Raw genomic sequence first — 139,119 nt, forward strand, 5'->3', positions numbered from 1 at the left:
TCAACCCAAAAGACACAGCCACATGAGGTCTGTTACATAAGGACAACAAGAGACAAATTTGAAAAAGCTATCCAAAGTTCCTACAATGCTGACATTGATGTTGGAGACAGAACGCCTATGTACAAACTGCTGCGGCTCAAGCTAATAAGTAAGCTGTTGGTGGAGAAATATGTGAAAAACTTTGCGATGCCAAGACAAGTCCATGTTTCTATGCAATATTCAGAACCACACCCACCCGATTACTTAGGTATTCAAAAATAACAGGAAATTATGTATGATGTTAAATACCTCGTATGAATTCATTTTCAGTTGAAACTTTAATTTCTATCCTTACTTATTACGTTCAATACAAGAAATTGTAAAGCAAATATAGTTAATTATTTCATTGCATGCATCATTCTTGTACACTGAGGCAGAATTGTTTCGTTCACGTGATCCATTCCGGTTCCGTGCATTCCACGACACCTAACAATCTTCAATAACTAATTTAAATTCCAATATCTTATTGTCGTTAAATTTTCAAAAAATCTTTGTTCTTAATCATTAGCAATTATAATACTGCAAGTTTCCGATTGAAAACAATATAATGTTTTGGTGTCTGGTTTAAAATGCAAATTAAAAAAGCGATACATGATTTTATGCCGCACTCAAGCAACATTCAAACAAATAAATATAATTGTTTTATTACAACAAAAATTATTATCAAACCACACGAAACCTGAATATATGTCATCAAGGAAGAGTAATATAATAGCACACTGAACCAAACAATTAATCATAACAATACTTTAATATAAGTTCAAAAGTCAATGTTTGACTAGTTTGCATTACTTCCTTATGAGAAAGGGATCACTGACGTAAAATTACAGTTGCAAACATCCAGAAATGTTCGTCATGGTAGATGCAATTATTGCAGTAATACATATACTAGAGAAGTTTAGGGGGACTAAATTTTTGGGCCACAATAATTTACTTCCTAAATTTACAAAAATGTTATTATTTTCAAATGAGATTCAAACGGAGAGGCCGTGTGCTCAAGCGTTATTGTCATAATCACAGTGCTTACACGTAAAGATGCCGTAACAATAACAAACTTAAAAGTTCAAACACACCTCATATAGGTTCGAGCACAGTTATTTTGTCAAAATAGTAGATTTGCTTCCTAAATGTTTTATCTCAGCTCAACACATGCTATAAAAGTTATAACTATCTGAACGTATAGCGGAACGTATTTTCAAAACCTGGACCTTTGTGCATGGCCAAACGCATACACTTGAAATTATATGTGGAACAGGAGATCATACGTATCTGTATAAATAGTACTGTCGATATAAAATAATAGAATAAGTAAATTAAACGTAAATATGAATTTGGGAAACTTCCCTCTGCATTCCAAGCCTTTATTAATTCTTTGTACTTAAAGAGTATAATTTTAATCATACATTGTTTTAAGAAAACGATGTTTTGGTCTCTTCTAGCATGCGGACTAGATGTTTAAATTCATTTAAATATCTTGCATCATGACAAAATATGATCAATGTTATGCTCTCTTGTTCTCTTTATTTTCTATTTGAACAGTAGAAAGAATTTAAAATGTAAACATACTCTTCCATATTTGTGCCTTAGTGGTCCGAAAGTCTCGAAAACAGTATAACACTATGTAACTCTTAAACAATTGCATCACAGTCAAAGGAATTTCAGCACTCCGTCATGCTACTTAATTTATATTGAAAATGTGTTGTCAGATTTATCCTGAGATGTACTGACGATTCTATCCAACAGTAATATTAATATACACATTGAAAGGTAATCAACCTAAAATTGCTCCAAGATTTCTATAAACAAAATCCGCAGAACATATGTTTGAAAGCTGAAATAAATTTGGCGACAATGTGGACGTTTTGATGATTTACATTGTGAATTGTCTCGTCTCTGTTTCATCATTAATGAAGCTTGTTTTTTATCTTGTTTAATTTTAAACTTTAAATGCTGTAGTTGTAGTAACTGCCATCTGATTATATATTTATCTTGACAAAGGACCCCCGAGTATTTCTTACTTGGAGTTTTTGCAACTCTTTTAATACTTTAATACAAGGCTTCACCTTCAAAGTACCTGTATTACCTTTTTCTCTCATAAGTATGGTGTCGCTTTCCACACCAGTTTAATCTAATAACTATTGTCAAACATTCCATCTACAATAGTGTTGTCATCCTCAAGTAACTGTAATCTCTCGGATGTAGATACCGTGAAATGCCCATATACTCCTCAATGACATAAACCGTACTCCCCCATTGGTCTGTACATACCGTGAAATGTACATATCCTCCTCAATGACACAAACCGTACTTCCCCACTCGGCTGTAGATACCGTGAAATGTCAATATACTCCTCCATGGCACAAACCGTACTCCCCAAGTATCCTCAGTGACAACAGTGGCACTTTTCACGCAAATATGAGAATGTTTCCTCAACGTCAACGTACAAACGTGTATTGACATATTTCAATATTATAAACTGTATAACAATAAATCATTCCAGATGTTTTATATGTTGACTAGTTTTAAATATGTATTGTCCTCAACGTAGATCCTGACAATGTGTGCGATACAGAAAATATAGTTGTGCGATAAGGATTCACAGATTGTATCGGACACTAGATCAGGCATGTAAGATGCAAATATCATTTACTAATTAATGTATATTGTATTTTCATTGATGCAAATTGTACGTGGCAGTTTGCAAGTGCTACTTTCCTTCTGCGTTATTGTTTATGTATGCTTGCAAGTGCTACATTCATAATTCTAGTCATACATTTTCTATTTTTCTTTGATCCACGCTGTAAATGGTTGCTTGCAAGTTTTTCGATCTACTTTCCTTCTGCGTCATTGTATCTTGCGATTTGCCAACTACTGAATTTATTATGTAGTTTGTCCTATGACAAACTCTGTCAGTTATTACAAGTTTTGTATAATCTGTTTCTGAACTTTACAATTACATCATTCCAACTGCTGTTTTCATACAGATTTGGCCTTGCAAAAATGTAAATATTAAGTTTTATCAGTATAGTCTTTGTTGTCCAAATCGTGTCGCCATCTGTTGTGATAATGGCATACTAGATATTAGCATGGCATTATGACAACAGACGGCACTCTAAATTTCTAAAGTTTTTCCTTTACCAAAAAAATGAATGTTCCCAAAGAATCTTTACCGCATTCAGTTTATGTCGATAACTCTTTCTGTCCCTTTTTTAAGGTGTACGTTAGCAACAAAGTTTTAATCGTCTCTAAAACCATATGCTTTCTTGAAGTCCTAAGCGATTTATAGTACCTTACGAAAACAAAAACGCATACACTACAGCAGGGTGGTCCATCTTTTTCAACCCCAGTTTTGACGCACTTAAGTATTTACCGTCACCGTTTAAGAAATCTACTTCTTAGTGATATCTCTCATTACTTTGGAAACATTAGTTATTTTAGAAAAGTAAGGATTATAAATGACAATGATATATTCCCTCGTATTCTTCTTAACGAGCTTTCATCAGACGAACCCTGGCTGTAAAAATTGTATTGTATGTCACCCATTTTGACGCACCTCACAGACGTCTATCTTTTCCTGTGATACTCTTTTACATAAGCTCCCGCGAAAATAAAATAGTTCAGGTCAACGTCAATAGCACATAAAAAGGTTTATAGGTAAAACGACATTAAAACAATTAATCAGTCCTAACAGGTGTTATTATTCTTATCACGATCTTCGTTTTGGAACATATTTAGCCGCAATAACCAAAATAATCAAACTGTGGACAATCATGTTCGTATCATGATCCAAATGTTTACTTGCAATTTGAAGTATTTTATTTAGAATAAGATTGTTCTCCAGTACTTAGTTTGCATTGTTAATGTACAGAACCACAACCTTTGAATGTATTTATATTTTTTAAAAAAACAGCTTTAAAACTGGTCTGCATCCTTTGAAACGTTTGTCTCTGCAAGTGAAAATAATCAGAGACAAAAGAAGTTACAGGAAATTCTACTTTTATTTATTATAATTCTTACCATTATCAAACCAATTCAAATTCATAATTTGGTTCAAGAATTTTAAAAATATGAACATAGCACCCTTTGGATCTAATTATTCAGCTGTTCTTTGTCACATTTAAGATTTAGAGAAAAGCTTTAAAGACGTTTCGAAATATGAATGTAGTGACGCATGATTCTGACTTGCTAATTGTACTGCTCTTTCCAATATGAAAGTAGTTTAGTGAATTATCTATGACTAAAAAAGAGAGAGAGAGAGAGAGAGAGAGAGAGAGAAAATGGACCAAAACTTCATATTTCATTACGTTACTGTAATTGTATACATGTATCCTGGGTCGATGAGTGTATTTTGGGACAGTCTTCAGCAAGTATCAACAAAATAATAAACTCTACTGATCTTACTCGATAATTATACAGGGTAGAATTTTGCAGAACACTGTCTTTTTATTTGGTTTTATTATATTTAATTGCCTACATGTATCCTGGGTAGTTGAGGGTGTTTTGGGACAGTCTGTTGCTCTCCTAGGGTAGTAATAGCGTCTTTCGTTTGGTGATAATTGCCAATATGGAGAAAAAATCTCCTGATCTTAACCGATAATTATACAGTGCTGGACCATACTGATAACTGTCTTTTTTACGATTTGATTCATTATAATGGTATACATGTATCCTGGGTAGGTGAGAATGTTTTCGGATAGTCTCGAGCTAGCCCCATTACTTTCAGTGTGATAGATAGAAAAATAAAACTGTTGGATATCTAATTCATGCATAAGTTGTTGGAAATAATCAAACATAAACTTTGCTAAACAGATTTGGAGAGGCAAACAAGTGTTAATAACATTGCCTAAACTTTTAGGTCAGTTTTAAAAATAATAATAATAATATTCTTCAAAGGAATAGACTATGAAAAGCTTGAGGACGCACACATTATGGTCAACAAATATTGGTTACTTGACTTGCTATTATGTAAAGAACCGACAGTCTACTATTTTCTGTTAAATGGCTTGTCAAATGGTCAATTGCAGGAATAGGGTGCAGATTATTTTATGCTAACTTCCCTGATTCTAACTTACAACATGCTTGATGCTACATTATAGTCATGATTTTGGAAGGTGTAATTTGTGTAACTTGTGATATAGCAAGTTTATAATTAGAATATTAATACTTGTAATAACTGAAATAGCATTTTGCCTTACAACAAACTACATAATCTATTCAGTAGATGGTAAATTGCAAGATACATTGACGCAGACTCAAAGTAGATCTAGGCACTTTCAAGCAGCCATGTACAGCTTGCATCAATGAAGAGTAGAAAATTCATGACTAGAATTATGAATGTAGCACTTGCAAGCAGCCATTGACAATAATACTTAAGGAAAGTAGCACTTGCAAACTGTCAAGTACAATCTGCGTCAATGAAGAATACAATATACATTGGTAGAATTATGAAAGTAGCACTTGCAAGCAGCCATTTACAATAATGCATCAAGGAAGATTAGAAAATACATGCACATAATTATGGCGACAATCCCCCACCATATGTATACGCGAATAGGATCCATCAAGTTTTGTCTTAGGAGGGGATGTTCTCATAGTAACAGCATGAGACGAATGGAAACCATCTAACCTGTACAACATTTTCTCTCTCTCTCTCTCTGGAATTCAAGCCGACTGCGCCAAAGAACCTCAATACTCTTGAGGAAAGGCACTTACATGATGGTAATTTCATTCATCTATCATCTGCAACAATACACAAGCTATATTTGCGAAAAAAATATTTTATTAGTTATATATTATATTGGATCTAACTTTTATCTAATTATCACAAGTTAGACATATTAACCTTTTACGGGAAATTTCATCTGCTATTTGAATGGCGCAACGATGTGTATTCACTACGGGGAACTCCTCATAACACTACGGTAACCATTCCAAGCGATAGGGTGACTTACCAAGTCGATAAAACAACATAACGTAAAGCTGATAAAATGGCGCTAATCGCTCTATCTGATATAAAAAACATTACATTTATGAAGGAAAATCAGCATTTCAGTTTTAAGGTTTTATTTGGTTATGATTATATTCACAAAAATATTTAGTATCGACATCACATTTATATCGACCGTAAAAAAATGTATCCATTATTTTTCATTGAACACTTGGATATATAGGGAAATAGCTGTTTGGACAAGCCTCAGTTAGGTCATGTAACTTTAACAAGTAAGTATGCATTACAACTCAATATGGACAAGTTATCATAGCCTAGAAAGATTTTACCATGTTAAATCGGAAAGAAAACAAATTCAGTCGCGAAAAACCCTACATATTCTCGCACCTGACATTTTCAGCTTACCACCATGACCCAGGCGATTAGCCTGTGAAGTCATCAGTGGTAGTTAAAATTTGTAATATTTGCTCACGGTTAAATGATGCTTGTGTTTGCATAGACTGAGGCATCCTATGAGTTAATATCGACTACCCCCACGCCTCTATGAATTTGTATTCCATAATAATCTGTTTACATATATTCGTATCACCCTTGTAGTCCAAAAACGCGCATATGTTGCTTTTCATGATTTTGTTAGTATATTTAGAAATATACCAAAGGTGCTCTAGGCCTTTTCCTCGCATTCTGCACTAATCATTAAACGGGTTTCTATATTAGTCGTAGATACTATTAAAAACGTTGATGTTCATCGGTTACAATATTTTGATTGCAGATTACAGACGATTAAATCGATTGGTACCGATTATGACCATTAGTGACTCCACAATCACCAAAACATATACATTACCTTGAAAAAAAATAATACCAGCCGTGATTGGTAATATTATTAATGAAGCGCTCAATAACGACTATCAAATTCAGAAACTGCTCAGCGGTGTATAGCCTATGCAGTGATTGGAAATACGGTAAAGATAATTAGTGCGTTTTTAAAGCGATATTGAACAAAATCAATAATGTATAAATATTGGCTCAAGTCAAAGATACACCAAAAACCCACATGTGACATTGGCAAGGCTGTTTCGGTCGATTGAGAGTTTCCCGAAAAGATATGTATAGAATTTTCCTATACCCCATACTAAGGCTAGGCACTCCTTTTCAATCACGGAGTAGTTTCGCTCCCGTATCGGACTCATCAGACCTGAGAACAAACGTTTTGTTCAATTCTAGCAACTTTAAGACTGGTGTACCTATCGGTTTCTGTTTTAAAGCTTTAAACGCTTTTTCCTGGCACACACCCCAAGGAACAATATTGTTTTCCCCTTTCCTAATGAAGTATGTTTATGAGCTGGCAATGGCAACGAAATTGGGAAGAAATTTCTTGTAAAACCCAATCAAACCTATGAAACATTTTACTTGTTTCTTGGTATCTGGCCTTGGTTGCATCTCTGATTGCTTATATTTGGTCTGGTTGATGTTTCAACTGGTCTAGTCTACTTACAAGATGGCCCAAACATTCCAGGTAAAAATATTATATAATACGTTTGGTGTTTCCAGCTGTATAATTAGCCGTATGGAGTCTATCGAACAGATCCATTGACACCTTTACATGTTCATCCTAAGTATATGTATCAACGAAGCTATCATCTACAATACTGTCCACGTTTACCGTACCGTTTCACAGTTTGCGCATGAGACGAACGCACGACGCATCGGCGTTGACTAAACCGAAAGGTTTGACTTTAAATTGATAACGTTTGGGAGCCGCAAATGCTGTTTACCCGCGAGCATTATCAGAGACTGGTACCTGCCAATATCCCATGTCAAAGTTTAACTTCAAAATGCATTTGTTACTTGCCAACTTTGAAAATAAGTTTTCTATGTCTGGCATTGGTTCTGCATAGAACACCGTGATTTTGTTAAGTTACTGAAAGCCAATGCAAAACTGTTTGTCCCGTCTTTTTGTCTGAATAAGACAATGGGAACGAGTACGAGGAACTGGAGGGTTCGATCACTTCCTGAACTAACATTTCCCCCACCTCTTCGTTGATTGTCTTCCGCACATTAAAGGTTATTCGATACTCTTTAATCCTGATCGGCTCTGATGTATTCAACTTGATCGAGTGTTGAATCAATCCAGTACGGTCTGGTTTGTCCATAATCACGTCTGGGTATTGAAACAAAACCTCCATGATCTGCGTACGCTGACCCTCTGGAAAATCGGGGCATACCATGATCTGGTCTACACCTTCTTTCCCTAAGTCAGTTGGGTATTCAAGGAGCATGTCTGTACTGGAGACGAATTCCGAGTCGTTACACGACCTATCCTCTATCACTGCTATACATACTACGTTTGAGACCCGTTCATCAATTGTTTGAACAAGTCTTTCTACGTAAAGTTTCTGCATATTGGACCTACCTTCCATGTCAATGATGTAGTGTAATTCCTTTGAGACCGTCTTCTGACAAACCTTACGCGAAAGACATAATCACGCTAGATCACTGTTAACACTGGGCCATTAACATTATCGTAATACATTAACCGTAGTTTTATTTATACTCAACTGGCCTGCAGTACTCGACTCGTGCGCCACCTTGAGTACATACGACTTAAATTTCCGAGGAACAACAAGCTGCAACAACTTCCAACCATTAGGTGTAGTATATTTTCTATACATGAAACCTTTCCGATGTAGAAATGTTGAGGATGCCCCCGTCTTATAATTCTTTACGGTACCGGATAAAACGTTCTTTGTGGTCGCGCTTAAAGAAGCGCCATTTTCTTGCTCGTTGAAAACTTATTCGCGGCATCAAGTGGAAGAAAAAACCTAGAGGTGTGTTGCGCTTGTAATTGTTTATGGTGTTGAGCAGGGACCCTATCTGGAAATGAATAATACTGAAGCTCTCTTTCCCTTCGATCGGCTGAAACAGCCTTACCAATGTCACATGTGGGTTTGGGTGTATCTTTGACTTGAATCATTATTTATACATTATAAATTTTGTTTAATATTATTTTAGAAACGCTGCCATATAATTGTATAAATCCCTTTATTATTTATTAAAACCAATTTCTCAGGTTTTGCTTGTTTGTACAACGATGTCCGAGGGTGATTTATGTATATTGTACAATATTTCGACACAGTGAATTCTGTTCATCCTATGGCGCACGTGTCATTGCTTTCGATGGGAAAAACCGATATTCATCAAGCGCACAGATGATGTAGGGCTACATCGTCTGTGTATAAATACCTTACCATAGACGAAAGGATTAAACTACGGAAACGTCTTGTCAGTGAGCAGTCTACGTAAGGACTTGCAGGTCTCCAGCTGTAGAAGTATGTGAGTTATTTGTTAATTTATTGTGCATGTTATAGATTATAACTATTGTACTACCACGTGTATTTTTGTTTTGATTATATGTACCTCCGGCTTGCGTAGCATAAAGCAAATAGTGTATATTCCTGTATGTGACATAACTGGAGATCTACTTTAGTAATGAAGTTGTGTTTTAGTAAGAAATGTTTATTAGCATACGAGTCTGATCGGACACAGGTTTTATGTTGTGCCGATAATGTAATTTGTAAAGCTTACCGTATATAATGTCATTACGTGTTACAGTATTTGCCCGTGTCAATCGTAGGACACGGTGTTAGATTTTTTTTCAGCTGATCAGAGTTGACGGGGTAGCAACCGTAGAGCTGACCATAAAGCTGGCCATAATAGTCATATCACTGACAATAGAGCTGATGACAGAGCTAGTTGAGTAGCAGCCGTAGAGCTAATTGAACAGTGTTTTGCTGGCTGAGTCGAATATGATAGGATATTACTGACCGGTTGGTAGGCGGGCGCTGATTGCCTGATTGACCAAGTGATTGAATGGTGGTCAGTAATTACCTCTAAAGCTGGACAGTGTGACTGGTAGCCATGTATTCTAGTGACTGAGTTTGTTTTATATATCTCCATACCTGTATTTTTTTAGCCGTGGGACAGTTTTGGGATTTATTATACCCAGTGTTTTGGGATTGTAGTGATATATTGTATGATATCCGTCCCATTTTGGAAGTTGAGGGGAAACTTGAACAAAACGGTTGGCAACAATGGCATCATTGGCTTTTTGAGCAGTACAAGCTACTGCAGTAGACAGAACGGAAACTGAAGGATTGTTTGACAACGTTGACATTTCCACGACAACTATCTGACTAGCTAGATATGTTGACGATCATGCGTCATTATGGTCTACCAGCATCTCATGTCGGCAATAGTAATGTTCCTGAACCTTTCAAATTTACATTACCAGGACTGTTGGTCTCAGACAATGACACCCAGTTTGAAGGACTCAACATCTATCTAGTTGCGCCTGTAACCGTCTTTAAAGCTTGTGTTTAAGATTTGATTTATCACTACTTATAGGAGCGGATGTCACGGAACATAGTGCAAATGTGACTGACAACCTAACTAAAGATGCCAAGATCGATAGTAATTTGTTCCACTCCTCGCTGAATATCTGCCTCAATACGGTGTTACCAACTCCTGGTATGCACTTAAATATAATCTTGTCAAGGGCCAGCTAGAAATAGACGACTGTAATACTTGTCCTTTTCAATTGGACACAATGTAAGCATGCATTTGGGACACGAACACAACATTTTTCAGTTAAGGTTTGTCGGTGTAATTCGAGAGACAATGAAAAATATTTGTCACACGCTATAACTAACATAGTTATTAAGGCCACGTATGTTTTGAAAATAATAAACGATATGAAATTATTCTGATTTTATCAACCAGTACTTTGCATGAAAATCGTGGTTTTGTTGCACTGTTGTTATGCAGTTATACTTTCCGACGTAAAGTCATGGATGATATTTACCAAGCTGCAAACAAATGATGATAAAACTGAATCAATCCTGATGACAACGCAACGAATTTCCCATTCACTTTATTTTCCTCAAACAATAAGTGTCAGCGATACCAACCTAAGAGTCAGTCTTGGCAGTACTCACTTATTGCACAAACATGTAATACATATATATATATATATATATATATATATATATATATATATATATATATATATATATATATATATATATATATATATATACACGCAATCATGCCTATCGAGAGATGAGGATCATCAGCACCATTCGCAATTTTCTTTGGGTTGACGACACAAAAACACCTGTGATTTCTTTAGTACATTCCAAACTGGACTAATGTAATTCACTTTTATCTGGGTGGTCTCTCTATATACTGTAGAAACTTTAAAAAGATCAAACCGGTCTGTTCGGTCCATCCCTAGAGTACCAAGAACTAGCCAACACCCCTTTAGTTATGTAACCTTCACAGAGCTCGATCCAGAATCCAACACAAAATATGTTTACTACATTTCTTGTTGATAACTATTTTCCAATGTCGTATTACGGCTTCAGGGATATTAAACATGTCAGCGGCATGTTCTTTGTTCTCATTATTCGCGTAATTAATTCCAGTCCTGTCATTTTGCCATCTAATTTGATATATGCTTCGAATGAACGAATGTTCGCAATACAGGCGGATCTGCCAGCTTAAATTGATATATGCATTTTTGGATGAAGTGATGCAGCGAACTTGGATGATTGTTGGCGCGTCACAGCGTTTATCGCTAGGACCCATATAAAATAATTAAATATGTGTCACGCACACACAGTGGTATACAAGACACCAGAATCATTTATAACCTGATGGATCAGTATGAACTGTTCTAGTTTTCATGGAATGATTATCATCTATGATGATTAGGTACGTCATAGTTCATAACAATAAACTGATTGCATTATATCCAAATATATCGAACACTTTTCTATGTTAGTTTGCTTAGGTTTTAAAAATAACACCTTTTACGAATGAAATGAACACTAACTACTGCTTTGAAGCGGACATATTCAGAAAGAGACTTGCTTTTTCAAGTGAGTGATGGATACAGTTTTGTAGATCAACTTATCTCTTTTGCATGTTATTATGTGAGGCCCGAACAGAGTCCCATTTGGTTCATATCTCTTCAATGAACAAAAGACGTTATGTCATAATTTATATGAATGGTGATTTGTACGAGGTATTGCACGTTTGAGGCAGTAGTGTACTCCAACATAACAGATTTACGTTTGGTTTTAAAACTTCAAACAAAAACCATTAGTGGTGTACCATCAACCTTTTGTTTCAGATTTTCCAGAAAATGATTACATACTGAAGGAAACAAACATCTTTAATACTATAACGATTAAATTTGATTTGAAAATTCAGTATATCATTTCACGACGTACCATGCAATGTACTAAGACAAACTTCTTTTATATAGGGATGTATTCGGCTCAAATATGTATCGCTACGCCATTAGATAACGGCACGCTTTGCATATGTGTATTCAACTATTTCATTTTGAACTTATTGGACCGATTAGATCATGATGAATTAAAATCATATTCAGTGCTGTGTCTTTTTCATTTCAATATGCTTGCGCTCTTGTTAATTTCAGTATACATGCTTTCTTGTTTGGGCAAAGAAATTATGTCTACGTTTTTTTCAAGCACAAGGAAATATAGAATTGCATTAGATATCATAAGATAGCTATTTGAATGGTTCATAATGCTACTGCGCTGTGAAATATCGTTTTTAGTGAATAGTATGACAATGTATCCCCTAACTTCACGTACCTCTCTAAGCGCTGCGTTTGATCCTCCACCTATTAATGTAAGTGTACGTTGCATACAATGATATTGCGTCAAACCTCAATTGTTTTGACAGATCGATTAAGTCGAGCGATTGGTGGTATCTGCAGGTTTTGTTCAATACAAAAATGTACTATATCCTCTTTAATCAGGAGCTGTAAAATGTGTGTTTCATGACCTAGATTGTAGCATTCAAATGACTCGGGTCAGACTTTCGATATTAGCCGAGTTATATTAAATATTAATAAATCGCCCATTGCCCGAAATATAATTGTTTAGTTTATGTTTGAACCTATCCATTGAACATGGGTATATGCATGTCTTCTGTGTTCAAGCAACATAGAACACTAGAACTATTGTTGTCTTTATTCCGACACCAATTATTATCAATCTTTACAAATAATTACTATGTGCTAACGTGTGTGTGTGTGTGTGTGTGTGTGTGTGTGTGATTTGGATTTTTAACCTAGCTTTAACAGTTTTTCAGTCATATTGCTACGATGTTTGCAGTGTGACAGTTTATTGTGACGTCTAGCACTGGAGCATCATGCCGCAGACATATAGCATGATGTCCCACCCAGTCACATTATCCTGACACCAGGCCGACCAGTCCTAACACTAACCTCTTAATGCTGAGCGCCAAGCGAGGCAGCTGTTAGTACCATTTTTGTAAGTCTTTGGTATGGCTCAGCCTGGGATCGAGCCCACGACATCCCGCATCCGAGGCGGACGCTCTAACCACTAGGCCACCGAAGCGGTGCAACGGGGGGGGGGGGGGTGCGGCGGCGTGGATTGTAGCATAACATTACAGGTAAAACATTATTCACATTATGATTTCAAGGTTAATTCAAAGTCCATATGTTTATTAGTTGGCATTACATCTTTAGCACAATATGGTGCTGATTAGATGGAGGCTACATGCATAAGAGCTCTGTTGCTAAATATAACTGTCCGCGAGGGTAAAAGGCGTCGTTGCAGTAATAAATATATTTTCATTCTGTACGTTTAGAGGGATTAAACTTTTATTTAAAAAATTGTTTGATAAATGTGCACAAATGCAACGCTCTCTAAAATGTGCGAGGTATCAATTTCTAAACGAGGATGAAAACGACTGGACGATGTGTTCAGCTGTCATTGTTACAATCACATTGAATACTCACCAATACGCCCAAACACGTCTGAGGTACGTTATATGGTTATAACCAACTAAATGTATTCACCGGCGTAAAACCAAAACCAGGACGAAAGCGTTATTCAACGGTTAACTTACACTCATACATACCTCAAATAAGAATACGAACAGAATAAAAAGTAATACTTTCTATATGTACTTATGATATTTCGTCAACAGAAAATACATATAAATGCATATATTTGAAAACATCTACTTAAATACGAAATTCAAATACATTAATTTATACTAAGGCCACATTGAGTCACATTTATGACAAAATAAAACGTTCAATGTAAATTTCACAGTAATTCACTTTACGGTCATTATTGTGTCCATATTGTTCCATGAGCTACATATTTTATAAAAAATGTGAAGCTAAAATATTGAAACAAACGTTGTTTTCATGTGCATTAAACCTTTCGGAGCGACTTCCGCATTGTATTTGTTGCCACATTTTAATTATTCATGGTTATACTAGAAAGACTACATGTATCTGACACGACACACGGAACAATTCAACATAATTATAAATATAAATTTTAATGTCGACAAAAATTAATATTATCATGGAATTTAATGAACAATTAAGAATTATTTTTTTTAAAAAAAATTTCTGATAAGAAATTTTGTGTAATGATATTCTCTCTCTCTCTCTCTCTCTCTCTCTCTCTCTATATATATATATATATATATATAGAGAGAGAGAGAGAGAGAGAGAGAGAGAGAGAGATAATCGCACACTTAAAGTTGCAACACAAAGTGGATGCTGCTTGAAATTGAGTTCGTAGTAAGGAAATATATTATTCCTCTTATCAAAACTGAATATCAAGCTGTTAAATTCAACAAGGAAGTAGTGCTACGGTCACGTGATATATGCGTTTTGGAAAGAAAAAACTTGTCAAAGTCGTGTGCCTTCGCTCTATCGGAATGACGTTTAAATATAAAACTTAAAGAAGGTAAGTCGATTATATGGTAATTGCTACTGGTGTGAGAGTTTGCTTTGCTTACTTATTTTGAAACGAATCTACCTATTGATAAGACTCAATGTTCGCTCTTTATGCTTGTTATAGTCTGAAATTGGTATATTCTTAATCTACTTTCATAGGTTAAGTCATGTACCAATAAAAACTTCTGTTTTCAGACTTGTAAAATTCTCAGTCAAGTAACAAGCAATACTTTGAGAAGCTATACATTTCTGCATGATTACTATATATTTGCTTAAAATACGATTTCAAAACATCTTAAAGACCTTTAATAATTTAAAAGTTAATGGCCCAAATGCGTAGCTTTTATCGAGTTTGAAATGTCACGTTTCACGAAATACAACATCTCTCTCTCTCTCTCTCTCTCTCTCTCTCTATATATATATATATATATATATATATATATATATACCGTGGCCTCATTTGGAATATACGCTTAGTATCAACATAGGACGATTTAAATGTATTTAGCCTGTTTACTATTATACGTATATATATATATATATATATATATATATATATATATATATATATATATATATATATATATATATATATATATTCTACGGCTAGTATTCAAGCAGATTGCGACAATAAACCCCGATCGTTCTCACAAAAGATCCTTACGTGATTGCAATATAGCTATATTTTACCAGAGCGCTGTTCTGTAAGATCCCGCAACGCTGTATTATCTCGGTACTTAATGTTCTTATCGGTACGTATTAAAACTGCTTTGGTATTGCTGCTTACTTATAATTTGTAAAATTTTAGTGTCTTTTCCTCTGTTTTTTCCTGTAAAGATCTTTGTCTATGGACGTCGCGTACATGTAAATAAAACAGCATATAGTGGCTGACCCAGTTCAACATACCATGGAGGAACAGCTCTATTTATCGCGGGATTCGGCTAACTTAAGTATGGCAGCACACAAGGATAATAATAAACAAATTGCAACTTACCTATGAGAATGGATGTCCACGCATGTACTTGCAGAATATTTCCACAATAAACGAAAGGATCCGATGATTAAATTGAATACACAGATGTATAATTAAAGTAGAAATCCATGAATAGCAACATTACAAATTGAAAACATTTGTTTTTGAACTTTATCTGAATTTTAAATGCAATGTGGGCAAATAAATATAAATATATAAGAAATTATTATTAATATTATTATTATTATAATTACATATTACTGATTTCAAGAACGTTTAACGGTTATGGTATTCTTATTTACGTACGATCATAAGCATCACTTTTGTAAATTTTGGTCCATATTGGATACCATGGAATAAAATTGCACCCTTAGCCTTGTAAGGACACATATATCAACATCAGTGTTTCACATATAATCTTCAAATATCAGACGATACACAGAATATATTTCGTAATCAATGCCAATGCAGGCATAGCAAATTCGGCTGGAGTTTTGTTTACGATGATCAACGGAAATGCATGCATTTTACACAAAAAAGTGATTATCATTTTCTTCAATTTAAACTTATTAACAATGTTGACATTTTTAGGGTAAATTGTGATATAAGATATTTTAGTCCTTACTGGCTACATCTTTATATATGTAAACAACTGCATGACATCGCGTGCCCAAAATTAACCGGAAAATACCGTTTGCGGCAAAAATATAGAGCCCACGATAATACAGCGTTGGAGTAGATGTCTTGAATGATTGGGCCCTGGAAATTAAAACTATTTAAATGAGGGCAAGTAATCTATCTTCTGCCAAGAAATATTAAATGTATGACGTAAGTTCTGCATTTCAGTTTGAAGGCTTGTTTCCAAATCACTATAACAGAATCAACATATGGTATCATATTCTTGTCAACCATATGCAAGTATATTCAATATTTGCAACTAAATAATTACATCCAAAATGAGAAGTACACTAGTGGGACTCGTACCAACGCAACCTCTTCATTTTCTCTTCACCCGTCATAATAGGAAACCACACATTGAAGGCATTGTAGCAGCAGGATTCAAATTGTCAGATTTCATCAACTTTGTCAAACGTTGTGACATGCATAAAGCTATATATGAGTTGTTTTTGTTTTCTCGAACTCGTGGAGTGAAGGGATCTGACTGGTGTATAAACGGCTTAACATACATACCCTTAAAGATATTCCGTTGAAATATAAGCCTTTCTTTGAATTTGAACAAGATACACATGCACAGTTTTGCATCAATTCACACGCCTCTTTATACTGTATTTACTGCTGCTAAATATACGTATACAAAACTCAATTTAAATATAATAATGTAGCATAACCACCTACTGCATTGTTCTGGGTCTGTCACATGCAGATGAAGTACCAGTCATTTCACATTTTAGATTATTAAAGACACTAACAGAATTGCATTAAGCCTTAAACGTTGATCATATTGTCCATGCTAAATTCAGCAGCATTGTAGCAAATGAGTTCTTCATGCAAATATACCCGGCGTGGGTGATTCAGTGCTATATAAAAGCTTTGGAGTGAACCGAGCGAAGAAGAGCATCTTCTGTAATATATCCTAAGCATACAAGCAAACAGACACACACACACAGAAACACCCACCCACCCACGCACACACGCACACACACACACACACACACACACATATATATATATATATATATATATATATATATATATATATATATATATATATATATATATATATATATATATATATATATATATATGTAGTACAAGGTGGAAATTATACATGTATGAATAACCTTACCAAAGTGTATTTGGTTTCATAGTATTGGTTTTGAAATAGGACCACATGGAAAAATGTGTATGATTATGTTATATTCTTTCAGATATGCGGTCCGGAGGTAACTTTATCATTATTTGTGCCGTATGTGCACTATTCGCTAACGGAAATGTCTTCACTTATGGAATGGTTCATCCTTTGGGTAAATATCTAGCTCCATAAGTATATTTAAACAGTAAGTGTAAAGGATATCCATGTACATCCGCATACAAGATTGTAGATATCACCTATGTTATGCAGCATCGATAACAAATATTAAAAATTACGCTTTAATCAAAATGTACAACTAAATCAGGCTAAAACTTCCCATAACTCTTCTGAGGTACAATATTAAAATGTTTGAATTATGAAATACAACATATTTGAATATGCGGTGAGTGTGAATACAATAAGCTCAAATCATCTCAGACTTTTAAAATAACGGGGAAGTCGAAATGGAATTATTAGTTTGGTAAAACTATGGTGCAATTAACAATATGTATTATCTATATTCCCATCACATTTTCCGTCCTTTCCTCCTCATTATCCGAATCCGATCAATAATCTGCGTTGATCATTTGCCTAATATTGGCTTTTGCTCGTGTTCAAAAATATCAATGTCCTTCGCATGTTTGCTTGTTTTCTGGTAGTGACTGTTTCTGTTTTAAAAATGGTTTCGCTTCTATTCCTAGCTTCTTCAGACTGTCTCGTACCTTTTACTGTATTTCTGTCAGTTTTCCTGTAAAAGATATGCTAGATATCTAATTACCTTTTTATGTTTGCTGGCACGTTTATTGTAGTTTGATAGTCGCACGTGACTTTTGTGAGGAATATGACAGTTTAAGAGTGCTGTGTTGTATTAGAGTTTAATATTCTTATCCATTAGAGCTAGATCTGGCTTCCATGACTGTAATAAGTTGTTGTGGTGGATGTTAAACTTCTTAATTCCAGCTTGCTAACCAATATGTCTCTTTTGTGATCTAAGGGATCGTTCTTGTCTTCCCCACCTTACGCTTTCCATTTTTCAGTTGTCTTTTACGTGCATATGATTTATGGGTACTGTTTCACTTAACCAATGCACCCCTGAAACGTAAATGCTAATGAATTTTCTATCAGATATGTATGTTATTATATCACTTGTCCTTCCTGTCTCACATTGCGTATTGTACTACTATTTGGGTGCGTCCTGCATTATCGAAGACTACCAGCTGCTTATGTTCTTAGTCTGCTAAGGTACATTATCTACAACCGTTGCAACTCAAACGTACTTTGCTACATTTTCTCTTTTATTTCCTTTTCTTTTTCCTACGTGACATGTAAGATGTTTTACGAAGTTTTGGAATGCATAGTCCTCATCCATACCAGTTGTTTGAATCTTTCATTTTCTGGCTCACCTGATTCATGTAATCGGGTATACATCAATTTGGAGTTCATTGGGTTGTAAGCTTTAAAAATAGCTACTGTCAGGAACAGGAAATCTAGTTTATATTACAATTTGATCGTAAACCTTTAGTTTGTACTTTAGGAGTTCTTCCTGGATTTATATCTCTCAGTATGATGTCTGACCACTTTATCATGCGAATGATCGTAATCACGTTTGCTTCCAGAAAGAAGAGTCTTCTTGTATGATGCTCCCCGTGATCGGAACATCCTCAAAATATTTGTTCCGAATTGTAAGTTGTGTTATCAAAACATCATCCAGTTTATGACGACTTCTTCTCGATATTCGAAAGAACACATACATCCCACCAGGTGTATTTGGTCCTATATCCAATTATTATTGAATGGCACCTGTTTACTCTTAGACGTTTCTTTTATCTGGTCATTTAAACAATACTACCATTCATAATCGATGCAGTATTCGTGCAGAAATGTGACTGAGCTGGCGGCTACTCCACGAGTAGTATGAAAATGGAAGTTCTGGCTCATTTTGTCACTATGTAATAAGTATTGGTTAAGAGAGCTCCCCATTTATCTATATACTACTGAGGTATGGGGTTTCTGGCACACATTTTCTAAGAGAGTTTGTGGTGCCTCCAGCGCAGAAAAATGGGTGTGTTTCGGACCTTTATGATGGCTCACTGCGTGATAAAGAGTGGTCCCTTTTCAGAGGTTTACGTTTGCATGCGATGATGTACGTGTATGGGTGTGTGAATACCATCGGTGAAGTATCTCTTATCTTGAAAGGAACAGAGTCCCTTTCTGTTGATGAGCATCGTAGATATGTTATGTCGTTGTGATCGGAAACTTCATTTGGAGGAGTAGCGTAGATGTCCTTGTAGTGACTGTCTGTAGTGATCGACAGCAGCGATGTGACCAATGACACATTTTGCTTTTGTCCTGATGGCGTCATTGAGTGTGTGGCAATCCATTTTGGTTTTAAGTCCTATGAGTTCTCTGATGTTTATCCCTCAAGTTTCATCTTTGAACTTTCCAAGTTTATTTTTATTATCTTTGCAGTGGAATGGACATGCTACTGGATAATCGCTAAGATCAAAGAGGTATTGGTGTTGATACATTGATGAGTGATTCGGTATCGGTCATTAGCAGTATGGCTGTGTCACCGTATTGGCGTTTGATGAAATCATGATGAAATTCAAGCATGAGCATTTCGGAGAGGTCGAAATCGGCTGTGCCAGCGTAGCTGGGCATGTCTAGCTTGAGATGTGTTGCTATTTTGTTCGATTCGTTAAAGGTTTTCATGCTGACGAAGGCATCGTTGGCCACTGGCTTATCCCCTTGTGATAGGATATTGATGATTTCGATTTTTTTCTGCGTTTACTATTTTCCAGTGTTTTCCGAAGACTCTATTGTTCATGAGTGTGAAGAAATTCTTATCGAAGTCCGTAGTAGCTTTGACTCTTTGTTTTGTGTTGAAGTCGACGTAGGTTTTCATCCACGGGGATTGTTTAAAAATGGGAGCACGATTAACTTTGTCAAGAACGAGTTCACGCTAGAGAGCTTGCTGGATCAGTTGATGCTGTATCTTGTAGCGGGTTACGTAGGTGAGATTGAGTACTAGATTTGTTTATCTTGGCGTCTCCGATTCCGACTTGGCATTCTTGCCCAAGTTGTTGTGGAGACAGCATCGAGTTGATGACGAGGATTGGTTGAGTGCAGAAGGTACAATGGTTATGAGTATCAAGGAGATGAAAGAGATAAAGGTGATCGACTTCGACGAAATGGCCATGACCATCATTATATCCTGCTTGTCTTTCATTGACGAACTGTTCTTTGGTGAATCAGGGAAAATATTCAACAGGAAGGGGTTGTGACAACACCCATCGATATAGATTGTTAGCATCGAGGTAGAGGATGCACATGGATGGCTTGGTGGGATTGTATGTTTCATGTATTTGTTGTTGGCGAAGGCATGGTTTTGGATTAATGACGGAGATTCCTCCGCCAATCGTATGTTCGGTGAACATGACTATGTCTGGATCGGTAAAGAGTTAAAGGTGGGTTGACTTGTCTTGAGATAAACGAGGCCTGGTGCTGATAAATACCAGAGTGGATCAAGCTGGTAATGATCCAAACATGTATGCCTCAAATATTCAATGATATCCGTGAGCAGAAGTACATCTGTTTTCAGGTGTAGGTAGTGATAATATCAGAGTTTGGCAATCTAAGTCTTTCCATATCTTGCTCGATATCTTGCTCGAGTACTGGTATTCCTCATCGGTGACGTCGGAGAGATGTAAGTGGGAATAGAAGGCGTCTTGTGGCGGCAACGAGTTTTCATGTAATCTCGATCACGTATCGATATATTCGTAAGGATAAAATCCTTTTAGTTGGAATAGATCTGCATGGACTCCAAATTATTTTTCTAGGTGTGTGAACTTACAACAGGTTATGCGAGTCTTTCCAGTGACAACGCCATGAACTGGAACGAATCGATGAATCTAAAAGGTCCAATCGATAACGACATGTACTTCTCAAAATTGTGTACTATACATTTGATTTTGGATCTTACCTCGGTTTGTTTCACGCGCGGATGACTGTGCGCTCCGATGATGAAATGTCCATCGTATCCTCGTAGATTATGCGCGAACACCGGTAGGAAGTCAGGATCTTTGAAGCGTACATTACAATCAGCATAGTTGGCTCCTCGACAATCACCGGTGTCATGGCAATAATCTCTGGCATTTTATCATGTCGATTAAAGTGCTTCTGGCAGATATGGATTGCTGTGCTGATTTATGTTGTCGCATTTGTGACGGTGTGAGTGAAATTATCTGCGTTCAATTTTTCCGGATGTCGCTGATGCGTTTCATTTACAAGTTGCTCAAAGAACCAAACAACGTAATTCTCACCTCGATGCTGTCGATATGCCGAAGACAAGTTACGATTAATAGAGTAGCACATTTTATATCCGATAGTGCAGGGGATGTGCTTGTCTTCCACTTGGGTGAAAGAGTGGACTGGATCAGAAGAGGGTCCTTATACTTTTACAAGGATCGCTTCCAAGTCAAAGACGATATACAACGTATGCACATATTTTCTGTAGTGGTGTTTGAACTGTAGTGTTTCCTCGCGGTGTCATCTGAACTGTTTGTAGTTATTGACAGTATTAGGACGTGACATGGTCCTGCAGTCGCTCCGGTTGACGAAAACATTTTAAGCAGCGACATAAAAAATGTTCATGCTTTTTATGTTGCCTGTAATGCGATCGACATACTCGGCTGACGTCTTTGATGTAAACAAAATGGTGTTGGTAATATAGTAAATTAATGCTGCGATGTGAGGCTATTTTGGAGATGAACATGGGATAAACTACGATCTGTTTATCGCCTGTTTTCTTTGTATCGAGTCCGAACACATTGATGAAGAGTCCATCTAGTTTAGGGAAGACTTTTACGGCTGTAGGAAAGGTGATTCAGATCGTTTTGATTATATAAAAATACCGCTTGTACTTGTAGACTCGATCTGCATTGTCCTCTGCGGCATGTAACGCGGAAAGGATGGCCCATACGTAACAGAAGTTATAGTTCTTTATTTACATTCATGCATGATTTGATGGCCACGATTAGCCTTGCGTGGGTTTGAATTTGGGAGTTAGAAACGAGATAGAACTGACTCCGGTAAAAACCCATGCCGATCCTGATTCGTGATAATATTCAATGCCACGCTGGATAAACAACCAGGTGACGTCGACAATGTGACTGGTATCGTCGCTACGATACGCGAGCAGCGATTTCCTACTGATCCACACATCGGCGCCGCAAAAAAATGAATGCTAAGAGCTACTCAGAATTTAATAGACGTGTGTATGCGCAGTTCTGCATCACTTTAGGTGTTAGGATACGCTACAGGATTTCTTTATTGACTCCTCGCTCAAGCACATGAGGCAGATCGGAAATAACTCCTTTATTAGCACCTCCGTACGCTTTATCGGCGCGCCTGGGTCTAGGAGAACGCGTAACCTTAACGCGTTGCCGTTGAATGACTTGTGAATCAATTTGGCTACTTTTTCTCTGTTTAAAGCTCGTCGTGATCGGCTCATGATTTTGTACTGAAGTCAAAAGAGTTTGGAAGACGTAGCTATTTTTCTGTCAGTGCTTTGTAATTGTCTAATAGTTGCTTCGTGTACTGCTCCGTGATCTCTAGTCCCCCTGCACCTTGTACTCGTACACAAACCTACGGCGTGCAGGATCCCTTCTCCGCATCGATTTTAAGGATCCTGTGACTAGTTCGATCAATTCATGCAGGGAGGCTTTCGATCTGTGATAGGGTATGAGGGTACCTTGCATGGATCGAGCGATATCCCTGAGTCCACGAGCAATATCATCCGCAGGATAAAATATTTTCCTGGATCTTCAGCTACCACTGCGACATTTTACGTTCATTGACACTAGGCAGTATTCAAGCCTTTCCTTGCGATGATAGATGTGTATATAATATAGTCCAGTCTGTCATTCCTTTAATTGCTTGTTAATTTTATCTTCTCTTTAATTGGTTTTATTTAAGTGACTTAAAATGTAAAGGCAAAATACCTCTTCGTTGAGCTAATAGGTGTGCATAATTAAAGGCAGCACGGAAAAGTGCAACAAGACTTGCATGGCAGAGTATTACGCTCAGAATAATGCCCCTATCAAGCGGCGAATTCCTAGATTTAAGCCCTCACTGGTTTATCAAGGAGTTCGAGGCCAACTCCATGTGTGCCACTGCTGCGGTGGTCAAAACATTAGGTCAATTAAATATTACTACAAAAATTTAGAAAAACTCAGTGACTCAAACAGCATTCGGCGATATTCGACGAGTTTGTGGCTAAGATTAAGTATGATGTTGTCAGCAAAATTAACCACGACTCGGAAAACTGCGTTTCCGTAGAAAGTTCGTTCCGTGTTTAGTAATTACGAAGCGAACGTGGAGGAAGAGCTCCGTATGTAGCGCACGTGGATCAGACAAATGGTTAGATTTATCACCACCGGATACTCCATCGTTCATCTGCACGTCCGTGGAATCGGGGCCATGGTGTAATCTCATCGTTTTGTGTTTGAAGCTTTGAAGCTCATAGTGGCTTTGTTCCCATAGGGTACTGCTTCGTTCATCTCAAAGGAGATAAATCCGATAATCGGCTCGACAACTTGGAAATAAGACCTGACAGATGGTCAAACAAATTTTGTGTTCACGAATAAAAAGACGTATTTTATGCCTCGGTGGTTCTGTACAACAACTTGAGGAGCTCTTCTCGTCATCACGGAAGCCTCCACACTGACCACCGACAACCGATACACCGCCACGAATATTAAAATCAAACCCAATTACTCCAGGCTGGGGTTAGCGCGTGGACATTAACATTCCTAATTCGATCGGATCCATTGTCGTTTTTAGCACAGGCACCATTTTAAACGTCAGTAGAACGCAAGAGGGTGATCTTCCAGTGGCGTGAACAGCCTCCTCATCAACTGCTTGATTGGTCTGTGGTCGTTATCCTCTCTCAGTAAAACGTGATTTACTCCATAGCGATTAACGCCCCACTGGAATCGCTGGCGCTGATTTGTCTTAAATGATTCAATTATTATCCGATCATTAACACGTACGCGATCTCTGAAAGCACTATATGGCTCACTGATCAGACAGGAAACTTCACGTGTACAACGTCGTAAAATCGTGGGTGGATTTTTTGCACGCTTTTTCTTCGATGCAAACAGCACATCTATGTATTTCAACGAAAGCAGCTCCGATTTCCCTCAAAGCAGCTGAAGCGGGAGCCAACGGAGTGGCATCTGACACTGGAATTGCCCGTAGGACAAAAGAGAACAAAATCATGCATGTGTCAGTCACTGGCAACATCATAACACAAACAGTCCGTCTCAACTCAGTTGCCACTGACACCATTATCATCGCATGAAATGTACTCGAAGCTGTCAGATATTTCCAAACAGGCTAAACAGCCTCTTAATTTAACCCAAACGGTACTTGGCGCAATATCAGAAAGAATTTTACGGATGTCGAGAAAAAGACAGCGGTGTACAAAGTACACTGCAACCCTCTCTTGGCGCCATTATCTGCAGTTATGGGTTAATAAGACTGTGGCAAAAATAGAATACCTTCTAATAATCACGTACTATTGTGCCACACACTTAAAACATAGCTGCATTATTATAAAACGTCCATCATATATGTGAGATTTATTCCCGATTACCTTCGGCTGAGTAATGACACTCCTATCGACGACTAGACAACAGAGTATGAATAACTCGAATACCAGGACACGAATATCGTCAGTCTCAATGCGACCACGCATATAAAATAAGACGCGTGACAAAGATGTGTACTTTCTTCCCAATAAGGCCTTTTTGGAGGTCCGCGGAAACGTACAGCATGTGGCGGGGGGAAACTATATGGTGGGCGCATAATTCAAGCTGAAAAACAACGGGTGGTTGTTATTTGAGTCGGAAAAATGCCAAGTGAACAATCAGACCGTGGAAGGAATCAATAGATACTTGCCCCAGTCCAACACTATCCTGAACCTGATCATGTTCAGCGATGACTATATGCGAACTTGTGCCACAGATCCGTGGTGGTTCAGGGATACTAAAACCGTTGGGCTGTCATCAACGAATTTCGCACAAGTACACACCGAACCAATGCCGCTGTGCTGACCTATGTAGAAGACGCTAACGTGTATAGACCAGTAGCTGAAGGAGCAGGTGCGTATCGTTTGGCCAATATGACAGCAAACGCTGCAGGGATCGACCCTTTTTAGCAACGCTATTTCATCAGCGCTTGCACAGGCACGTACCTCTACATATAACGAAGGATTCGCAACTCGACGCACTCTCATCGATTCCAGGCATGAGATCTGCATATTTCTTCCTCTCGTCAGCATCTTTAGCGAGTGCAGAGATATCCGAACGATCTTTACTGGTGTCAATCACACTCTGGTGCTGTAAAGAGATTCCGACAAACAGTATATGAATAGATCAGCAGTTAATGTAGATGGGAAATTCACCATGACGTGGTTGTCGCTGTGGATGCCAAAATCACTTCATTTACGACTCACATGCTCGAACTGGAATCGAAGTTGGCCACATTCACCAAGAACCCTTACTTTGAGCAATATCGCATTTATATACAACAATTTATCGTTACTCAGGCGACCACGTCGTGGAGAGTCGCCACCAAACCAGTCAGCAAGCTTCCTAGACACGTGTTCGTAGCGTTTCAGGTTGAAACACGTTTTTAATCATATCAATCTGTCTCACATACAGGTCCGCATCAACTCCAGCAGTATCCAGAGCGAGAACTCGAGTTCAACTTCGTCGTCGCCACCCAAAATTATTCTCGCGCAAACATGATGCTGATCAAAACTATGCAAAAGTACCAGGACGTGGACACAGGAAAGCAGATCTCCATGGAAAATTTTGCTAATTTGTATCCCCTCTTCCTCTTTGATCTCTACGAACATTCTCCTGAAGTCATTGAAATCCGATGACCTGCTTCAGGTGGTGATTACATCTATTACGCGCTCTTGTCGTCAGACCGATTCATGATCTTACATTGGATGTGCTCAATGTAAAAATGAACATCCTCTTGTAATAAATAGAGACATGCTGGAGAAAAAGTCGTCCAAAGATCAGAGATCAAAACGCGACAGAGGATCCATCGCAGGCATGATTATTCCCTTCGTGATGACCATGGCTCCAAAAACATTTGCATCGGTTCTTGCACCACTAGGACTTGCTGGGTCGACCAGAGCCATTACGGGAGCAACACAAAAAGCGGTGATGGGAAATGGTGTTTGCCGTAGCAAAAGTCTCCGTGGCGGAAATCTCCGACAAACACGTGCCATTGTGAAATCATCCGTTGGTTATGTCAACAATTGCTACGGAAATAACCCTGTCAGAAGAATATAAAAAATAGCATTTAATACAACACCATGTCGAGTAGATTTAACGCTATCACCACAGTAGAAGAAAAGTATCGCTATGTCAGCCTCGCATAAAAGGCCACTATCGATCATGCTTAAAGTGTCAGCACTCAAATCACGGGACCGAGCCATGTTCACTCACCGTCAGGCCACTTCGGTTGTCAAACACGCTGCTGAACTAAAAGACGTAGTTCTTAATTGATCGTCGTCACAGCTGTCCAAAAAAGGAGAATTCATCGCACCAATTGTAGCAGGTATCAAGGGAACGTTACTGCCAGGATTGTTCGTCATCGGAAAAGGACGCCAACTTCCTGGAGCAGTGCGATCAAGGACTTTCCAGCACAATCATGAGACAAATTAGGGTTTTATCGTCGCAGGAGACAAGGTCGAAATTGAAAAAAGTTGCATAATTAACCAGCAAAATTATTAAAATGAACATGGCACTCACTGGGTTGCCCTAGTCAACGATCCACATTACAGCGACGTCGAGTATTTTGATTTGTTTGGTCTGCCCCCTCCGGATGAAGTCGTGCGCTACCTATAACCATCGCATAAAGGAGACGAGTGAAATTCGCTACATCATCAAGACGTCAACGATATCACGTGTAGATGGTACTAGATCAATACATCCAATGTAGGTACGGGGCAAAATCACCCCTCAAGTCATTGTGTCGCTAAAATAATGTACACTATAGTATAACACAACCAACATGAACTCTCGGTGCTCTAAGTGCAAAACCAGAACAGTGTGTGTGTGAGAGAGAGGGAGCGAGAGAGAGAGATTTAGATTTGTAACGTAGCTTTAACAATTTTGCAGTCATATCTTTACGATGTCTGCAGTCTGACAGTTTATAGTGATGTTTTGCACCGATGAATCATGCCGCAGACATGTGGCATGATGTCCCACCCAGTCACATTATCCTGACACCAGGCCGACCAGTCCTAATACTAATCTCTTAATGCTGAGCGCCAAGGGAGGCAGCTGTTAGTACCTTTTTTGTAAAGTCTTTGGTATGACGCGGCCGGGGTTCGAACCCGCGACCTGCCGCATCCGAGACGGAAGCTCTAACCACTGGATAACCGGAGCGGTCAAAGCAGAACGGAGAGTATCACTCCCGTCTAGATAGTCACAAAGAAGCATCGCCTCATGTTCAAAATTGAGGTGAGTTGATTGTGATTCCAAAGAAGCACACATCGTTACCGGTAAAGTGACGTCGAAAGTATCGTGATCACCAGCGGAGACCAGTAAAATATATACTATGTGCACCTATGATGCCGACAAGAGAGTTGTGTGCGACTTAGTGTTATGGCTACGTGTAAAAATACCCCTGTGACATGGACACAGGCTGCAAAGACCTTCGCGTGGTAAACATATGTGCGTGTGTGGCGCCGTTGACATCCACGCTCTGATTGAAAACCTTCCAAGACCTCGCGGCAGATGGACATTGCCAGGACATAATATACCGGATTGTGGAATGGCTTTAGCACAGAAACTGAATGAAAGCAATCAGCCGCTGCCCAGTCAAGAGTCCTAGAATGGCAATGCAACATAATATATATTACAGAGATCAACCCAACGATAAAGCGGGATGCGACCGCGTCATGTTGAGGGACATAAAACACTCAAACCAAACAAATTCAGAGAACGAGCTCTTGTGCGTGGAATCATTGGCACCAAACCTAAGCTGGGCATCGGGATTCCAGGTAAAATGAAAAAGTCAGCTAAGTTAGAAGATCTTTCGACGCTTGCAGAATAACTGCATTAACCAGAACGCAACCATTTCCACGACGCAGAGTTATCGATATCGTGGCAGACGATACATGGTAGGTAGATCTCCTCGACATGAGAGATTACAGCGCGTACAACGAACATTTCAAATATTTCATCACGGTCATCGATGTGTTCAGAAAATACGCATCGACAGTTCCTCTGAAAAACAAAAAAAGAAATTATATTGGGACAACGTTTGAGAAAATTGTAGATACACGAAAGCCCAATAAATTGATGGCAGATCATAGTACTGAATTTTATAACAAAATTGTCTCAGTTTCGCCTCCAAAAAGTAATATTATCTTGAACAACACACACAATACAATCAAAGCGGCAGCAGTAGAAATGTTTAACTGTACTCTAAAAAATCGTACGTTGAGGAGAATTTCCAGAGATAACACCAACCGATACTTAGATTTGTTGCCATACATGGTCGACCAGTATAATCATACATGGCATCGAAACATGAAACTAACACCTAAGGAAGCTTCTTCGGCTGCCTAAAAACTATAGGCCACAGACGACTTATTTTTTAAATGGAAACTTAAAAGCATGAGACCACATCAAAAAGAGATACACCCCTGACTGATCCAAAGAAGATTTCGTTGTTGATACCTTCAAAAAAATCATTCCGGTCACGTACATGCTCAAAGATTCCTCGGGAGATCACATACAGATTTTTTTACGAGCAGGTATTGCACACAAGAAAACAAACAAAAAAAGCCTGTTCGCAGTCGAAAAGTTATCTCTGCGAAAGGAAAAAAAAAACTCGCTTGTAAAGTGGTTTGGTTATCCTGAACAATTCAACTCGTGGATTCCCATATCATCCTTGATTCCTTTATCTTGAGAGTCTATGATTCCGACGACAAAACAACGGAAATAATTTGATCATACTCCTCACCCAAACTCTTAACGAATACCGTCTTACCATTCGCCGCTCGTGAACATCTATCTTCCCATGTATATGCTTGAACACATACTCAAATTCTATAAATTTTGCATTACCTACCAAATGAACCCAATTCACCTTATTCAGCCAATAATAAAACTGATCTCGCTGTGGCACTGACAAATTTAAACGCTTTAGCTTATTGTTGATGTAATACTGCTGATTGTACCGCTGCACCGGACACTGATGACTATGACTGCGTGTCACCCACTCCTCATTCTCACATACGTCTTCTTTTTCCTCACAATAAATCATCTTAGGCACATAACTCAGATCCTTATTCGCGTACGCTATTGACCCACTGGCGTGCTTCAACCACACTCTGGACGTTTCCTCACTTCCTTCCAGAACTGGATTTTTGCTAATCTCACTCAGTCCCAATCGATAACACTACATGGATAACACGGAAGATAACACTACATGGATAACACGGAAGATACATTATCGCTATAGTACAAGAACACCTCTAACACAAGATAGAAAGTGAGCCAAAGTCCCTATAATATGGACAGTGAACACTATTAATCACGCACTGAGCCACCATACTGATCCCAGACACACCCATTGTTTTTTCGCTGGAATCGCTACACACACCTCTAAGAAAAAAGTGAGCCAAAAACCCATACCCCAGTAGTATTTAGATCCACGAGGAGCTCTCTCAATAACTCTTTATCACGAATTTCTTCAGATATAATCCTCTTACAACATTTGAGACGGAGGCCTCTAGAAATTCCGATCTGTCGGACTTGATGTAGCAGTTATTATGTATACTAGAATGCATTTTAGTTCAACTGATCATAATCAGATTTTTCACCATCATATTAAGTCTGAATTTACTTTTAATGCTTGATTTATAGCTTTGTGGCTTCCATACAAATTATTATTATTATTATTATTATTATTATTATTATTATTATTATTAGTAGTAGTAGTAGTAGTAGTAGTAGTATTGCTACTGTTATTGTTATTATTGCCATGGTTGGTATTGATATGACGTAACTACCATTATTGTATTTATCGATCAGCGGTCTGTATACCTAACAATAGTTAATCTTTATTCAGTATTAATATTTTTATATATTGTGTACTGACGACCTCGTACCTTTTGACTGTTGCTCATATTATCATAGTTTGGTGCTTTATGTATTCAATTCTTCTGTCACATTCTGTAGAGTATTTTAGTCTGTTTATTTGCAGGGATGATCTTTCAGATGCTTATGTCCTTGTGGTCACGTATTTCGGTTTTGCCAGTTTCTCCGTGTGCTTTCTCTTCATGTGGTTTCGTTTATAGATTTGACTTTCGTAACGAAATTTCTTGCCTTTTCTTAGAGATTCTATACCCATTCGTACTCTAATGTCTGTTTTATAACTTCTATACTCGCATATACCGATTTCATCACCTCTGTTGCTAAGTATTGATCATGTATGATGCATATCTACTTCTGCGTTTAGATTCGCACGTTTGATCATTCCGTTGTTGGCAATTTCTCTGACAATGTATACATACGCGTGGCAACCACACCTTGATTGAAATCGAAATTGGAATAATAATAATGTTCGTTATAAAACTAATAAGACATTTTTCTCACTCCATGGATCATTCAGAGAAGCCTGAAGTCATGGTAAATTTGTCTTTGATTTCAATCATTTGTTTTACCTATACCCTCTTAGTAACATGTCTTAAAAATGTTTTTGTTTTTTTTCTCCGACAGGATAAAATGCAATAATTAAATCATGGGACTTTGAACACAACCTCCAGATCTATGTCCATTCTTCATTGTTAAAATGAGTAAAACTGTTGAATGGGAAATGATATACGTGTAATTAAACATTTGTGCTGGTGAATACTTGTTTATTCCTTTCGTCACCTTTATTTCTAATGAACGTAAAATTACATAAAACTACATAACTCCGCACGTCTTGTCTTTGATGCCCGGACATTGTCTAATGACGAGTAATATGATAAAAGCAGCAGAATGTCACACAATAGCATATATTAATTAACGACATGTACAGATATTTAATATAAATATAGACATAAAATATACACCAATTTCAATTCATCGTGTGTTGGTGAAATATAATATAGGGATATTATTCTTTCAATCAAGAGTCTATATTTTTATGGAAAACACAACATAGGCAAACGATAATATAACATTATTGTACAACATATGTCATTCCTAATCATATCCTTATCAATGACGTTTGCGTACTATATCGTATACAGAGTTAGAAGTTTGGCTGAGCAATGCACCTTTGGAAGTTAGGCTCAGGTAATCCTGAACTAGTAATGATATTTGGTCTAAAACATTTTGCAAGGAGATTAAACTACAATTATTCAAATTTAATGCAAACCCCAAACATGCAATATATTTTCTATTGTTAAGGATTCGTGTTTATTCTTTCTTATCAATGTGTTTGATTCGCCGACAATATTACTATAATCATTAACTAGTTTACATATGGCGTTGTGCGTAGAAAAGCAGGTTTAATGAATGCAGCCTACGTTTGCTTTGAATATACCGTTTAACAGATGACACTCGTCTATATTTATCGAAGATTATGAAACATTATGTTTTATTATATAATTATCGTTTCTGTCCTTTCCTGCTTAAATTCTGTGAGCAGGATACCTAAGTCGTACAATCATGATATTGTCTTTGACAGGGGTACTTTTTAAAATTAAAGTTGCTATTTAGTGTTACCTATGTATGTATCATCGCCAATAATTTGAAAACCAAACAAAAATTGATAATATACCGGTGTTTGCGTAAATTTGTGTCAAATGTTTAAAAGAAGATTGAGTGTATAACATATTATGACACATATTACAGTAACAGTCTTTTTCATTGATCAAATATACAACTGATAACAGGGACCAGACAGCAGTCAAACATTTAAATAATGAAAACAATTATATTTATCAGAAAATGGTACTGCATTAAGTCTGCAATATATATATATATATATATATATATATATATATATATACATTGATACATCATAAGTCAGCAATATATATATATTGATATATCATATCTAGTACTATATATTCTGATTTTTAATAAGCTCTAATTCAAAGATTTATATTAAAATATAGTGTTACGCTTCGTAGCCATAAAATAAGTAACTAGAGTAACTGAAACCAGCAATCATTTTCGTAGAATATAAACATGAAAATTAGAAAAGCACTTACAGTATTGTGAATTAATTCCAAATAATAATATATGTCCGATCGCAAATCAAAAGGTATAGAATATTTCGAATGGTTTCCAATAAATTTAAGTCCCCTGATGTACCGCAATGATGTAATAAAAAATTATTTGAGTTCTCAATAATAAAAAAATTCCTGCTTTAGTCCAATAAGTCAATAAATATTTTGTAATTCCAAGTAATAATTTAATAATTGACTCCTCTCAGATAATATCTGACAACAACTTCAAACTTTGATCATAGATTTTCAAATACGAATTGATAGTTGTTTCTAAAGCCCTATTTACACAAACGATAATCTGACTTATTATGCTACTGAATATTCTAGAAAAATTAAACTTCCGCTGAAAACTTCAACTAATTATTGAACACAAATTATGATAACCATTTTCATCACTTCTTATAATCATGACAAAAGCCAGATAGGAAACCTCGAATCACAAAATTCAATTACAAACATAACAAAAGTCAGGTACACAAAATACATTAACTATATATACCAATTATTTGCTTTAAAGTACAATGACGATCGCTAAAGACCCAATTTCAATACACTTTATTGCTGAAATACTGCGTAAATGTATTACCTTTCATAAAGGCAGTGCATTCTCGTCAGAACATTTAACATCTTTTCTCATTTCATAATACATAGTTTATAATTATTGTGTGTATGCGTCACCAATTCGAAACTGCATATTCACTCGGGCACACATTTTTTAGCTATAATTGATGTGTTATTTCCCACGACTTCTTGTAATACAGCAGCCGGAATTGGATTATGTATTTACCACATATCACGCATGCCGCATATACACAGACCTAAGATTTGAAAATAATCCGATGCACATAAGAATTTTTAAAATTTAATTGATATACGTATTCAACTATCCTTTAAATATGATTGATAGGAAGAGATGCACTGAATATCTGTATTGAATCATTTTGCAAAGATGTCAAAGTAAATCCGTCTATATTAAGATATTCATTTTCACGTTCTCAATAAAGTTTTGCATTTGTTATCTAGTGTATGTTTCAATGATTTAATACACACCACCCAAATAAACAAATCACTCACAGTTCAAACTAGTGAAGTCTGTTAAGACAGATACAGATATCTACTCTTATCGTCAGTAACTGTACCTCATTTAACAGTATGTCTCATTTAACAGTATGTGATCTTTCATGATTAAACACCAATTCGCTTTGATGTTAAGTGCATGATGTTGCAAATTCCGATTAGGTAGAGAAAGGAGCTGATAAGTTCGGTAAAAAGAAGTGATCACAGCTTTAAAGTACGATAATCTGACTTTGTAAGAAAGGAAAAATCAAATTGCAAAGTTATAGAAAGGAAAAGAAAACGTGATAATTAGATTTTGTCATTATGTATTTCTTAAATTGTCTTTAAAGGGTTTGATTTTAAAGCTTTGGCATTGTGTTTTGCAGTGTGCGGCAGCTGCGTTAATGCCTAGGTGCGACAAGATTATAACCTTCTCCCACGATCCAAAATTCCGTTTGAAAATTGCACTAGAGTTCCTGATGTTAAATATATTTATTGGTGTCGAGTGCGTTTGATTAATTTCCCTCGGGCAAAGCGTGGTTTATATCGTTGCATTATATAAACAGTGATTGCGAACTGTATATCCCAGCTACAGATGATATCAAAGTCACTTGTGTGGAATATCGCTAACAGCAAGAAAAATATTTTGCTGATATATTATTGTCAAATATTAATAAAAATATAATAAATTGATTTGTTGAATGGGTGTCATCAAGTAATCCTAACTGGACCCTATGCCTATCAACCTTAAGTAGCACTTCAATGTCACATTACATGCATATACTAGATTGACCATTTGTTAATACCTAGAGCTATACAAAAAAAGTAATTGGGAAATATAGTACCTCCGAATTTATAATATGTATTTTCTGAAACTTCCGATTTTTTTAAAAAAAAACTCAAAGAGGATACTACGAAACGTTGATGTATAAAACAAAGTTGGATAAAAATGAGAGTGGGAGCTAAAGACTGAATTTATATGTATCACACTATGTGGCATGCTTGTCACTTATTCCACTCATTTAAGGTTAAATCACAGCAGCACATATAATGTTCAGTTTGACTTGTATTTGTTTAAGCAGAAAAATTACAGTATTCACTTTAAGAATATTGTTCACATCCCTTCTAATTTTCAATCCTAAAAATGAAAGGCATACATTTTGTTCATTTCAGTAAACGTTGCATTCGGGAAACCTGCCAGACAGTCATCCACTTACATCGGAAATGCTAAGTATGGTGATAAAGACCGTTTCAATTACTCAGCAGATTTGGCTGTCGATGGAAATAATTCCACCAACTTTAGGTTTGATAGCTGTAGCCATACAGATTCAAATCAAGACAGTGCCTGGTGGGAGGTAGATCTACAAGGTTCTTATCCGATCACTAAAGTGATTATATTCCTAAGAAGTGATGGTAAGTTGAAAGTAATTCCAGTTTAGACTCTACCCAATACAAATATGTTGCTCATGACTATCTACCAATTATGCACTTCTACAATTATACGTTATTTACGTAAATTAAGTCTATAATATATTAGTTAAATACAGAAGAGAGACTGACATTGTTTAGTTTAATCACACTGATTTGTGTAAATCATGAGATCTGACTTGATAATGACAAGATTGAGTTCGTTTTCTATACTCCATGAGCAGGACACTGAAAATTACTGTTGAGAAATATGGAGACGGTTCTTGAATTGTATTAGAGGGTGGTAAAGTAACATTCTTTCTCACATGTGAACCGTTCACTTCTTTAACACTTCTTTCTAGAAAGAGAATCCTGTAGTCACTACATCATCTTCCGCTCAGGATAGTCCTTGTATTAACTATTGTGTGAACCATTGCACATGCTTTTTCGATTTTGCTATCCAATAAGGTCGTGTTTCCTATTCTAATGCAATCATTGTCCCTGACCTGTACTATATTATCCACTAGTTTGACATGTCTATTTTGATGCGATGTTAAAAATGATATGCAAGCTAATTTGAAAGAATGAATGAATATATTGGAGAATGTATATTAGAGCTTCCATTACTGCTTAAGGCCACTTTAGGTTTGATAGCTGTAGCCATACAGATGCAGGTCACGACAGTGCCTGGTGGGAGGTAGATCTACAAGGTTCTTATCCGATCACTAAAGTGATTATATTCCTAAGAAGTGATGGTAAGTTGAAAGTAATTCCAGTTTAGACTCTACCCAATACAATTATGTTGCTCATGACTATCTACCGATTATGCACTTCTACAATTATACGTCTTTTACGTAAATTAAGTCTATAATATATTAGTTAAATACAGAAGAGAGACTGACACTGTTTAGTTTAATCACACTGATTTGTGTAAATCATGAGATCTGACTTGATAATGACAAGATTGAGTTCGTTTTCTATACTCCATGAGCAGGACACTGAAAATTACTGTTGAGAAATATGGAGACGGTTCTTGAATTGTATTAGAGGGTGGTAAAGTAACATTCTTTCTCACATGTGAACCGTTCACTTGTTTAACACTTCTTTCTAAAAAGAGAATCCTGTAGTCACTACATCATCTTCCGCTCAGGATAGTCCTTGTATTAACTATTGTGTGAACCATTGCACATGCTTTTTCGATTTTGCTATCCAATAAGGTCGTGTTTCCTATTCTAATGCAATCATTGTCCCTGACCTGTACTATATTATCCCCTAGTTTGACATGTCTATTTTGATGCGATGTTAAAAATGATATGCAAGCTAATTTGAAAGAATGAATTAATATATTGGAGAATGTATATTAGAGCTTCCATTACTGCTTAAGGCCACTAAGCTGGTTGCTTAAAAGAATATTTCCCTGCAAACCAACACACTTTGGTTGCATAGAACGGGATCATACCTCATCTCAAGCGATCAGCATGTATCCAACAAGATTCATTAACATATATCTGGCCACAACGATTTGTCTCCCCTATACAAATCCACGCTAATTTGTGTGTTTATGTTTTTGGGTTTCCGATCATATATGATAGTAATGTCACTTTCTGACCGACATTTTCGAATTACAGAGTAGTTGCAAACAGCCAATATCATTACACAAGGCTAATTTTACCCCATTATATCTTGAAATGTTCGACAGTTTTAATTTCGTTGCCGGATAATCAAGTTGGGATGAATTTTATTTAGAATACAATATTTTTTGTTGTTGCTGTTCTTGTTGTAGTTTGCGGTGAGTTCAATTTCATTTTGCAATACATGTCGGGCAATACATGACGCCTAGTACTTCTGGTGAAAGAAGAACCCGGAAATAATCATAATAAAAGACATCGAATGACGTGATGGATACTATACTTACTTATGTGTATTGTTATTTTGCATCTCTTGAATGGTGCATTTAATACAGCATAATACGCAAAATGTCCTTAAGACAGAATGATGATGCTCTTCAAGGAACCACCTCAAAATAAACGAAAATAACAACAAAGAGGAACAGAAGCTAAGACACGTCCCACCCTGTATATCAAAACCCTAAGACAAATGCTATATCCTAGAATGCAGAACTTTAGTATATGTCTCTAAATTAAACGTTCAATATAATTGACCGACAAAGCAATTAATCTACATCGAAATGGCCAAAAACCTAAATGGAGAAATTCTGCTACTGTTTCATGTCCAAGATATCGTTCAAAATAAGCATGACCAACAACCTAAATACTCTCATCTGTATAAGTACCATCACCACATTTAATAGGAACGGTTTAATACATACAATTAAAGTGTTACATAATAAACTAGTGATTTTAGCAGGAACAGTAGCAGTACTGTAGAGCGGTACATCAACACAACTCTGGCTATATAGACCCGATTAAAAGCTAAGTTCTCCGAGTTTTGATATAGTAGTTGCACATGCGTAGTAAGAAAAACCGTTCAAAATATACATACATATGAGTTGCCCAGAAAGTGAAAGGCATTAATAAAATTGTTACGATTACGAAAGGGGTATATAAAATAAAACAAATAAATACGGCAAGTCATGTAATACCATTCTAACGTATCGTCAAAGTTTGTTATATAATGATAATTCATTCAAAATGTAGACTGCGTGACAGCTTTACCAACTGAACCTGACATCTCATTCCCAATAATACCAACCTGACAAATGTATGAGCAGTTCGTGATCCAGTAAGACTGGAATATTATCGGTTTTTTCAAATCATGGTTTGAAATGGCGTTTCGTGTTTAAAGAGATTCCCCCCATAACGGCATATTTGTTTGGGGGTTTCAATATAGTTCAATTATATAAGTACGGCTGTAATTTCAGACGTTAAAATGGAAGTGCACTTAACAGTTTTGTTTACAATTGCCAATGATTTTCTGTACCAAAATCCATACGGTTATAATAGAAGATGAATACTTAAAGATTATTGGAACTGGATAGATAAATAAAATGAAAGTGGTAAATGCATTACTATTGTATTGCGTCATTTTGTGAATATAAGATTGTATTTGGGCCACTATGGTGACTGTGGGAATTGAAACGTGTTTAGGGTCTCAGAAACAGTAACAAAAGAAATGAGAAGATGACGAACAAGGTTTGTAGAATTTAACAAATAATTTATTTTCCTAGAAACACAAGGTAAAAATAAAAAAGAACTTACGGTTTTAAAAATCAGATCCCCAAAAATCCAAGAATAATCCAAGAATTAAAAACTAGAAGTCAATAATAATATGTTCTATTGAATCTAGGTTCGAATCCCGACAAAGATCCGAAATGGAAGACGATGACGTATACTGTAATCAGCATAGTATGAAAGTGTCAACAGTTCTTTGTTGAACCACAGAAAATAATATTCCGGTGTTTAAATTCTTTAAATTTTAATAACTATCCTTGTCCATGAAATAATTCCGAACAGAAGTCTTTCCTGGAAAAACAATATCTTAGAATCCAAATAATTTGTAGAAAAATAACAATTGAACTCCAATTACTCACAACAGAAACAAACGCCTTGACATCTAAGTGTTTAAAAGACCAACTGAAACTATCTCCCAAACCATCACTATTAAATCTGGCTACTGCGCAATTCTGGTAAACTAGAATTTCCAAATTACAACGTAGAATCTATTTACATGTCTAACGTCACGTATTCCGAGTACAGCCTGCGATTTCACTCTATAAAATCCACACTAAGAAAGAATAAAAAAGTAGCAAAAATGTTGTTTACTTCCAATCATGAAAGAAGGCCAGGAACAAGGCCAGTTTTTAGATACAGAGTTCTAATATTAAACTTTCTAACAGCTAAACTGAATTTCGGGAAAATATCAAATCAAGCAAATAAAACTACATAACAAAAGCATGTAATAATTTTTTCCTAAAACTAACAAACAAACAATTAAATCAAATCGAATATAAATTAAATCAAATATACATAACAGAATTTAATATTTCTTTTGGGCAACAGTGGCTCTCTACCAGAATTCAAGTCTGCCATAATAAGTAACAAAATTGGGTCACTATGGTGTACGTGAAACTGTAGCATGATGGGTCATATAGTCCTTTGTTGAACTCTTGCATAAGATGATAGTATTGTCCTCTGGGGAAATTTAACATTGTGATATGGCATTATTTTTTGTAGGAATGCAACCTCATGGCACAGTATGGGCTCTAATTGGAATTTTCAGTGATAGAGGTAGACATCGAAATATACATCTAAAAACATTAGTAGTAAGGTTGGGCACTATACGTACAATGGAAATTAGCATTACGGAGACCCCTGGGCGAATATACGTACAATGGAAATTTAACATGGCGAAAAATCGTGGGTTAATATACGTACAAGGGGAATTAACATGGGAAAAAATTGTGGGCCGATATACGTACAAGGGGAATTTAACATGGGAATAGAGTTTGGGGGTTGTTTAGGGACAATGGGGAATTGAATATGGGATTTTTTTTTTTTTTTAATTTTTTTTTAAAAAAGGGGTAGGCAATGGAAAGGCTATCTCTTTTCGAGAAATATGGCTGGCCCTGAAAAGGGCCTTTGGGTTTTCTTCTTCTTCTTCTTCTTCTTCTGCTTCTAGTTTCTTCTTTTTCTCCACCAAGTTCTTATTTTATCTCCAACACTCTTTCTCTTCTTTTCTTTCTTTTTTTTCTCCTGCTCTTCTTTCTTCTTCTCTTCCTCCTCTTCTTTCTTCCTCTTTTCATTTTCTTCTTCTTTTTCAATTTTTTCATTCCATGCTCTCATCCTTATCCTGTCCTCTTCATCCTCCCTCTCCTCCTTTATTTCTTTCAACAGATCACTGATGATTACCTTCATTTTTCGTAAATTGTTTATCTCCATCTTCACTCGATGGGGACTATAAGAATAGTGATCCTCGTTTAGGTTAACCAACATTTGCTCTATCATTCCTAAATTGTCGAGGACGTTTTGCAATTTTTCCATTTTGTCCATTTGGTTAGAAGCCATGTTCTTTTTTTATTCTTTGCAGAATGGTTTGAACGACGAATACTGTGGGTTCTTATACGAAAAGCGCGGACGTGAAGGAAAACATCCCCCTACTTTTTCATTTCATATAATAAAACCCTAACAATACTCTCCACATACGCTAAGAAAAAATTAACAAAATCCATAATCTACTATCCACACAATCGTACGTGAGCGCTTACAAAACCCAAACTATACTCTCCACATACGCTAAGAAACAATAAACAAAATCCATAATCTACTATCCACACAATCGTACGTGAGCGGTTACAAAACCCAAACTATACTCTCCACATACGCTAAGAAACAATAAACAAAATCCATAATCTACTATCCACACAATCCTACGTGAGCGCTTACAAAACCCAAACTATACTCTCCACATACGCCAAGAAACAATAAACAAAATCCATAATCTACTATCCACACAATCGTACGTGAGCAGTTACAAACACAAACACACAAACACATACCCTCGCACTATGAAAAAAGAGTTAGTGTTTATAATTACACTACTCTACCACACACACACACACACACACACACACACATTGGCAAATCGATAGTTATTTCTTTTCTAGAGTATTGGGTAGCCCTTAAAAGGGCTGGGTTTTTTTTGAACTCCAGATGCACCTATCTAATGGTTGCACCTTCCTGGCCTGGCGCCACACACGCATCTTCTTCCCCAGTCTCCTTTCACCTTTCTTCTGGGGAGCGCAGAGGGAGGATGATTCGCTTCAACACCCCAATCCTCTGTTTCGGGAATATTGTACATCCTCTCTTCTAGTTTCTTTTCCTCCTCTTCCCTCTGTCTTGTCTCATCCTCTTCGTTCTTCATTCTTTCCTCTTCTACCATAGCCTCCGCGGCCAGTTCATTTAACAGGCGCCTGACATATTCCAGATGTATCTGGAGTTCAAGAAGTTTGCTTATTCTGCTATTCATTCTTGTGTTGAACAATCAACAAGGGTAGCTAGACTGCCCAGCGAGTTTCAATTTATAGTGAAAGCGCGGACGTGATGGAAAACATCCCCCTAAAAACATAAAATTGATCTTACCTACATCATGACCAAAAAAACAACAACGCGCCGACCTAAAAGAAACACTCACTCACTTTTTATGCTACCCATCACTATTTTAAATTTTTTTTATAAATCACTTCAATAGACTATCCACATACTCAAAGCAATCCAATCTAACCCCAAATTTACACCTCAAACACCAAAAAAAGACATCATTTTAATCTACTATCCATACCAACTTACTTAACCACTTACAAACACAAACACACAAACACATACCCTCACATTTTTTTAAAAAAGAGTTAGTGTTTATATTCACACTACTCTACCTACACACATTGGCAAATGGATTGTTATTTCTTTTCTAGAGTATTGGGTAGCCCTGAAAAGGGCTGTTTTTTGTTTGCTATGGCATTCTTTTTTAGTTTCTAAGAATGCGATGTCCTCTAAGGATAGACTTTCTGGCGATAGGTCTGCTTCTTCGAAAAGAGAAGAAGAACTCTTTGGTGTCGATACGACAATTGACAAAGCCTCTGTCAGCTTCAGGTTGCTGCTGCTGTTGTTGTTGCTGCTGCTGTTGCTGCTGTCTCTGAAGTCTGTACTTCTCTGTCCATTCTTCTTTTTCCCTATTCATTTCTTCTCTGAAGAGCTCTTCTATCAGGTCTTCAGTGATTTTTAACATTCTCACATTCTCTATTTCTTCTGGCTTCGGTATCAGACTGTGTCTGACCCTATGCAAATTCACGTAGGCTTCGTTGAGCTTAGCTAGTTTGGAGCACATCTTCGTAGGAGGATGAGTCGACAATGGATGGTTAGACTGGAAACAACTCCGGTTCTTAAAGACAAAGCGCGGACGTGAAGGAAAACATCCCCACGGTTTTCGAGTCGCAACGTTCAATGAGTGTCATGAGAGGAATAGTAAGAAATGAAAGAGCATCAATCCAACATTCTTATAGCTAAACAAAAGACAAAGGCATTTTTTTTCAAAACACAACATTTTTTATTCAAAAATCACTTAACACTAAACAACAACTCTAACATTTTTAACAATAATCCAACAATATAACATCAAACAATTTTTTCAAAACACAACATTTTTTATTCAAAAATCACTTAACACTAAACAACAACAACTCTAACATTTTTTAACAATAATCCAACACTAAAAGTTTCTCCACTAGGTAAAGAGGGATAACAGTCTTCCATGGTTTCTAGTAATCTAGGATGACTTCTCTCAAACTGTTGATTTCTATGGTATTATCGAATTCTGCATACAGGATGACGTTCACCGTTTCATCAGGGTCTCGGTCTTTAAACTGAATTTCCACACGAATCTGGCCGGATTTTATAGGGTGGAAATGTCCCTCGTCGCTGCCTTGGTCTGGAGTGAAATCGAAAGCCCACAAAGCGTAGCCTCCTGCATAATCCTCGTACGTAATACCGTGACTGGTATTGGTTCCTAACTGTCCGGTGGCTTCGTACAGGGACAAGTACGATCTCAAGTAATTCTTCTTGGTAAAGTCAGGTTCGAAAGGTCGGGTACACAAGGTCTTGCCATCGCGACTGACTTCGATTTTGGACACGCCAAAGTGTTGAAAGTAGAAAGGATTTTTTTCGGCAGCTCCGTTGAAGGCTGTATTCTCGACGATACCAACGATCAAACGTTTGGGTAACTGTCCTTGGAACAGATGATCTTCGATCATTGATCGCTGTCCCTTGGGAATGGTGAAGGTTTTCACTTCCACGCGTCGTATGGGATACTTGGCAGTCGTTCTGCTCAACGTCTGACTGATGTCGTTTCCCACTTTAGGTAACACTTCCACACGGCGTACGTAGAGTCTGGCTTCTAGGATTTTGGTTTTGTAACCGTCACTATCAGCCATCAAATGGAAAGCGGCACTGCTACGATTCAGTCTCAGGCGGACATCCACCCCGTTCAGCAAATACATTTCTTGCAACCACATGTCCAAATGCAAACGATCCATCAGTTCTAAACTTGTGTCGGCTCCCGTGATTCTCTTTCTTCGTTCTACAAATCCATCATTGTTGTCTTTCTTTTCATCAGTTTCCAATATTTCAAACTTGGTAGGTTCGTCAGCTTCCCATACCACACCGGCATTGAGATGAGTGTTCTTGGCATCTATTCCGTACGTCAAGAGATTTTCCAGGTAGGCACGATAAGGGTAAGTATCCATGCTGCTACTGACCAGTTTGTTATTCAAGTACAAGTCCACTCCACTGAACAAGGAATGCATGAAATTGTTGACGGGAGCTACTGCTTCATCGTCTATAGCACCTCCAGTCTTATCTAGAATTTTGACTTTCAGGTACAAGTAACTGCTATTCAGATCGATGTAATCTTCGGGCTGTCCTTTGATTTCAAACTCGATGGGAGCGGAATCGGTCAGTGAGGAGACGGGGTGAAATTCCACCCACTGGGATTCTTGCATCGTCATCATCGTGGGGGGCATGGCAAACAGATCCAGTTCCGTCTTGGAACAAGCGCAAGATTCTCGGTGCATCCTTTTTTTGTCTCTTTTCTCAATAATCGAAAACGTCTAAGTCTCGAACGGTTCTTCTTTTCTTGGCCTTTCTCGCTTGAAGTCTGGTGAAAGGGTGTTTTCTTCGTCGTCTCTTTCTGCCTTGTCCTTGCTGAATGCCTGACTCGGTAGCGTGCAGGGCATTTATAGGTGTTTATCGTTGGCCTAAAATGTCTTTGCCCGTTTGCAGCAAGACATTTTTGCCTGCCCTCATGAAGGCTTCTTTAGGGTTTTGTTTGTCGATGATGACATTTTGGAGAAATTCTTTGCCTTGCGTCAGTGCCGCATCTTTCAAGGCGTGCAATCCGCGTGTCACCATCGGTTTCAACACCGGGGCCACCGAACGAAAGGCCGATTTTAACATATCTCCTAAGCCGTGTCCTCGCTGTCGAGCAACCCCTCGGTACACTGGATACATGACTTACTTACGAGTCGTGAGAGAACCGTTTTCGAAAATGGAGTTTCACCGTGACTTTTCCTTTGGTGAATGGAATATTTTGTCCCAGATCTCCTTTTATAGCAATGTTGACCGTGTCCAAATACGACTTGCTGACAGGCAAATAGTGAGGATGGACAAATTCGCGGTGAACGTGGTAAGTGTTTCCACCTTCCTCGTCAGCGTTCGTGACAGAATCTACTTTGAAAGGAATGACACGCAGTAACGGTACGGAGGTGTGTCCCACCACGTTGTACTCCACCACATCGGAATACACGAACATCAAATTCAGTCCTTGGTTCAGTTCTACCGGGGCACGAAATAACTTGCTAAAAGACTCGTTGTCGTAAACGATGGGTAATTCGTTTTTCTTGAGCATGGCCTTTCTCATGTCCATGTCTCCGCCCAACATGTCAAACAATTCAGGACAAAATAAAATGGACACGATTTTACTTCGTTCAAATTTCATCAAGAAGCGACGAGCTGCTTTGTGGTACTCCATGGTGACACTTTTGTTGACATGCTCCAAAGCTTTCAGAAACACGACATTAAACCTGGAGGCTATGGTGCTGACCAAATGTTGACCACTAAAATAATAGCCTGGGGAAATGAACAAGTGACAGGTGGTGTACTTTTGTGTACGGGTTTTCTTGTCATATTTGACATTGCTATCCATCCACTGTTGCATTTGCTCGTCATAAACTTCCACATCAAAAAAATTTTGATTGGGAAGGACATTGAGGACTTGGGTCGGGTGAATCATTTCTACTAAAGCCACTTCCCAATGGGCTTCGTGATCTAACTGGATGGCTTGAGGTAATTTGGCCGTGTAACAGCACAACGTGTTCTTGGGAAACACCTCCATGGAACTGTCACTGGGTAAGGTTAAGTAAAATTGGTTTTGGTGACTCATAATTCCAGAGTTCTGTGGCTGTCCGAGGGGTTAGTGGACGTCAGAGGCGTGTCTCCGCCCAAAATGGGGTTCTGATTGTGGTTGGAGTGGTGACTGGCACTGGCACTGGACACAAGGTTCCCGTGGTTCCCGTTCGAGGTGAATTTCAGGGAGGGATTAGGAAGCAGGTAACCGATGCAACTGCTCAAGAAAATGGTCCACAATTGTTTGTCTCCTTGTTGCAAACTCAAATTGGCGATGGCTGCCCCGATGATACAATACACCACGAAGATTTGGCAGAAAAAGACGATTTGCGTTTTAGGCACACGTTCTCCACACCACAGGTGTTTTTGTAAATCTTGCACAGAAGAACTAGGGGAAGGAGGAGTGGTCGACGTAGCTGCGTCTGCTGTGTGAAAGGGCATGATGGTCACTTCTTTTTATAGTCGATGACTTGCGAAGCGTCGATCCAAGAATCAAAACTGGGTGGATATCCTTTCCAACGTACTTTGACTTCTTTGACACGTCGTTTGCCCACTTTACGGGTTCTGCGTTCGAGAATGCTTTCGATGTCGTACACGTCGTCTTCTTTTTTGGTGACACGTTGTAACTCGGGCAAATAAAACGTTCCTTTGAGCACTTCTCCGTTCATGTCTTCCAATTTATAGACGGCAGGATGACGGCCATGCACTCGTCCAGTGACGCGAAACAATTCGGTCGTCCAGTTAGGTAAGTAACCTTTGTCAAAAGTGCGTTTGGTTTTGCCAATGCGCACCCAATCTCCTACGGCCAACTCTCCACTTTTCTTGGGGACAGCCCTCGTCGGGGACGTACCAAACAGGCGCTCAAACACCAACACTTCGTTGTCGGGAGTCACGTCTTGCGGGGCACGTCCAATGCTTCGATGGTAAGATTGGTTGTACGCTTGCACCAGGTTCGGTAAGATGTCGATGTACTTCAGAATGTGGTGATGCGTAAAATATTTCCACATGCGTTCTTTCAAAGTGCGTTGAAAACGTTCCACGATGCTGGCTTTGGTTTCGGGATTCTCGGTGGTAAAAAAATGAATGTCACGTTTCTTTAATTCTTTTTGGAAAGCTTGGTTCAGAAATTCGGTGCCTTTGTCCGTTTGCCATCGAAGAGGGTGACGACCGCTTTGTTTTAGCACTCGTTGCAGGGCTGGCACTAACTCGCTGCTCGATTTGGAAGTCAAGGGTACGACCCAAGCAAATTTGGAAAAGACGTCGATGACACAAAACAAATATTTGTAGCCACGATTGTAGCTGGCCAAATGAGAGACATCGGCTAAATCGTCTTGCCATTGATGATCGATGCCTTCCACTCGGGTGCGACTTCTGGCAAACTTGCGTCGAATGGGTTTGTGTAAAGTGTAGGTAGCTTGTTCTTGTAACCATCGTTGCACTTGAGGTAAACGGAGACTTTTCAGTCGCGTTTTGGCAGCACGATACAATTTTTGAACTCCTGCGTAACCTGCAGGATGGGAGGGATCATAGTAAATGCTGGCTAAGACTTTTTCCATTTTTTTGTGTTGGTTGGTGTGTTAATAAGACACCCACTCTTCGAGGATGCTACTCTTTTTCTCTTGGGGTATTTTCTTGGATTGCAATGCTTTGCGTGTGCGGCCAGCAATAGGTGTCGAAGAGGAGAAGGATGTCTGAGCGGGGGATATCGGTTCTTGTTTCATTCTGTCTTCACTTCTGTCTTCACTTTCTTTTTCTCTTGTGAGGAAGAAGGGGTGGCCATCATCTTTTTAATCCATCCAATTCTGGAGGTAGGTGGTGTTGTTAACTTGCGTACTTTTTCTGGTGGAGTTTGAAACCCTTCCTCTTCTTCTCCTTTTTCTGTCTTGGTCACGGGTACTGGTGGTACTGGTACTGGTACTGGTACTGGTGATGGTGCTGGACTTTTCATCAAGGTCTTAGAATCTTTCAGAGTGGGTAGAGCTGTTTCGTCTAAAGCTTTCTGGTGAAAGAGTTGCAGTCGTTGCAAGAGTTGACCGTACTTTTGCGATTTTTCTGTTTCGGACAAATCTTGGCGATCCATCAAGGACTGCAGTTCCTGTTGTAACTGGGACATCTCGCTCAAATTGGGATTGGGAGGTAAATGCGGGGTGTGTTGTTCTTGCCACCGATGGTATTCCATCCATCGTTTGTAAGGCACTAAAGCTAGTTTTCGTCCTTCCATGAGGTTGTCAGCGGTCGATTCTGAGATCTTGGAACTTCCGAGGCCTTTTTATCTTGCTCCCACCAGTCCTCCCAACATGGTTCCCAAGACTACTTTCAGTATGGGGCCTAACAAGAGAGGTAAAATACCTCCACGTTGCACTAACATCTTCTTTTTTTGACGAATGGGAATTTTCTTTTGAACCATTTGGCGAAGAACGTGACGATGTTTGCCTAAGCATTGTTTCTGGTGTTTGGACAAAGGGATCGTGCCTTTCAAAACGTTCAAACAACATTCGCACACGGTATCGATGACCTCTTTGGAGGCTGTTTGAATGAGTTTTTTTCGTAGGGGTGGAGAAGCTTTGGACAGGACAGATAACATATCCCCATGTTTGGCTAAACGTGGTGGCAGTCCTTTCCTTTTCTTTCCTTGGGGTTTTCTGGAGGGTGACATCTTTGAGTCTTCAGGAGCACCAAAAAAACACTGATACCCGACTTGGTCACAGGCCTTTTTTATACTGGAACGCGTCGCCACTGATTGTCTTTACGTCGTATTAGTTTGAGGACAGGCATGACACGTCGTGCAGGGGTACGTAACGGATTAAATCGAGCCAGTTCTTGCTTGGACAAATCCAGTAAACTTTGTAACATGCCCGATCTTTCTTGAACTTTGATTTTGGGAGAAGGTACTTTGTGAGCAGCAGCCACTGCCACTAAATTGGAAGGTCCTGCCACTGGGGAAGTTCTTTTGGGGGTCATCAACGGAGAAGTTCTTGGTGTGATCAACGTCTCCAAGTACTCTTCAGTTCTGGGTGTCATTAACGGAGAAGTGGACAAACGTGAAGCTGCCGGAGACGCAGTCACCGCCGTGGCAGGTCGTGGTTTGCGAGTGTAAGGTTGCGTCCTGGCCGATGTGCCTCTCTTGCGACTAGTTTTCTGTGGACTTTTCTTTTTCTGGGGGCTTCTTTTCTTTTTCCGCGGTGGTGGTGGTGTCTGGTCAGAGGAGGGTCCTGCCACTGGAGAAGTTCTCCTTGGGGACCTGGTCTTTTTCTTCTTGGGGCTTCGTTGGACTTTTGTCTTGGGTATAACTTTGGGGGCATTAGGATCCCATCTTAAGAGTGAGCGAATGATGACCCTTCCTAGAGTACCGCTCCCTCCAGGTTTCAAAATGATTTGTTTTTTGGTTTGAGTGTCGATGCGGGGATCGGCCAGTTGAACCAAAGCGACTTTGTTTCGATCGAAAAAGCGTTTGGTTTGATGAGGAATCTGAATGATTCCTTGGAGTAATTGACGTGCCGTCACCGTGAACCATCGTAAGACTTCTTTGAGACTAGCTTCTAAGACACGAGCTCGTGTTTGTGGATCTTTTTCTCGACTGATGCCATACAAGGCACGAATCAATTTGACGGGAAGATGCGACTGAAGGGACGTCATGTTCGCACTGAGAGTGAGACAGACGAAAAAGGGTCTGAGGTTTTCATAGATTTTTTTATGGGGAGTGAAATGAAGTCGAGGACGGAGACGTGTACAGGACAGGCCCTCCGTCTTGGCACCAGTGGTGAAACAAGTGGGTACGAAATCGCAAATCCTCGGGAGTCGTAGGTTTCAAATCGACGAGTAAATAGGCGTGTGGAGTTTGAGTGGCATCGTCGTACGCCTGAGTCAGCCAAGGCGGTCCTAACTGTTTGGCTAAGACTTGCACTTGCGATTTATCTCGAGGGCTTTTAAACAAGAACACGTAATGCGCATTGAGACTGATGGTGCGATGGGCTTTACTTTGTTGAAACAAATTTTGGGTGATGTAAACGACACTGGCATTACGGTGATGCCCTTTGCGCGTGAACCACAGTTTAATTTCTTCTTCGTCTTCTCCTAACATGTCGCCGAAAATGACCAAATGGGTTAGACGGGAGTCAGAGACGATGCCGTCGTCTTCTTTAGGAATGCCTTCCACAAACACGATGGAATCGCCTTGACTTTCTCGCAAGAGGCTGTACGCCGATTGCCACTCTTTGTAACACCACACGATTCGTTGAGGGGGTCGATCGATCAAATGATGTTTATGTTCGATCAAACGTTTGACGAATTCGGTTTTGCCTGAACCGCTAGGTCCAGCAATGAGCATGCTAAAGGGATGGCGAAGATACAAAGCCTCCCAACTGGCACGATCTAAGTGTTCGTCGATGACTTTGACAGTAGAGGAAGAGGGAGCAGAGACAGCAGAGGTAGCCATGGTGTGAGAAATGTCACTTGTGACACGAAAAACAAACAAGACAAGAGTTTATATACTTTTTCAGAACACGTTTATTGAATGTTTCAAACATGAATACGAAAGACAGAAATGCATAAAAGCCAAATGCTTAAGTACAAGAATAAAAGGCACATGATAACCATGAACGTGGAATAAACACAAGTGTCTGTACAACATGTTTTGGGTAAAGTTCTAACCAGTTCTATAGTAGGGGTAAGGTCAGACATGTGTCCTCCCGAAAGGGTCTTTCAGGCCTGTCCACGACAGTCCTGTCCTGGGTGACGGGTTCTTCTGGCACCGTCACTAACACAGGTTGAAAAGTAACTTTTTCCTTGAATAACTCTCGTGCATACTGGGCCACCTCTTGTGTCCAAGCCTCAAAACCCTGGTCTCGGTGATGTCCAACATTTGACTCCTAACCAATCTGGTTTCTTCTTCGTCAACGACATGGTAAGTTACTTCAATGAACAATGAACTATCGATCTTGCCTAGGGTTCCTTTTTATATACAGACCAATACCGACGTGACCGTACGGTAAGGTGAAGTGATTGGGAAGTCGCGCTCGCTTCTGGTATACAATTTGATAGACTTTTTCCAAGGGTCGACTGACGATGTGGTGAGTGGGTAAACGTACAATCTTGTTCGGTTGATAGGTGGTCACTTTAAAGTTTCCATCCTCTCCCGATTGCAAGGCTTCTTTCTATACCCCAAAGTTGACCACTCGACTGGTACGATGATTCAGAGTCAGTCCTTTCACTTTGCACGTCGTGTGCACTTCTCCTTGTTTGTCCCGGTATTCGTAGCCGTAATTTTTGGGACCACCACTGACGAAACTTAGAATCTTGTCGTCGGGATGCTCGTCTGTCCAGGCTCCTAAACGGTCTCCTTCGATGTCAGGGTGCTGTTGAATCGGGTGATGGATGTAAATGCAACTGTCCACAATTTTAAGCGAGCATGAGCTGTCACGTAAGCCGCAATGATGACATTTCCAAAAGGGTCGTCTTGTACAAAGTCCAGATCTTCTTCGTAATTGACCAAGATCAAATCCTCTCGAACGACGTCCACGTGTTTCATGTATTTGGTTTTGTCGTGAATCATCTGGAAGTAGCGGGAAGGTTCTGTCAAATATTCCGTCTTGGGTAAACACGGTCGTTGTGCCATTTTACCCCACAAGCAATTTAACATCACTTTGGCAAACGATCGCCTGCCTTCGTTTTTTCGATGTGGTCTAAAGAGATGCCTTCTTGTGCGTAGTATTTCTCTTTGAATTGTATTTGGTCTTCGGGAGTGTGACACCAGGAAGGATAGCCGCTGGCTTCTTGTTTCAGTTTCAAAAAGGCATCCACGTAGTCGGCGAAAATGCCTTTCTGAGTAGGGTCACCCTTATGGTACTGTTGTGTCTTGGGAAAGTGGCAAATTTCGTACACTTCTAACAGTTGGTATCCCATGTCCAGAGCTTTGAACAATTCCACGCTGACCCAGGTTCCCGTCAAGGCACGTTCTTCCTGGCTGTGATGGCAAGGTTGGTCCTGGTTGCACGTTTCGGCACAAGTACGGCACAAGGGAAATATCAGTTTGCCTTGACAATGGTGAGGTAAGACGGGATGGTATAGGTTCGTGGGAGGCAAAACTTTACACTTGATCAAGCCTTCGTATTGTCGAATGTTTTTCAGGTCGATGTGTTCCGTCAACAATTGCGGGTGCCCTACAGGAAAGCGACAATATTTGCACACGTAGGGATACAGCGAACACACGTCCAAGTCAAGTATTTGATTTCTTCTCCTTTCTCTTCGTCTGCTTGGTACAGCAAACAGGTGGTATTGGTCCTTCCTCCGTACAAACTATCCCTCGGGTTCAGCGGGTCCATGAACTGGCAACTTTCCACGAGACGTTTAAACTCGGGATCGGTTTTCAAACGGTGATCGTACTCGTGTTCCCACATTTCCACCACTTGGTATCCTTGCTGTTCTAACTTTAGGCGTCGCTGACAAGTGTCCTGGTACAAGTCTTCCATGGTTCGTTGCAAAAACTGGTTTTTAGTGTCACGGTCAGGGTAGCAGACGGGACATCTGTGAAATAAGCAACCGTTAAACTCGTACACGATCTTGGGGTTTTCTAAGTCCCAGCCATCTACCGAATACGTTCCGATGGTCTTTTCGCCTCCTCCGTTGCGGGCATGCTGAATCCATTTGTCTTCCTTGTCGCACAGGTAATGTAACCAACGTAGGGCTTTGACCAAGTATTGACGCTTGACATAGTGGGTCGTTTGAGGGCTGATGACAGCCACGGTGTTTTCAGGCATGAATCGTTGGCGGTACACTAAGGAACACGCTTTGGCAATGGTGCAAGCTTCTTTCAAAGGATCGACCCCTCCGTGTTCCATGAACAGTTCTCGAAATTTTCCACAGCAACGTCGTAAAATGTCCACGTCGGAACGACAATACTTTAACATTTCTTCCTGAAAGTCGAAGGGGTCAGAGGCATGAGCCTGGTACCAAGCGTAGAAAGCTTCTCGTTGTTCGGTACGCATGTTGTCGGGGTCGTAATAGTGAGCCTCAGGTAAATGGGGTAGAACGGCATGTTGATTGGCTTCCGTATTGAAAAAGTGTGGAAAGTACCCTTTAGCCATTTCTGTCATTCCAAACGTTTTAGGCATTCGACTCAAAGGCATGGCCAAGTAACTCATCGAATCTTTAAACTGTACTTGTCCCACTTGCATGAAAATGATTTTGGCTCCGTTCAAAGTGACTTTAGGACGCTCGGTGCCTTGTTCCGCATAGTACCTCAAAAGAAACTGTCCATCGTATCCGGAGAAATTGTGAGCCATCACCGTGGCATGACGATGACAATCTCCGTAACGTTCGATGTCCTCTTGGCTCCACGTCTTGTCGATGGGGTCTAAGACCCATTGGGCAAAATCGGCTAACGTGTTTGGTCCCCGAAAGATTTTTTCACGTCCTCCAGGAATCTTGCTGCAGTGAGGGCAAAGATTGAAGATAGGTTCTTGGTTGCACTTCTCGCACGCTCGATGAGCCACGCAGAAATTAGGGATGTGAATGCCAGTCTCTTGCATGCATTCGAAATCGAAAAAGATGAAATTGCCTTTCTTCTTGTGACCGTCCTCTTTCTCTGGTGGGGGTTGGTATTTTTGCACGTAACATTCGTGTTCCAAGTCCACGATGTGGTGACAAATGTGACATTTTTTCTTTCCTCGACATACGTGTGCCTTGGCATTGTTGGTAAGTATGCCTTGTCCACACGTAGGGCACAATCTCAGGAGTTGACAAGCACATTTCTTCTGTGAACCTTGTGTTTTCAAATGTTGTTGGTAACAGGTAGGGCTGACAAACGTGCGCAGACAAGTCGAACAAGGCACTGGTTCTTCGCTCAGACAGGGTGGAGAGGCCAAACATCCTGGGCATTTCCATCCACAATGCTTGTGTTGCTCTCGATTATTATAACCATAGTCACATTTCTCACAGTAATATCTGTATCCCAGGAATCCGGTGATACTGGTAATGGTATCGAAATGGTCATCGTGATGATAAACATGAATGTATTTTCCGTCCTTAAAGTCTTGGCCTCGAAACAACAGAGACCCGCGCATTTCTTGAGGGTGCACTTTCAAGGTGTAGCGTGGAGCTAGGGCATCTTGCAATTTTTGCATCTCAGGAATGCCACAGGGTGTGTCTTTGGACAGGCCAGCTTGTTGCAACAGGAGTTCTGCTTCGTTTCGTTGTTTGGCTCGATCGGATCGTTGAATAGTGTTCCAGGTTCTTTTTCATTCTGTCGTGTCGTTCTTGTTGGCATAGGTTCGTCCCACCACGATGGCACGGGCTAAACACATCTGGTCATGAGGATTGTGAATTTGGACAAGACTACGCTTAATGCTGCGAAGCTCGTTCACCAATAACATCTTTTTGCGTCCTGTCCCTTGAGGAAGAGAGACGTGGGCCATTTTCAGTGTGGCTTTACCATCGGTGATGTCAAACTGGTCATTAGATTGTTGTACGTGTTGAATCTTGTCCATGATTTTGGAAGGGGTTAGTTCTGCAGGTCTGCTAAACTCGATCCAAACAGGGGATTTCAAACCGTCGTGATCTATGGATAGTGTCAAGCGATCGTCTTCTTTGGGTTGACATTGTCGCTTGAGTGCGGTGAGCAAAGAATCCCACATCTCGGTGATGAACCCTTCTGCTTTCTCCAAGGGTACGTCGGCCTTGAAATCTTTAAACTTCACCGTGTAGGTGTAAGCCGTGGTTCTAAATTTTCTAGAGGAGCGCTTTTCCGTCTCTCGAATGGAATAGTATTTTTCAGGGTCGACTAAGGGTGACGAACTTGGTTTAGAGGTTTCAAATTCTGGTTCACTCATGTCCTCTTCAAAATCACTGGCATGAATTTGTGCCAAGATTTCAGCTCTGGTACGAGGCGATAGATCACGTTTCTGCCTCTTACTTTCTTCTTCTTCTTCTTTCTTCTCGAATGAATGGGATCGTTTCATCTTGAGTGCAAAACGTCAAATGACTCAAGTTTAAACACCACAGACTAATTTATAGTCTTGGCAAACCAGCGTATATAAAAAGGGTGTGTGTCTTGTCCTTTCACTATTCATTTCACTCTCAAGCTGAGCACAACGATGGAAGAGACTACCCAGATGGAACGTTTCGTCAGAGCTTTGCGAGGGGTCATTAGAAAATTCTCTTCAGACCAGCCGACGGACTACTCTCCTTCCTTTCGAGATAAAAGTCAAGATACTTGCTATATCTGTCAGAAGAAAGGGCATTGGTCTTCAGAGTGTCCAGACCGTCAAAAAAGAACAAAAACAGGGGCTAAAAAAGACAAAAGTCAAGATACATGTTATTATTGTAAAGAAAAAGGACATTGGTCTCCAGATTGCCCAAAAAAGAAACAAGAGGAGTCAGAAGAAAAGAAGGATTCTTCAGAAGAAGCGAGGGATTCTTCGGAAGAAGAGAGGGATTCTTCAGAGGAAGAAGAGAAAGAAAGAAGACAATTCTATTTAAAAGAGGCAAAGAAACAGGAGAAGAAAAGAAGAAGGGAAGAAAATGAGGAAGAAACGGTGAAGAAATTCAAAAAACAGAGAGACTAAATAATGAGAAAAAAGAAGTGTACGAACTTTTTAAAGTGTTCTGTGGTGAATTGTGAATTGGATTGTAAAAAATGGATAAAAGAATACATGAATGATATAAGGTAAGTGTCTTTGAGTTTTGATTTTAAAATAAGAAGCTAAACTCAAGCACTCATACACAGACACGTACTATAAGGGTAAAATGGGTGGGGTTTATTTTTGAGTTATTGGCAAATTGAAATTGTATTTCTTTTCGAGAAATGTGGGTGGCCCTGAAAAGGGCCTTTTTTCTTTATGGTGTAGGAGTGAGTTTAACCAATCAACTTTAACTGCCTTAAGCCTTTGCCACGGCCAAGGCCTACTTCTGATGATTGGGTTGAAATCGCTAAGGGTGGTAGGACAGGCTTAGTCACAGGGTTGGCGTGTTTAGCTCGGGAAGGTCGTATTCTCTTCGGTCGTGATAAAGAAGTCTGATACATTTGTTTCAGGCTTCTTAACTCCGCTAAAATGTCGAACAGTACCGTAGCCGTTTGATTTTCACCCTCTTGTTTCTTTGCTGCTACTTCTTGCTGTTGTTGCTGTTGTTTTTTTCTTACCTCTTCTTGTTGCTGTTGATGTTGCTGTAGGAGAAAAGCTTGTTCCGCTTCCTTTTGTCGTTGCATAAATTTCTCCAATTCTTCTTTCTGTCTCTGTCTAAAATTCTCCACTTGCGGTCATGAAGAAGGTAACGAAGGTTCCAGAACAAATTCTTGCGAGGTAAGAAAATCCACAAAATCCCAATGTACCTCTTCTGAAAGTAAGTCCGGGTTCCCTTGGGCAGTCTCCCCTGCTGGTGCACCCCAATGGATCGTTTTCTGAGTTTCCGTCATGTTGAATCACTGTCGCATAGATTGACTGCACACAAGCGCTAACGAATCTATATAGACCACGTGACGTCACAGACTGCTCTCTTCGTATTGGATGCGAGCTGACTGAATTTTGTAACGCGTGTTCGGATTGGTGAATGAATTCAATCCGTTTCAATCCTTCCTGTACCTATAAATAAGCGCAGTTCACTGCATTGATTCACCTATTCTCGTCGCTTCAAGATGTGGACCACAGTTGAGTCATCCACTCTTGTGTCTTCCATGATGTTTAGGACGGACATGCTCATGTATGTCAGGTCCAAGTGGACTGTTGTTGATAGGACAGATACTAGTCAATGGATGAGGAGAGTTTACATAGAAAGACAAGGATGTCTCAAGAGGGTACTTGTGTATGGACCGGCAGTTAGAAGGAGTTTAAGAAGAAGAAGATGTGACAGATGCCATCTATGTTAATATTAATATTAACATAAACCCAAAGGCCCTTTTCAGGGCCAGCCATATTTCTCGAAAAGAGATAGCCTTTCCATTGCCTACCCCTTTTTTAAAAAAATTTTTAAAAAAAAAAATCCCATATTCAATTCCCCTTTGTCCCTAAACAACCCCCAAACTCTATTCCCATGTTAAATTCCCCTTGTACGTATATCGGCCCACAATTTTTTCCCATGTTAATTCCCCTTGTACGTATATTAACCCACGATTTTTCGCCATGTTAAATTTCCATTGTACGTATATTCACCCAAGGGTCTCCGTAATGCTAATTTCCATTGTACGTATAGTGCCCCACCTTACTACTAACATTAACTGACCCTTTCTTAGTAACAAATTATTGACTTCGAACGCAAGGATGATAACGCTACAGCTTCTCACAAATTCGTTTGCTCTAATACTCTACATATATACGCTAGCATGTCTTGTGAGAACAAAAAGCACATTTACGTTAAGTATTCTTAATTCCCGACAATTTAATTACATTTTGTATCACTGTATAATCACGCTATTGGGTCGGGAAGACAAGAGATTGTGAGACTGCAGAATATATATAGTTTTAAAATCGCAATAACTTATAATACATTGTTAGAGGAATGACTTTCTTTCCACAAAATGTATTTGAAGATGACTGCTAAATATTCACTTACGTAATTAAATCGGTATCTACCAGATTATCTATATCTTGGATAAACATATAAATGAACCAATATACAAAAAGCCAACATAATAAAATGACGTACGAACGTGTGCATTTGATAGTGAGCGAAAGTCAGATTACAAAATTACGGTCGGCCACCAAAAACAAGTAGGGATTTTAACATTAACAAGATCAGCAGCAGGGCTCGACGATATTTCCTAATCCAGTTGAATATTTTCATTATTCTCTGCATTACCAACATTAATAAATATTGTAGCACCAGCTGCTGCATAGCCCCTACGTTCGGTGCCTTTGGAACCATTGACGGAATGACCACGAGTAGTTAAGTGGGCCACTATACGTACAATGGAAATTAGCATTACGGAGACCCCTGGGCGAATATACGTACAATGGAAATTTAACATGGCGAAAAATCGTGGGTTAATATACGTACAAGGGGAATTAACATGGGAAAAAATTGTGGGCCGATATACGTACAAGGGGAATTTAACATGGGAATAGAGTTTGGGGGTTGTTTAGGGACAATGGGGAATTGAATATGGGATTTTTTTTTTTTTTTAATTTTTTTTTAAAAAAGGGGTAGGCAATGGAAAGGCTATCTCTTTTCGAGAAATATGGCTGGCCCTGAAAAGGGCCTTTGGGTTTTCTTCTTCTTCTTCTTCTTCTTCTGCTTCTAGTTTCTTCTTTTTCTCCACCAAGTTCTTATTTTATCTCCAACACTCTTTCTCTTCTTTTCTTTCTTTTTTTTCTCCTGCTCTTCTTTCTTCTTCTCTTCCTCCTCTTCTTTCTTCCTCTTTTCATTTTCTTCTTCTTTTTCAATTTTTTCATTCCATGCTCTCATCCTTATCCTTTCCTCTTCATCCTCCTTCTCCTCCTTTATTTCTTTCAACAGATCACTGATGATTACCTTCATTTTTCGTAAATTGTTTATCTCCATCTTCACTCGATGGGGACTATAAGAATAGTGATCCTCGTTTAGGTTAACCAACATTTGCTCTATCATTCCTAAATTGTCGAGGACGTTTTGCAATTTTTCCATTTTGTCCATTTGGTTAGAAGCCATCTTCTTTTTTTATTCTTTGCAGAATGGTTTGAACGACGAATACTGTGGGTTCTTATACGAAAAGCGCGGACGTGAAGGAAAACATCCCCCTACTTTTTCATTTCATATAATAAAACCCTAACTATACTCTCCACATTCGCTAAGAAACAATAAACAAAATCCATAATCTACTATCCACACAATCGTACGTGACTGGTTACAAAACCCAAACTATACTCTCCACATATGCTTAGAAACAATAAACAAAATCCATAATCTACTATCCACACAATCTTACGTGACCGGTTACAAAACCCAAACTATACTCTCCACATACGCTAAGAAACAATAAACAAAATCCATAATCTACTATCCACACAATCGTACGTGAGCAGTTACAAACACAAACACACAAATACATACCCTCGCACTATGAAAAAAGAGTTAGTGTTTATAATCACACTACTCTACCTACACACACACACACACACACACACACATACACACACACACACACACACACACACACACACACATTGGCAAATCGATAGTTATTTCTTCTCTAGAGTATTGGGTAGCCCTTAAAAGGGCTGTTTTTTTTTTGAACTCCAGATGCACCTATCTAATGGTTGCACCTTCCTGGCCTGGCGCCACACACGCATCTTCTTCCCCAGTCTCCTTTCACCTTTCTTCTGGGGAGCGCAGAGGGAGGATGATTCGCTTCAACACCCCAATCCTCTGTCTCGGGAATATTGTACGACATCCTCTCTTCTAGTTTCTTTTCCTCCTCTTCCCTCTGTCTTCTCTCCTCCTCTTCGTTCTTCATTCTTTCCTCTTCTACTATAGCCTCCGCGGCCAGTTCATTTAACAGGCGCCTGACATATTCCAGATGTATCTGGAGTTCAAGAAGTTTGCTTATTCTGCTATTCATTCTTGTGTTGAACAATCAACAAGGGTAGCTAGACTGCCCAGCGAGTTTCAATTTATAGTGAAAGCGCGGACGTGATGGAAAACATCCCCCTAAAAACATAAAATTGATCTTACCTACATCATGACCAAAAAACAACAACGCGCGGACCTAAAAGAAACACTCACTCACTTTTTATGCTACCCATCACTATTTTAATTTTTTTATATAAATCACTTCAATAGACTATCCACATACTCAAAGCAATCCAATCTAACCCCAGATTTACACCTCAAACACCAAAAAAAAGACATCATTTTAATCTACTATCCATACCAACTTACTTAACCACTTACAAACACAAACACACAAACACATACCCTCACATTTTTTTAAAAAAGAGTTAGTGTTTATATTCACACTACTCTACCTACGCACATTGGCAAATGGATTGTTATTTCTTTTCTAGAGTATTGGGTAGCCCTGAAAAGGGCTGTTTTTTGTTTGCTATGGCATTCTTTTTTAGTTTCTAAGAATGCGATGTCCTATGAGGATAGACTTTCTGGCGATAGGTCTGCTTCTTCGAAAAGAGAAGAAGAACTCTTTGGTGTCGATACGACAATCGACAAAGCCTCTGTCAGCTTCAGGTTGCTGCTGCTGCTGTTGTTGTTGCTGCTGTTGCTGCTGTCTCTGAAGTCTGTACTTCTCCGTCCATTCTTCTTTCTCCCTGTTCATTTCTTCTCTGAAGAGCTCTTCTATCAGGTCTTCAGTGATTTTTAACATTCTCACATTCTCTATTTCTTCTGGCTTCGGTATCAGACTGTGTCTGACCCTATGCAAACTCACGTAGGCTTCGTTGAGTTTAGCTAGTTTGGAACACATCTTCTTAGGAGGATGAGTCGACAATGGATGGTTAGACTGGAAACAACTCCGGTTCTTAAAGTCAAAGCGCGGACGTGAAGGAAAACATCCCCCACACGGTTTTCGAGCCGCAACGTTCAGTGAGTGTCATGCGAGGGATAGTAAGAAATGAAAGAGCATCAATCCAACATTCTTATAGCTAAACAAACCACAAAGGCATTTTTTTTCACAACACAACATTTTTTATTCAAAAATCACTTAACACTAAACAACAACTCTAACATTTTTAACAATAATCCAACATCATAACATCAAACAATTTTTTTCATCAAAACACAACGTTTTTTCCACAGTCTCCTCACATTCCATCTTTAAAGTTTCTCCACTAGGTAAAGAGGGATAACAGTCTTCCATGGTTTCTAGTAATCTAGGATGACTTCTCTCAAACTGTTGATTTCTATGGTATTATCGAATTCTGCATACAGGATGACGTTCACCGTTTCATCAGGGTCTCGGTCTTTAAACTGAATTTCCACACGAATCTGGCCGGATTTTATAGGGTGGAAATGTCCCTCGTCGCTGCCTTGGTCTGGAGTGAAATCGAAAGCCCACAAAGCGTAGCCTCCTGCATAATCCTCGTACGTAATACCGTGACTGGTATTGGTTCCTAACTGTCCGGTGGCTTCGTACAGGGACAAGTACGATCTCAAGTAATTCTTCTTGGTAAAGTCAGGTTCGAAAGGTCGGGTACACAAGGTCTTGCCATCGCGACTGACTTCGATTTTGGACACGCCAAAGTGTTGAAAGTAGAAAGGATTTTTTTCGGCAGCTCCGTTGAAGGCTGTATTCTCGACGATACCAACGATCAAACGTTTGGGTAACTGTCCTTGGAACAGATGATCTTCGATCATTGATCGCTGTCCCTTGGGAATGGTGAAGGTTTTCACTTCCACGCGTCGTATGGGATACTTGGCAGTCGTTCTGCTCAACGTTTGACTGATGTCGTTTCCCACTTTAGGTAACACTTCCACACGGCGTACGTAGAGTCTGGCTTCTAGGATTTTGGTTTTGTAACCGTCACTATCAGCCATCAAATGGAAAGCGGCACTGCTACGATTCAGTCTCAGGCGGACATCCACCCCGTTCAGCAAATACATTTCTTGCAACCACATGTCCAAATGCAAACGATCCATCAGTTCTAAACTTGTGTCGGCTCCCGTGATTCTCTTTCTTCGTTCTACAAATCCATCATTGTTGTCTTTCTTTTCATCAGTTTCCAATATTTCAAACTTGGTAGGTTCGTCAGCTTCCCATACCCCACAGGCATTGAGATGAGTGTTCTTGGCATCTATTCCGTACGTCAAGAGATTTTCCAGGTAGGCACGATAAGGGTAAGTATCCATGCTGCTACTGACCAGTTTGTTATTCAAGTACAAGTCCACTCCACTGAACAAGGAATGCATGAAATTGTTGACGGGAGCTACTGCTTCATCGTCTATAGCACCTCCAGTCTTATCTAGAATTTTGACTTTCAGGTACAAGTAACTGCTATTCAGATCGATGTAATCTTCGGGCTGTCCTTTGATTTCAAACTCGATGGGAGCGGAATCGGTCAGTGAGGAGACGGGGTGAAATTCCACCCACTGGGATTCTTGCATCGTCATCATCGTGGGGGGCATGGCAAACAGATCCAGTTCCGTCTTGGAACAAGCGCAAGATTCTCGGTGCATCCTTTTTTTGTCTCTTTTCTCAATAATCGAAAACGTCTAAGTCTCGAACGGTTCTTCTTTTCTTGGCCTTTCTCGCTTGAAGTCTGGTGAAAGGGTGTTTTCTTCGTCGTCTCTTTCTGCCTTGTCCTTGCTGAATGCCTGACTCGGTAGCGTGCAGGGCATTTATAGGTGTTTATCGTTGGCCTAAAATGTCTTTGCCCGTTTGCAGCAAGACATTTTTGCCTGCCCTCATGAAGGCTTCTTTAGGGTTTTGTTTGTCGATGATGACATTTTGGAGAAATTCTTTGCCTTGCGTCAGTGCCGCATCTTTCAAGGCGTGCAATCCGCGTGTCACCATCGGTTTCAACACCGGGGCCACCGAACGAAAGGCCGATTTTAACATATCTCCTAAGCCGTGTCCTCGCTGTCGAGCAACCCCTCAGTACACTGGATACATGACTTAGTCGTGAGAGAACCGTTTTCGAAAATGGAGTTTCACCGTGACTTTTCCTTTGGTGAATGGAATATTTTGTCCCAGATCTCCTTTTATAGCAATGTTGACCGTGTCCAAATACGACTTGCTGACAGGCAAATAGTGAGGATGGACAAATTCGCGGTGAACGTGGTAAGTGTTTCCACCTTCCTCGTCAGCGTTCGTGACAGAATCTACTTTGAAAGGAATGACACGCAGTAACGGTACGGAGGTGTGTCCCACCACGTTGTACTCCACCACATCGGAAAACACGAACATCAAATTCAGTCCTTGGTTCAGTTCTACCGGGGCACGAAATAACTTGCTAAAAGACACGTTGTCGTAAACGATGGGTAATTCGTTTTTCTTGAGCATGGCCTTTCTCATGTCCATGTCTCCGCCCAACATGTCAAACAATTCAGGACAAAATAAAATGGACACGATTTTACTTCGTTCAAATTTCATCAAGAAGCGACGAGCTGCTTTGTGGTACTCCATGGTGACACTTTTGTTGACATGCTCCAAAGCTTTCAGAAACACGACATTAAACCTGGAGGCTATGGTGCTGACCAAATGTTGACCACTAAAATAATAACCTGGGGAAATGAACAAGTGATAGGTGGTGTACTTTTGTGTACGGGTTTTCTTGTCATATTTGACATTGCTATCCATCCACTGTTGCATTTGCTCGTCATAAACTTCCACATCAAAAAAATTTTGATTGGGAAGGACATTGAGGACTTGGGTCGGGTGAATCATTTCTACTAAAGCCACTTCCCAATGGGCTTCGTGATCTAACTGGATGGCTTGAGGTAATTTGGCCGTGTAACAGCACAACGTGTTCTTGGGAAACACCTCCATGGAACTGTCACTGGGTAAGGTTAAGTAAAATTGGTTTTGGTGACTCATAATTCCAGAGTTCTGTGGCTGTCCGAGGGGTTAGTGGACGTCAGAGGCGTGTCTCCGCCCAAAATGGGGTTCTGATTGTGGTTGGAGTGGTGACTGGCACTGGCACTGGACACAAGGTTCCCGTGGTTCTCGTTCGAGGTGAATTTCAGGGAGGGATTAGGAAGCAGATAACCGATGCAACTGCTCAAGAAAATGGTCCACAATTGTTTGTCTCCTTGTTGCAAACTCAAATTGGCGATGGCTGCCCCGATGACACAATACACCACGAAGATTTGGCAGAAAAAGACGATTTGCGTTTTAGGCACACGTTCTCCACACCACACCCACAAGGGTTGTTTTTGTAAATCTTGCACAGAAGAACTAGGGGAAGGAGGAGTGGTCGACGTAGCTGCGTCTGCTGTGTGAAAGGGCATGATGGTCACTTCTTTTTATAGTCGATGACTTGCGAAGCGTCGATCCAAGAATCAAAACTGGGTGGATATCCTTTCCAACGTACTTTGACTTCTTTGACACGTCGTTTGCCCACTTTACAGGTTCTGCGTTCGAGAATGCTTTCGATGTCGTACACGTCGTCTTCTTTTTTGGTGACACGTTGTAACTCGGGCAAATAAAACGTTCCTTTGAGCACTTCTCCGTTCATGTCTTCCAATTTATAGACGGCAGGATGACGGCCATGCACTCGTCCAGTGACGCGAAACAATTCGGTCGTCCAGTTAGGTAAGTAACCTTTGTCAAAAGTGCGTTTGGTTTTGCCAATGCGCACCCAATCTTCTACGGCCAACTCTCCACTTTTCTTGGGGACAGCCCTCGTCGGGGACGTACCAAACAGGCGCTCAAACACCAACACTTCGTTGTCGGGAGTCACGTCTTGCGGGGCACGTCCAATGCTTCGATGGTAAGATTGGTTGTACGCTTGTACCAGGTGCGGTAAGATGTCGATGTACTTCAGAGTGTGGTGATGCGTAAAATATTTCCACATGCGTTCTTTCAAAGTGCGTTGAAAACGTTCCACGATGCTGGCTTTGGTTTCGGGATTCTCGGTGGTAAAAAAATGAATGTCACGTTTCTTTAATTCTTTTTGGAAAGCTTGGTTCAGAAATTCGGTGCCTTTGTCCGTTTGCCATCGAAGAGGGTGACGACCGCTTCGTTTCAGCACTCGTTGCAGGGCTGGCACTAACTTGCTGCTCGATTTGGAAGTCAAGGGTACGACCCAAGCAAATTTGGAAAAGACGTCGATGACACAAAACAAATATTTGTAGCCACGATTGTAGCTGGCCAAATGAGAGACATCGGCTAAATCGTCTTGCCATTGATGATCGATGCCTTCCACTCGGGTGCGACTTCTGGCAAACTTGCGTCGAATGGGTTTGTGTAAAGTGTAGGTAGCTTGTTCTTGTAACCATCGTTGCACTTGAGGTAAACGGAGACTTTTCAGTCGCGTTTTGGCAGCACGATACAATTTTTGAACTCCTGCGTAACCTGCAGGATGGGAGGGATCGTAGTAAATGCTGGCTAAGACTTTTTCCATTTTTTTGTGTTGGTTGGTGTGTTAATAAGACACCCACTCTTCGAGGATGCTACTCTTTTTCTCTTGGGGTATTTTCTTGGATTGCAATGCTTTGCGTGTGCGGCCAGCAATAGGTGTCGAAGAGGAGAAGGATGTCTGAGCGGGGGATATCGGTTCTTGTTTCACTTCTGTCTTCACTTCTGTCTTCACTTTCTTTTTCTCTTGTGAGGAAGAAGGGGTGGCCATCATCTTTTTAATCCATCCAATTCTGGAGGTAGGTGGTGTTGTTAACTTGCGTACTTTTTCTGGTGGAGTTTGAAACCCTTCCTCTTCTTCTCCTTTTTCTGTCTTGGTCACGGGTACTGGTGGTACTGGTACTGGTACTGGTACTGGTGATGGTGCTGGACTTTTCATCAAGGTCTTAAAATCTTTCAGAGTGGGTAGAGCTGTTTCGTCTAAAGCTTTCTGGTGAAAGAGTTGCAGTCGTTGCAAGAGTTGACCGTACTTTTGCGATTTTTCTGTTTCGGACAAATCTTGGCGATCCATCAAGGACTGCAGTTCCTGTTGTAACTGGGACATCTCGCTCAAATTGGGATTGGGAGGTAAATGCGGGGTGTGTTGTTCTTGCCACCGATGGTATTCCATCCATCGTTTGTAAGGCACTAAAGCTAGTTTTCGTCCTTCCATGGGGTTGTCAGCGGTCGATTCTGAGATCTTGGAACTTCCGAGGCCTTTTTATCTTGCTCCCACCAGTCCTCCCAACATGGTTCCCAAGACTCCTTTCAGTATGGGGCCTAACAAGAGAGGTAAAATACCTCCACGTTGCACTAACATCTTCTTTTTTTGACGAATGGGAATTTTCTTTTGAACCATTTGGCGAAGAACGTGATGATGTTTGCCTAAGCATTGTTTCTGGTGTTTGGACAAAGGGATCGTGCCTTTCAAAACGTTCAAACAACATTCGCACACGGTATCGATGACCTCTTTGGAGGCTGTTTGAATGAGTTTTTTTCGTAGGGGTGGAGAAGCTTTGGACAGGACAGATAACATGTCCCCATGTTTGGCTAAACGTGGTGGCAGTCCTTTCCTTTTCTTTCCTTGGGGTTTTCTGGAGGGTGACATCTTTGAGTCTTCAGGAGCACCAAAAAACACTGATACCCGACTTGGTCACAGGCCTTTTTTATACTGGAACGCGTCGCCACTGATTGTCTTTACGTCGTATTAGTTTGAGGACAGGCATGACACGTCGTGCAGGGGTACGTAACGGACTAAATCGAGCCAGTTCTTGCTTGGACAAATCCAGTAAACTTTGTAACATGCCCGATCTTTCTTGAACTTTGATTTTGGGAGAAGGTACTTTGTGAGCAGCAGCCACTGCCACTAAATTGGAAGGTCCTGCCACTGGGGAAGTTCTTTTGGGGGTCATCAACGGAGAAGTTCTTGGTGTGATCAACGTCTCCAAGTACTCTTCAGTTCTGGGTGTCATTAACGGAGAAGTGGACAAACGTGAAGCTGCCGGAGACGCAGTCACCGCCGTGGCAGGTCGTGGTTTGCGAGTGTAAGGTTGCGTCCTGGCCGAAGTGCCTCTCTTGCGACTAGTTTTCTGTGGACTTTTCTTTATCTGGGGGCTTCTTTTCTTTTTCCGGGGTGGTGGTGGTGTCTGGTCAGAGGAGGGTCCTGCCACTGGAGAAGTTCTCCTTGGGGACCTGGTCTTTTTCTTCTTGGGGCTTCGTTGGACTTTTGTCTTGGGTATAACTTTGGGGGCATTAGGATCCCATCTTAAGAGTGAGCGAATGATGACCCTTCCTAGAGTACCGCTCCCTCCAGGTTTCAAAATGATTTGTTTTTTGGTTTGAGTGTCGATGCGGGGATCGGCCAGTTGGACCAAAGCGACTTTGTTTCGATCGAAAAAGCGTTTGGTTTGATGAGGAATCTGAATGATTCCTTGGAGTAATTGACGTGCCGTCACCGTGAACCATCGTAAGACTTCTTTGAGACTAGCTTCTAAGACACGAGCTCGTGTTTGTGGATCTTTTTCTCGACTGATGCCATACAAGGCACGAATCAATTTGACGGGAAGATGCGACTGAAGGGACGTCATGTTCGCACTGAGAGTGAGACAGACGAAAAAGGGTCTGAGGTTTTTATAGATTTTTTTATGGGGAGTGAAATGAAGTCGAGGACGGAGACGTGTACAGGACAGGCCCTCCGTCTTGGCACCAGTGGTGAAACAAGTGGGTACGAAATCGCAAATCCTCGGGAGTCGTAGGTTTCAAATCGAGGAGTAAATAGGCGTGTGGAGTTTGAGTGGCATCGTCGTACGCCTGAGTCAGCCAAGGCGTTCCTAACTGTTTGGCTAAGACTTGCACTTGCGATTTATCTCGAGGGCTTTTAAACAAGAACACGTAATGCGCATTGAGACTGATGGTGCGATGGGCTTTACTTTGTTGAAACAAATTTTGGGTGATGTAAACGACACTGGCATTACGGTGATGCCCTTTGCGCGTGAACCACAGTTTAATTTCTTCTTCGTCTTCTCCTAACATGTCGTCGAAAATGACCAAATGGGTTAGACGGGAGTCAGAGACGATGCCATCGTCTTCTTTAGGAATGCCTTCCACAAACACGATGGAATCGCCTTGATTTTCTCGCAAGAGGCTGTACGCCGATTGCCACTCTTTGTAACACCACACGATTCGTTGAGGGGGTCGATCGATCAAATGATGTTTATGTTCGATCAAACGTTTGACGAATTCGGTTTTGCCTGAACCGCTAGGTCCAGCAATGAGCATGTTAAAGGGATGGCGAAGATACAAAGCCTCCCAACTGGCACGATCTAAGTGTTCGTCGAGGACTTTGACAGTAGAGGAAGAGGGAGCAGAGACAGCAGAGGTAGCCATGGTGTGAGAAATGTCACTTGTGACGCGAAAAACAAACCAGACAAGAGTTTATATACTTTTTCAGAACACGTTTATTGAATGTTGTTTTCAAACATGAATACGAAAGACAAAAATACATAAAAGCCAAAGGCTTAAGTACAAGAATAAAAGGCACATGATAACAATAAACGTGGAATAAACACAAGTGTCTGTACAACATGTTCTGGGTAAAGTTCTAACCAGTTCTATAGTAGGGTAAGGTCACACAAGTGTCCTCCCGAAAGGGTCTTTCAGGCCTGTCCACGACAGTCCTGTCCTGGGTGACGGGTTCTTCTGGCACCGTCACTAACACAGGTTGAAAAGTAACTTTTTTCCTTGAATAACTCTCGTGCATACTGGGCCACCTCTTGTGTCCAAGCCTCAAAACCCTGGTCTCGGTGATGTCCAACATTTGACTCCTAACCAATCTGGTTTCTTCTTCGTCAACGACATGGTAAGTTACTTCAATGAACAATGAACTATCGATCTTGCCTAGGGTTCCTTTTTATATACAGACCAATACCGACGTGACCGTACGGTAAGGTGAAGTGATTGGGAAGTCGCACTCGCTTCTGGTATACAATTTGATAGACTTTTTCCAAGGGTCGACTGACGATGTGGTGAGTGGGTAAACGTACAATCTTGTTCGGTTGATAGGTGGTCACTTTAAAGTTTCCATCCTCTCCCGATTGCAAGGCTTCTTTCTATACCCCAAAGTTGACCACTCGACTGGTACGATGATTCAGAGTCAGTCCTTTCACTTTGCACGTCGTGTGCACTTCTCCTTGTTTGTCCCGGTATTCGTAGCCGTAATTTTTGGGACCACCACTGACGAAACTTAGAATCTTGTCGTCGGGATGCTCGTCTGTCCAGGCTCCTAAACGGTCTCCTTCGATGTCAGGGTGCTGTTGAATCGGATGATGGATGTAAATGCAACTGTCCGTGTCAAAGTACAGGACGCGTTCTTCTAACAGTTCTAAAGCTTCGTACAATTTTAAGCGAGCATGAGCTGTCACGTAAGCCGCAATGATGACATTTCCAAAAGGGTCGTCTTGCACAAAGTCCAGATCTTCTTCGTAATTGACCAAGATCAAATCCTCGCGAACGACGTCCACGTGTTTCATGTATTTGGTTTTGTCGTGAATCATCTGGAAGTAGCGGGAAGGTTCTGTCAAATATTCCGTCTTGGGTAAACACGGTCGTTGTGCCATTTTACCCCACAAGCAATTTAACATCACTTTGGCAAACGATCGCCTGCCTTCGTTTTTTTCGATGTGGTCTAAAGAGATGCCTTCTTGTTCGTAGTATTTCTCTTTGAACTGTATTTGGTCTTCGGGAGTGTGACACCAGGAAGGATAGCCGCTGGCTTCTTGTTTCAGTTTCAAAAAGGCATCCACGTAGTCGGCGAAAATGCCTTTCTGAGTAGGGTCACCCTTGTGGTACTGTTGTGTCTTGGGAAAGTGGCAAATTTCGTACACTTCTAACAGTTGGTATCCCATGTCCAGAGCTTTGAACAATTCCACGCTGACCCAGGTTCCCGTCAAGGCACGTTCTTCCTGGCTGTGATGGCAAGGTTGGTCCTGGTTGCACGTTTCGGCACAAGTACGGCACAAGGGAAACATCAGTTTGCCTTGACAATGGTGAGGTAAGACGGGATGGTATAGGTTCGTGGGAGGCAAAACTTTACACTTGATCAAGCCTTCGTATTGTCGAATGTTTTTCAGGTCGATGTGTTCCGTCAACAATTGCGGGTGCCCTACAGGAAAGCGACAATATTTGCACACGTAGGGATACAGCGAACACACGTCCAAGTATTTGATTTCTTCTCCTTTCTCTTCGTCGGCTTGGTACAGCAAACAGGTGGTATTGGTCCTTCCTCCGTACAAACTATCCCTCGGGTTCAGCGGGTCCATGAACTGGTAACTGTCCACGAGGCGTTTAAACTCGGGATCGGTTTTCAAACGGTGATCGTACTCGTGTTCCCACATTTCCACCACTTGGTATCCTTGCTGTTCTAACTTTAGGCGTCGCTGACAAGTGTCCTGGTACAAGTCTTCCATGGTTCGTTGCAAAAACTGATTTTTAGTGTCACGGTCAGGGTAGCAGACGGGACATCCGTGAAATAAGCAACCGTTAAACTCGTACACGATCTTGGGGTTTTCTAAGTCCCAGCCATCTACCGAATACGTTCCGATGGTTTTTTCGCCTCCTCCGTTGCGGGCATGCTGAATCCATTTGTCTTCCTTGTCGCACAAGTAATGTAACCAACGTAGGGCTTTGACCAAGTATTGACGCTTGACATAGTGGGTCGTTTGAGGACTGATGACAGCCACGGTGTTTTCAGGCATGAATCGTTGGCGGTACACTAAGGAACACGCTTTGGCAATGGTGCAAGCTTCTTTCAAAGGATCGACCCCTCCGTGTTCCATGAACAGTTCTCGAAATTTTCCACATCAACGCCGTAAAATGTCCACGTCGGAACGACAATACTTTAACATTTCTTCCTGAAAGTCGAAGGGGTCAGAGGCATGAGCCTGGTACCAAGCGTAGAGAGCTTCTCGTTGTTCGGTACGCATGTTGTCGGGATCGTAATAGTGAGCCTCAGGCAAATGGGGTAGAACGGCATGTTGATTGGCTTCCGTATTGAAAAAGTGTGGAAAGTACCCTTTAGCCATTTCTGGCATTCCAAACGTTTTAGGCATTCGACTCAAAGGCATGGCCAAGTAACTCATCGAATCTTTAAACTGCACTTGTCCCACTTGCATGAAAATGATTTTGGCTCCGTTCAAAATCACTTTAGGACGTTCGGTGCCATGTTCCGTATAGTACCTCAAAAGAAACTGTGCATCGTATCCGGAGAAATTGTGAGCCATCACCGTGGCATGACGATGACAATCTCCGTAACGTTCGATGTCCTCTTGGCTCCACGTCTTGTCGATGGGGTCTAAGACCCATCGGGCAAAATCGGCTAACGTGTTCGGTCCCCGAAAGATTTTTTCACGTCCTCCAGGAATCTTGCTGCAGTGAGGGCAATGACTGAAGATAGGTTCTTGAATGCACTTCTCGCACGCTCGATGAGCCACGCAGAAATTAGGAATGTGAATGCCGGTCTCTTGCATGCATTCGAAATCGAAAAAGATGAAATTGCCTTTCTTCTTGTGACCGTCCTCTTTCTCTGGTGGGGGTTGGTATTTTTGCACGTAACATTCGTGTTCCAAGTCCACGATGTGGTGACAAATGTGACATTTTTTCTTTCCTCGACATACGTGTGCCTTGGCATTGTTGGTACGTATGCCTTGTCTACACGTAGGGCACAATCTCAGGAGTTGACAAGCACATTTCTTCTGTGAACCTTGTGTTTTCAAATGTTGTTGGTAACAGGTAGGGCTGACAAACGTGCGCAGACAAGTCGAACAAGGCACTGGTTCTTCGCTCAGACAGGGTGGAGAGGCCAAACATCCTGGGCATTTCCATCCACAATGCTTGTGTTGCTCTCGAGTATTATAACCATAGTCACATTTCTCACAGTAATATCTGTATCCCAGGAATCCGGTGATACTGGTAATGGTATCGAAATGGTCATCGTGATGATAAACATGAATGTATTTTCCGTCCTTAAAGTCTTGGCCTCGAAACAACAGAGACCCGCGCATTTCTTGAGGGTGCACTTTCAAGGTGTAGCGTGGAGCTAGGGCATCTTGCAATTTTTGCATCTCAGGAATGCCACAGGGTGTGTCTTTGGACAGGCCAGCTTTTTGCAACAGGAGTTCTGCTTCGTTTCGTTGTTTGGCTCGATCGGATCGTTGAATAGTGTTCCAGGTTCTTTTCCATTCTGTCGTGTCGTTCTTGTTGGCATAGGTTCGTCCCACCACGATGGCACGGGCTAAACACATCTGGTCATGAGGATTGTGAATTTGGACAAGACTACGCTTAATGCTGCGAAGCTCGTTCACCAATAACATCTTTTTGCGTCCTGTCCCTTGAGGAAGAGAGACGTGAGCCATTTTCAATGTGGCTTTACCATCGGTGATGTCAAACTGGTCATTAGATTGTTGTACGTGTTGAATCTTGTCCATGATTTTGGAAGGGGTTAGTTCTGCAGGTCTGCTAAACTCGATCCAAACAGGGGATTTCAAACCGTCGTGATCTATGGATAGTGTCAAGCGATCGTCTTCTTTGGGTTGACATTGTCGCTTGAGTGCGGTGAGCAAAGAATCCCACATCTCGGTGATGAACCCTTCTGCTTTCTCCAAGGGTACGTCGGCCTTGAAATCTTTAAACTTCACCGTGTAGGTGTAAGCCGTGGTTCTAAATTTTCTAGAGGAGCGCTTTTCCGTCTCTCGAATGGAATAGTATTTTTCAGGGTTGACTAAGGGTGACGAACTTGGTTTAGAGGTTTCAAATTCTGGTTCACTCATGTCCTCTTCAAAATCACTGGCATGAATTTGTGCCAAGATTTCAGCCCTGGTACGAGGCGATAGATCACGTTTCTACCTCTTACTTTCTTCTTCTTCTTTCTTCTCGAATGAATGGGATCGTTTCGTCTTGAGTGCAAAACGTCAAATGACTCAAGTTTAAACACCACAGACTAATTTATAGTCTTGGCAAACCAGCGTATATAAAAAGGGTGTGTGTCTTGTCCTTTCACTATTCATTTCACTCTCAAGCCGAGCACAACGATAGAAGAGACTACCCAGATGGAACGTTTCGTCAGAGCTTTGCGAGGGGTCATTAGAAAATTCTCTTCAGACCAGCCGACGGACTACTCTCCTTCCTTTCGAGATAAAAGTCAAGATACTTGCTATATCTGTCAGAAGAAAGGGCATTGGTCTTCCGAGTGTCCAGACCGTCAAAAAAGAACAAAAACAGGGACTAAAAGAGACAAAAGTCAAGATACCTGTTATTATTGTAAAGAAAAAGGACATTGGTCTCCAGATTGCCCAAAAAAGAAACAAGAAGAGTCAGAAGAAAAGAAGGATTCTTCAGAAGAAGAGAGGGATTCTTCAGAGGAAGAAGAGGAAGAAAGAAGACAATTCTATTTAAAAGAAGCAAAGAAACAGGAGAAGAAAAGAAGAAGGTAAGAAAATGAGGAAAAAACGGTGAAGAAATTCAAAAAACAGAGAGACTAAACAAGGAGAAAGAAGAAGTCAATGAACTTTTAATTAAAGTGTTCTGTGGTGAATTGTGAATTGGATTGTAAAAAAATGGATAAAAGAATACATGAATGATATAAGGTAAGTGTCTTTGAGTTTTGATTTTAAAATAAGAAGCTAAACTCAAGCACTCATACACAGACACGTACTATAAGGGTAAAATGGGTGGGGTTTATTTTTGAGTTATTGACAAATTGAAATTGTATTTCTTTTCGAGAAATGTGGGTGGCCCTGAAAAGGGCCTTTTTATTTTGGTGTAGGGGTGAGTTTAACCAATTCAACTTTAACTGCCTTAAGCCTTTGCCACGGCCAAGGCCTACTTCTGATGATTGGGCTGAAATCACTAAGGGTGGTAGGACAGGCTTAGTCACAGGGTTGGCGTGTTTAGCTCGGGAAGGTCGTATTCTCTTCGGTCGTGATAAAGAAGTCTGATACATTTGTTTCAGACTTCTTAACTCCGCTAAAATGTCGAACAGTACCGTAGCCGTTTGATTTTCACCCTCTTGTTTCTTTGCTGCTACTTCTTCTTGCTGTTGTTGCTGTTGTTTTTTTCTTACCTCTTCTTGTTGCTGTTGATGTTGCTGTAGGAGAAAAGCTTGTTCCGCTTCCTTTTGTCGTTGCATAAATTTCTCCAATTCTTCTTTCTGTCTCTGTCTAAAATTCTCCACTTGCGGTAATGAAGAAGGTAACGAAGGTTCCGGAACAAATTCTTGCGAGGTAAGAAAATCCACAAAATCCCAATGTACCTCTTCTGAAAGTAAGTCCGGGTTCCCTTGGGCAGTCTCCCCTGCTGGTGCACCCCAATGGATCGTTTTCTGAGTTTCCGTCATGTTGAATCACTGTCGCATAGATTGACTGCACACAAGCGCTAACGAATCTATATAGACCACGTGACGTCACAGACTGCTCTCTTCGGATTGGATGCGAGCTGACTGAATTTTGTAACGCGTGTTCGGATTGGTGAATGAATTCAATCCGTTTCAATCCTTCCTGTACCTATAAATAAGCGCAGTTCACTGCATTGATTCACTTGTTCTCGTCGCTTCAAGATGTGGACCGATGTGCAATCTTCTACGCTTGTGTCTTCCATGATGTTCCGGACGGACATGCTCATGTATGTCCGATCCAAGTGGACCGTTGTCCACAGGACATACACCAGCCTGTGGATACGTAGGATCTACGTTGAAAGACAAGGATGCCTGAAAAGAGTGCTGATTTACGGACCAACAGTGAGACGTAGCCTAAAGACAAGAAGAAGACCAATGCGGTACCATTTATGTTAATGAATACATTAACATAAACCCAAAGGCCCTTTTCAGGGCCAGCCATATTTCTCGAAAAGAGATAGCCTTTCCATTGCCTACCCCTTTTTAAAAAAATTTTTTTTTAAAAAAAATCCCAGATTCAATTCCCCTTTGTCCCTAAACAACCCCCAAACTCTATTCCCCATGTTAAATTCCCCTTGTACGTATATCGGCCCACAATTTTTTCCCATGTTAATTCCCCTTGTACGTATATTAACCCACGATTTAAATTTCCATTGTACGTATATTCGCCCAGGGGTCTCCGTAATGCTAATTTCCATTGTACGTATAGTGGCCCACTTTACTACCACGATACAAAATACGGCCACAAAATACAATATATGCGGGGACAACGATTTATACAATAACAAGTTGCCAGCCATCTAAAACTTGACCTAGAAATGCGAGTAACGAAAATAAAATAACACTCGAATTTTGAGTTGCATGATTTGGCTCGGCGATGACTAAGCACATATTTTATGAATTACCAGTGTCGCTACATACACGTAAAATAGAAACAATCAGTGTAAGTCCCTGTGAACGTCCTGGTACTCACTGAGTCGCATACTCAATCAGATGTTTCATTTTGATTCATATTGGTTCTCAGGGCCACTTGAAGTTATCATAAATGTCGGCAAGGCTCAAGCGCCTCAACACAAACCGAAGTGGATAGCAAAGCTACCAACATAAACAGCGATGAGACACACAACTGTCAATTTAATCCAGTTATAAATACGACGGAAAAATCTATACACGATCAAGACGCCAACACGGAGAGGGTGGTATTACCTCCATGGAATTGGCAAAACCTTCCACCAGGGACGATTCAGTCAAATTAATGGACCTCACCGATGTTTATCGAAATCAACGTATCTTATTTCAAAATCAATTTGGTAAGACTGAAATTAGGAATGTGAATGTGACTGATGCGGCCTCTGAGGTGTTGAAATTGGGGGGAGGCAGCTTGCCGTCTGGTGTTGGTCCGATTAAATATTCAAAAACATAAAGAATTGTATGATAAATTAACAAAGCTATTGAACCGGTTAAAGGAGACCAGAAACCAATGGAAATATAGAATAATAATAAAAGTACTATAGCAGAAAACCTTATTCTGAAGTATCATCTGCGACCGTAATGCCAATATTTAAATATTGGCCTATCTTCTAGGAGCTGAATTTCCGTGACCTCGTATGCAAAATTTCCGCGCCTATTCGGTTACTTTCGGGATGTGACGTCATAGTAGCGACTCCAGCATCCCAAGTGGGAGTTGCCAGAGTAAAAGACAATACCGTTTTGCGTTGCTTACGGGTGTAATAGAACATTAAGAAAAGCCTGTTGACATAAAAAAAAAAATTCTTTTCCGAAAGATAAAGGCATAATGAAAGAATGGGTACATTATTACAAACGAGTCGATTTCAAAGCAACACCATACAGCACTATGTGCTCGTTACATTTCTCAAAGGAATGTTACGAGAGGGATCATGAAAAAATAGCAGCTCAAAGATACGCAAATGCTAAGCCTAGACTAAAAGTTGGCGCTGTTCCAGACATACCTTTGGACATTTTATATCCTGGGAAAAGTGTTAAATGTGTGAGTTACGAAAACAGGCAGAAGGACGAGTAAGTGACCACAAAATGCAACAATCAATCCACATCTTTTATCTAAAAACAGCAGTGCTAAAAACAAATCTGATAGCCCGACACCCTGGGCCCCTTCTGGTTTTAGTTCCGGCCCATTCTGTATTCAAAGTGAGGTGCCCGTCAGGCTTGTCGAAACAAAAATTGTTTGCCTGAGGAAACATTGTGCTGGTGAAATGAGTAAATATATTTTCAAGATGTTGACATACATGTCTTAACACGGCACAATCTAAATCAAATCACCACCGTCCTAGATGAAATTTAGATTTGATTGCTAAAAATAAGGTTCTAAACCGGTCGTGTTTCGAGAAAACACAATTTTCAGTAATCTTATAAAAATTAAAAATTTTTTAAAAAAATGCATTGTATACATGTAGTATGCATAAACTGTAATCTGTAATAATTGGAACTGATATAAAACTATTCTTTGGGCAGTTTAAAAAGCAGCGATTAAAAAAAAGAGGTCAAAGTTTCACATTAACTGTCTGACAATAGAACGGGGGGGGGACTATTGATCCCCCCCCCTTGCCCCAATGTGCGACCACCCATTTGACGTGCCTTTTCTCCCTGTGATACGCCTTATTATTCCCCCAATGACAAGTCCCTTTTGCATATTCTGGTCAGTTCTGGCTAAATTGCAAAATAGCTAAAGTTTTGATTTAAGTACGCAAATGATAAAGCCGGTGTGACTAATGAACATAATCCCTATCCTTGTATTGATCTTGTGAAAAGGACTGCCCTTCGGACATACTTCAAAGAAACCATGTTCGACAGTGTGTGTATGCGTAAGCACCAGCAATTGATTACCAAATAAAGATGCCTATTTTGTTGTTACTTACGATGCCATGGACTTAATTTTAACAGTACAAATCTGCAGTTCCAAGTTACCGTACTTGTGGCAACTGTTTTTCTCACGTTTTATGTCCCACCTTATTTCCTTAGGTTTAAGTCTTAATGCATGTAACACTGTTTGCTGAATAAAATATTTATTCAGAATTTGTTCTTTAGGGCCACATATACTGCATGGTATATTTTGTTTTATTCCTTGTAATTTAATCATGATAATTAAACTTTTCATATACGGTAGAGGAATGTCAGGTGTTAACTGGCCGAGTTTCTTTGGCGGAAATTGAGATGCGATTTTGTTTGCAGAGAAAATTTCAAAGTGATCATTCTTTTAAGCTAATTGGTGACAATTTTATTCTTTTAATTTTTTCTTTTAATTTTTTTAATACTATAGTACTGTTGTAGTTGTTTAAAAAATCTGAAATTTACTTGAATAATGTTTAATCTTCACGTTCTATTTACTGAAGAAGAAAAAAGAAAGAAAAAAAACTGTTGTATGATATTAATTATTTCGTCCAGTGCCGGTTTAGACGTGTGTGCGTGTGATTTGAATTTTCAACGTAGCTTTAACAATTTTTCAGTCATATCGCTACGATGTCTGCAGTGTGGTAGTTTAGACTGTGGATTGCATACGTTATATTTAAAAATGGTTTGGGGTTGGGATTATTTTTCTTCTGACAAATGAAAATTGACAGACATAATGTAATAATCGGGACTTCGCTGCGCAAAAGTGAGAAATATTACGAGATCGGGAGGTAGATGAGGAAATATACCCACAATCGGAAGGTTTTTCTCCCGGCTTGAGAGGTGACAGGTATGAACTGTCCGGGCTTGTGGAATTTCATTCAGGACTTTAGTTTATTTAAGTCACCAGCCCGGGGCCTGTGCCTAACAAATTTATTTTAGCGCTTACCAATACAGTACATAAACTATTATATCAGATTGCAGATTCAACTTTTGAATGTGCAACCCAAATGTGGTCTTCTGACTGCCTCGCTCGCCAATGTTTATGTTTGTATTCGAGGACTGGCTAGTATAGCGTCACGGTACCACGTGATCAGTCGTCTCATCAAAACTCGGAAAAACTCCGCAATTTACGGAATCGTGGTATGTTCCACGCAAGATAATCCCTACCCGCTTACGATATTTAATTTATAAGCATTGCAGTCGAATTAAAATCTGAAGAGAATTACATCCGTAAAAGGAACATTTTGATTTCTAGTCTCCTTTAAGTACAAACTCAAGGGAGATTCTGAATCCAACTCTTTTGGATAACCCAAGGAGACCACATTAAATCTTGTCTATATTACCATGAAATTCACCACGCTGGAAACATCGAACAATAACATTAAATGCTGACAATCTGAAATATTTGGTATTATCATGACTGTATACAGATTTTGCCGTTGTTGATATTCACTCAGTGATCACCTTGTTGATACTGCCAAAAAACCTTGCTGCTTTGGAAACACATATTGGGAGAGGGATGATAAATTTAAAACTGTATGATCTGAATTAGTTCAAGATATCATCGATATAGAAACATCAAAACGGATATTGGCGGTCATATTGTCAGTTACAAAGCCCCCACCTCCCATTTTCAAAAGCAACATAGCTGCATATAAAACTCAAACTTAAGAACGTGTTTATCGCAGTATTGACTAGTATATTTGGCATAATTCCAGAAATATACAAAAGCGTTGAAATATTAATAATATTACTACTACTACAACTAATAACACACATAAAGAGTTGTGGAACATTTATATCGCTATAACGTAGAGAAGATTGCATTGGGGTATTAATGGTTTTTCCAATATGGATCTTGTATTTATCCATTTACTGCATGAAATAAGAAGTTTAACCAACGTAATAAATGTTATATATCTTGCATGTCAGGAGATTGATTCTATTTTTCCTTAGGCATCCTAACTTCCTTCTGATTTCCAGTTTACTCCTGTCGTCACAATTTTCTGAAAAATTTCTTTCCGGGCAAATTGTAAAGCAGTCATTAGATGTAGTATCGATTTAATTTAATCAGGGGTGGACCGATATGGAACTTACTCGTAGCATTTTATTTAGTAAAGTTTGTACATGGCATTGATTTGTAATCTTCTGTCCCCATTCTTGAATCAGGCCAAAACATGTTGCCAGTTGCTTAATTTCAAATGTCGGGGCCACAGATGAAATCAGAAGGGTCCCCGCTACATCATTACTTGAAACGAAAATTTGGAATTTGGCTCTCTTCTTCACTTTCTCCCATCCCCCGCCCTGCACTGAATGGGGTGGGGGTTTGTATCTTTGCTTTGCGTTTGATTGATTATATACATTTATGTTGAGCTTCCGAAAGCGCAACTAGACATGTAGTTTGCCAGTTGTAAGACCATTTTTGCAATGCTTTCAACTTTCGTTCTTCGTTTTCGATGCTTTTATCTTTATTTCACTTAGAATATCTTGTTTGTAGATTCACGGTGTTATTGAAGGAAACACGATTCTGTACTTTTTCTTGGATTTCTGCTTAGTAATTGCTTTCTGGCTGTAGGTTGCTTCCTCCCATGACGAAAACCTTTCTAAGCGAAAAACGTTTTATATTTGCGTTATCAATGTTTGTGACAATCTCTGCTTATCTTGCTGCAAGTTTGCATTCCATTGTACTTATACAGAAAGACTTGTTGAATCTTGCGCCATTCTAGGGTTTGTTTGTTGGCTTTATTCATATATTCGTATATGTTTCTTCTTGTATGTGAAACACGCGTGTATTTGCATCCGCTCTTTCAAATATAAACGTTATACCGTGGTTACAAGCAAATATACTCTCTTTCTATTATGTGAATAATTTTTAAATGATATTAATATGACAAGACCATAAACAAAATCATGAAAATGGCCACAGGATAGTTCTAAGAATAACACAAATTCAACAGGACTATAACCCAGATATGGCAAAGATTATATCAGCTATCACATTTTAAATATCATACTTCCGTGCATACATAAAATACATTCAGTCATGCATATATATATATATATATATATATATATATATATATATATATATATATATATATATATATATATATATATATATATATAGTGTGTGTGTTTGTGTGTACATGCATGCGTGTATTACATTTACACTCGCAGAATATAGACAGATGGAATAAATCACCCTTTAAATGTCTTACATGTTCTTGTCTGTAATAATGCCCATTGCATTATATAATTGTAGATGAGTCGGTATATTTGTACATGAGAAACCTCAGATCTTTATGGTGATAATGATTTTACATTTACTTTGTTAATTTAGATGTATGGCACTCTAAAATTAAGAATTCGTTTATTGTGTTATAGTATATGCATGAACTGAACAAAGATTAAAGGTACATAAGTATTATGAAATAATCTAGGATTGCTGAAATACAATACTAACTGTTAGGCACCAATATATCAAGTTCACAGAATGACAGGATTCAATCGATACTTACTATTTAAAGTTGAACAGCACATTGACATTTAAATCACAGATTGTTTTTCCTACTACAACTATAATTGATGAAAACGATTGAAAGCATATACTTACATTACCCGTTTTTTTTTTTTAAATTATGTACTAATTAGATTTTCAATCAACTATTTATTCGGTATTTGATTCAAACACAAATTTAGCATCCTCACAAAGACGTTTGGAAATGCATTTTCATGTGCGAGATCTGTTAAGAAGAAATATGTACCTGGAGGAATCAAATAGTGTTCAAATGAAAGCGGTTATGATAATAATACAATATAAAATCTGAACATGTTTTAAACTTGTGGTAGATAGTAAGCGAAATGGTGATATAGTCCAGACATTTTAGATTTAAGATGTGCACCCGAGCAGCATGTTTTCTTTAAGCGTGAGCTATGATATTACGAGTGGATTGACATCGTTGTAACGTTACACTTATTGTAACGTCCAGGTTATGCTGACTAAATTATGTTATCCATGTGTTGCTATAATTCACACATAGTTTGCATTATAACATTTAGTGGCTAGACATACCTCTATTATCATTTTGTAATCTAATGGAATACATTTTATGAAGTGCAATCGTTTAGCATATTATGCCAGCCTTTTTATATGTTCTTTATTATGCAGCTAATATTACACATGTCGAGCAGACATAGATATTGAAAAAGCGGAGAGAGACTTGGACGGACAGTTATTTTCGTGGATATGTTAAGCAGTATTGGTTGAACGTCTTTCCTTTTTATACGATATGTTTGTTTCCTTTTTTCAGGCTTCACCGATCGTAATGCAGGTTACGTGATAAGCGGGATGCAGGAAAACAATGACTACAAAGAACTAAAAAAGTTGGGTATACCAGAGAGTTCAGTAGTCACGGTAGATATCTCAAACACTCCACGATTCAAATCAATAAAGATAACTAACCAAAGAGAGAACGGGAACAATAATGATGTCTTTATATGTTTATGTGAAGTCCAAGTATTTGCAGGTAAGATATATATATATATATATATATATATATATATATATATATATATATATATATATATATATATATATATATATATATATATATATATATATATATGTGTGTGTGTGTGTGTGTGTGTGTGTGTGATATAATCCATACATTCCTCACAGATCAGAGACTATACGTTTCATAAATGATTGGGATTGAAAAAAATAAAATGATTGTGACGAAAAGCGTCTTTGAAAATATTTTGTGTTTGTCATGCTTCATCAGTTATTTGGTTGCCAAAAGAGAGGATATATTACATGGATTCTAAATTCAAATACGTACCTGTTTAAATAGTGTGTTTAATAACTTATTTCATTATGTCTGCCTCGTGAATACGACTATATTTGTTTTATCATGAGTAGTTTCGAATGTTTAGTGCAAATTATTGTCAATATTTGGGGATGTGTTTAGTGCAAATTATGGTCAATATTTGGGAATGTGTATTATCAACAAGCTGTGTGCTCCGCTGATATGTCATGGTTATAAATATTTTAGCTACAGCTGAAAATACAATATTAAATATATGTTATCAAAAACAAAGTTTCTGCAGATTTGTGTAGATGCTGTAACATTTGATGCGTCACATATATATTTTGAGTTTTGTTTTCTCTGTTTAATTTAGGCTGATTGTAATACACATCAAAAAAAGGTATCGGTAATTACTACCTATTTTTCTAACGACTGCATTCAGAAAAATATTGTAAATATACGCCGTGTCATGAGTCGGTTCTGAATATAGGCATACTGTCTTTTGGCTGTGTTTTGGTGTTGGATTTGATCCGTTTGAAGCTGGAAGCAATATAACCTAAGACGTTGTTAATGGTTTTTGTGTATGCCTCTCTATAACTATAATCAGAATATACCTATAATGTTTATTCGATGAGTACCAAAATCGTTTTTGCTAGTGTTATGCCTAGTAGATCTTTATGAACAGAAAAGCCTTGCATTTATTGATTGATTTACCTGATACTTACTTCGCAAATGGTATGGTCATTATAGGAAAATTTTAATTCTGACCAATCACTGTCTTCCCGAAGATACTGAAAGAGGTTTTGCTTTATCGACTAACAGCTGGATATGCTGTGACTTATGGTACATCAGGTTTGACGGAGGATGTACATAATAGACAGTTCATGTATTTCGGAACTTTTATTTTGTCGACTGTTTTACTCCCACCCAAAAGCAATATACTACACAGATGTATGACAACTATTGTTGGAAGTGTTTGATAATTATTGCATATTATCATTAAAATATGCATGATGTCCAATTACTATAAAAATGAGATCTTGTAAAACTTGTGAGGATGGTGAAAGTTAAGGAGGTATTCCTACACTGTTCATATTGTGTCCTTGATTTCGAATTTGAATACCGCTTCCAGCAATGATTATATCCTTTAAGCAAAGACCCGTCATATCCAGTTAAAATCAAACGAGTGGGTACTTTTTGTTTTCAAACGGGTAATAGTTTCCATTTTATAAGGAGCAACCACAAACAGTTTAATGCATTTTCCATCTCATTTGTGGTCCATGAACACTTTATTAATATAATTTATGGTGTCAAACGTTCTGGCCGGAGTATATAATTTTTAATTCTTGATTAAGATACATAATTTCATAGAAGTTTATTGAGCCTTGTCACAAATAGACAAGGAGTGCGACGGAACTCCTTCAGATCCACCATCTTTCACGTCTTACTCAGAGCCAACCTTGAGTCGGACTGAGATATTTATAGGGTTTTGCCTACCTCAGAATGCCCCACCCCCTCCACCTTACCACTGCTAAAAATAATCTGTAGATCTCGATGAGAAGAAACAGAGGGACAGAAGTGGTTTCCCGGCACTTGACACGAATCAAGTGGCTTTTCCTATGTACGCCGTCTGTTTTATAGGGCGAACTATCTGCCCCATACCAATCACATCTGGTTCGCGATGTTGCTGCAGACACCCGGCAATAGCTACGCTTGAGATGAGAGGGTCATGATTGCTAGGTTTAATGAATACGGCTACTCACCATTGCATGACAAATACTTGGACGGGTTCGGCCAATCTACTCTTGATACAACGTGGTGCATGTGTGCGAACCACGTTTCTCCAAAATTCCGGATTACTGTTGCTTTGCAAGAATATAGAGGAAGTTAGGAGGAAGGAAGCTAAAGAACTGCTTTTCCACCTCGCACTTCATCCCACTAAAAATTCGTTTGCAATCCTCATCTTCCGTCAGTGTGAAGGTGTGTTAAGCGGCTTTAGGACAGATAATCTTCTCAGTCACATGTTTACCATGATAGATCCCTAGGAAGCAATTATAGAGGCGTTAAGATCACTGGTTCTCCCTATTCCATGCAAAAGAATGGAAGAGGGGATGACAAGGTCATTCGGGTTTTGTTCATCAACACAAGATCTATCAGGAAACGGATGTCTTTCTCTACAAGAGATACGGTTGCTTATCAAAAGATCGGTGCAACGAGTGAAAAGGCCATATTCCCGGTGTTTTTCTAATGACTTTTTTTTTCTCGGAAAGCAAACAACAGGTTGGGACCCTCCATCGACTGGTGTCCGCTCAACCAATTCAACATGGAGACGGCGAAGTCTATCCGCCTCTCTGTCTAACGGAAGGAGTATGCCGTCAGTATTGATCTGATAGATGCACACTTTCATGTCCCTATCCACTTAGTCTCCCAATAGATTCTCCGTTTGGCTTACAGTGACTATGCTTATCAATTCACAGTTCTTCCATTTAGCCTCAACATCAGCCCCTCGCCTTTTCTTCGTGTTATGTATTGCGTCAGCTCCCTATTTCAGTCGATGTCAAGTACAACATGCTCCAGAATCAAATGGTTACTTATATCCTACTCAAAGGCAGGAACGATCATCTTTTTAGACAATTATGGAAAGCCAGACCTTCGTCCATCCCAGATCTTTGTCCATCCGGATATGGAGTGCTTAACCAAACGGAATCTACTACAGATTCCTCGTATTTGATCCGCCAGAATCGTGGAACACGTAGAGTCTGTTTCAAAAAAGACATGGATTTCAGCAAGAGAGTTTCTGCATCTCATCCCATTTTCAATGCGGTAGCTGAACTGGTCCCGCTCGGTCTATTTTGTGCGCCCGCAACAAATGTAATTGCTTCCACAGTTGCGCATATTTTCAAGTCCCCTAGATCAAGGCATCATGTTTAAGCATAAGATATGATAGTTTCAGCATAAATGGCGCAACGTAGGTTTGCTGATCATGGGAATCCTAGTGGAGAAGCCCTAAGCGTTAATAACATTATGAGCCGATCCATGTACACTTATGTGTTTCCCACCTGTTGTTTGACTTCACTACCAGTCTGCCGCACGTGGGAACCATGGAAATATCCTCTGGACATCAACCGCTTCGAGGAATGTGGTCAAGGGTTTTCACTTCTGGAAAGATCTATTCTCGGGCGAATCAGTTCAGATTATGTTCGACAACTCGGTATGGTGCCCTATTACCTAAAGAAATAAGTGTTCACAAACTCACATAACCACCGTGTCCTGATTTCGCAGTTTCTTTGTGCGACAAATTCCATATCAACGTACAAGTCAAACACATTCTCGGTGGACGGGTTGTTTTTAAGACAGCCTATTAGAAGTGGTCAAGTCCTACACAGTGAATGGACTCTCAACGCATCAGTCTTCACTCGGAGCTCTTTCGGTACGCCCGATAATATGCCTTTTTCCAACGAAGTGAAATCGCAATTTATCCACGTGCACATCTCCATTTACAGACCCTTAAGCTTGGACTGTGAATGCGTTGTCAATCTGTTTAGAGGGACCTTAGGCCTTTACCTACCCACCCAGGTGCTGATAAAAGCAATAATCCAGAAGTTACGGGGACGGAAGTGCCAGGTGTTTCTGATCGCGTTTCATGGGAGGGACAAGTCCTTGGTCACCGATCCACTCGATCTAGCGTTAAATCTACATATGAAGATCCCAGCCAACCTGATCCTCCGTATGAAACCACGGTCGTGGGTGTTCCATCCATGTCCGGACAGTCTTTTTTTGCACTCTTGGTTCTTCCCAGGACAGCCTTGTCAGACAAACAATCTCGATTGTGGACAGGTTATGAAGGACAAGAAGGCACTCCACAGTTAAGGCTTACGAGACGCGTGTGTAGGGAATGGTACCATCTCCATCGCTTCATCTCAATGACGGCTTCAATTCCTCAACTAGTAGATCTTTTTATCTGGACCTATGAGGAGAAACAATTGGCCCCCATAACTGTCAAAACTATCGCTGTATGATATCATATACTTACTGGCATCATGGCAGATATGACGTTCGGCATAATAAAAACCTTTCATATATTTTAGGCAGTTTTGATCTCAATTGTCTAAAATCTCTAAACGTTCAGATCGGATGATCCTACTTACACAATAAGGCTTTGTATCTAAAATCGGTTACCGTTGGTCGGTAATCAACGATTCGTCATTCGCTCCTTCTCTTTCATAGATAAGTTGAGATCATCAGCCATGCAAGATCCATGCAAGATCCTGTTCATATTCTCAAATACTACTTGAATTGCACAGAGACATGTCGTGCCACACGAAAACGCCTCTCCATACAGGTGAAGGCTAGAAAAGAAGACATTTTTGCTGAAATGAGTTGTATGCTCGGCATGCTCTGAGATCTCCCAAGATCAGAGTCACCTTCTATAGATTACTGTTCATGATATTAAAGTCATCACCGCGAGCATCGCAATTGGATTAAAAAGCTAGATCCGAGATATCTTAGAAACAGTTTCCTGGCATGCAGAGTCAACCTACTGAAGGAGCTTATTATCGCAGAAAAGAGACGTTGAGTCTGGTACGAACGGTGGCAGCAGCAGAGACGGCAACAAGACCGAACCAGATCATTGAACACAACCTGTTTTTCTTCGCTATATTCGCCGGTCAAACTTTTGTAGGTAAGAGGATTTCAACTTCATCTTCTCAACTGTGTATAACAATCTCAATTCTCGGAATCCCAGGGTGTGTTGGATGTGTAATTAGGAGAACTGATTATCTTTCACATGAGGAATCCAGCTATTCTTCGCCATAATGATAACCAAGGTAGAGGTCGGAAGATTAGCATCATCTCCTCCCATCAATTATTATCCTAAGATAATGTGATTAGTGGGCGTATTCGAAGGAGAAAGAATTTTTTAAAAAGTAAACTGTGTTTAACCGACAATACTTACCGTATCATATTACTTTCAAGACCCCCACCTCACAACCACCCCGCCATGTGAGTATTCTCGTTAGTATATATCTCAACTAGAAACTTGCGACATCTGGTGGTATCAAGGGGAGGTAATGGGTAAGAGTTAATGTCCTTTGTCTATTTAAAAAAGACAGGATAAGACCAATTTCGAAATAGGAGGGAATCGCGAGGTAGTATTATTTTGTCAGAAAGACTTCCACTAAGCAGTCGCCTGGTAAATATATATCAGTTGAGTTTACTACGAGCTCTTCCACATCTCAACCTGTCACATATTTTAGAAATCAAGTTTCTAAAAACTTTGATCAGAAATCCTTGTCTGATCATCTGTGTATCTATTGCAAGAAGAAATGGCACGTTATTTCTTATTGCTATCAATTGAGAAATAACAAAGAATCAACACAGACCTACTCAAACTGTATTTAGTTCTAAGAGGTGAACGTCACGGTCATATGTTGAAAATAATGCATTTGTTGGGTTAAACATATCCCAGTTTTATTATAGAGAATTATCAACGACTAATGTCTATATCACTCTTGGTTATTCTACCAATCGAATCTCTGTTATTATTTGAAGGGACACAGAAGATACTCAGATTATTATGAGAATTCGTATGAGACCAAACCATCCAGTGAGGTAGCTGTTGGTTATGGGTGAGAGTTAGCTACCATAATGTAGCTCAAACATTATGTAGATAGGACGCTCCTTTGGATAATCAGATAGGGATCAATACAACTTATCACACTATCTTGAATCTCGTATGTACAAAAATAAAAGTGATGTTATAAAAGTTCTAGATCTTGTCATAATTATTACATGGTTGAAAAACAAACCGTTAGATCAAACTTCTGATCTACAGCCTGTTCCTGCATTTGGCGAAACATTTAGCCGAATAAATGTAGAGCGTTTCTGTCATTTACCGATGAACATATCAATAAACCAATATTTGTTGACCTGAGTCTGTGCATTTATAAGATTTTGAGTATCAATTAATTTGATGAATATTAAATCTAGAACAATACTATAAACTCTGATAAATTTGTATTGTCCACTATTTGGCCTTCTTAAATCTGTACACGTTAATTACGGGTCAAACCTTATGTCTGTACTTTTCAAGCAAGTTATGCATGAATTGGGCATCCAACAATTTGACATATGCCTCTCATTCTAAAAAGCACTGGACTTTAGAAAGATTTCATGTAACTTTGAAAACTAAGATTCGGTCTTATTATTTTGCGATAGAACAGAGTGGGGTGAAGTTGTTCACTTACTGTTGTTTACTGTTAGGGACTCAGGATTTAGTCCCTTTCGACTAGCTTCTGGAATTACGGACCCTGAACCATTGAATATGTTGCCAGATAAACTTCTTTTAGATACAGAAAGTAATCTCCTCAGTTGTGTTTCTAATTATAAAGGCAAGTCGATAAAGGATTGTGAGGCTCCTAAAACTAGTCTACACTGTACGAAGCGAAAAACGAAATTAACGTATGACAAGACTATGGGTTCGCTATTAGGAATATTATATTGGCGTGAATCAAGGACATGGTGTTCATCGTGTTCTTTATTAAGATTGTATTAATAGACTTTCTAAATGTAATTAAGATTTTATCTTGTAAACAATGGGAACCTAATTTATATTTGTGACCTGAGCTCTTGCAGAGGACTATACAATCTTGTCCATTGGTAATAGTATTTATTATAGTTATACGATCTCGAAACCGAATTACTGATGTGTTAATAATTTCAATTTTGACGAAAAAGTTTTATTCAAAGTATTTAATTCAAGTTATACTTCTCTTGAAATTGACAGTTCAGCAATATATTATTATTTCAAAAAGGGACTTGATTTTTTATTAAAAGTTCAAATAAGGATATATCGTTCGGTTGTATTATTGTAATCCCAAACATACTATTGGTACATCACTCCTACGTGGGTACAAGATGCCAACATTACTAGCGTTATATTTCATTTTGGAATACTGCTAAAGTCTATTCACAACTTTAATATTTATGACGCGTGTTAGTAATTCTAGGATTATTTGGGATTTCAATTCGCAATACCGCAATTTCCTTTTATATTTCTCACTTTGCATTTTAGGTAAAGGAAATGTTTGTTTAATTTTACAAAGCTTGATGTTTCTCACTGTTTCCTGTGACTTATTTTAGAACCATAACTCCATTAATTATTTGCATTTTTGTCTTATCTGCGATTATCACGCCCAAAGTCTCACTCTGATGCGAGATAAGTATCAGCTAAATGTATTGAGAGAGACTATTCGCTGCAATCTAGCTATAACATTTTATTAGTAGTCAATAATGTCTCAGCGACCTTTCAAGAACAGATTTATAAGTTCTCCTAGTTCATCATTGGTGGGGACAAGAACGTGACAAGGAGTTGGTCGGTCGTCTTAGTTACGATAAATGTCATAATTTATTCTGTATTCTGCTCCTCCTCATTATTTCTGTTTTGATGCACAAAAAGTCACTCGCGTGACTTAAAACATATAGTTGTAAGTCATTCGTATATTCATGTATCAACTCCTGACCCATATGTTGAACTTGCGTGCTGGTTTACAACCCATCATTGTCACGACAAAGTGAGATAACTAAATGCGTAATAAGGATAATATGTGATTTAACTCCAGAGTGTATAAGGGTAAAATCGACGTGATTCTAGGAATCATATTTGCTAATAGTCATGCGTCTTTGCCTGGTTTTTATGTTTTCGTGGGATATTTGGCTCTCGAATTCCTAATATGCAACATTGGTTTTGAAATTTAAATTAATGTAAATGATATTGCTGTGCTCGTTCTCGACAATACTCAACTTCTGTAGCAATAGCATATGCAATACATTTCTGGTTCATCACCATGTCGGCTATTAACTCCTCAAGCGCACATAATATCGCAAACATGTCATCTGTTCTTGTACTTCTAGGTATTCCTACATTACTCTTACGTGCAGTGTGTATCAGTTGTTGTGCTGTTATTGTATTAGCAACTATTGTTGCATTGGTGACTGATGGTGGAACAAGGCGATCGAGTGCAATTATCGGTCTTATCAATGTACGATTATTGCATACAGAGCAGCATTGGTATCCAATAGTGTAGTTCGATTTTGTTTCAGCAGAAACACTGTCGGCATCGTCATATAGACGAGAACTACATCTCTAATCAAGTAGTCCGTCAAGGACTTGTATTTAATTGTATATTCTACCAGGATCGGAAACTATGATCGCTTCAATCCTATTTTTTTTATTTTTGTTACAATTATTTCTGAATCTATTTTATTTATTCCTGTATTTTTTATTTAGTTTGACATTTGTTTTATTTATTCCTGTGCGTGTTCGTGTAACTGGAATTGGAATTTGAATGCTAATGAGCTAGACCTGGAATTTTGAGTTCCAACTCTAGGATCATCAGTTGACGCATGTATGAGTATGTTACGATTATGACTCTATAATAGCATAAAACATATATGTCTCCAAAAACACATATCGCATATTTCGAGCAAATTTGATAAATTTATCTAATGCATTAAAACAAAACACCATTTTGTTTTTAAAGTACACCCTTAACAATCCAATCATTTAGGAGATTAACGGCAGTTTTGGGACCACCCTTATTTTCTTCAAAATATATTCAGGCAATCTGATATTCGCCTTTATCTATCTATCTATCTAACACTCTCTCTCTCTCTCTCTCTCTCTCTCTCTCTCTCTCTCTCTCTCTATATATATATATATATATATATATATATATATATATATATATATATATATATATATATATATATATAGATAGATAGATAGATAGATAGATATATCTGTGGGTCTAGCAGTGGGAGCTTTCCTTTTATAAATCAGTCTTTGAAATTATTGTAAGCTGTTTATTCTGAGCTCTTACTATGAAGCGAACGAAGGAACCCCTGATGAACCACATTCATTCCAAACAACAGTCTATAACGATCAGATGTCAATGTAAATCATATATGGTTCAAGGTATATGCGTGTCACGTACCGGTAATTGAAATCGACTTTGCATAACCAAATTGAATTATCATGTTCATATTGCACCATATTAGGTTATTAGGGTATTCTAATTGATAAAGAAGAAAGTATCTGTTGGGCTGGGGCTTCACTTTTTATTTCTGCGTTTGATAACAATACAATTTGGCTTTCGAAACCATTGTCTGTGTTATTACAGTAAATAAAATCTGGCATTTTAGGGTAATACCTATTTATAAAACATGCGAGATTCACCTACTTGTAAGAAGGTAATATCGGAAAAATATTCCATCTTAAATAACCATTTATGAAATTATGCATATCCACAACCTCGTTTAATAATAAGCGGGCGTAATAATGGTTATAGTAAATTTAGGTTTATTAGTTTTTGCCAGAGGGTTCAGTCTAAAAATGTCAAGTATTTTCCAGTATTAGCAAAACAAATTTTGCTATATACAGTGCAGATATCAACTTGCAACTTTCTCGGATGTTGGTTTGAAAAGTATAAAACCATAGAGAAAGAAAGTTGATAATAAATATTGAATATAGCTGGAAGTTTAAAACAAAATGTAACAGAACTGCAACAATAAATCTAACTTTAAAATATCGTTTCAAACACTTGTGTAATCTAGAATATGAATTAAAGAAGTCAAACCCTAATTCAGATTGTATATGTCCTCTTTCACAAGTGCAAGGATGTGTCTTTGAAAACGAAATTGGTTATAGCTTTTTTATTAAATTACACGCATTAATGAAACATTGTGTCCATTTTCGCCAATCAGGAAGACCTTTTTATACATAATTAGTACTGTATGGGTCATTTGCTTTTTTAATGATCAAGATCAATATTTGCGATGTTAAAACGGTGATGAGCAATCTCTTCTGTGGCGTCTGATAAGCACTGATACTTCGAAATAATGCAAGAGAGAGAGTGAGAGATTGATAGAGTATACATCTACTAATTCTTGAGATATTTATCCCATCGTTACATCTTGTCGTTGTGATTAAGAAACACAGGTAAAACACTTAGACACAAGTATGCCATGAGATAATTATCAACTAAATATATGACACCTTTAAAGTGGTATAAATTTGCTCAGTTTAAACATGACTTTTATGTTAGTGGTAAATATGATCCATTTTCACTGAACTTTGAAGCAATATCGAAAGGTTTCTCTTGCTTAGGTCACTTAGACAACTAAATGTAACTACTGAATCAATGCTAGAGTAAACGTTTAATTTTTCGTACAATTTTCTAACTTATTATACATACTGTTTCTGAGCTGCATTGTCGTTATTGTCTTTTAGTCACTTATCCTTTGAGAGTGTATTTTGTTTGTTGAGTGATGATGATGTTAATTATGTTTGCCTTCATCCATTCCATTAGCGTTTTCAAACAGGATTGGCGACTGGTTTCTCTTAGACGTAGAAAATATATAGCTAATAGTTTTCTTATATAATGAATTAGAACACAGTCTATAAAAATTGATCAAATAAGAACTCCAGATTATTTGATGGATACATTATCTCCATTAAGATTCTCAAGTGTGTATGTTTTCCTTAACTTGGAGTATTAAATCTTCTCTCGTTGACAAGAAATCAGAATCGTGTAAAATTGTATTACCTATAAGTGTGATGATCATATAGAAAGTACTAGCAGATCTTGAATGTACTGAAAAATCAAATTTGAACAGCCATTCCTTCATAAACCACTAAGGCTTCAAAGAAGAGTAACAATGGTTTATATATGTTCTGATTACTAATATAAATTAATGTGACTATGTGTATACCTTAAATATGAAATGAAATTGAAGACCACGAGCTGGTTATTACCAGTAGCTAGTCGTTGAATTACAAAAACAGCGTCAATTCATTTTTACCTCTGTACATATTGATTTAAAATATCTGAATACGATATTCTCCATCATCTTACCGTGTTTCTTCTGTTGTCGATTTCGGAGTTTCCACACGGGATTTCACTATGACCTTTCCGTTGTACCAATATCTTGTAGTCTATAGTATCAGTATTTTGCTCTTCTTTAGATTCAGATTGGGAGATATGCCAAACGTATTACCAATGTAAGCAATATTACCATCCATAGAACAACATCATTAGTTTAGGTTGCAAACGCTCAACACAACGAACAGTTCTCTGATAGTAGAAAACAAATGGTAGAAACATGTTCGAAGACGGCATCAAAAAGCATCTACATTATTAACAAAGTATAGTTTAATTTGGGAACAGATACAGGTGGAATGGTTACAGCAGCTGATCATTTAGAAATCAGAAGAATAACAACACTCTTTCTGGTACGACTAGCGTTTATTAGATTTAATACAAGTTTGGTAGAGTTTGTAGCAACATCTTTCAGTTAAAATCTAGTGGATAATCAACATAGAAAGTTGTATTATTGGCAAACGCAAAAACGACTGATATAACGCATACATAAATGAAAACGTAGGGAAAGATTTTCGCATACGCATGTTGCATCATAATAGCAGAAGTAAAAAGGCTAATTTAAAATATATATGTATTAGTTTTTTAAATGTTAACTGTTTCCTTTTCTGCAACATATATGACAAAAACAACATAAACACAGCTGGGGAACCATACAAATACTCGTATTTTATAAATGTGTTTGAAAACAGGGATGGCAAAGTATGAATTTTATTTCAGCGCGTAGCTCTTTCATCGGTTATTAAGACATTTCATACAATGAGAAACGATATATTATTACAATAATAACAATAATGAAACATACACCATATAAATTTGACCGCTCCGGTGGCCTAATGGTTAGAGCGTCCGCCTCAGGAGCGGGAGGTCGTGGGTTCGATACCTGGCCGAGTCATACCAAAGACTTTCAAAAATGGTACTAACAGGATCATGTGACTGGGTGGGACATCATGCTACATGTCTGCGGCATGATGCCCCAATGCTAGACATCACTATAAACTGCCACACTGCAGATGTCGTGGCGATATGACTGAAAAATTGTTAAAGCTACGTTAAAATCTAAGTCACACACACACACCATATAAATTCATGGCGGATTGTGTGGCACTGAAATGTCTGCGATCAATGAGAGATGGAATGACTGATGCTAAAATAGTCCAACTTTATTATTGTTGGGTGTTCAAAGCCACATTTTAAAGGTATTATCATTCATTGTACTTATATGGCAGACTATATAACAAATTGCAAATACTAGTTGGTAGAATTCAATAACTAACCATCTCTAAAAGCAACTATTTATTCGGAAACATTTTGTGAACGGTTCAAAATTTAAAGTCAAGTTCTTTATCAGACAAACATATGACCCCAGTAATTATTGCAACGTAACGGGACATATTTGAAAGATTCGTTCTCATTTAAATGTTTTCACTATAATGTTGAATCATATGCCGTAAATACCACATACCAACATGTCCAAAATGGAAACGTGCATGCTTTGAATATCGGCATTATAAGTGGAGAAATCAACGCGATAAATTTCCACAGTAGTAAGCTCAGGCAAATTATTTTTCAGTGTCGCATTTAGTGCAGTGAAAGCCGCCTTGTTCTGTTTTGTGTTTTTAAAGGGTTCCCGCAAAATTATGCATTAGTGATAAACATATGTGATAAATATAACATGCAAAGTATGATATGAGCATACTTTTCTATGACAGCTTATGATAGAATTATAAACTCTGGTTAGACATTTGAGATGTTGCATTATATGAAACAAAATACAATAACTGAGACCTAAACAACCAACGAATTACACATATAGCAGATGTTAATGAACATTCTATTCCAGTTGGTAAAATAATTATTTCGAAATGTACAAGTCCAAAAGAAACGCACATGTTTTGAAGGATAATACATTGATAGGTACAAACCAAGAGGAGAGTAAATTGACAAGACAATATTCTACAAACAAAAGCATAAAGTAATCAAGACAGAACTGCAGAATGACGTCAGTGATCGTGAAGATTGCAGATGTTCAAAATGTATTTATTGAGATATTAATTACTGCCTCCCAGAGCAGTATACGTTTTGCAAACGTTTAATGAGATAAATGCAGTCATACCCAAAACATTGATGTAGGTAAGCAGTGTGATAACTACCTTAGAGTCGGACATAGATAAAACTGAAATATCTAGGTGTTACAATACGCAGCAAGTGAATCTCCAATATCAAAAACAAGACTTAAAAATCTAGAAAAATACAAAATGACTAGGGCATTTAAATGTTAGTTGACGGTAATACAGCTGGTGCAAAAACGTTGGAGATAAACTGGCGGCTAATGTCAATACTTAGTTACCAAACAAAAGGACAAAATATTATAGGCAGAGCTAGCCAGAAGGACGGATGACAACCAAAAAAGCACAATATATGTGTGATTCAATTTATATAAACATCAACAACAACAAAAATATGACTGTCAGCTGAATGTTAGTTGACGATAATAACAGATCGTGCAAAAGAGTTGGAGATAAACTGGCCGCAAATGTCAATACTTAGTCGTACTTACCGAACAATTGAACAAAATATTATAGAAGAGCGAGCGAGCAGGATAGATGTCAACCAACAAAATCACAAAATATATGTTATTCAGTTTATGGTAATATCTAAAATAATGACTTATGATTTATATATTGCTAATTTGTGTGAGAAAAATATAAACGTTAATGTCAGCCAAATTTAAATATTACAATTGATGTTTTTATTTGATGCGCAAAGACTAGCCTTACACTTTCGTCCCACTTAGCCAAATACTGCATTTTACATAACCATTTGCGAACATTCAGATGTTCGCATAACACATAATTGAAGAGATAAGCAAAGTTATAGCTCAATATCATACAAATATTCTTCTCTCAAAAATACTAAGATATTGGATGGGTTCTGGAGTTCAGTCTAGATCCATTGATTAACCCATTGGTATCTTTGAATTAAAACACTATCGCTTTTGGTGTTTTCCCTCAACATATTATATCCCTTTTCCTCCTGTGACAAACCTCACATTATCGTCATAAATAGGCCGCTTACGTCAACTTTCGATGTTGTGTTTCGACACTTTCTTTTATACATATAACTGAAATGGATATAAGAGATAAGAAAATATATGACCAATTTCCATAACAGTTTATTAAAGTAACCACGTGTTTCATTGGTCAAGCGAAGACCACAGCTCAATCCACGTTATCTACTCAATATATACTCCAAAAAGCTAATTAGAGCTAACATCGGAATGATGACTCAGTTGTTAAAAAATAGGTACTTACAATCCATATTAAGGACGATCAAGATGCCGTATGATTTTAAGTTACAAACTTGTATTATATTATGATATAATGGTATGAAATGTAAAAGTCCTTTAGCATAATGTCTTCAATCATTGTCTCTCATGTACACCTATTATACTAAGCTGAGGTGTCATGTCACTGAGCAACGTCTGTGCTCAACTACATTGCCCATATTTTGTGGTATCACTCTCTTAAAAAAGATGGGACATGGGTTATCAGAGGTTAAAATAAGAAACATTCAAACGTCCATCTGAATAATAACGCTAAACAATTTAGTTTTTAATTACTGAAGGTTTTTAACATTTGTCAGCTTATGCTAAATATTAGTGTAAAGGAAGTCGTCAAAGATGCGTTGTAATTATTAACAGTGATATATATGTGGCCATTAGAAATTTAAAATTAGCATAACCAGCCCTTCATGATGATATCTTGTTCTAGAACATATATCACTATTGCCACAAAGATAGAAATGTATGTTTGTTTGGGACAAAATGTCAAGCATTTTATATGACGCTTTTGACATGGATTAAGGCGAGAAAGAAATGGGTCGAAGTACAAATAATCAACTTAGAAGCTTTATTTACCAGATACAAAATATATTACTTTATACCGATAACATTAATTACCACTTATAGTTTACAAGTATACAGTACTCTCAAGATATAAAACAGAAAATATAGTTTGAAGACAGAAAATGAAGCTGCATTTATATTTGTTCTTCCAGACGTAGATGAATGCAGAGGTGGAGACAGTTTTTGTAACAACAACGGAAAATGCTATAATACTCAAGGAAATTTCAGCTGCGATTGCTATGGAGGTTTCACTGGAAAACATTGTGAAACAGGTGTTATTTTGTTTTCATACAAACCTATCTGAGTTAGTTTGAAGTATTTTCTGGTTAAAGAAAATACATCTCTGTTGCATTACAGACGTATAAATATATAAACATATAGATATATGAATTGCAATTAATTAAATCGATATAAACCATTTGATAAGGAAAACACCATGTATTCTAGATCGTTAGTAAATTATAATCAATTACAAAGGGTTCATGTGAAAGAATTTAAGGTACCACCTCTTATTTGACTTATACGTTATTAGTGAAGACATTTAGAGCTACATATTTTCACATAAATAACATTCCTTGACTATATTGGGTTAGAAGTGATATTTTTGAAGTAGGAAGCTAAATCAACCATGCTCAGAAACCTACCACTATATCTAAAGTGGTTTCGATGACTTTTGGACTTTTAAAATACTGAGACAAATGTGTCATACTAGAACTAATATATTTACGAAACATTTCACTGTTACTTTGCATTATTTTGTGTAATATTTCCTAGTTTTAAAATTTAGTTGATCTCCTCGTGCTATTCCTATTTTTATCATTTCTTTAACTTGTTTAATATTATGAACGGGTAATCCATGTATTTTATAATGTAGGAAGAGAAAGAAGGTCAATTAAATTACTCTTCTATCTGAAAGTGAAAAGAAAAACAATTATATCGCTTAATGTAAAGTTCAATATAATGTTTATGAAACTGCATTGCTAGTCTTACACGACATTGGCAAGGTACGTAAATTTGTAATATTTATCTAAGGTAAAACCACATAAATGTATAAAATATCAGAGAAGACAAACATGATGGATTATGTACTATTTGACACAAATAGCAATGGTTATTATACTTACTTAATGGATGCTCTTCCTGTCAAACTAAAATCAGATATATAAATATGATTAATAGTAACCTGATGGATACATCTAAATAGCGTTGATAACTATTTAGTCTATTTAGCAAATAAATTTGGAATTGATTTATAACATTAAACGCCACCAGACCAAGGTAACATCAAATGCAGAAAAGTTTGAAGTGTCATTTAATTTCTTTTGCAAATGTGCAGCAGTCGGCAATCATGGACTTGCCAATTTTGTATGGATAGATGCAAACCTTTTGAACGATTTTGATTGCTTTGCTTTCCGTGAAGTGTAATTTTCGTAACTAGTATGAACGAGAATTCATAGCTGTTCAATGTATTCTAAAGAACAATTATATGAATTGTTAAGGGAATGCTACAAACGTGTAAATGAGGCCAATATAAATTTTTGTAGACATTCATTCATTTATAAATCAGAAAAAGACCTCAAAGAAGCACTTTACACATCTTTCCTACTTAAGAATAAAATGACTATCAGAGCCCTTAACACGAAGTATGATATGAAACCTAGCAAGACAAACGGATTCCTCTCAATATCGAAAACGAATACTGTGTTTGAAATAAAATATTTATGATATTTTGAAAATGTACAATATTAACGTGATTCCACACAGTTCACCAACCACGAATTCTTAGTTTCGTTTTCCAAATACAACGGTCCAGTCCTCATCCAACCGATCCAATAAAAAGTATAATACGTCAGTACAAACCCATTAGAAGCGAAAATTATTCCTTCATACCAAATGCATGGAATACGGGACACCAGCACATTTACTATCATAACGAGAAAAAGCAACACTGTACCATAAATGCCCACAATGCAACTATATTTTTTTTCTTTTATCAAACAAAGGATCCTACCTCCACAATGGACATGATTTTAGATAGTATGGTGTGTGAATCAGCCGCAAAATACCTTATTTAAATTTTGCACTGACAAATCTCCCACCCCACACCTTAACAGTAACGAAGTATTTTGAGTCTTCATTTGTATCAGTGGCGTATATGGATCATCGCTAAATGAGAGGCTGGTCACAAAGACGTTACGAAGACATATTAAGAAATAAATACAATGTTCAATTTGATACTAAATTATGGGCTTAAACTAAATAATAAAATGAAAGAAAACGAACAAATTCAACAAATAACTTATTTAACTTGAATGCAAATTTAAACTTTAAAAAGAAATTACACTATTCAGAATCAATCTCAAATAGCCAAAATAGTTATCGTGCACGTGCAACACTATATAGTACTCCGAAAGAATTAATTCCAATTTGGGATGTGTTTATGTCCGAATAATATGACATAGTGTTGACGTAAAAATATGTTCATGGCATAATCCAAAACGTCATTGAAAACGTTCAAAATAAATCTAAATATTGGTTTAGTCCTAAAATCAAGTAGCACATTGTAATTACATTAAAAAAATTAAATACAAAATACTATCAAATTAAAACTGGGACAATTTAAAATGATCCCACTAATAATGATGAGACGATATGGAACGAGTAACTTTGTTTATGACTACCTTTATATACAAAATAAAACATAATGACAGCAAGAGGGAGAGAGTAATGTTCCCATAAAATTCATTTGCAGAATATTTTACATCCTAAACAAGGTCAGGTCCCTTACTAAACATTTAATAAAGAACGTGTAAAACATCAGGAAGAGCAGGTATCTCCCATGGATATTATCCATTTCCTTGACTCAATCCAAGTAGAAATGGTTACTACCATAACAACCGGACGATATTTTCTTTAATAAATATTTTTTAAACGAAATGTTGCTAAAACTTTAATGTAAGTTTACACTAGTCGGACTTTGTTTTGAGAGCATTAACGGATATATAATGTATTACTGGACATTTTATATTCTTCGAAGTCGGATGTGATTGGAATATTTATCTTAAACGTACTTAACAGCCTGACCGTTTGAACAGAAAACACGAATACCCAGCACTTTTGAAAATTATGTGCACTATTGTCAATGTCTCAACCATGTATCATATGGAACACATAGGAATATAATATTCGTGGCATAGAGTTCATTTCATTGAATATTTCCGTAACACAATTTCAGCAATACAGTGCATGGATCTGGTGACACCAACTAATGGCAATCTAAGATATGAAAATGGGATTGAGGAGATGAGAAAGGCATTCAATTCGACAGTTTTGATGACATGTGCTAAGGGATACCAATCATCTGGAGACACACTTCTGCGTTGCCTTGAGTCTGGATTATGGAACGGATCTCTTGGACGTTGCACTGGTAAATGCAGTAGTTTTATAATTTCATAATGCTTCGGGTTCCTATCAGTATCAAAATGTTCCAAAAACCAAATGTATAGAATAAAGAATATTTTGTTTGAAATAAAATATTTGTGATTCTTTGAAAATGAACAAAATTGTAATATTCTACACAGTTCACACAACACTAAATCTTCGTTTTCTTTTCCAAATCCAATGGTCCAATCGTCACCCAACCAATTCGAGAAAAGAATAATACTTCAATACTCGTTTAGAAATCCATTAGAAGCGAAAATGAACTCTTCAAAAGCAAATGCCTAGCATACATCACACCAGCACCATTATTGTCGTACCGAAGCAAAGCAATACATAAACCTTAATGCCCACAATGCAACTATATTTTTTTTTCTTTTATCAAACAACGGATCCTAACTCCCACAGTGCAGATCATGTTAGAAAATATGGCTGATGAATCAGCCAGAAAATACATTATTTTATTTTAGCACTGACTTAACTACCACCCCATACCTTAGCAGTAATGAAGTATCTTCCATCTTCTCTTATCAGTGGCATATTTGTATCATCGTTAAATTATAAACTGGTCGCATAGACATTACGATGCCATAAGAAGCAATCAGCTCAATGTATATTTTGTTACTACTTTATGGGCTTAAGCTAAATAACACAAAGAGCAATCAAGAACAAATTCAAGAAATAACTTACTTATCTTAAATGCAAATTTAAATTTTAAGAAGAACTTCCTCTATTCTGAATTAATCTCAAATAGTCATAATAGCTGTAGCGGAAGTACAACACTATATAGGTACTCCGAATGAATTCTAGCGGAATTCCGAATTAATTCCAATTTAGAATGTGTTTATCTGCAAACAATCTGATATAATGTTGATTTAATAATAGTGCTGCCATATTTAAATGGCATAATCCAAAACGTCCTTGAATGCGTTCAAAATAAATCTAAAACATTGCTTTAGTCATACAGTCAAAGAGCACATTGTAATTACAGTAAATATTTCAAATAAATAAATCCTCTCAAATTAAAACCGGGAAAACTAAATTGATCCCATTAACACTGATGATACTGTAATGTTATTTGTTATTGAAGAATAACTGCAGAAGGCGCTCTATACTATTTATTAAATACAAGACATCAATACAGATTGGAACGGGGAGTAAAGACTGCCTTGAGGGTATGTTTCTCATGGAACTTAAACCCTAGTGATTGTATAACATAAACCAGCTGTTTGTGTGGAATATTTAATTACTTTTACTGTCAAGTGATATTTCAAAACTAATTAAATTGAGGCTTACACAACATATCCCTTCCTTTGAAGTTTACATTTAAACGAAACATGATCTATTGACCACATTTCTAAACAAGCTATATCAGCTTCACGTTTAGAAGTTTAGTCTCTCAGGTGGTTTTGACAATCTTGCCGAAGGTTTGAAATATCCGTTTTGACTGGTTGGCACTGCTTTGCTTTCATCTTAGTCAGTCTATGTATCAGGGTTTGATACAGTCACTATCATAGTCTCTGTAGTAGGCATAGGAATTAAGTTTCTCCTATTAGGCCATTTGGTGTTTTCATTTCATTTATAGCTTTTACTTAGTTCGGATCAGGTCGGCAACCATTTTCGTCAACAACTTGCCCAAGAAACCTACTGGATCGTCTCGAAAATTCACACTTTTCAGCATTCAAAGTGACGCCGGCCCTTTGAATTAATTTCATGACCATTTCTAGTCTTTCGTCATGCTGTTTTTGCCTTTTACCAAAAACAAGAACATCGTCTATGTGACAGAGTGTTCCGTCATGTCGCTCCAGAGTTTCTGACATCTTTTTCTAAACAAAATTCAGGCGCGGAACTGATTCCGAATGGAAGGTGATTCAAATAAAACCTACCAAAAGGAGTAATGAAAGTTCTAAGGCGGCGTGAATCTTCTGACAGGTTTATCTGCCAAAAGCCTGAGTTTGCATCAAGTTTGGTGAAAAACTTTACACCTGCTAGTTTTGCAAGGGAATCTTCAACTGATAGCAGTGGGTGGTTCTCTCTTTTAACCTAATCATTCAGGTTAGGTAGATCAACGCAAATTCTTACCGTACCGTTTGGTTTCGGAACGACAACCATTGCCGCGCACCATTCAGTGGGCTCATCTACTTTTGAAATAACATCCATTTTTTCCTTTCTATCCACCTCCTCTTGAACTTTATTCAATAAAGGGATAGGACCCTTTCTTGGGGTAGATAGGGCATAAGGTTTGGCATTTTTGTCCAAAGTTATGTTATATAACCTTTTTATTTTCGCTAGATCTTTAAACAAATTTAGATATTTCTCGCGGTAATCCCTATCTAAATTTATGGATTTACCGTGAACTTTGTTTGAATTTTGTGAGCTTTTATCTGTAGCATTTAATATGGATATATTTACCTGTTCAATAATCTTGAGGGCCTGAATCGAGGGCCTGCCCAAGAGTGCATGATTCAGTCGCTTTACAACAAATATGTTTTGTACACTAAACGCATCGTTTGATTCCAGTCCACATGTAAATTTTCTCAGCACTTTAATTTCAGAGTTTCCAGGTCCATACATTTATCGATCAGACTTTGATAGTTTTTGGTCTCCGAGATTTCGTTAATAACTCTCAGAATTTACAGTCACATCAGCTGCACTATCAGTCTTGAATAAAAGTGAAGTGTTGTTCAATCTCACAAGCGTTATCCACGACTGACCCTTCTTTGTAATAATAGTCCCTAGAAATCCAGGTTCCGCTCTCGATTTTATTGTGCGAACTGCCGATTTTGACAGACAGCATTTTGCATAGTGTCCTCTTTTCTTACCCTTGTGGAATTTTGCTTCTTTTGCTAGACATTGGTCTCGAGAATGATTAACTTTCTTTCCACATCTGATGCATCATTTTCTGCTGACATTATTTTGTTGAACATTTACGATTCTATGTTTTTGTTTCCCATATTTAAGTGAAGACGATTGTACTGCATCCATTTCAGTCATTCGTTCTCCACGTGCTCGTATAGTTTGTTCGCTGTTTTGTCACAGCCTCATATTGTCAAGCTTGACTAACGGCAGACTCTAGAGTTAGATTAGCATCGAAATGCAATTTTTACGACAGTTTTGAATCTCGCAGTCCAACTACAGGTCGATCTCTGATCATTTCATCATGTAGTGTCCCGAAATTACATCTATCTGCTAACACATAGATAGCTGTAATAAAATTGCCCAATGTTTCTCCCTCTTCCTGTTTTCTTTGATTAAATTTGGCCCATTCAAAAATTACATTCCTCTTTGGAATGAAATATCACACGAATCTGTCAGTAACGGTCTTCCACTTATTTTGATCTTCCTTTGTCAGGTAGAAGGAAAACAAAATGTAATCACCCTCACTTCCCATGGTATAAATCAAGATATTCACTTGAATTTCTTCCTCTTTTTCACTAAGTCCAGACGCTTGACGAAAGCGTTCAAAGCGCTGAAACCACTTTTCACAAGTTTCAGGTCTCGAAAAGGAACATTTGTCCGGATTTGTAAATTGAAATGAAGCCATTTGCAACTCTGATAATTTCAATCCTCTGGTTTTACCGCTGCCACTATATAATGTTATTTGTTATTGAAGAATAACTGCAGAAGGTATTCTATACTATTAAGTAAATACAAGACACCAATAAAGCTTGGAAGGGGAGTAAAGACTGCCCCGAGAGTATATTTCCCATGGAACTAAAACCCTGAAAACACGGAATGAGTAACTTTGTCAATGATTACCTTTCTATGAAAATAAAATATAATAACAGCAACAGGTGGAAAGTCATTTTCCACATCAATTCATTTGCAGAATACTTTACGTTTTAAAAAAACATCAGATATCTTACAAAACAGTAGTAAAGAACGTGTAAGAAAATCAGGAAGAGCTAATATTTCCCATGAATATTAGCCATGTCATTGACTCGGATCCAAGTAAACATGTTTACCTCCAAGTTATAATCTTAATATATAATCTGCAATCATATAAAACTGTTAGCTATATAACATAATGCGTCCAGAAACGACATTCGTCCAGTAGTCAAAAACTCCTAAACTCAAATATGGATAAAATTGATTAACACAATACAATTTAGAAATACATAACCAAAGACATGGACGAACGCAAAGACATAATACAGATTAAATATGCATACCATGTAATCATGCCCTTTCTTCTACGTCTGTAAATGCAATACCCATATCTCAAAGTTAATAATTGTCATCTCAGTGACAACTAACAACTATATTCATCATGCACTCAGCTATTATTTGATCAAATGATCATGGTTGGGTGTTTATCGATGTGTAAATGTTACATCATCACTCACAAATGTTAACTTTGTGAGTGATTACATAAAATTTAAGGGCCCCGAGTGGCCGAGTGGTCTAAAGCGCTCACCGTTCCGGATCACTGCCATCTCACCTCTGTCTGCGTGTGTTCGAGTCCAAGGCTCGGCTAGCGTGGGTACGTGGGAAAGCCTGCCAGTAGCTTCTCGTGTGTCGGTGGTTCTTCCCTGGGTTTTCCAGGGTTCTTCCTCCACCAGTTATACTGGCCGCCATGTATAGCCTATCTTGTGCTGAAAAATGGCGCTAAACCCTAGAACAACAACAACAACATAAAATTTACATATCGATAAATACCCAACCATGATCATTTAATACAATTCCAATTTCTTTTTTTCTGTTTTCAAATCCATATATTCCATCAGCAATGCATTCCAATTTAAGTTGCGCTTACTTTCCTTTCATTCGTCGCTTCACATCGCCCCATAATACATAGCCTGTACAGAATCACACGAAAATACTGACTACTATCACAGTTACGTTTATTCAGAAACTTCATACTTTACATCTTATGCAATGGCTACCGATGGTTTCAACAGATTAAGTTTGTTTACAACAGTCTTGTTCAATATTAGTCCCATCTGTTACGTCAGATGACCATGACCTTATATAATAAGAACTGATACGAAACAAACAAATGTGCTATATTAAATTTCCAATCAAACCTGAAATGACATTGCATTTTATCAATGAACAACACGGAAATAAGAAAAAGATGATGCTATCACTTACTAACATAAAGATAACAATTAAATCAATTGTATACAGGAATAATATTTTATATCATTCTCAACAGCGTTAATGCTTGTGAAAGCCCGTTCAGCGATCTAATGTCAAATGAAATGTAACTTCTGTCGCAGTTACGTTTATTCGACAACTTCGTACTTTACATCTTAGGCAATGGTTACCCGTGGTACCAGCAAATTTCTTTTCTTATAAAAAAATAACATTTTAATTTCAGTATCTCATAAACAGGAATAACATGTTACATCTTTTTCATCAGCGCTAATACTTAATAAGACCCTTTTAGTTATCTATGTGAAATTGAATGTGCAATTGTTAAATGTAGAGTTACTCTAACAACCGGCCATATGTTTTGTTCAGTTGCATAGTTCAATGTTGGAGTGCTGGAAAGAATTAATTACTACACATTTAAAATAATTTAAAGTAGCAAAACAATCACATTTATAGATTATTATATAATTTTGTAAATGTGTTCAGTCACATTCTTGAAAATGACAGTTTTACTATTTATAAACTTTATTCAGTCTTTGATTAATGGTCTCATAAATATTTGTTTTTATTTTTGTGTATGTGGTAGTATTTAACATACTACCAACACCCACACACGTTTCTTAAATAAGCAAATTTAAAATTAAAAAAAATTAAAAAAGAACATTGAAAACGCCAATGCCCCATTTTGAGTTTCGTTTCGAAGCCTCCGAGTATTGATTTATTTCAATAGCTTTTAAGTTCTTCTCAGATAATTTCTCGAATCTTGGTTTATATCCCTCAGCGGCCTCAAAATTTGATGGCCCGGTTCCCACGCTATTAATGTTTTTGTTGTGTATGGCTAGGGTGACTTAGGTTATGGGGTGATGTGTGTGGGAATTTTTAGTCTCTGTTGTTCTGTTTCATTTTCAGCATTTGTAACATCCATCACATTATCGTCAAATCTATCTTCATCTGCTTCAATCGCTGATATTATTTATGGTAATTCCTTGTCTTAATATTGTTCAAACACTCCGCAGAAAATTGAAAAATCACCGTAATCGACTATTTTACGTGACTATATAGCAGACGAACGCCAAATTGTAAACTATGCATTTCAATCAAAGAATATTTGAAAAAGTATACAAAGGGTTTAATATATATATTATTATTTTCTGAATAAAAATGTTAAAAGATGAAACAGTAGTATCACAATGATAGGTCTGCAATGTTTATTCATATTGCAAACATTATAAAAACCGAAAGTAGTCCCAGAATTTATTGATGGGTAAAAATTTCAGATCAATCGTATTGCAGAAAATCCGTTTCATTTGTAAACAAATTGGAAGTATTGTTAATTGGAAGTACGATATCTATCGTTAAAAAGTTGTGAACTTACCCTTGTGCAACGAAATTCAATACCCCAGTTAGTAAAGAATGTTTAAGGCATATTAGGAAAATATGTATACCGAAAAGAATAGATATAATAATTTGAATAAATAAATCCACAGAAATTAAAAAATTAAAAAGTGAGCACAAACTGAGATCAGGATGCTAAGACAATAAATAATAATCTTAATATGAATAAGATTCTGCACTCCTCTCGTTGACTTAGATCGCAATTGCCACTTTCTGGAAATACTTTACCGTGACATTAAAGTAACGTAAGCACTTGTACAATTAATAATTATCTAAAAATATCATTTTTACTCATAGAGAAATATTCGCTATACAGAATACTGTTTATGAAATTTGTCACTTGCCATGTACAACATTGACTTGATCTTGGATCACAAGATCTAATCAAGGATGAAAGACGACAAAAAATTACAAATAAAATATGCATAGCACGATATAGAGTGTTTCATTTTATCCAATCGTGTTGATTTAATGATCACGTCTAAGCAACATATGGCATAGCTAAATTTTGCCCACGATTGAAGATTATATTTTAATATAGTGATGCTTTCAATAGGTTGCTCAGACGGACTGCATTTCTAAACTCAGGCTCGATAATGATCTTAGTTACAGTTTATGTTAATTTTCCTTTGGTGGGAAGGTTTTGCGAATAAGATTCGTGACAAAATCGTGAGGAATATATAACGCGGTACAAGTGAACAATTATTCCCTTCTATCACTATTAATGTTCTTATTTTGTTTTCACTCTGCAGAAATATGTAATGTCATGCTGTATGTAATTTGAGATGCATCGCGATCTGTATTGGAATTGCAAAGTGCTGATATAACTGTTTGACCTAAACAATAGTTTGGGATCATTTTTAGATAATACATAAAACCGTATACGATTACAAAAGAAAACTCCATAAAATTACACATCATAAACATGCTAACAATAATATAGGAAGTAAACATTCTTAAGTTGAAATGCTTATTACATCAGCATTTGCAACACTTGGAACGTATTCGGAACGATCATTCTTTTGGACGTGCGATAGAAGTTTCATGATTACTTTGGATTTTGCTCACAATATTATTGAAGTTCCTCTTAAATTCTCCATTTTATCACTTAGAAAATTAAATTATTTTTTACATTTTACTAAATTTGTTGTTTTCTTTTAATTTTGGTTAGTTGTTTTCTTATAATAGGGTCATAACAACGGGACGATATTTTCTATGATAAAAATTGGTTCAACAAAATGTTAAATCTTTGATGTAAGTTTACAGTAGTAGAACTTCATTTTGATGACATTAACGGATATATAATCTATAAATGGACATTTTATAATCTTCGAAGTTGTATGATTTGAAGACTTGAATTATATTCTAACGTCACAGTTAAACAAATGGATAGTTCATATTACAGACGTTAACGAAGGTAATACTAAAACCATGTAAATTATGCATTTTCAAATACACACGTACGTCGTTAGAATAACCGACAGAAAGGGTATGAACATATCAGATCAGCCTTTTGGAACCAATACCTAAAATTAAATAGGACTAGGATACGACCCTAATCATGCTGATTGAAATTATTACCTGTAGATCATTGCTAACATCACATTTGTGCAAGTGAAACACTATAGAGTAATCCGAAAGAATTCAAACGGAATTCTGAATCAATTCGAGTTTGGAATGTGGTTATGAGTGGTCATTAGAAAGTAGAAATTCGTATGACCAGCACTTCATGATGATATCTTTGTACTAAAGCATATGTTAATATTGTCACAAAGATAGAAATGTATGGTATTTTGGGACACGATGTCCAGGAAGACCTACTCATATGACGATCCTGACATAGATTAAGTCTTGAACATACGGGTCGAAGTGCAAATAAGCAACTTAGCAGCTTTATTCACCAAATGCAAAAATATATTAATTTCTACGGATAACATTATTTACCACTTATACTTTACAAGTATACAGCACTCTCAAGATATAAGACAGAAAATATAGTTTGAAGACAGAAAATGAAGCTGCATTTATATTTGTTCTTCCAGACGTAGATGAATGCAGAGGTGGAAACAGTTTTTGTAACAACAGCGGAAAATGCTATAATACTCAAGGAAGTTTCAGATGCGATTGCTATGGAGGTTTCACTGGAACAAATTGTGAAACAGGTATGATTTTGTCTCCATGCAAACCCATGTTAGTTAGTCTGAAATAGTTTCTGGTTAAAGCAAATACATAGTGGATGAATTATAAATATGTAAAAATATAGACATATGAATTTCAATTAATTAAATCCGTATAAACCATTTGATAAGGACGACAATATTTCGTCTAGATCTTTATTCAGTTAGAAAGGCTTCATGTGAGAAAATTTAAGGTATCCCCTCTTATTTGACTTATACGTTATTAGTGAAGAAATTTAGAGCTAACTATTTTCACATAATTATCATTCCTTGATCATAATGATTTATAGTGATATCTTTGAAGTAGGAAGCTACAGCAACCATACTCAGAAATCGACGCGAATATCTAAAGTGGTCTCGATGACGTTTGGAATTAACACATGTTGAGACAAACATGTCATACTAGAACAAATGTATTTAAGAAACATTTCATTCTTAGTTGGCATTATTTTGTGTAACATTTCCTAGTTTTACCATTTAGTTGATCTCCTTGTGTTATTCCTATTTTTATCTTTTCTTTGACTTGTTTAATATTATGTATGGCTAAATCCATGTATTTGATAATGTAGGAAGAGGAAGAGGGTCTATTAAATTATCCTTCTATCTCAAGCGAAACCAAACAATTATATCGCTTAATGTGAAGTTCAAAATAATGTTTACGATGAAAGTGCATTGCTAATCTTATACGACATTTGCAAGGTATGTACATTTGTATTAATTATATAAGGTAAAACCGCATAGATAATTTACAAATTATTATCATCACAATCGAAACTTATCTTTCATTTTCCAGACGTGGATGAGTGCAAGGGTCGTTCAGATATCTGTAGCGGACGCGGAATATGTAGTAACACTTTGGGAAGTTTTATTTGCCATTGCTATGATGGTTACACTGGAAAAATATGTAATGAAGGTAGCAATGGTCATTACACTTTCTTTATGGATGCTCTTCATGCCAAACTAAAATCAGACACATATAAAAATGTCTAATAGAAACTTGATGGATACATATAAATAGCGTTGATCATAACTAATTAGTCAATTGAGCAAATAAATTTGAAATTAATTTATGACATTAAACGCCACTAGACCAAGGTAATATCAAATGAAGAAAAGTTTCAAGTGTCATTTAATTTCTTTGCAAATTTTCAGCAGTCCGCAATCATGGACTTGCCATTTTTGTATGGTTAGATATATATATTTTGAACGATTTTGATTGCTTTCCTTTCCTTGAAGTGTAATTCTCGTAACTAGTATGAACGAGACTTCATAGCTGTGCAACATACCCTAAGGTACAATTATAGCAATCATTAAGGGAATGCTACAATGTGCAAATGAGGCCAATATTAATTTGGTAGACATTCATTCATTTATAAGTCAGAAAAAGACTTCAAAGGAGCGCTTTGACACATCTTTCCTACGCAAGAATAAAATAACTATCAGAGCCTTTAAGACGAAATATGATATGAAACCTAGCAAGGCAATCGGATTTCTACCAATATCAAAATATTCCACACAAACAATTTGGAAATCGAATACAGTGTTTGAAATAAAATATGAACAATATTTTGAAAATGTGCAATATTAACGTGATTCCACACAGTTCACCAACCACGAATTCTTAGTTTCGTTTTCCAAATACAAAAGGTCCAATCCTCATTCAACCGATCCCAAAAAAATATAATACTTCAGTACTCGATTACAAATCCATTATCGGCGAATAATATTCCTTCATAGCAAATGCATGGAATACGTGACACCTGCACCTTTACTGTCATACCGAGAAAAAGCAACACTGTACCCTAAATGCCCACTATGCAGCTATATTTTTTTTCTGTTATCAAACAAGGATCCTAACTCTCACAATGCAAATGATGTTAGATAGTATAGTGCGTGAATCAGCCACAAAATACCTTATTTAAATTGTGCACTGACATAACTCCCTCCCAACACCTTAGCAATAACGAAGCATTTTACGTCTTTATTTGTATCAGTGGCATATCTGTATCATCGCTCAATTAGCGGCTAGTCACATAGCCATTACGTATTTATATTGATAAATAGATACAATGTACAATTTTTTACTACTTTATGAGCCTAAACAAAATAATAAAAAGAACGTAAAAGAACAAATTCAACAAATAACTTATTTAACTTGAATGCACATTTAGACGTTAGAAAGAACTTAAACTATTTAGAATTGATCTCAAATAGTCCTAATGCTTATAGTGCAAGTGCAACACTATAGAGTAATGGGAATGAATTAAAGCGGAATTCTGAATTAATTCCAATTTGGAATGTGTTTGTATGTGAATAATATGACTTAGTATTGCCGTAACAGTATGCTCATGTATTTCAATGATATAATCCAAAACGTCCTTGAAAACGTTCAAAATAATTCTAAAATATTGGTTTAGTCCTAAACTCAAAGAACACATTGCAATTCCAGTGAATAATTCAAATAAATTAATTCTCTCAAATCAAACCTGGGACAAATAAAAATGATCCCACTAATAATGAAGGACGATATGGAATGAGTAACTTTGTTTATGACTACCTTTATATACAAAATAACATATAATGACAACAAGAGGGGCAGAGTAATGTTCCCATAAAATTCATTTACATAATATAGAGTTCATTTTATTGAATGTTTCCGTAACACAATTTCAGCAATACAGTGCATGGATCTTGTGACACCAACTAATGGCAATCTAAGATATGAAAATGGGATTGAGGGGAGGAGAAAGGCATTCAATTCGACAGTTTTGATGACATGTGCTAAGGGATACCAATCATCTGGAGACACACTTCTGCGTTGCCTTGAGTCTGGATTATGGAACGGATCTCTTGGACGTTGCACTGGTAAATGCAGTCGTTTTATAATTTCATAATGCTTCGGGTTCCTATCAGTATCAAAATGTTCCAAAAACCAAATGTATAGAATAAAGAATATTTTGTTTGAAATAAAATATTTGTAATTCTTTGAAAATGAACAAAATTGTCGTAATATTCTACGCAGTTCACCAGACATTAAATCTTAGTTTCCTTTTCCAAATCCAATGGTCCAATTGTCACCCAACCGATTCGAGAAAAGAATAATACTTCAGTGCTCGTTTAGAAATCCATTAGAAGCGAACAATAATTCTTCGAAAGCAAATGTCTAGCATACATCACACCAGCACCTTTATTGTCGTACCGAAAGAAATAACACATCAACCTTAATGCCCACAATGCAACTGTATTTTTTTTTCTTTTATCAAACAATGAATCCTAACTCCCCCAATGCAGGACATGTTAGAAAATATGGTTGATCAATCAGCCAGAAAATGCATTATTTTAATTTTGCACTGACTTAACTACCACCCCATACCTTAGCAGTAACGAAGTATCTTGCGTATGCTCTTATCGGTGACATATTTGTTTCATCGTTAAATTAGAAATTGGTCGCAGACATTACGAAGCCATATAAAACAATCCATACAATGTGCATTTTGTTACTACTTTATGGGCTTAAACTAAATAACACAAAGAGCAATCAAGAACAAATTCAAGAAATAACTTACTTATCTTAAATGCAAATTTACACTTTAAAAAGAACTTACTCTATTCTGAATTAATCTCAAATAGTCATAATAGCTTTAGCGGAAGTACAACACTATATAGGTACTCCGAATGAATTCTAGCGGAATTCCGAATTAATTCCAATTTAGAATGTGTTTATCTGCAAACAATCTGATATAATGTTGATTTAATAATAGTGCTGCCATATTTAAATGGAATAATCCAGAATGTCCTTGAATGCGTTCAAAATAAATCTAAAACATTGCTTTAGTCATACAATCAAAGAGCACATTGTAATTACAGTAAATATTTCAAGTAAATACATCCTCTCAAATTAAAACCGGGAAAACTAAATTGATGCCATTCAGACTGATGATACTGTAATGTTATTTTTTAATGAAGAATAACTGCAGAAGGCGTTCTATACTATTTATTAAATACAAGACATCATTCCAGCTTGGAAGGGAGTAAAGACTGCCCTGAGGGTATATTTCCCATGGAACTTAAAGCTTAGTGAATGCATAACATAAACCAGCTGTTGGTGTAGTATATCTGATTACTGTTAATGTCAAGTGATATTTCAAAGTGATTCTACACAATTCACAAACGAGAAAATCTCATCCAACCGATCACAAAAAATAAAAACATTTCAGTGATCAATTACAAACCCATTAGAAGCGAAAATTGTTTCTTCATAGCAAATGTTTGGAATACGTGTCACCTGCACCTTTCCTGTCATACCGAGAAAAAGCAACACTGTACCTTAAATGCCAACAATGTAACTATATTTTTTTCTTTTATCAAACAAACGATCCTAACTCTCATAATGCAAATGTTGTTAGATAGTATAGTGCGTGAATCAGCCGCAAAATACCTTATTTGATTTGTGCAGTCACATAAAACCCTCCCAACACCTTAACAGTAACGAAGCATTATGCGTCTTTATTTTTATAAGTGGCATATCTGCATTATCGCTAAACTAGCAGCTAGTCACATAGACATTACGAATTTATATTAAGAAATAAATACAATGTAGAATTTGTTACTACTTTATGGGCCTAAACTAAATTTAAAAAAAGAACGTAAGAGAACAAATTCAAGAAATAACCTCTTTATCTTGAATGCAAATTTAGACATTAAAAGGAATTTACACTATTCAGAATCAATCTCAAATAGTCCTAATGCTTATAATGCAAGTGAACACTATAGAGTAATCCGAAAGAATTCAAACGGAATTCTGAATCAATTCGAGTTTGGAATGTGGTTATGTGTGGTCATTAGAAAGTAGAAATTCGCATGACCAGCACTTCATGATGATATCTTTGTACTAAAGCATATGTTAATATTGTCACAAAGATAGAAATGTATGGTATTTTGGGACACGATGTCCAGGAAGACCTACTCATATGACGATCCTGACATAGATTAAGTCTTGAACATACGGGTCGAAGTGCAAATAAGCAACTTAGCAGCTTTATTCACCAAATGCAAAAATATATTAATTTCTACGGATAACATTATTTACCACTTATACTTTACAAGCATACAGCACTCTCAAGATATAAGACAGAAAATATAGTTTGAAGACAGAAAATGAAGCTGCATTTATATTTGTTCTTCCAGACGTAGATGAATGCAGAGGTGGAAACAGTTTTTGTAACAACAGCGGAAAATGCTATAATACTCAAGGAAGTTTCAGATGCGATTGCTATGGAGGTTTCACTGGAACAAATTGTGAAACAGGTATGATTTTGTCTCCATGCAAACCTATGTTAGTTAGTCTGAAATAGTTTCTGGTTAAAGCAAATATATAGTGGATGAATTACAGACGTATAAATATGTAAAAATATAGACATATGAATTTCAATTAATTAAATCCGTATAAACCATTTGATAAGGACGACAATATTTCGTCTAGATCTTTATTCAGTTAGAAAGGCTTCATGTGAGAAAATTTAAGGTATCCCCTCTTATTTGACTTATACGTTATTAGTGAAGAAATTTAGAGCTAACTATTTTCACATAATTATCATTCCTTGATCATAATGATTTATAGTGATATCTTTGAAGTAGGAAGCTACAGCAACCATACTCAGAAATCGACGCGAATATCTAAAGTGGTCTCGATGACGTTTGGAATTAACACATGTTGAGACAAACATGTCATACTAGAACAAATGTATTTAAGAAACATTTCATTCTTAGTTGGCATTATTTTGTGTAACATTTCCTAGTTTTACCATTTAGTTGATCTCCTTGTGTTATTCCTATTTTTATCTTTTCTTTGACTTGTTTAATATTATGTATGGCTAAATCCATGTATTTGATAATGTAGGAAGAGAAAGAGGGTCTATTCAATTATCCTTCTATCTCAAGCGAAACCAAACAATTATATCGCTTAATGTGAAGTTCAAAATAATGTTTACGATGAAAGTGCATTGCTAATCTTATACGACATTTGCAAGGTATGTACATTTGTATTAATTATATAAGGTAAAACCGCATAGATATTTACAAATTATTATCATCACAATCGAAACTTATCTTTCATTTTCCAGACGTGGATGAGTGCAAGGGTCGTTCAAATATCTGTGGCGGACGCGGAACATGTAGTAACACTTTGGGAAGTTTTATTTGCCATTGCTATGATGGTTACACTGGAAAAATATGTAATGAAGGTAGCAATGGTCATTACACTTTCTTTATGGATGCTCTTCATGCCAAACTAAAATCAGACACATAAAAATGTCTAATAGAAACTTGATGGATACATATAAATAGCGTTGATCATAACTAATTAGTCAATTTAGCAAATAAATTTGAAATTAATTTATGACATTAAACGCCACTAGACCAAGGTAATATCAAATGAAGAAAAGTTTGAAGTGTCATTTAATTTCTTTGCAAATTTTCAGCAGTCCGCAATCATGGACTTGCCATTTTTGTATGGATAGATATATATATTTTGAACGATTTTGATTGCTTTCCTTTCCTTGAAGTGTAATTCTCGTAACTAGTATGAACGAGACTTCATAGCTGTGCAACATACCCTAAGGTACAATTATAGCAATCATTAAGGGAATGCTACAACGTGCAAATGAGGCCAATATTAATTTGGTAGACATTCATTCATTTATAAGTCAGAAAAAGACTTCAAAGTAGCGCTTTGACACATCTTTCCTGCGCAAGAATAAAATAACTATCAGAGCCTTTAAGACGAAATATGATATGAAACCTAGCAAGGCAATCGGATTTCTACCAATATCAAAATATTCCACACAAACAATTTGGAAAACGAATACAGTGTTTGAAATAAAATATGAATAATATTTTGAAAATGTGCAATATTAACGTGATTCCACACAGTTCACCAACCACGAATTCTTAGTTTCGTTTTCCAAATACAAAAGGTCCAATCCTCATTCAACCGATCCAAAAAAAATATAACACTTCAGTACTCGATTACAAATCCATTATCGGCGAATAATATTCCTTCATAGCAAATGCATGGAATACGTGACACCTGCACCTTTACTGTCATACCGAGAAAAAGCAACACTGTACCCTAAATGCCCACTATGCAACTATATTTTTTTCTGTTATCAAACAAAGGATTCTAACTCACAATGCAAATGATGTTAGATAGTATAGTGCGTGAATCAGCCACAAAATACCTTATTTAAATTGTGCACTGACATAACTCCCTCCCAACACCTTAGAAATAACGAAGCATTTTACGTCTTTATTTGCATCAGTGGCATATCTGTATCATCGCTCAATTAGCGGCTAGTCACATAGCCATTACGTATTTATATTGATTAATAGATACAATGTACAATTTTTTACTACTTTATGAGCCTAAACAAAATAATAAAAAGAACGTAAAAGAACAAATTCAACAAATAACTTATTTAACTTGAATGCACATTTAGACGTTAGAAAGAACTTAAACTATTTAGAATTGATCTCAAACAGTCCTAATGCTTATAGTGCAAGTGCAACACTATAGAGTAATGGGAATGAATTAAAGCGGAATTCTGAATTAATTCCAATTTGGAATGTGTTTGTATGTGAATAATATGACTTAGTGTTGCCTTAAAAATATGCTCATTCATTTCAATGATATAATCCAAAACGTCCTTGAAAACGTTCAAAATAATTCTAAAATATTGGTTTAGTCCTAAACTCAAAGAACACATTGTAATTCCAGTGAATAATTCAAATAAATTAATTCTCTCAAATCAAACCTGGGACAAATAAAAATGATCCCAATAATAATGAAGGACGATATGGAATGAGTAACTTTGTTTATGACTACCTTTATATACAAAATAACATATAATGACAACAAGAGGGGCAGAGTAATGTTCCCATAAAATTCATTTACATAATATTTTACGTCCTAAACAAGGTCAGCTCCCTTACTAAACATTTAGTAAAGAACGTGTAAAACATCAGGAAGAGCAGGTATCTCCCATGGATATTACCCATTTCCTTGACTCGGATCCGAGTAAAAATATTTACCCCCGTAACAACGGGACGATATTTTCTTTAATAAATATTTTTTAAACGTAATGTCGTTAAAATTTGGATGTAAGTTTAAACTAGTCGGACTTTATTTTGAGGTCATTAACGTATATATAATCTATTACAGGACATTTTATAATCTTCGAAGTCGGATATGATTGGAATATTATTTTCAACGTACTTAATAGTCTGACCGTTTGAACTTAAAACATGAATACCCACCACTTGAAGACTAGAATTATTATATAACGTGAAAGCTAAACAAATGAATTGTTCATATTACAGACGTTAAAGAAGGTGCTACTTACGTCATGGAATTATGAATCTTCAGACCACACGTATGTCGTTAGAATGCCCGAGAAAAACGATATCAAATTATCAACTGAACCTTTGGAACCAATACTTAAAATTAAATGGGACTAGGATACGACCCTGATTATAATAATTGCAATTAATACCTGTAAATTATTGAAAACATCACAATTGCTGGGAAATGGTAATTTTTCTTTCCATTCGGAATGTCTTCACGTTGTTTCATATTAATATTTACTTCAGCATTTATTCGTGTATATTTTGAACATTATGTGCACCATTGTCAATGTCTCCACCATGTATCATATAGAACACATAGGAATATATTATTCGTGGCATAGAGTTCATTTCATTGAATGTTTCCGTAACACAATTTCAGCAATACAGTGCATGGATCTTGTGACACCAACTAATGGCAATCTAAGATATGAAAATGGGATTGAGGGGAGGAGAAAGGCATTCAATTCGACAGTTTTGATGACATGTGCTAAGGGATACCAATCATCTGGAGACACACTTCTGCGTTGCCTTGAGTCTGGATTATGGAACGGATCTCTTGGACGTTGCACTGGTAAATGCAGTCGTTTTATAATTTCATAATGCTTCGGGTTCCTATCAGTATCAAAATGTTCCAAAAACCAAATGTATAGAATAAAGAATATTTTGTTTGAAATAAAATATTTGTAATTCTTTGAAAATGAACAAAATTGTCGTAATATTCTACGCAGTTCACCAAACATTAAATCTTAGTTTCCTTTTCCAAATCCAATGGTCCAATTGTCACCCAACCGATTCGAGAAAAGAATAATACTTCCGTACTCGTTTAGAAATCCATTAGAAGCGAACATTAATTCTTCGAAAGCAAATGCCTAGCATACATCACACCAACACCTTTATTGTCGTACCGAAACAAACAACACATCAACCTTAATGCCCAAAATGCAACTGTATTTTTTTTTCTTTTATCAAACAGTGAATCCTAACTCCCCCAATGCAGGACATGTTAGAAAATATGGTTGATCAATCAGCCAGAAAATGCATTATTTTAATTTTGCACTGACTTAACTACCATCCCATACCTTAGCAGTAACGAAGTATCTTGCGTATGCTCTTATCGGTGACATATTTGTTTCATCGTTAAATTAGAAATTGGTCGCAGACATTACGAAGCCATATAAAACAATCCATACAATGTACATTTTGTTACTACTTTATGGGCTTAAACTAAATAACTCAAAGAGCAATCAAGAACAAATTCAAGAAATAACTTACTTATCTTAAATGCAAATTTACACTTCAAAAAGAACTTACTCTATTCTGAATTAATCTCAAATAGTCATAATAGCTATAGCGGAAGTACAACACTATATAGGTACTCCGAATGAATTCTAGCGGAATTCCGAATTAATTCCAATTTAGAATGTGTTTATCTGCAAACAATCTGATATAATGTTGATTTAATAATAGTGCTGCCATATTTAAATGGAATAATCCAGAACGTCCTTGAATGCGTTCAAAATAAATCTAAAACATTGCTTTAGTCATACAATCAAAGAGCACATTGTAATTACAGTAAATATTTCAAGTAAATAAGTCCTCTCAAATTAAAACCGGGAAAACTAAATTAATCCCATCAAGACTGATGATACTGTAATCTTATGTGTTATTGAAGAATAACTGCAGAAGGCGTTCTATGTTATTTATTAAACACAAGATATCAATCCAGATTGGAAGGGGAGTAAAGACTGCCCTGAGGGTATATTTACCATGGAACTTAAAGCCTACTGACTGTATAACATAACCCAGCTGTTGGTGTGGAATATCTGATTACTTTTACTGTCATGTGATATTTCAAAGCTAATTAAATTAAGGCTTACACTATATCTCCCTTACTTAGAAGTTTACATTTAAACGAAACATGATCTGTTGACCACATTTCTAAACAAGCTACATCAGCTTCACGTTTAGAAGTTTAGTCTCTCAGGTGGTTTTGACAATCTTGCCGAAGGCGTGAAATATCCGCTTTCACTGGTTGGCACTGCTTTGCTTTCATCTTAGTCAGTCTATGTATCAGGGTTTGATACAGTCACTATTATAGTCTCTGTAGTAGGCATAGGAATTAAGTTTCTCCTTTTAGGCCATTCGGTGTTTTCATTTCAGTTGTAGCTTTTACTTAGTCCGGATCAGGTCGGCAACCATTTTCGTCAACAACTTGCCCAAGAAACCTAAAGGATCGTCTCGAAAATTCACACTTTTCAGCATTCAAAGTGACGCCGGCCCTTTGAATTGATTTCAAGACCATTTCTAGTCTTTCGTCATGCTGTTTTTGCCTTTAACCAAAAACAAGAACATCGTCCATGTGACAGAGTGTTCCGTCATGTCGCTCCAGAGTTTCTGACATCCTTTTCTAAACAAAATTCAGGCGCGGAACTGATTCTGAATGAAAGGTGATTCAAATAAAACCTACCAAAAGGAGTAATGAAAGTTCTAATGCGGCGTGAATCTTCTGACAGGTTTATCTGCCAAAAGCCTGAGTTTGCATCAAGTTCGGTGAAAAACTTTGCACCTGCTAGTTTTGCAAGGGAATCATCAACTGATGGTAGAGGGTGGTTCTCTCTTTTAACCTATTCATTCAGGTTAGGTAGATCAACGCAAATTCTTACCGTACCGTTTGGTTTCGGAACGACAACCATTGCCGCGCACCATTCAGTGGGCTCATCTACTTTTGAAATAACATCCATTTTTTCCTTTCTATCCACCTCCTCTTGAACTTTATTCAATAAAGGGATAGGAACTTTTCTTGGGGTAGATAGGGCATAAGGTTTGGCATTTTTGTCCAAAGTTATGTTATATACCCATTTTATTTTCCCTAGATCATTAAACAAATTTAGATATTTCTCGCGATAATCCCTATCTAAATTTATTGATTTATCGTGAACATTGTTTGCATTTTGTGAGCTTTTATCTGAAGCATTTACTATGGATATATTTACCTGTTTAATAATCTTGAGTGCCTGAATCGCGGGCCTGCCTAAGAGTGCATGATTCAGTCGCTTTACAACAAATATGTTTTGTACACTGAACGCATTGTTTGATTCCAGTCCACATGTAAATTTTCCCAGCACTTTAAGTTCAGAGTTTCCAGGTCCATACAGTTTTCGATCAGACCTTGATAGTTTTTGGTCTCCTAATTTTCGTTAATCCCTCTCAGGATTTACAGTCACATCAGCTGCACTATTAATCTTGAATAAAAGTGAAGTGTTGTTCAATCTCACACGTTATCCACGACTGACCCTAGAAATCCAGATTCCGCTCTCGATGTTTTGTGCGAACTGCTGATTTTGACAGACAACATTTTCACAGTGTCCTCTTTTCTTGCACTTGTGGAATTCAGCTTCTTTTGCTGGACATTGGTCTTGAGAATGATTAACTTTCTTTCCACATCTGATGCATCATTTTCTGCTGACATTATTTTGTTGAACATTTACGATTCTCTGTTTATGTTTCCCATATTTAAGTGAAGACGATTTTACTGCATCCATTTCAGTCATTCGTTCTCCACATGCTCGTATAGTTTGTTCGCTGTTTTGTCACAGCCTCATACTGTCCAGCCTGACTAACAGCAGACTTTAGAGTTAGATTAGCATCGAAATGCAATTTTTACGACAGTTTTGAATCTCGCAGACAAACTACGAGTCGATCTTTGATCATTTCATCATGTAGTGTCCCGACATTACATCTATCTTCTAACACGTAGATAGCTGTAACAAAACTGACCAATGTTTCTCCCTCTTCCTGTTTTCTTTGATTACATTTTGCCCTTTCAAAAATTACGTTCCTCTTTGGAATGAAATATCACACGAATCTATCAGTAGCGGGCTTCCACTTATTTTGATCTTCCTTTGTCAGGTTGAACGAAGACAAAGTGTAATCATCCTCACTTTCCATGGAATAAATCAAGGTATTCACTTGAATTTCTTCCTCTTTTTCACTTCGTCCAGACGCTTGACGAAAGCGTTCAAGGCGCTGAAACCACTCTTCACAAGTTTCAGGTCTCGAAAAGCAAAATTTGTCCGGGTTTGTAAATTGAAGCGAAGCCATTTGCAACTCTGAAGTTTCAATCCTGTGTTTCTACCGCTGCCACCATATAATGTTATTTGTTTTTGAAGAATAACTGCAGAAGGCATTAGATAATATTTATTAAATACAAGACACCAATACAGCTTGGAAGGGGAGTAAAGACTGCCCCGAGAGTATATTTCCCAAGGCACTAATACCCTTAAAACACGGAATGAGTAACTTTTTCAACGATTACCTTTCTATGCAAAATAATATCTAATAACAGCAACAGGTGGAAAGTCATTTTCCCCATCAATTCATTTGCAGAATGCTTTATGTTTTAAAAAATGGTCAGGTATCTTACTAAACATTTAGTAAAGAACATGTAAACAAATCAGGAAGAGCGGGTATTTCCCACGAATATTAACTATGTCCTTGACTGGGTTCGAAGTAAACATGTTTACCTCCGAGTAATAATCTTAATATATAATCTGCAATTACATGCAACTGTTAGCTATATAATATAATGCGTCCAGAAACGACATCAGTCAGGTAGTCGAAACTACTAAACTCAAACATGAATAAAATTGATTAACACAATGCAAATTAAAAATACATAACCGAAGACATGGACGGACAACAAGACATACTATAGGTTAAATATGCATACCATGTAATCATGCCCTTTCTTCTACGTCTGTAAATGCAATACCCATGTCTCAAAGTTAATAATTGTCATCTCAGTGACAGCTAACAACTATATTCATCATGCACTCAGCTATTATTTGATAAAATGATAATGGTTGGGTAGTTATCGATGTGTAAATGTTACATCATCACTCACAAATGTTAATTTTTTGAGTGATTACATAAAATTTACACATCGTAAAATACGCAACCATGATCATTTAATACTTATAATTCCAATTTCGTTCTTTCTTTTTTCAAATCCACTTATTCCATCAGCAATGTATTCCAATTTAAGTTGCGTGTACTTTCCATTCATTCGGCGCTTCACATCGCCCCATAATACAGCCTGTTCAGAATCACGTGACTATGTAGCAGACGAACGCCAAATTGTAAACTATGCATTTCAATCAAAGAATATTTTAAAAAGTATAAAAAGGGTACAATATATAATATTATTTTCTGAATAAAAATGTTAAAAGATGAAACAGTAATATCACAATGATGGGTCTGCAATGTTTATTTATACTGCAAACAGTATAAAAACCGAAGATAGTCCCAGAATGTATTGATGGGTAAAAGTTTCAGATCAGTCGTATTGCAGAAAATCCGTTTCATTTGTAAACAAATTGGAAGTATTGTTAATTGGAGGTACGATATCTATCGCTAGGAAGTTGTGAACTTACCCTTGTGCAACGAAATTCAATACCCCAGTTAGTAAAGGAATGTTTAAGGCATGTTAAGAAAATATGTATACTGAAAAGAATAGATATAATAATTTGAATAAATAAATCCACAGAAATTAAAAAATTAGAAAATGAGCACAAACTGAGATCAGGATGCTAAGACAAGAAATAATAATCTTAATATGAATAATATTGTGCACTCCTCTTGTTGACTTAGATCGCAATTGCCACTTTCTGGAAATACTGTACCGTGACATTAAACTAAAGTAAGCACTTGTACAATTAATAATTATCTGAAAATATAATTTTTACTCATAGAGAAATATTCGCTATACAGAATGCTGTTTATGAAAATTATCACTTGTAATGTACACCATTGACTTGATCTTGGATCACAAGATCTAATCAAGGATGAAAGACGACAAAAAATTACAAATAAAATATGCATAGCACGATATAGAGTGTTTCATTTTTATCCAATCGTGTTGATTTAATGATCGTCTAAGCATCATATGACATAGCTACAATTTGCCCATGATCGAAGATTATATTTTAATATAGTGATACTTTCAATAGGTTGCTCAGACGGACTACATTTCTAAACTCAGACTCGATAATAATCTTGGTTACAGTTTATGTTAATTTTCCATTGGTGGGAAGGTTTTGCGAATAAGTTTCGTGACAAAATCGTGAGGAATATATAATGCGGTACAAGTGAACAATTATTCCCTTGTATCCCTATTAATGTTCTTATTTTGTTTTCAATCTGCAGAAATATGTAATGTCATGCTGTATGTAATTTGAGATGAATCGCGATCTGTATTGGAATTGCAAAGTGCTGATATAACTGTTTGACCTGAACAATAATTTGGGATCATTTTTAGATAATACATAAAACCGTATACGATTACAAAAGAAAACTCCATAAAATTACACATCATAAACATGCTAACAATAATAAAGGAAATAAACATTATTAAGTTGAAATGCTTATTACATCAGCATTTGCAAGACTTGGAACGTATTCGGAACGATCATTCTTTTGGACGTGCGATAGAATTTTCATGATTACTTTGGATTTTGCTCACAATACTGGAAGTTCCTCTTCAATTCTCCATTTTATCACTTAGAAAATTAAATTATGTTTTACATTTTACTAAATTTGTTGTTTTCTTTTAATTTTGGTTAGTTGTTTTCTTCTAATAAGGTCATAACAAATGGACGATATTTTCTATAATAAAAATTGGTTCAACAAAATGTTAAATCTTTGATATAAGTTTACAGTAGTAGGACTTCATTTTGATGACATTAACGGATATATAATCTATAAATGGACATTTTATAATCTTCGAAGTTGTATGATTTGAAGACTTGAATTATATTCTAACGTCACAGTTAAACAAATGGATAGTTTATATTACAGGCGTTAACGAAGGTAATACTAAAACCATGTAAATTATGCATTTTCAGATACACACGTACGTCGTTAGAATAACCGACGAAAAGGGTATAACATATCAGATCAACGTTTTGGAACCAATGCCTAAAATTAAATACTACAAGGATACGACCCTAATCAAACTGATTAAATTATTACCTGTAGATTATTGCAAACATCACATTTGTGTAAGTGCAACACTATAGAGTGATCCGAAAGAATTCAAACGGAATTATGAATCAATTCGAGTTTGGAATATGTTTATGTGTGGTCATTAGAAAGTACAAATTCGCATGACCAGCACTTCATGATGATATCTTTCTACTAAAGCATATGTTAATATTGCCACAAAGATAGAAATGTGTGGTATTTTGGGACACGATGTCCAGGAAGACCTACTCATATGACGATCCTGACATAGATTAAGTCTTGAACATACGGGTCAAAGTGCAAATAAGCAACTTAGCAGCTTTATTCACCAAATGCAAAAATATATTAATTTCTACGGATAACATTAATTACCACTTATACTTTACAAGTATACAGCACTCTCAAGATATAAGACGGAAAATATAGTTTGAAGACAGAAAATGAAGCTGCATTTATATTTGTTCTTCCAGACTTAGATGAATGCAGAGGTGGAAACAGCTTTTGTAACAACAGCGGAAAATGCATAAATACTCAAGGAAGTTTCAGATGCGATTGCTATGGAGGTTTCACTGGAACAAATTGTGAAACAGGTATGATTTTGTCTTCATGCAAACCTATGTTAGTTAGTCTGAAGTAGTTTCTGGTTAAAGCAAATACATAGTGGATGAATTACAGACGTATAAATATGTAAAAATATAGACATATGAATTTCAATTAATTAAATCCATATAAACCATTTGATAAGGAAGACAATATTTCGTCTAGATCTTTAATCAATTAAAAAGGCTTCATGTGAGAAAATTTAAGGTATCCCCTCTTATTTGACTTATACGTTATTAGTGAAGAAATTTAGAGCTAACTATTTTCACATAATTATCATTCCTTGATCATAATGATTTATAGTGATATCTTTGAAGTAGGAAGCTACAGCAACCATACTCAGAAATCGACGCGAATATCTAAAGTGGTCTCGATGACGTTTGGAATTAACACATGTTGAGACAAACATGTCATACTAGAACAAATGTATTTAAGAAACATTTCATTCTTAGTTGGCATTATTTTGTGTAACATTTCCTAGTTTTACCATTTAGTTGATCTCCTTGTGTTATTCCTATTTTTATCTTTTCTTTGACTTGTTTAATATTATGTATGGCTAAATCCATGTATTTGATAATGTAGGAAGAGAAAGAGGGTCTATTCAATTATCCTTCTATCTCAAGCGAAACCAAACAATTATATCGCTTAATGTGAAGTTCAAAATAATGTTTACGATGAAAGTGCATTGCTAATCTTATACGACATTTGCAAGGTATGTACATTTGTATTAATTATATAAGGTAAAACCGCATAGATATTTACAAATTATTATCATCACAATCGAAACTTATCTTTCATTTTCCAGACGTGGATGAGTGCAAGGGTCGTTCAAATATCTGTGGCGGACGCGGAACATGTAGTAACACTTTGGGAAGTTTTATTTGCCATTGCTATGATGGTTACACTGGAAAAATATGTAATGAAGGTAGCAATGGTCATTACACTTTCTTTATGGATGCTCTTCATGCCAAACTAAAATCAGACACATAAAAATGTCTAATAGAAACTTGATGGATACATATAAATAGCGTTGATCATAACTAATTAGTCAATTTAGCAAATAAATTTGAAATTAATTTATGACATTAAACGCCACTAGACCAAGGTAATATCAAATGAAGAAAAGTTTGAAGTGTCATTTAATTTCTTTGCAAATTTTCAGCAGTCCGCAATCATGGACTTGCCATTTTTGTATGGATAGATATATATATTTTGAACGATTTTGATTGCTTTCCTTTCCTTGAAGTGTAATTCTCGTAACTAGTATGAACGAGACTTCATAGCTGTGCAACATACCCTAAGGTACAATTATAGCAATCATTAAGGGAATGCTACAACGTGCAAATGAGGCCAATATTAATTTGGTAGACATTCATTCATTTATAAGTCAGAAAAAGACTTCAAAGTAGCGCTTTGACACATCTTTCCTGCGCAAGAATAAAATAACTATCAGAGCCTTTAAGACGAAATATGATATGAAACCTAGCAAGGCAATCGGATTTCTACCAATATCAAAATATTCCACACAAACAATTTGGAAAACGAATACAGTGTTTGAAATAAAATATGAATAATATTTTGAAAATGTGCAATATTAACGTGATTCCACACAGTTCACCAACCACGAATTCTTAGTTTCGTTTTCCAAATACAAAAGGTCCAATCCTCATTCAACCGATCCAAAAAAAATATAACACTTCAGTACTCGATTACAAATCCATTATCGGCGAATAATATTCCTTCATAGCAAATGCATGGAATACGTGACACCTGCACCTTTACTGTCATACCGAGAAAAAGCAACACTGTACCCTAAATGCCCACTATGCAACTATATTTTTTTCTGTTATCAAACAAAGGATTCTAACTCACAATGCAAATGATGTTAGATAGTATAGTGCGTGAATCAGCCACAAAATACCTTATTTAAATTGTGCACTGACATAACTCCCTCCCAACACCTTAGAAATAACGAAGCATTTTACGTCTTTATTTGCATCAGTGGCATATCTGTATCATCGCTCAATTAGCGGCTAGTCACATAGCCATTACGTATTTATATTGATAAATAGATACAATGTACAATTTTTTACTACTTTATGAGCCTAAACAAAATAATAAAAAGAACGTAAAAGAACAAATTCAACAAATAACTTATTTAACTTGAATGCACATTTAGACGTTAGAAAGAACTTAAACTATTTAGAATTGATCTCAAACAGTCCTAATGCTTATAGTGCAAGTGCAACACTATAGAGTAATGGGAATGAATTCAAGCGGAATTCTGAATTAATTCCAATTTGGAATGTGTTTGTATGTGAATAATATGACTTAGTGTTGCCGTAAAAATATGCTCATGCATTTCAATGATATAATCCAAAACGTCCTTGAAAACGTTCAAAATAATTCTAAAATATTGGTTTAGTCCTAAACTCAAAGAACACATTGTAATTCCAGTGAATAATTCAAATAAATTAATTCTCTCAAATCAAACCTGGGACAAATAAAAATGATCCCAATAATAATGAAGGACGATATGGAATGAGTAACTTTGTTTATGACTACCTTTATATACAAAATAACATATAATGACAACAAGAGAGGCAGAGTAATGTTCCCATAAAATTCATTTACATAATATTTTACGTCCTAAACAAGGTCAGCTCCCTTACTAAACATTTAGTAAAGAACGTGTAAAACATCAGGAAGAGCAGGTATCTCCCATGGATATTACCCATTTCCTTGACTCGGATCCGAGTAAAAATATTTACCCCCGTAACAACGGGACGATATTTTCTTTAATAAATATTTTTTAAACGTAATGTCGTTAAAATTTGGATGTAAGTTTAAACTAGTCGGACTTTATTTTGAGGTCATTAACGTATATATAATCTATTACAGGACATTTTATAATCTTCGAAGTCGGATATGATTGGAATATTATTTTCAACGTACTTAATAGTCTGACCGTTTGAACTTAAAACATGAATACCCACCACTTGAAGACTAGAATTATTATATAACGTGAAAGCTAAACAAATGAATTGTTCATATTACAGACGTTAAAGAAGGTGCTACTTACGTCATGGAATTATGAATCTTCAGACCACACGTATGTCGTTAGAATGCCCGAGAAAAACGATATCAAATTATCAACTGAACCTTTGGAACCAATACTTAAAATTAAATGGGACTAGGATACGACCCTGATTATAATAATTGCAATTAATACCTGTAAATTATTGAAAACATCACAATTGCTGGGAAATAATAATTTTTCTTTCCATTCGGAATGTCTTCACGTTGTTTCATATTAATATTTACTTCAGCATTTATTCGTGTATATTTTGAACATTATGTGCACCATTGTCAATGTCTCCACCATGTATCATATAGAACACATAGGAATATATTATTCGTGGCATAGAGTTCATTTCATTGAATGTTTCCGTAACACAATTTCAGCAATACAGTGCATGGATCTTGTGACACCAACTAATGGCAATCTAAGATATGAAAATGGGATTGAGGGGAGGAGAAAGGCATTCAATTCGACAGTTTTGATGACATGTGCTAAGGGATACCAATCATCTGGAGACACACTTCTGCGTTGCCTTGAGTCTGGATTATGGAACGGATCTCTTGGACGTTGCACTGGTAAATGCAGTCGTTTTATAATTTCATAATGCTTCGGGTTCCTATCAGTATCAAAATGTTCCAAAAACCAAATGTATAGAATAAAGAATATTTTGTTTGAAATAAAATATTTGTAATTCTTTGAAAATGAACAAAATTGTCGTAATATTCTACGCAGTTCACCAAACATTAAATCTTAGTTTCCTTTTCCAAATCCAATGGTCCAATTGTCACCCAACCGATTCGAGAAAAGAATAATACTTCCGTACTCGTTTAGAAATCCATTAGAAGCGAACATTAATTCTTCGAAAGCAAATGCCTAGCATACATCACACCAACACCTTTATTGTCGTACCGAAACAAACAACACATCAACCTTAATGCCCAAAATGCAACTGTATTTTTTTTTCTTTTATCAAACAGTGAATCCTAACTCCCCCAATGCAGGACATGTTAGAAAATATGGTTGATCAATCAGCCAGAAAATGCATTATTTTAATTTTGCACTGACTTAACTACCATCCCATACCTTAGCAGTAACGAAGTATCTTGCGTATGCTCTTATCGGTGACATATTTGTTTCATCGTTAAATTAGAAATTGGTCGCAGACATTACGAAGCCATATAAAACAATCCATACAATGTACATTTTGTTACTACTTTATGGGCTTAAACTAAATAACTCAAAGAGCAATCAAGAACAAATGCAAGAAATAACTTACTTATCTTAAATGCAAATTTACACTTTAAAAAGAACTTACTCTATTCTGAATTAATCTCAAATAGTCATAATAGCTATAGCGGAAGTACAACACTATATAGGTACTCCGAATGAATTCTAGCGGAATTCCGAATTAATTCCAATTTAGAATGTGTTTATCTGCAAACAATCTGATATAATGTTGATTTAATAATAGTGCTGCCATATTTAAATGGAATAATCCAGAACGTCCTTGAATGCGTTCAAAATAAATCTAAAACATTGCTTTAGTCATACAATCAAAGAGCACATTGTAATTACAGTAAATATTTCAAGCAAATAAGTCCTCTCAAATTAAAACCGGGAAAACTAAATTAATCCCATCAAGACTGATGATACTGTAATCTTATGTGTTATTGAAGAATAACTGCAGAAGGCGTTCTATGTTATTTATTAAACACAAGATATCAATCCAGATTGGAAGGGGAGTAAAGACTGCCCTGAGGGTATATTTACCATGGAACTTAAAGCCTACTGACTGTATAACATAACCCAGCTGTTGGTGTGGAATATCTGATTACTTTTACTGTCATGTGATATTTCAAAGCTAATTAAATTAAGGCTTACACTATATCTCCCTTACTTAGAAGTTTACATTTAAACGAAACATGATCTGTTGACCACATTTCTAAACAAGCTACATCAGCTTCACGTTTAGAAGTTTAGTCTCTCAGGTGGTTTTGACAATCTTGCCGAAGGCGTGAAATATCCGCTTTCACTGGTTGGCACTGCTTTGCTTTCATCTTAGTCAGTCTATGTATCAGGGTTTGATACAGTCACTATTATAGTCTCTGTAGTAGGCATAGGAATTAAGTTTCTCCTTTTAGGCCATTCGGTGTTTTCATTTCAGTTGTAGCTTTTACTTAGTCCGGATCAGGTCGGCAACCATTTTCGTCAACAACTTGCCCAAGAAACCTAAAGGATCGTCTCGAAAATTCACACTTTTCAGCATTCAAAGTGACGCCGGCCCTTTGAATTGATTTCAAGACCATTTCTAGTCTTTCGTCATGCTGTTTTTGCCTTTAACCAAAAACAAGAACATCGTCCATGTGACAGAGTGTTCCGTCATGTCGCTCCAGAGTTTCTGACATCCTTTTCTAAACAAAATTCAGGCGCGGAACTGATTCCGAATGGAAGGTGATTCAAATAAAACCTACCAAAAGGAGTAATGAAAGTTCTAATGCGGCGTGAATCTTCTGACAGGTTTATCTGCCAAAAGCCTGAGTTTGCATCAAGTTCGGTGAAAAACTTTGCACCTGCTAGTTTTGCAAGGGAATCATCAACTGATGGTAGTGGGTGGTTCTCTCTTTTAACCTATTCATTCAGGTTAGGTAGATCAACGCAAATTCTTACCGTACCGTTTGGTTTCGGAACGACAACCATTGCCGCGCACCATTCATGGGCTCATCTACTTTTGAAATAACATCCATTTTTTCCTTTCTATCCACCTCCTCTTGAACTTTATTCAATAAAGGGATAGGAACTTTTCTTGGGGTAGATAGGGCATAAGGTTTGGCATTTTTGTCCAAAGTTATGTTATATACCCATTTTATTTTCGCTAGATCTTTAAACAAATTTAGATATTTCTCGCGGTAATCCCTATCTAAATTTATGTACTTATCGTGAACATTGTTTGCATTTTGTGAGCTTTTATCTGAAGCATTTACTATGGATATATTTACCTGTTTAATAATCTTGAGTGCCTGAATCGCGGGCCTGCCCAAGAGTGCATGATTCAGTCGCTTTACAACAAATATGTTTTGTACACTGAACGCATTGTTTGATTCCAGTCCACATGTAAATTTTCCCAGCACTTTAAGTTCAGAGTTTCCAGGTCCATACAGTTTTCGATCAGACCTTGATAGTTTTTGGTCTCCTAATTTTCGTTAATCCCTCTCAGGATTTACAGTCACATCAGCTGCACTATTAATCTTGAATACAAGTGAAGTGTTGTTCAATCTCACACGCGTTATCCACGACTGACCCTTCTTTGTACTAATTGCCGCTATAAATCCAGGTTCCGCTCCCGATTTTTTTGTGCGAACTGCTGATTTTGACAGACAGCATTTTCACAGTGTCCTCTTTTCTTACACTTGTGGAATTCTGCTTCTTTTGCTGGACATTGGTCTTGAGAATGATTATTCTTCTTTCCACATCTGATGCATCATTTTCTGCTGACATTATTTTGTTGAACATTTACGATTCTATGTTTATGTTTCCCATATTTAAGTGAAGACGATTTTACTGCATCCATTTCAGTCATTCGTTCTCCACATGCTCGTATAGTTTGTTCGTTGCTTTTTCACAGCCTCATATTGTCGGGCTTGACAACGGCAGACTCTAGAGTTAGATTAGCATCTAACTGCAATTTTTTACGACAGTTTTGAATCTCGCAGACAAAGTACAAGTCGATCTTTGATCATTTCATCATGTAGTGTTCCTAAATTACATCTATTAGTTAACACATATATATGCGCAACAAAACTGCCCAATGTTATCTCTCTCTTCCTGTTTTCTTTGATTAAATTTTGCCCTTTTAAAAATTGCATTCCTCTTTGGAATGAAATATCACACGAATCTGTCAGTAACGGGCTTCCACTTATTTTGATCTTCGTTTGTCAGGTTAAAGGAAGACAAAATGTAATCAGCCTCACTTCCCATGGTATAAATCAAGGTATTCACTTAAATTTCTTCCTCTTTTTCACTAGGTCCAGATGCTTGACGAAAGCGTTCAAAGCGCTGAAACCACGTTTCACAAGTTTCAGGTCTCGAAAAGTAAAATTTGTCCAGATTTGTAAATTGAAATGAAGCCATTTGCAGCTCTGATAATTTCAATCGTGTGGTTTTATCTCTGCCACTATATAATGTTATTTGTGACTGAAGATTAACCGCAGAAGGCATTCTTTACTATTTAGTAAATACAAGACACCAATACAGCTTGGAAGGGGAGTAAAGACTGCCCCGAGAGTATATTTATCATGGAATTAAAACCCTTAAAACACGGAATGAGTAACTTTGTCAATGATTACCTTTCTATGCAAAATAAAATATAATAACAGCAACATTCATTTGCAGAATACTTTATGTTTTAAACAAGATCAGATAACTTACAAAACAGTAGTAAAGAACGTGTAAAAAAAATCAGGAAGAGCTAATATTTCCCATGAATATTAGCCATGTCATTGAATCGGATCGAAGTAAACGTGTTTACTTCCAAGTAATAATCTTAATATATAATCTGCAATCACATACAACTGTTAGCTATATAATATAATGCGTAAAGATACTACATTAGTCCGGTAGTCAAAAACTCCTAAACTCAAATATGGATAAAATTGATTAACACAATGCATATTAAAAATATATAACCGAAGACATGGACGAAAGTCAAGACATAATACAGATTAAATGTGCATACCAAATAATCATGCCCTTTCTTCTACGTCTGTAAATGCAATACCCATATCTCAAAGTTAATAATTGTCATCTCACTGACAACTAACAACTATATTCATCATGCACTCAGCTATTATTTGATCAAATGATCATGGTTGGGTGTTTATCGATGTGTAAATGTGACATCATCACTCACAAATGTTAACTTTGTGAGTGATTACATAAAATTTACACATCGATAAATACGCAACCATGATCATTTAATATTTATGATTCCAATTTCGTTCTTTCTTTTTTCAAATCCATATATTCCATCAGCAATACATTCCAATTTAAGTTGCGCGTACTTTCCTTTCATTCGCCGCTTCACATCGCCTGTACAGAATGACACGAACATACTGACTACTGTCACAGTTACGTTTATTCAGAAACTTCATACTTTACATCTTATGCAATGGCTACCGATGGTTTCAACAGATTTAGTTTATTTACAACAGTCTTGTTCAATATTAGTCCCATCTGCTACGTCAGATGACCATGACCTTATATAATAAGAGCTGATACGAAAAAAACAAATGTGCTAAATTAAATTTCCAATCAAACCTGAAATGACATTGCATTTTATCAATGAACAACATGGAAATAAGAAAAATATGATGCTATTGCTTACTAATGTAAAGATAACAATTAAATCAGTTGTATGCAGGAATAACATTTTATATCATTCTCAACAGCGTTAATGCTTGTGAAGACCCGTTCAGCGACCTAATGTCAAATGAAATGTAACTACTGCCGCAGTTACGTTTATTCGACAACTTCGTACTTTACATCTTAGGCAATGGTTACTCGTGGTGTCAGCAAATTTATTTTCTTATAAAAAGATAACATTCATTTTGAAATTCAGTGTATCATACAGGAATAACTTGTTACATCTTTTTCATCAGCGCTAATAATTAACAAGACCCTTTCAGTTATCTATGCTAAATTGAATGTGCAATTGTAAAATGTAGAGTTGCTCGCACAACCGGCCATATGTTTTGTTGAGTTGCATAGTTGAGTATTGGAGTGATGGAAAGAATTAATCACTACAGAGCCAAAATAATTTAAATTAGCAAAACAATAACCTTTATGGATTATTATATACATTTTGTAAATGTGTTAAGTCATATTGTTGAAAATGATAGTTTTACTATTTATAAACTTTATTCAGTCTTTGAATAATGGTCTCACAAATATTTGTTTTTATTTTTGTGTATGTGGTAGTATTTACCATACCACCAACTCCCACGGCCCTGAGTGGCCGAGTGGTCTAAAGCGCTCTCCGTTACGGATCGCTGCCATCTTACCTCTGCCTGCGTGGGTTCGAGTCTCGGATTCAGCCAATGTCGGTATGTGAGAATTCTTGCCAGTAGCTTCTCGTGGGTCGGTGGTTCTTTCCGGGTTTTCACGGGTTCTTCCTCCACCATTAATGCTGGCCGCCATGTATAGCCTACCGTGTGCTGAAGAATGGCGTTAACACTACAACAACTACAACAACAACAACAACCAACTCCCACAACGTTTCTTAAATAAGCAAATTTAAAATTAAACAAAAAACATTGAAAACGCCAATGCCGCATTTTGTGTTTCGTTTCGAATCGTCTGAGTATTGACTTATTTCAATAGCTTTTAAGTTCTTCTCAGATAATTTCTCGAATCTTCGTTTATATCCGTCATCGGCCTCAAAATTTGCTGTCCCGGTTCCCACGCTATTATTGTTTTTGTTGTATATGGCTAGGGTGACTTAGGTCATGGGGTGATGAATGTGGGAATTTTATATCTCTGTTGTTCTGTTTCATTTTCAGCGTTTGTAACATCCATCACATTATCGTCAAATCGATCTACATCTGCGTCAATCGCTGCTATTATTTCTGTTAACTCATTGTCATCTAATTGTTAAAACACCCATCACAAAATTGCAAAATCACCGTAATCGGAAATTTTATGTGACTATGTAGCAGACGAACGCCAAATTATAAACTATGCATTTCAATCAAAGAATATTTGAAAAAGTATACAAAGGGTATAATATATATATTATTATTTTCTGAATAAAAATGTTAAAAGATGAAACAGTAGTATCACAATGATGGGTCTGCAATGTTTATTTATATTGCAAACATTATAAAAACCGAAAGTAGTCCCAGAATTTATTGATGGGTAAAAATTTCAGATCAGTCGTATTGCAGAAAATCCGTTTCATTTGTAAACAAATTGGAAGTATTGTTAATTGGAAGTACGATATCTATCGTTAAAAAGTTGTGAACTTACCCTTGTGCAACGAAATTCAATACCCCAGTTAGTAAAGGAATGTTTAAGGCATGTTAGGAAAATATGTATACTGAAAAGAATAGATATAATAATTTGAATAAATAAATACACAGAAATTAAAAAAATTAAAAAATGAGCACAAACTGAGATCAGGATGCCAAGACAAGAAATAATAATCTTAATATGAATAAGATTCTGCAGTCCTCTCGTTGACTTAGATCGCAATTGCCAATTTCTGGAAATACTATACCGTGACATTAAACTAAGGTAAGCACTTATACAATTAATAATTATCTGAAAATATCATTTTTACTCATAGAGAAATATTCGCTATACAGAATGCTGCTTATGAAAATTGTCACTTGCCATGTACACCATTGACTTGATCTTGGATCACAAGATCTAATCAAGGATGAAAGACGACAAAAAATTACAAATAAAATATGCAAAGCACGATATAGAGTGTTTCATTTTTATCCAGTCGTGTTGATTTAATTATCAAGTCTAAGCAACATATGGGATAGCTAAATTTTGCCCCGATTGAAGATTACATTTTAATATAGTCATGCTTTCAATAGGTTGCTCAAACGGATTGCATTTCTAAACTCAGGCTCGATAATGATCTTGGTTACAGTCTATGTTAATTTTCCATTGGTGGAAAGGTTTTGCGAATAAGATTCGTGACAAAATCGTGAGGAATATATAACGCGGTACAAGTGAACATTTATTCCCTTCTATCACTATTAATGTTCTTATTTTGTTTTCAATCTGCAGAAATATGTAATGTTATGCTGTATGTAATTTGAGATGAATCACGATTTGTATTGGAATTACAAAGCGCTGATATAACTGCTTGACCTACACAATAGTTTGGGATCATTTTTAGATAATACATAAAACCGTATACGATTACAAAAGAAAACTCAATGAAATTACACATCATAAACATGCTAACAATAATAAAGGAAATAAACATTATTAAGTTGAAATGCTTAGTACATCAACATTTGCGAGAATTGGAACGTATTCGGAACAGTCATTCTTTAGGATGTGCGATGGAAGTTTCTTGATTACTTTGGATTTAACTCACAATACTGGAAGTTCCTCTTAAATTCTCCATTTTATCACTTAGAAAATTAAATTATTTTTTTACATTTTACTAAATTTGTTGGTTGTTAAATTTCGGATAGTTGTTTTCTTATTATAGGGCCATAACAACGGGACCATATTTTCTTTAATAAAAATTGGTTCAACAAAATGTTAAATCTTTGATTAAGTTTACAGTAGTGGTACTTCATATTGATGACATTAACGGATGAATGATCTATAAATGGACATTTTTTAATCTTCGATGTTGTGTATGATTTGAAGACTTGAATTATATTATAACGTCAAAGTTAAACAAATGGATATCTCATATTACAGACGTTAACGAAGGTAATACTAAAACCATGTAAATTATGCATTTTCAGATACACACGTCCGTCGTTAGAATAACCGACAAAAAGGGTATGAACATATCAGATCAACATTTGGAACCAATACTTAAAACTAAATAGGACTAGGATACGACCCTAATCATACTGATTGCAATTATTACCGGTATATTATTGCAAACATTACATTTGTGCAAGTGCAACACTATAGAGTAATCCGAATGAATTCAGGGGAATTCTGAATTAATTCCAGTTTGGAATGTATTTATGTAGTCATTACAAAGTAAAAATTCACATGACCAGCACCTCATGATGATATTTTTGTACTAAAACATATGTTAGTATTGCCACAAAGATAGAACTGTATGGTATTTTGGGACACGATGTCCAGAAATCCTGACATGAAATAAGTCTAGAACGTACGGGTCGAAGTGCAAATAAGCAGCTTAGCATTCACCAAATGCAAATATATATAAATTCCTACAGATAACATTAATTACCATGGATGAGTGCAAGGGTCGTTCAAATATCTGTAGCGGACGCGGAAGATGTAGTAACACTTTGGGAAGTTTTATTTGCCAGTGCCATGATGGTTACACTGGAGAAATATGTAATGCAGGTAGCAATGGTCATTACACTTTCTTTACGGATGCTCTTCGTGCCAAACTAAAATCAGACACATATAAAAACGTCTAATAGAAATTGAATGGATGCATATAGATGGCGTTGATAATAACTAATTAGTAAATTTAGGAAATAAATTTGAAATTAATTTATGACATTAAACGCCACCAGACCAAGGTAATATCAAATACAGAAAAATGTGAAGTGTCATTAATGTCTTTGCAAATTTGCAGCAGTCCGCAATCATGGACTTTTGTATGGATACATATACACCTTTTGAATGATTTTGATTGCTTTCCTTTCCCTGAACTGTCATTCTCGTAACTAGTATGAACGAGACTTCATAGCTGTGCAACATACCATAAGATACAATAATATGAATCATTAGGGGAATGCTACAAATGAGCAAATGAGGCCAATATTAATTTAGAAGACATTCATTCATTTATAAATCAGAAAAAGACTTCAAAGTAGCGCTTTGACAAATCTTTCCTGCGCAAGAATAAATTAACTATCAGAGCACTTAACACGAAGTACGATAAGAAACCTAGCAAGACAATAGGATTTCTATCAATTTCAAAATGTTCCAACAAGAGATTTGGAAAACGAATACAGTGTTTGAAATCAAATATGTATGATATTTTGAAAATAAGCAATATTAACGTGATTCTAAAATCTTCACAAACAACGAAGTCTCGTCCAACCGATCCGAAAAAATAATAATATTTCCGTACACGATTACAAACCCATTAGAAGCGAAACTTGGTTCTTCCTAGCAAATGCATGGAATACGTGACACAAGCCCTTTGCTGTATACCAAGGAAAAAGCAGCACTGTACCCTAAATGCCAACAATGCCACTATAGCTTTATCTTTTATCAAACAAGGGATCCTAACTCTCACAATGCAAATGATGTTAGATAGTATAGGGCGTGAATCAGCCTCAAAATAACTTATTTAATTTGTGCACTGACATAACACCCTCCCTCCCAACACCTTAGCAGTAATGAAGTATCTTGCGTCTTTATTTTTATCAGTGGCATATCTTTATTATCGCTAAATTAGCGGCTAGTCACATAGACATTACGAATTTATATTGATAATTAAATACAATGTACAATTTGTTACTACTTCCTGGGCCTAAACTAAATAATAAAAGCAAAGTAAAAGAACAAATTCAACAAATAACTTATTTAACTTGAAAGAAAATTTAGACGTTAAAAAGAACTTACACTATTCAGAGTCAATCTCAAATAGCCCTAATGTGTATAGTGCAACACTATGGAGTAATCGGAATGAATTCAAGCGGAATTTTGAATTAATCCCAATTTGGAATGTGTTTATGTGTGAATAATATGAGGTAGTGTTGACGTTAAAAATAGTGCTCACGTATTTCAATGGCATAGTCCAAAACGTCCTTGAAAACGTTCAAAATAAATCTAAAATATTGTTTTAGTCCTAAACTGAAAGAACACATTGTAATTCCAGTGAATAATTAAAATAAATTAATCCTCTCAAATCAAATCTGGGACCACTAAAATTGATCCTACTAATAGTGATGATAAGATAAGGAATGAGTAACTTTGTCTATGACTAACTTTAAATGCACAATAACATATGTAAGTTTAAACTGGTGGGACTTCATTCTGGGGGCATTAACGGATATATAATCTATTACTGGAGATTTTTTAATCTTCGAAGTCATGTATGATTGGAATATTATCTTAAGCGTACTTAATAGGCTGACCGTTTGAACAGAAAACACGAATAACCACTACTTGAAGACTAGAATTATTATATAACGTAAAAGATAAACAAATGGATTGTTCATATTAAAGACGTTAACGAAGATAATACTAACGGCATGTAATTATGCATTTTAACATTGGTTAGAATGCCCGATAAAAACGATATCAACATGTCAAATGAAACTTTGAAACCAGTACTTAAAACTAAAGGGGACTAAGATACGATCTTAATCATAATGATTCCATTGAGTACCTGTAGATTATTGCAAACATCACAATTGCTGGGAAATAGTAATGTTTTCCTTTTGGAACATCTTGATGTTGTTTCATATTAATATATATTTCAGTATTTCTTCGTGCATTGTTTTAACATTATGTGCACCAATGTCAATGTCTCCACCAGGTATCATACAAAACACATATGAATATAATATTCGTGGTATAGATTTCATTTTAATGCATAACACAATTTATTTAAGCAATAGAGTGCATGTATCTTGTGACACCACCTAATGGATATCTAAGATATGAAAATGGGATTGACGGGAATATAAACACATTCAATTCGACAGTTTTAATGACATGTGCTAAGGGATACCAATCATCTGGAGACACATTTCTGCGTTGCCTTAAGTCTGGATCATGGAACGGATCTCTTGGACGTTGCACTGGTAAATGCAGTCTGTTTATAAATGATGGGTAATTTAAACTGTTGTCAAATTATTATACAACAGAACTTACAATTTCATAATGCTTTCTAAATTTGTATTTGATTGAAATTTATTGTATTTCTTTATCGTATATGTTTACATTAAACTTCGTCGAGTAAGTTTGTCTTAAACTGTTTCTTACGTTCAGATTATTACCGCAACAGTCTACTCGGGCTTTTATATATTTTTTTGAGGGTTTAATCTCTGATTCATATGTGGCATGGATACTTGTTATAAATATGTGTTCAGTGTTTGTCTGGGTATTGTGTGTTCTTTTCTCCGTCTTAAATTATTTGAAGGTTTTCATGTTGTCGTTGATGGTGTTTTATATTTAGGCTATGCAGGGTTTGATACACTATTCCAGAACGAACATCATCAAACATTATTAGTTGTCAAAGCTCCATAGTTGGTCGTTTTAGAAAAATTTCGTGTTTAAAGCAGTATTTCTGTGACACGTTGATTGTATACAAGGCATTATATATGAACAGCAGCCGACATATCTACTATTATATAGAGACAAGTACATCCATGCATAGATGCATGCATTTATACATACATACATACATACATACATACATACATAGGTCACTTAGAGTATTTTATTTTACAATTATTTTACATATTATATCCCTTTGCGGTATGTG

The 139,119-nt window shown here is 37.2% G+C and overlaps 2 protein-coding genes and 2 long non-coding RNA genes across 4 annotated transcripts; all 4 read left to right on the forward strand.

Moving 5' to 3' along the window:
• Positions 1-14,727: 14,727 nt before the first annotated feature.
• LOC149807736 (uncharacterized) lies at positions 14,728-35,279 on the forward strand. The gene is made up of 3 exons (XR_016416668.1): positions 14,728-14,817; positions 17,670-17,765; positions 35,145-35,279. It is a non-coding gene; the product is annotated as an uncharacterized LOC149807736 (long non-coding RNA).
• Positions 35,280-36,022: 743 nt separating this feature from the next.
• On the forward strand, positions 36,023-107,865 carry LOC149807737 (P-selectin-like). The gene is made up of 5 exons (XM_089959722.1): positions 36,023-36,133; positions 80,388-80,603; positions 95,879-95,998; positions 98,962-99,153; positions 107,699-107,865. The coding sequence occupies exons 2-5, from the start codon at positions 80,426-80,428 to the stop codon at positions 107,863-107,865; spliced, it is 657 nt and encodes a 218-aa protein (XP_089815848.1). The 5' UTR covers positions 36,023-36,133; positions 80,388-80,425.
• Positions 107,866-108,623: 758 nt separating this feature from the next.
• On the forward strand, positions 108,624-113,134 carry LOC149807738 (uncharacterized). The gene is made up of 3 exons (XR_016416685.1): positions 108,624-108,746; positions 110,507-110,698; positions 113,021-113,134. It is a non-coding gene; the product is annotated as an uncharacterized LOC149807738 (long non-coding RNA).
• Positions 113,135-124,678: 11,544 nt separating this feature from the next.
• Positions 124,679-131,314, forward strand: LOC149807739 (CUB and sushi domain-containing protein 1-like). Its single transcript, XM_089944697.1, has 3 exons — positions 124,679-124,781; positions 127,322-127,513; positions 130,961-131,314. The coding sequence occupies exons 2-3, from the start codon at positions 127,333-127,335 to the stop codon at positions 130,972-130,974; spliced, it is 195 nt and encodes a 64-aa protein (XP_089800823.1). The 5' UTR covers positions 124,679-124,781; positions 127,322-127,332; the 3' UTR covers positions 130,975-131,314.
• Positions 131,315-139,119: the final 7,805 nt, after the last annotated feature.

Source organism: Sinohyriopsis cumingii, chromosome 1 (genome assembly GCF_028554795.1).
Source record: "Sinohyriopsis cumingii isolate HCF-2022 chromosome 1, ASM2855479v2, whole genome shotgun sequence".
NCBI lineage: Eukaryota > Metazoa > Mollusca > Bivalvia > Unionida > Unionidae > Sinohyriopsis > Sinohyriopsis cumingii.

Excerpts from the sequence above, each read along its gene's own strand:
- LOC149807737 (XM_089959722.1), top strand. The coding sequence starts at position 80,426 with ATGCAGGAAAACAATGACTACAAAGAACTAAAAAAGTTGGGTATACCA. Across the intron at positions 95,999-98,961 it reads TGGAAAACATTGTGAAACAG|CAATACAGTGCATGGATCTG; the intron begins GTGTTATTTTGT and ends ACACAATTTCAG. Across the intron at positions 99,154-107,698 it reads ATCTCTTGGACGTTGCACTG|ACGTAGATGAATGCAGAGGT; the intron begins GTAAATGCAGTA and ends TTGTTCTTCCAG.
- LOC149807739 (XM_089944697.1), top strand. The coding sequence starts at position 127,333 with ATGGATCTTGTGACACCAACTAATGGCAATCTAAGATATGAAAATGGG.